The sequence below is a fragment of the Crinia signifera genome, chromosome 3 (assembly GCF_055691185.1).
Source record: "Crinia signifera chromosome 3, ASM5569118v1, whole genome shotgun sequence".
In the NCBI taxonomy this organism is placed as follows: Eukaryota; Metazoa; Chordata; class Amphibia; order Anura; family Myobatrachidae; genus Crinia; species Crinia signifera.
This window is the reverse complement of record NC_139219.1, coordinates 15356191-15469383: the sequence shown is the minus strand read 5'-3', so window position 1 is coordinate 15469383 and position 113193 is coordinate 15356191. Positions and strand designations below refer to the sequence as shown.

Here is a 113193-nt window from a genome sequence, read left to right as displayed (position 1 = left end):
CAGTGACCTGTCACTGAAGCCCTTATAAGCGCTCTAACTCCGTGGTGGGCTCCCAGCAAGAGACCCGCAGATGTGTCCCCAGTGTGTGAGATTCCCTTGATACATATCAGTGGGACACTCCTGGTGTAGTTACCCTGTTCATACTCACCTATCTGCAGATTACCATTTTTGGTGGCAGTGGGTCATAGTAACTCTCACAGATCCATTCGGCACTGAGATAGCCTTCATTAGGGCTGTCCCCAGGGGTTGAGGTCCCTCTGATACTATACAGAGTGACACCCCACATAATTACTCAGAGACCACATGCACTTTTCCTATCTGCAGATTACCATTCGGTGGCAGTATGTGCAAACAATAATATATAAAAACTGGTCCAAGACATACCTAGTGCTGCAATATTGTGCTCTGGTGGATTCGCCAATCTGCAGATTACCTCAAATGGTGGCAGTTTGAGTGATCAAAAGAGACACCACCAGGATAGCCCTCATTTGGGCTTTTTGTTGAGGTCTACATAGTGACACTCCAGCCCACTCTTATCTGGGAGACCAGGGTTGATTTTCCAGTGTGCACCCCATTACATTGGGTGCAACATATGGGCAACAACCCTTACTTTTCACACCAAAATTCATTGGAGCTAATTGTGACATACTGGGGGTACGATTACCCAGTTCAGATAGACATAGATCCAAGCAGCAGGAAGAGATTGGTATTAGTATTGAAACTACCAATCCACTGCACGGATCAGCCTATCTGAAACACTGTTGAATGTAACATCCTACACACTTGTGAATAAAGATTATAACGGAGCAATCCCTGCCCGCCACCTTTGTTTTATGTGTGTCATACCAACTGTATATGTCGATATATGTTTTTTTTTTTAAATCATTTTCGCAGCCTTTTAATAATGAAATAATAAAGGTTAATTCTTAAAAAGTTAGTTTATTAGAAGTGCACCCACAAAAAGGACATTCTTCTTTCTCTTTTTTCTTGCAAAAAAATCAGTGACTGCCATGCGCAAGTCACACAGCACAGCGCCGACGGTAACATCTGTGCGGCTGTCCTATTAAATGACGGCCGGGGACCGGATGTGGTCACCATCATAGCGGCAAGCCGGCAGCCGCGGGATCATCAGCAGTGCACAAGCAAGCAGCAGAGGAGGCAACAGGACTCAGGAGCAGCAGAGGGCAGGCCGGCAGCGCCGCAGATGACAGTAAGATAGCGGCTGGCTGCTTCGGCACTTCCCTCCTGCTCTCTCCCACTGCTCCCCGCTGCGCTGTTTACTTTAATAGAGCTCAGGCTGTATCTCAAACCCCCGCCCCCCTCAATACAGGCACCAACGCTGCCGCTGCTTCATAAAATTGTTCCCCTCCCCACTGCCTTATAACATTTTTATGACGCAGTAATGAGGGTGCAGGAGGAGAGGAACAATTATTTTTATAAAGCAGCAGCGTGGAGAGAGGGAGGGAGGGAAGAAACAAGAAGGATTGCAAGTTTGAGAAAGCAAGTTTTCTAGCGCTAAACTTTCTAAAGTACCATCTGAATTGTAATTTGGATAGCTCCGCCCATGGCCCGCCCCATTTACATGCCGTAAATGGGGAGGGGCCATGGGTGGAGCTATGCAAATTACTATTGAGTGCTCCCAAGCCCCCTCTCTCCCGCAAAGCCCAGCTAAGAAGTCGGCAAGTATGCATAACCCTCTGCACATCATCTAACACAGTGTCCCCTCGGAATATGTATGACTGTACATGTTCCCCACCTGGTTATAGTGTTTATACTGTATGCTGTTTACTTGTTACCCACCCGGCTGCTGCACAGCAAACCAAAAACAAATTCCTAGTATACGCAAGTATACCTGGCCAATAAAGCTGATTCTGAATAAATACAATTACAGTAGGAGCAAGTTTCATCTTTGCTCCTTTGGCCATGGCTAGCCATGGCTATTCTATTGTTCTCAGCTGCAATACGTATTGTATTGCAGCTGAGAACAATAGAATAGCCATGGCTAGCCATGACCAAAGGAGCCAAGATGAAACTTGCTCCTACTGTACACTGTTTGAAAATAATTAGCTTTCACCACTTAGCATAACCAGATGCATATTGCTATATAGCCACAAGGTGGTAGCAGAGATCTTTTTTCTTGAGACACAATTGCACTAAAGCACTTTTCTTAAGCCTATATATAAATATCATATAATATTTATTATAATGTGCATATTACTAACAGGTCATCTCCATGTATATATCACACTACTGCTCAGCACACAATGCGATAAGTCTATAAAGCATCAAGAGGAATTGACGTGTGAGAGAAATATACTGCTATGCGCTGATTTTTCATTCGCATTTTGTACGCACATAGAAGTAACTGTTTAAGGATATATTGTACTATTAGCCCATTGAGTGGTATGCCCAGAAATTTTCCGGGCTCAGCTGCGCTACCGCAGCGGGCTGTCCTGCAAAATTTCCGGGCATACCAAATATGAAATAGGTGTGCGCCAGTGTTGTCCAGGTGTGCACTACTGGCGCAGCACCTCTAGAGCCCTCCCCAATGACCCCCCCCAACCCTCCGTCACCTGTGCTCCGGCGATCACACGCCGGAGCTCTTGTGACAGTGCCCCTGTATGGTGTGGTGCAAGATGGCGTACCTGGACTTGCCGGCTTCGGATCTTCACGGCCTCTTCTTGGAAGAACCTGTGACAGGGAATGGCACAACCCAAGGAGGACCCACAGAAGCGACACTACTACAATTAGCAGCAACAAAGATTTATTTAAAAAAAAGATACTCGTACCGGTTGCTGCAGTGCATTTACACATATATATCCATCAAGAAAAGGTGTAACATGTAAACGTTCAATTTAAGGCATTAATTAGATAACAATTGCAAATAGATTGACATCATGGTGATAAAAATACAAAAGAGAAGAGACATTAAAGAGAATAATATTACATCACTAAGACACTATACTGCATATATAACACTATCACAAAATATCCGACCGACAGGTGGCGCTATGCACCCTGTGTGTACTGAACTGTAGTCCCTGGTGCAAAACAGTCACTGCACTTGGAGAAAGGCCCCGCGACGGAAATCCTCACAAGAGAGAATAGTCCCTAGCTTAGTGTGCACACTAACTTGTGTAGAACATAAAAGGTTAACAATCCTCTCAAGAGGGACAAGCAAGCCACCTGTTTTAGGGTGACTTCTTGTAAGGTATTGGAACTATCCGTGCTGCAGTAATAAACAGGGTACAGGATGTCAGTCACTAAAGTGGACCTCCAATGATGTGTGCTGTCAGGAGGGGATAAAACTTCAGGGGGTACCCCTGCTGGGGTGCGGGCTTGCTGTTGGGGTATAGGGCTCCCCGGTACCTTAGTTCTGGTGCCAGCTCCTGCTGGTAATGACTCTTGGCCTCTGCTGCTCTGTGGGGCTGTCCTCTGAGTGACTCCCAGATGGGTTGCAGTGTCCCTCTCTGCCTAGTTCTGTGCTGTAGGTCTCTGCAGTCATCCCTTCACATGGTGCTCACCCCTTCTTCTGGTCAGCAGTGCAGGCTGTCAATCACTGCTGGGTCCTCACTCCCTGCGCTGCCCAGTCTCAGGTGTGTGCTTCTCTCTGCACAGCATCTCTGTCTGCATGCTTCCTGGCTCAAGATACAAGCTCTTCTCCCCTCTGCACACTTTCTCTCTCTCTCTCTCACACTGCTGCTGGGATCACCTCTGACCTCCCAGCTTCCTGTCTCATGTGCAGGGGAGCTAGGACACTAGCTGAGTCTGTTAACCCCTCACAGACCTGCAGCTTCAACAAGCAAAGGAGGTTTTCCTCTGAGCAGCATTGGCTGCAATTAAAATCTCTTTGGGGGCACAAGAGTACACCAGGGGTGGACTGACACACTCTTCTAACACAACCCCCACCTGCCGCCATACTTTTAGAAGCAGTGAAGTCGGCGGCAGGCTCGGGGATGTTCGGGGGGACTCGGAAGCGCTCAGGCACCCGAGTCCTTCTGAGCCGCCGACGTCACTGCTCAATGTGACAGGTGGCCGCCGAGTGACAGCGCCGGCAGGGAAGCTCCAGCGTACTAACGCCGGAGCAGAGGTGAGGGAGGGCTGGCTTCCCACTGTGGTTGGTTTTGCTGGGGCAGGACAAACCTGTCCTGGTAGGTTTGTCCTGCCACAGCAAAACCTACCACTCAAGGGGTTAATGAATATATCAGCTGCTTGCATGCCCTAGGCAGAAGTTAGAATACAAGCATTGCGTGTGACTCCAGCCTAGCTTAGCACACACCACGGCACTGCAGGACTCTGTTACACAAATAGACTTTGGTACTTTTTTCCTAGCAGGGCGCCCGCTATTCTCCGTAGTAAAATCGCATTGCATTGCATCTCATGGGTCATTATAATGCGATGCAATTTTTTAATGTAATTTATTCACTGCTCTGTTTGCCCTAGGGGATTGCATTGCCATTGCACCTCCCGCAAAATCGCATGCGATTTTATAGGACGCGATGCCATGCTATTAGCTATACACTTGTATGATATACAATGACGTTTCACTGACCCCCCCCCCCCCCACACTATCCATGCCACCCCGAAGCGTGGCGAGCGGCGGCGGAGGAACACATCCTCCCGACCTTTTCATACCCCCACTCTCCACGTATTGCGCATCCCTACGCTTCAGGCTCGCTGCGCTTGCCACACTATATGAAATCAACTCCACGCCGACGTGGATAGTGGGTATGAAAATGGGTATGATAGTGGGGAGTCAGAGACACCTCATTGTATGTCATACAGGTGTATAGCTAATGGCATGGCATCGCACCCTATAAAATCGCATGCAATTTTGTGGGAGATGCAATGCAATCCCCTAGGGCCAACAGAGCAGTGAATAAATTACATTAAAAAATGGCATGGCACTATAATGGCCCATGAGATGCAATGCGATTTTGCTACGGTAGCGTATGTAAGAAAACTGTGCGCCCTGCTAGGAAACGCGTACCTAGACTATATTATACAACATTTCGGAGCCCATAACCTCGTCATTAGGAACCACAGACAACGGAGTTATGGACCCCGATATGTTGTACAATCAAGTCTATTTGTATTACGGAGTCTTGCTGTCTGTGGTGTGGGGCAACCTCAGCTGGAGTTACACGCAGTGCTTGCATTTGTGTGTGTGTATGAGTATCTTATATATTTAGCCAGATCTGTCACTCATCCCCTGTGTGTATAATGCTGGGCGGGGTTACAAGAGTGATTGACAGCATTATACACACAAAGTTTCTGCCTTAGGACACCCCCCCCCCCCGCCCAGCGTTATGCACAAATCCGCCTCCCCCTAGGGATAGACCAGTGTTATACACACCACCACCCCCTTGAAAACACCGCCCCCGGCCAAGGCTACAGAACACGTCCACCATCCACCATTATACACCACAGCCAACTGGCGGAGGTGAGCGGTGGGTCTAAACCGCACACTCCACCACCCCCACCCCCCCGAGCAGGTCTGCCCCCCCCCCGCAAGTGGGTCTGCCAGCAAACAACCCCCCCCCACACGCCCTTGAGGAAGGTGGAGCACCCACCAAAACAGGCTGTCTATTTGGCTGTATGGCAGGTTGCAGGTCTCCATGTTTGAGAAGTACTAGATAAGTAATACCTGGACCACCGTGATATTTATCAGTATGTGTGGGCTTTGGATGAAATAAAGTTTTATTTTCAATGTGTGTCAGTGTGTTTATTTTATTTTGACCACAGCCCAGGGTCACCGGGGACAGCACCAAGCTTCAGCCTGGCCAGGTAAGTCCCTGGCCAGGCTGACTGTTTGGTAGGGTTAATGCTTTGGCCGCGGGACCTTATATAATAAGTGTCCCCCGGATATGGCATTACCCTGCTGGCTGGTTGGGCCTGGTTCTTAAAATACAGGGGACCCCTAGTCGTTTTGTCCCCCGTATTTTGGGAACCGGCCCTGGGGCTGGTTTTAAAAAATCGGGGAACCCGTTTTTGGGCGGTTTCCTGATTTTTTAATACCAGCCCCGGCTCTTTCAGCCTGGTGCTGGTTTTGGCCGTGGGGGGGACCCCACGCCATTTTTTTTTAACACACTGCAGCCTGCACGGATCTGACTGATCCGTGCAGACTGCCTGTACGAATTCGTATTAGCGGCCATATATATGGCCGCTAATACGAATCATTACACCATTGGGGGTTTACAAAGCAGTGATGTTTGACTGCTTTGTAAATTACCCTCCGTCGACAGACAAAAGGTCATTGGCGCGACAGGGAAATAGTCAGCATGGTCAAAAGGTCGACATGAAAAAGTTGGACATGAGTTTTCATGGGTTTTTGGTATCAATGTTGACATGGACATTGTCTAAGTGCACCGCATCCCCTTGCCTGGCTCGCTGCGCTCGGCACACTTATATTCTCCCTCCACTCCGTAGTGGATGGTAGGTCATGAAATACTGCCTGTCGGCGCATGTCGCTTCAAAATTTTGTGGAAAAAAATGCATGTCGACCTTTTGACCATGTCAACCTTTTTGATGTCGACCTTTTGACCCTGTTCACCTATTGTTTGTCGACCTCTAAACCCTGTCGACCTTTTTACTGTCAACCTTTAGACCCTGTCGACCAATAGTGGTCGACCTTATGACTGTCGACCTAGTGTCAATCTATGATCAGTCCAGATACCACAGAGGACACAGCTGGACAGGTAACAGACAGGACATTGGGCTTGATTCAGACCAGGGTTGCCTACCCTCCCGGAATGGCCTGGAGGCTACCGAAAATTGGAGTCCCCTCCCTGCCCCACGGTAAGGTGGGCATCCATCCCCGAAATTACTGTGATTGGCAGATAAATATGCAAATTGCATTATTTTAGCCCCTCCCCCAAAGACCTGCTAATTGCGGTATTTTCCATGCTTGGGGTGGGGATTGATGATGTCTACAGCAGCCGCCACCTCCTCTAGAATCCTCAAAACTGCTGTAATGTGGTGGACATTTTGTGAGGGTCATTTTTCATTAACAGGAGGAGCGCCAGGACTGCAGACAAGTAGATCTGTGGGTCTCGGTCACAGAAGCGGCGGCAAGCGGATGGGTAAGGCAGGTTCCGGCAGCGGTGCAGTGCAGCAATAGCCCCTGCAGACCAGGGCCGGAGCAATGGGTAGGGAGCGGATCCGGACATGGCATGTCATCCAGGCATTCACAGACAGCGCTACATGCCTCAGCCAGTGGCGTAACTATAGCTCCGTAGCCCCCGCGGGGGCGGGGAGGCGCAGAGCAAGTTTGGGCGCCGGGGGTCTGCGGGGCTATAGTTACCCGCTGCTGTCTGCGGTACCTGCCTGCCGTGCCGTGACTGCCGTCACAGTCCCGTCTCTCCTAGCGCTGGCTCCTGCTTCTATAATGAAAACGGACACTTAGAAAATGGCTGCCCCCATACTGCAGACAGTTTTCTGTCTGCAGTATGGGGGCAGCCATTTTCTAAGAGTCACGTTTCATTATTAGCAGCAGGAGCCAGCGCTACGGGACCGTGACGGCACGGCAGGCAGGTACCGCAGACAGCAGCGGGTGGGCAGGTATGGGCATGGGTGCCCATGGTATGGGCATTTTTTTTAGTGGCGGGGGGGGGGGGGCGCATAATAAGTAGCTACGCCACTGGCCTCAGCGCAAGTATCCGTGAGGAAGAGGGTGCAGGTCACAGGAGGAGGATTGTGTGTGCGCGGTGCAGGGAGCTTCTCAGTCTCTCCATACTGCCGCCCGCTGTCAGACAGGCACTGCGGGCGGCGTGCAAGCTGTGTGCACTCGCGGTGCAGGGAGCAGCTCTTTATACTGTCAGACAGGTGCTGCGGGTGGCGTGCAGGAGGCAGTGACAGTGAGGGCTGAGGCAGCTTGAGCAGAGCAGGGAGGGAGACAGCGCCTTTTCAGCATGGCGCCTCCGTGCTTTGCAGGAGCTGCTGAGTGGGTAGCGCCGGCCCTGATCGGGACTCAGGAGAAGTAAAAAGATAACATTGCTTGTGAATAATGATGATAAATATGTCCCACAGTATGTATATAGGAGGTCATTCTGGTTGACACGCAAAGCTGTAAAATTCAGAGCTTTGCATGCATGCAGATTCCCCCGCACACTTGCGAATGGATGTTTAGCATAAACATCCACTCGCAAACGTGTGCGGGGATAAAATCATTCGATGGTAGTCGACCAGCGAATGATTTTGCAGGCGCTCGCAGATGCAAGACACCTCCCTGGTGTCTTACATCTGCGGGTGCCCTGTTAGGGAAGCGGGCAGGCAGCTGACGTCCGCTGTCCGCCCCCTGCACCCGACGCATTCACATGGGAACGCCTATGAAACGCTGGGCGTTCCCATGGACGCATCCACCGCCCCCAGCACTGCTAGGTGCGAATGGGGTGGCAAACAAGCAACCCACGGCGCACGCACCAAGCGGCTGCACGTGCGCAGAAAAGTATATGTGCAGTCGCTCACCATCTCTTCCCTGCGGAGCGTGCCGATTAGAATAAAGGCCAGTGTGTGTGTATAGTATCATACCTCCCAACATGACCCCCTCCAGGAGGGACACAATGCTCTGTTCCTGGACTTCCCTCCTGATGTATGATTGCCAGCACCTGTGGTGAGACTCCTTTCTTACCAATTAACCTGTTTAAAGACGTCAATCATAAATTTAGAGGGAATTCAAAGAACAGAGCACTGTGCCCCTCCTGTGATGCCGGCTCATGTTGAATTGATGGTGGGGAGAGGTATGCTGTATATAGTGTATTATAGGGTGTCTGTACACTGCACTGTATACCCCCTGAGCCAGCCCAGGACTCAGGAGTCGGACAGGAGCCAGCCGGCGTGTGTGCGGGGAATGGGCGGGAGAGTGACGGGGGCGTGTCCCGGGCGGGAGAGTGACGGGGGCGTGTCCCGGGCGGGGTTACAGGAGGCTGCTGCTGCTGCTGGTCCTGTCTCAGTGTCTGTAACTATCTGCAGACTCCTCATCAACACTCAGCGCTGAGCGGGACTCGTGCGGACAGCGGCTTCTGTCCCGGGGCAGGCGCCGATATGAGCTCCGTGTGTCCCCGTTGTCACACTGCTGTCTACTTCGGTGAGTGACATGTGGCATGCCGCCCCCTCCACTATCATGTCCCGGAGACCACCCCAACCGCACTCATTATTACACCCGCAATGTTCCTGATTACCCCCCCCCCCCTATATCATTGCACCCTGTTGTGTCCCTGACCCCCCCCCCCCCCATTCCACCCAGCTGTGTCCCTGCCCCCCCCCCCCCCAAAATAAAATAAAAAAATCATTCCACCCTGCTGTGTCCCTGACACCCCCCCAATCATTATACCCTGCTACCCTGCTCTGTTCCTGAGCCCCCCACCAAAGATGCTGTTTCTCTGGGGCCCCCACATCCTTACACCCCACCCTGCCCCTGAGCCCCCATCATCCTTACTGTCCCCCCAAGCCTCCCACATCATTATAACCTTCTATGACAGCCCCCCCCCACAACATTGCACCTTGCTATGTCCCTGCACCCCTCTAAATCATTGTGACCCTCTTAATCCCTTAGTCTCCCACATCAGTGCACCCTGCTATGTCCCTGAGCTCCCCCGCCAACCTTACTGCCTATGTCCCTGAACACCCCCCCCCCCCCCATATACACACCATTACACAATGCTATTTCGCTGCGTCCCACAAAATATTTAACCCCAGCATTTCTGATGCCCCCCATCAGTATACCCCATCATTTTACCCCAGTATGTCTTTGAGCTAACCCCTCCCCATGCTCACATATAATTGCACGAATATACACATTTATTACACCCTGATGAGTACCTATACTACATTATTGAATCATAATGAGTACCCTCTTATTACACCCCCTTTTAATACCTGTTCTATTACCCCTCAATATATAACTATCACATGAAAGTATTCCACCCCACCTTACACTAGGGACCTAATTGACACATGAAAAAGATAGACATGCAAGAGGTTGACATGGAAATGGTTGACATGGACCCCCAATTAATGTACCCTTGCATGGCAAACAAACAGCATCGCACTTCGCTTGGCACCCTTAACAGTTCCCAGTTGTTGTCCATGTGAATCATACAGTATGAACAAGTCGGATAAAAGAAAAAAATACAGACAGTCCCGGCGTCCCCTCACTCTCAGGACACGTGTAATACAGACAGTCCCGGCGTCCCCTCACTCTCAGCACACGTGTAATACAGACAGTCCCGGCGTCCCCTCACTCTCAGGACATGTGTAATACAGACAGTCCCGGCGTCCCCTCACTCTCAGGACACGTGTAATACAGACAGTCCCGGCGTCCCCTCACTCTCAGGACACGTGTAATACAGACAGTCCCGGCGTCCCCTCACTCTCAGGACACGTGTAATACAGACAGTCCCGGCGTCCCCTCACTCTCAGGACACGTGTAATACAGACAGTCCCGGCGTCCCCTCGCTCTCAGGACACGTGTAATACAGACAGTCCCGGCGTCCCCTCGCTCTCAGGACACGTGTAATACAGACAGTCCCGGCGTCCCCTCGCTCTCAGGACACGTGTAATACAGACAGTCCCGGCGTCCCCTCGCTCTCAGGACACGTGTAATACAGACAGTCCCGGCGTCCCCTCGCTCTCAGGACACGTGTAATACAGACAGTCCCGGCGTCCCCTCACTCTCAGGACACGTGTAATACAGACAGTCCCGGCGTCCCCTCACTCTCAGGACACGTGTAATACAGACAGTCCCGGCGTCCCCTCACTCTCAGGACACGTGTAATACAGACAGTCCCGGCGTCCCCTCACTCTCAGGACACGTGTAATACAGACAGTCCCGGCGTCCCCTCACTCTCAGGACACGTGTAATACAGACAGTCCCGGCGTCCACTCACTCTCAGGACACGTGTAATACAGACAGTCCCGGCGTCCACTCACTCTCAGGACACGTGTAATACAGACAGTCCCGGCGTCCCCTCACTCTCAGGACACAGGTAATAAAGCCAGTCCCGGCGTCCCCTCACTCTCAGGACACGTGTAATACAGACAGTCCCGGCGTCCCCTCACTCTCAGGACACGTGTAATACAGACAGTCCCGGCGTCCCCTCACTCTCAGCACACGTGTAATACAGACAGTCCCGGCGTCCCCTCACTCTCAGCACACGTGTAATACAGACAGTCCCGGCGTCCCCTCACTCTCAGCACACGTGTAATACAGACAGTCCCGGCGTCCCCTCACTCTCAGCACACGTGTAATACAGACAGTCCCGGCGTCCCCTCACTCTCAGGACACGTGTAATACAGACAGTCCCGGCGTCCCCTCACTCTCAGGACACGTGTAATACAGACAGTCCCGGCGTCCCCTCACTCTCAGGACACGTGTAATACAGACAGTCCCGGCGTCCCCTCACTCTCAGGACACGTGTAATACAGACAGTCCCGGCGTCCACTCACTCTCAGGACACGTGTAATACAGACAGTCCCGGCGTCCCCTCACTCTCAGGACACGTGTAATACAGAAAAACGGGGGGGGGGGGGATTGTCAATCGCACAAGACTGTATGATGCTGGGTGAACCCCTATAAATTTCTCTTGTATGGTCAATATCGCATACACAGGATCAGGGGTGTGCTACCATAGGACATATAATGAAGGCAAATAGAGAGAAAGAAAAGAATGTCCTTATATGACGGTGCACCTAAGAGAAAATATTAATATAAAATATAACCTTTATTGGATATGTTCTAAAAGGCTGCGAACAATTTAAAAAACCTATAACAACATTGATGGGGTGGGGTAACGTGTATTAAAACAAAGGTGGCAGGCAGACTGTTGCTTTATTATTACCACTGATTACCAACAATAATAAAGCAACAGTCTGCCTGCCACCTTTGTTTTAATACACGTTACCCCACCCCATCAATGTTGTTATATGTTTTTTAAATTGTTCGCAGCCTTTTAGAACATATCCAATAAAGGTTATATTTTATATTAATATTTTCTCTTAGGTGCACCGTCATATAAGGACATTCTTTTCTTTCTCTCTATTCACGTGTAATACAGACAGTCCCGGCATCCCCTCACTCTCAGGACACGTGTAATACAGACAGTCCCGGCGTCCCCTCACTCTCAGGACACGTGTAATACAGACAGTCCCGGCGTCCCCTCACTCTCAGCACACGTGTAATACACAGTCCCGGTGTCCCCTCACTCAGGACACGTGTGATATACAGACAGTCCCGGCGTCCCCTCACTCTCAGGACACGTGTAATACAGACAGTCCCGGCGTCCCCTCACTCTCAGCACACGTGTAATACACAGTCCCGGTGTCCCCTCACTCTCAGGACACGTGTAATACAGACAGTCCCGGCGTCCCCTCACTCTCAGCACACGTGTAATGCAGACAGTCCCGGCGTCCCCTCACTCTCAGGACACGTGTAATACAGACAGTCCCGGCGTCCCCTCACTCTCAGCACACGTGTAATACACAGTCCCGGCGTCCCCTCACTCTCAGCACACGTGTAATACACAGTCCCGGCGTCCCCTCACTCTCAGCACACGTGTAATACAGACAGTCCCGGCGTCCCCTCACTCTCAGCACACGTGTAATACAGACAGTCCCGGCGTCCCCTCACTCTCGGCACACGTGTAATACAGACAGTCCCGGCGTCCCCTCACTCTCGGCACACGTGTAATACAGACAGTCCCGGCGTCCCCTCACTCTCGGCACACGTGTAATACAGACAGTCCCGGCGTCCCCTCACTCTCGGGACACGTGTAATACAGACAGTCCCGGCGTCCCCTCACTCTCGGGACACGTGTAATACAGACAGTCCCGGCGTCCCCTCACTCTCGGGACACGTGTAATACAGACAGTCCCGGCGTCCCCTCACTCTCGGGACACGTGTAATACAGACAGTCCCGGCGTCCCCTCACTCTCGGGACACGTGTAATACAGACAGTCCCGGCGTCCCCTCACTCTCGGGACACGTGTAATACAGACAGTCCCGGCGTCCCCTCACTCTCGGGACACGTGTAATACAGACAGTCCCGGCGTCCCCTCACTCTCGGGACACGTGTAATACAGACAGTCCCGGCGTCCCCTCACTCTCGGGACACGTGTAATACAGACAGTCCCGGCGTCCCCTCACTCTCGGGACACGTGTAATACAGACAGTCCCGGCGTCCCCTCACTCTCGGGACGCATGCAGTAGGGATGCCAATCCCGGGGCATTTTTTCAATCCCGGGATTGAAAAATGCTCAATCCCGGGATTGGCATCCCTAATACAGTTCTGCTCCACACATATGCAGCACAGCATACCCACCCCCACACCGGCCGATACGCACATTTACTTACATTAGCGGGTGGCCGGCCGGGAGTGGGTTCGGAGGTGGACAGTGCCTCCAGGCTTGTGCACCTCCTTCTTAGCAGGCAGGGCAGGCCGGAACAAAGAGGCAGGGCAGGCCGGAAAGGAGGCAGGCGGGCAGGCGTGCGGAGGAGACTGGAAGGGGACGGGCACAGGAGAAGGCTGCGCAGCGTGACCTCTATGGTCACGCTACGCAGGCCGCACTCAGGATTCGGGAGCCGGGCAGCGTCTGAGCGAGTTCTCAGACGCTGCCCGGCATTAGACTGCACATGCGCAGTCTAATCCCGAAATCCCGGGATTGGATACTCCAATCCCGGGATTGAAATGCCGTACTTTTTGAGGCCAGATCCCGGGATTGGCCACCCTAGTTCCCGGTGTCTCCCCCCACTCTCGGGACACATGTAATACAGACAGTCCCGGCATCCCCTCACTCTCGGGACACATGCACTGCAGACCTTCCTGGGTGTATTTCCCACAATGAAGCAGGCAGCCATCTTGGATCGCTCTTTGCGGACCTGTAAGAGAGTCATTGTGTTTTGCCATTACTGTATGTAATCAGCGGACATCAGTTTACATTATATAAATAAAACACGAGAGAGAACCGAGAGAGAAATAATTCAGTATGTTCTGTGTCTCTGTTTTCACACAGCGGAGAAAGTGAGCTCATTGGGCAAAAACTGGCACCGTTTCTGCCTGAAATGTGAACTCTGCAACAAGATCCTGTCTGCTGGCGGCCATGCTGAGGTAAGACCCGCATCAGGTGAGAGGCACTGACCTGCTTGCTGATATCAGATCAGTGCCAGATTAGCTGAGGGTCCCAGACTCCCATCACGGTGTCTGTATCCTCCTTACCTGGTCCAACACCTTTCTCCCTCAACCATTTACCTGTACTGTACATACTGTCTTCTAGGAACCCTCTCATTACCCAGCAGCGTTGCATTATTCTAGTGAGGGTATGAGGACGTCCTTCTACTTAGTTTTGGGTATTGTGGCTGTCTGGAGAAGGCGACGCCAATGTGTCGTCTTCCCACACCTTATAAGTGCACAGAGGTGCTGAGATTGTTTGGAATCAAAGTGAATCTCTCAGGAGAGCGTCAGTCGTGTTCAGACCTGTGCAAGCTCTGAAGTCTCGAGACAGACGGGACAACAATATTGTCCCATAAAGACGGGGATATGTACAGACAGGATGAGATTAGGGAGATGCATGCACACAGGCTGTAAAACGTGGGAAGCAGTGTTCCCCACTCAGCACAGCCTCGTGCCACTTTACCATGGCACGTATCTGTGTCGCTGTGTAATAGAGGTGCTGTCATATGTGACAGTCCTGTGTTATCAGTCAGTTTATCGTCAGCTGTCCCGAGTGACAGGAACACCGCCTAATTTGGACACTGGGATAATGATCCTTTCTCTTTGCATGGTTCATGCTGTCCTTGCCCAGTCCGGTATTCAGCTCTCACAATGCCGACTTCATTGATTGGTCCCTCCAACTACACTCTGGGGGTGGCACCTGTGCCTTTAATGGGAGTTTAAAGAAAAAATCCAGGCGTGAACAGCTGTTTTCAGGGAGGTCCTCTGGCGGCCCCTATCAGCCTGTATTATTGCGGCTGACCAGTAATTCCACGGCTACTCGGAGACTGCGCACATACATCATTAGATGGCGATTGTGCTGTGTATGGATTTGCCTATTTCTGCCAGGCCCCATTTTCTACTGATACAGTAGTTCTTCGGTGATGAAGCAAAGACTAGAGCAGACATGTCCAAACTACGGCCCTCCAGCTGTTGTGAAACTACACATCCCAGCATGCCTTGCCATAGTGTTAGCATTCCCTAACAGCAAAACTGTAGCAAGGCATGCTGGGACCTGTAGTTTCACAACAGCTGGAGGGCCATACTTTGGACATGCCTGCCCTAGAGTCTTATTTTACGTAAGACCTCTCGTCCATTGTCATGGAGTCACAAACCATCCCAGAAGTCCTCAGTGTAGCGTGTTATTGACAGACTCTGCCAGCAGGCAGCCTCTCCCACTGATAAACGCATGTGATCCCGTCATGTCACCTGGTTCCCACACTCTGCCAGGCCGGCTTCTGGTAATGTAACATTAGTAGAAACGTACAATTAGTGTTTCTCGCATTCCGTTACTCTTTGTGCAATTAGCCGGCAAATTCCCGGATGAAACAGTAAATGAACACGTGGACTTCGTGCTTATTGTTTCCACACAATGATGTCCTGCTGGCTGTGTACACCACAGTCAGACTCGTAACAAAGTCCTACATTGCAGGATAATGCATGATAAATAACAGGAATACTGGCAGCACTCGACTGTCTGCCATATAAAATATACACCGGGTCGTCTTACATCGGCGGCTTCCTGTAACTGTAATTATAAATTGTGTGACTGTATCAGTCTGCACAGTGTATATATTGCTATGAATCTGTACATTATCCCTGGAAGGAGACGGCCTGTGTGTATGAACACAGGGGTCTGCTGTGAGATGGAGGAAATTCCTGAGGTTGGCATTTGGTCAATCTGACATCTCAGGAAGAGAACTTTAAAAATAACCCAGAGCGCTCCTCCGGCAGCTGGAATGCAGGAGAATGTTCATGTTTAAGTGACTGTGGGAGGAGGATTGGATCAGGGGGAGGCCAGCAATTATTATATGTGGGAACCTAGTTTTTAAATAATGATGTTACAAACCGATCACGTCTTTGGAGTTTACGCTCTATGTGGGGGAATTCAGATCTGCATGCTAGGCTGTGTTTGTTTGCTGTTCCGCCAAAAGCATGTCGCCCGAATCCCTGCGCTAAAATGCGAGCGGGTGTGCACTCGTACACATGTGCTCGCGTGCGGCCGCACAGAGGAAAAATCATTCGATATGAAAAGTAAGCCTGGACTTTCTTTTCATGTGGATGAATTCGGGGTGGGCACTGGCATCATGGAACGTCATCCGTCCACCCCGTACGTTTGCTTGGGTTTCCATGGGTGCACCAATAAAACACTGGGACGGGCCTTGCGACCACCCCCTGCCTGTCACTCACTTCGCTAAAGCCCTGGCAAGTGACACTCACTGAACGCGATCGCTCTGGTGGGGTTTGCGCGTCAGCAACTACGCGCATGCACACACTCCCACCATCCGCCGGGGCCTAATTTGGGCCTCTACGAACAGGACTGAATCGGCACCTATATTTCCTACATACTCGCACTATACTAGTTCAGGCCGACTTGCCAGTAATCTGGTCATTGGCCTAATTTCTTGTAAAGTGTATGAAAAATCGTTTTTGACAATAACGCGAACAAATCTTGACCACAAACGCAACCTTCGGCCGCAATCTCCCGATATCGATCAGTGTATGGGCATTCACAATAATCTGACCATATAAACTCTCACGAGCAGGGCCCTCTTCCCTCTTATGCTTTTCCTTCTCTTACTTAAACCATTTTCGATGGTACAAAATCCTGCAGTATTCCGCCACCCTGATATGTATGTCCGTGCCATCTGCTGATGACGCTTCGGTTATGTACCCTGTACTTGTCCTCTATTGTATTCAACTGTAAAGGGTAAATTAAATTTACTAAGATGGGAGTTTTATTGAAGATAGGGGCGTTGCCTGTAGCAACCAGATTCTGTCTATTCTCTTCTAGAAGGTGCCAAATAAATAAGGAGTAGTCTGAACGGTTGCTATGGGCGATATGCAATGTGTGCTGAGTGATCTGTAAGGAGCAGTTTTACCTATACTTCTAGGGAAAACACTGCAATCTAAGCTCGCTATAGGGTGTACATACGGAGTAATCCGTGCTTCATCTCTAAGCAATCTTGTCAGATTGATTAGAAATAGGGCTGAAGTCACTCCTTTGCTTATTCGTTTATGCACTCTGTAATTCGGTTCCGCGGATCCCTTGTGGTGATTGTGGGGGTGAACAGACATAATGTCAGTATGATGTTCTTGGTGGCTGGACCCCTTTTTCCAAAGGCTTCACGTGGAAACAGACATTGGGAATCCTTGTTGGTATAAGTTTACCTAATAGAAAAACCCCTCAGCGCTCTTGCTGGGTCTTGGCAAACCGAGCCTGACACTGACCTAATTTTCTGCGGCTTGGAATGGATGAGCAGGGGAAATGTGGGGTTGTTGTGCTGCAGTGGGAGCTGGTAATATTATTGTTGATGTTTGATGAAGCGTGGGCCTCTGTGGGGGCCCTTACACCAGTAACGTGTGGAATGTCCCGAATAGATGGGATCATTAATTCAGTCTGTCCCACGCTCTGCAGCAGTTACATGAACTTGCTGTATAAACAGAATTACATTGACTTTACTGTTAACCCTCATGCTATTCACTAATGCAAACAACTTTCTGTCCAGGAAAACTCTTCCCTATTCCACTGTCTAAATCTCCGTACACACACGGGGCAACCGGTCGCTGAGCGATAAATCGCTGAGTGTCCCGTTTCCTTTAGCGACAAGCGATGGTCACTGATGGAAACGAGGCACTCTCCAGGGGTGGGGTCGAAGAGCCGCTGTGACCATTGCAGGGCTGGTTGCGGGATTGCGCCGCAGACGACAGTCGCCCCGTACGCACGGCGATTCTGGCTAGAATTGCCCCGTGTGTATGGGGCATAACACTCGCTCAATAATTTGTGTCCCTGTGTTGTATAGTCCTGGGCTTGTTTGTGCCTTTCTGCTATCCTGACCAGTGCTTGCCTTTAACTTGGGTCACTGTGCTGTACGGCCCGGCGCATGCTCTCTGGGTCAGATGTATGAAGCATGGTGAAGCGAGAAAGTGGATTGATAACTCATCAGCCAATCAACTTCTAACTGTGCTTTCTCAAATGCAGCTGATTGGCTGGTGCGTTATCACTTCACCGGGCTTAATACATCTCTGGTGTACGGCCCAGTTATAATCAGTAGCATCTTTCTGTGTATTACTCTCTGGTGTCTGCCAGTTGCTTCTCCTGGTTTCATATTTACAATAAAACTTTCTTTCCACTGTTTGCAATATTACTACTGTTCTCATCCTTTATATAACACAACGAGCGGTCTGTACCTCGGCGCCTTACAGAGTGCATGGGGACAAGTACAAAGTACAGTGTAAGCAAAACAAGAAAGTTACACTATGAAACATTGCAGAACGTGGACTACAAGCTAGATAAACATTGCACAACATGGGATAGAAGTGATCTACGCAGTGCTGCGATTGACTAAGTAATATTCTCTGTAGCCGCCCCGGCTGAACACCAGGGTTTATTGCTGGCAGTGGGGATGAGATATTTGTTTACAAGAGAGGGGAAAATGTAAGTTATTATAAGTCAATCATTACTCAATTTAGGACAATTGATGTTAAGGGGTATTCAATCCCCGCTGCTATTTATGACGGGGGAAATAGCGGCTGGCGCCTATTCAATGCTGTCTTGCTCAGAGTGATGAGAGGAGTCTAAGGGCCAGATGTATCGAGCTTTAAAAGTGATAAAATGAAGAGTGATAAACAGCCAGCCAATCAGCTCTTGCCTGTTATTTTAGCTAGCCAGCAGACAGCACATACATGGCAGCATTGTGGGGGCACAGAGTGACGGGAGGAGTCTGATATACCATAACCCATCACATCACACGTGTAATCAGCAGACAGCACATACATGGCAGCATTGTGGGGGCACAGAGTGATGGGAGGAGTCTGATATACCATAACCCATCACATCACACGTGTAGTCAGCAGACAGCACATACATGGCAGCATTGTGGAGGCACAGAGTGATGGGAGGAGTCTGATATACCATAACCCATCACATCTCCTGTGTAGTCAGCAGACAGCACATACATGGCAGCATTGTGGAGGCACAGAGTGACGGGAGGAGTCTAATGTACCATAACCCATCACACCACATGTGTAGTCAGCAGATAGCACATACATGGCAGCATTGTGGAGGCACAGAGTGACGGGAGGAGTCTGATATACCATAACCCATCACATCACATGTTTAGTCAGCAGCACATACATGGCAGCATTGTGGAGGCACAGAGTGATGGGAGGAGTCTAATGTACCATAACCCATCACATCACACGTGTAGACAGCACATACATGGCAGCATTGTGGGGGCACAGAGTGATGGGAGGAGTCTGATATACCATAACCCATCACATCACACGTGTAGTCAGCAGACAGCACATACATGGCAGCATTGTGGAGGCACAGAGTGATGGGAGGAGTCTGATATACCATACCTCATCACATCACATTTGTAGTCAGCAGACAGCACATACATGGCAGCATTGTGGGGGCACAAAGTGATGGGAGGAGTCTAATATACCATAACCCATAACATATGTAGTCAGCAGACAGCACATACATGGCAGCATTGTGGGGGCACAGAGTGATGGGAGGAGTCTAATATATCATAACCCATCACATCACACGTGTAGTCAGCAGACAGCACATACATGGCAGCATTGTGGGGGCACAGAGTGATGGGAGGAGTCTAATATATCATAACCCATCACATCACACGTGTAGTCAGCAGACAGCACATACATGGCAGCATTGTGGGGGCACAGAGTGATGGGAGGAGTCTGATATACCATAGCCCATCACATGTATAGTCAGCAGACAGCACATACATGGCAGCATTGTGGAGGCACAGTGATGGGAGGAGTCGGATATACCATAACCCATCACATCACATGTGTAGTCAGCAGACAGCACATACATGGCAGCATTGTGGAGGCACAGTGATGGGAGGAGTCTGATATACCATAACCCATCACATCACACGTGTAGTCAGCAGACAGCACATACATGGCAGCATTGTGGAGGCACAGTGATGGGAGGAGTCGGATATACCATAACCCATCACATCACATGTGTAGTCAGCAGACAGCACATACATGGCAGCATTGTGGAGGCACAGTGATGGGAGGAGTCGGATATACCATAACCCATCACATCACACGTGTAGTCAGCAGACAGCACATACATGGCAGCATTGTGGAGGCACAGAGTGATGGGAGGAGTCTAATATACCATAACTCATCACGTGTAGTCAGCAGACAGCACATACATGGCAGCATTGTGGAGGCACAGAGTAATGGGAGGAGTCTAATATACCATAACCCATCACATCACACGTGTAGTCAGCAGACAGCACATACATGGCAGCATTGTGGAGGCACAGTGATGGGAGGAGTCTAATATACCATAACCCATCACATCACACGTGTAGACAGCACATACATGGCAGCATTGTGGGGGCACAGAGTGATGGGAGGAGTCTGATATACCATAACCCATCACATCACACGTGTAGTCAGCAGACAGCACATACATGGCAGCATTGTGGGGGCACAGAGTGATGGGAGGTGTCTAATATACCATAACCCATCACATATGTAGTCAGCAGACAGCACATACATGGCAGCATTGTGGGGGCACAGAGTGATGGGAGGAGTCTAATATATCATAACCCATCACATCACACGTGTAGTCAGCAGACAGCACATACATGGCAGCATTGTGGGGGCACAGAGTGATGGGAGGAGTCTGATATACCATAGCCCATCACATGTGTAGTCAGCAGACAGCACATACATGGCAGCATTGTGGAGGCACAGAGTGATGGGAGGAGTCTGATATACCATAACCCATCACATCACACGTGTAGTCAGCAGACAGCACATACATGGCAGCATTGTGGGGGCACAGAGTGATGGGAGGAGTCTGATATACCATAACCCATCACATCACACGTGTAGTCAGCAGACAGCACATACATGGCAGCATTGTGGAGGCACAGTGATGGGAGGAGTCGGATATACCATAACCCATCACATCACATGTGTAGTCAGCAGACAGCACATACATGGCAGCATTGTGGAGGCACAGAGTGATGGGAGGAGTCTGATATACCATAACCCATCACATCACACGTGTAGTCAGCAGACAGCACATACATGGCAGCATTGTGGAGGCACAGAGTGATGGGAGGAGTCGGATATACCATAACCCATCACATCACACGTGTAGTCAGCAGACAGCACATACATGGCAGCATTGTGGAGGCACAGAGTGATGGGAGGAGTCTAATATACCATAACTCATCACATATGTAGTCAGCAGACAGCACATACATGGCAGCATTGTGGAGGCACAGAGTGATGGGAGGAGTCTAATATACCATAACTCATCACGTGTAGTCAGCAGACAGCACATACATGGCAGCATTGTGGAGGCACAGAGTAATGGGAGGAGTCTAAAATAACAGACTGAGATTAGAAAAGTCATCGGCCTGATGGTCAGCAACGTGGAGTCGCGACCCCATGCTGAGAAGGTCGGGACCCTCAGTTTAAGAACCGCTGAGCTAGCTCATATCCCTTCATTGTGATGGGTGACTCCCTTCTCCTATGTCACTGTGAAGATGTGCATGAGATTATGCTGTAATAACCGCTTTCTCTTTTCTCTAGCACGATGGACGGCCTTACTGCCACAAACCCTGCTACGCGGTCCTCTTTGGTCCAAAAGGTAGGATCCCTAAATATTCTAATTCTACACATGCCCATTGCAGCCTCCTACTAACATTAGGTTTGTACGTCAAACTATTGAGGATCACTTAGGTGTGAACACAGGGGCAGACTGTGCGGGAGAGCTTTTACTACCCCTGACGTGTATCTGCCAGCAGGTCAATATAGATTCCAGTTACAGAGGTGGTCTCTTTGATCTGTTCCTCACATGTGATAGTTATTGGTATCCTCGCCCCCAATGTCTGACGACAAGCTGCATTGTGTCAGGAGACTGAGACACACCCGGGGTGTAGCTTATAGATGCACCAAAAGCTCTTTAATGACGCTGAAATCTGCCTGTGAAATAAAGCTCAATGGTTCATTCGTTAGGTGGCTTAAGTCGTTAAACAACCAAAACTGTTCTAACGTGTTCAGTGGTGATTAAGCAGATGGACGTGAGATGGGGACTATACAGGGAATCATTATCTTGGGTACCAGCCATGTGATTTCTGATTGCCAAGCCCTTGTGTCTGCTGCTGTATTTATCTAATGTCCGTCAGTAATATTTTCCCACATTGGTGGCTGCTGTTGTCTACAGGACTGCGGCACGTTCCAGTGTATGAAGACAGCTCGATGTGTGGTATCGCCGAACTGGTATATAGACTCTACATTGTTCTTCTATCATCTGAGAAGGGGCCTCTTGACCTTCAGCTTACACCCTTGTGTATAATATTCTGGCAATGCCGGATGACACTATTGTCAGATGGAAGGAATGCATTGCTTATCTCCTGTGCCTGCCGGCACTCATGATGGATGTCAGTTACATTGCAATACGTCCAACCTGCTATATATCCGTGGAACGGAGAACTGAAGTCCTGGTGCAGACAGCTGCCTGTCACCTCGCAGAATCAACCACCCCTGTCCCCTAATGTAATAGAACTGGGGGTCTCACTACCTGTAAGAAAGGCATCCTTGCATTGTCTGAACATGTAGTACGGTGGATATGGATAACAGGGTAGTTAGGGCAGCATATAAATGGTCAGCAGGGTCTGTGTTCGACCGGACAAAAAGGACAGAGAGAGAAAAAATATACACACATATCCCGTTGGGTGTACAGGTTTGTGCGCCATGCTGTTACTATTCCCAATCTCTATCCAAGTGGATGGTAGCGTGGAATTTTTTTGGGGGGTTTAAAGACCTTTTTACCTGTCCTACCCAATGACCTCATCGACCTAATGTTCTTTGACCATATGGGGGTCAAGAAATTGACTGCCTATCATCCGGACACCCTTATATTCAGCGTTACGCTTTCTGATCGTCCTTATGCTGCCCAGAGCAGTTCCGCACTTGGGGCCATGATTCTGGTTGACTCAGCTGCAAAGATCACAGCTGGTTCCGTGCGAACCGATGAAACCAGAATCAGGCCCACGGACCATCCTTGCTCTGCAGAGGGCAGTTAAATATTCTAACCATGCATGCATTTCCGAGAGGTTCCGCACTCTGGCCCTCCCTGAGCTCTGGAGAGAGAGGTTCCGCACTCTGGCCCTCCCTGAGCTCTGGAGAGAGAGAGGTTCCGCACTCTGGCCCTCCCTGAGCTCTGGAGAGAGAGAGGTTCCGCACTCTGGCCCTCCCTGAGCTCCGGAGAGAGAGGTTCCGCACTCTGGCCCTCCCTGAGCTCCGGAGAGAGAGGTTCCGCACTCTGGCCCTCCCTGAGCTCCGGAGAGAGAGGTTCCGCACTCTGGCCCTCCCTGAGCTCCGGAGAGAGAGGTTCCGCACTCTGGCCCTCCCTGAGCTCCGGAGAGAGAGGTTCCGCACACTGACTGTGTTATGTTTACACCCAAAATATTGTAATATATAATATATTCATTATCTCCATATCTGAGCAGTGTGACATAGACCTGTATGTTGTAGTGTAAACTGATGTCGGCTATCTCCGAAGTTCTGTAACCATAGTTAGTATTACATACACAAGTTAAGTTGTATGTCTGCAGTGAACACCTATTAACTGTTTGTGCAATGATCTAGCACTTTCATGATAACTAGTTGTGGGTGTAACCACAGTGTGCACTACCACGCAGACATGTTTAGGCTTTCCATGGATCTGGTCATTTCAGTGTCCGACCCAAGTCTCTACAGCACCAATGTCAAAAAGACGCAGGCGTTGATTTCACAAAATATCCAACCTCCAAAATAGATCCTGTACATCCTCCCGCTGTATGAGTTCTGCCCCAAGGGGTGTCACTCTCTGCTGTGGTGCATCTAACACTGTGGCCTGTATATTAGTGCTGGGCTACAGAGCAGCGTGTGCTAGATCCATCAGAGCACAGAGTGCCACTCCACGCAGGAAAGATGAATGGATTTTGAAATGTGCAGGTTGCTGGAATGAACACTACACTATTAATGACCATTGGTGAGATGGAACCTTTACTGCAGATTCCTTACCCGTTCTCTGTTGTCCGTTGTAGGGGTGAACATCGGTGGCGTTGGGTCTTATATTTATGATACTACACCTCGAGCCCCAGAGAGAGAGATACCTCCTTTCTCCACCACTACAGTCCGTCCCATTAATCGTTCCCCTAAGGCGGTCACTAGAGGTCAGTATGCTGAACAGGATAACTTATCTGGTAAAAGATGGAATTATTGGGTGATATCTCATTACTGTTGCCTTTGTTGTAGTGGTCACCCCCACGAGAACATTTGCGGGAGAGACGGCCCTCTGTCCCGGCTGCGGCAAAGCCGTTTTCTTTGGTAAGTGGGTTACATTGAGTAAGACTGAGGGGCTGCTGCTAGAGTCTGACATTTGCTTGGTCTTGCAGCTGAAAAGGTGATGTCCCTGGGCAGGAACTGGCACCGCCCGTGCCTCCGATGCCAGCGCTGTAACAAGACGCTGAGTTCAGGCAGTCATGCAGAGGTAAGAGGCAAGGCAGGCCACACTGGTGGGTGGGGCACAGATTTGCATAATATATGACCATTAACCAATCGGAACTTTAAGAACTACTAGTTGTTTGACATTCTGTTTATGGTTACACTTTGTATACAAGCTACCATTGTCTATTGTACTCTGGTATCAGTCTGAGGTTTTTTTTCTGCTTGGAGTCTAGCTACTCACCCAATGCATGTCAACCTTAATGACCGTATTCCTATCCAGGAGCATGCTGGATTTATAGATGGTGGGGGGTGGGTTTCAATGACCTTTGGGAGCGCGCATCATTAATTATTATATACTTCAAGACGGTATAGTGTGAAAAAAAATCTTGTGTCGTTTGTACACACCTTGAGGCAGAGCTAATCAAAAAGATTCCATGTGTGTTCAGAACATCTTTCCTCATACACCTTGGAAAACTACACAAAACCGCATGGCAAGAAGCTTCAAAATAAAAATCTAAACGACAAAAAAAAAAAAGCTACAAACTTTTCGACGGTGTGGTTTTGCCGTGTAAATGATTACCGCTTACAAAAAATTATCTGAGTTCAGCCAACACCCCACAACTTCAGCAAACTCCTGGAATCACGCCGAAAATGTCCGTACCTGACATTAAAAAATGTAATCTGAGATCCTTGGACCACATCACATATGGATATTCCCTTATTCCCTGGTCAAGAGCAAGACCACAAGAAAAGGGATCCAGCGCGATAGGTTCTGTAGGTGTCCAGAACGTTCTGGTTATATTAGTAGTTGCAGCAGTGACACTCATCAAAGCCGCTTGTGCTTATTCGCAAATGCGGAAACCCCGCACCATCGGACACTGGGCCGAATTCAGATCGACCCAGAATCGGCCCCATAGTGTCACCTTTTGTATCTGGTTCGTCTGTTGGCTATCAGCGCCTTTGTTTTTTTTGTTTTTTTATATATAAATAACGCCACTTTCTTTGTGACCATTTTTAATCTATAGCTGCTACCCAAACACTCTTGGAAAAGCACCATGGTGATAAGATGAGGGACAGTACTGAAGTGGCAGCAAAGCGTGCTGAGCTATCTCCTATAGAAACCCTGTATCGAGATCAGATAACGGCCCCTCCAAGTGTGGGACATCGGGAGCAGTTTGCGCAGGAAGAGCGATCAATCGGCCGATAGAGCGGTGCAGGTGGCTTTAGGAAGCCGCGGATTGCAGATATTGGTACTTGTTTCCTAGCACGGCGCCCGCGATTTTGATTGTATTGATCGGGTCGGAAAAATCGCGCATCGCATGCCAACCAAATCACATGCGACGTGATCGACCCGATTTTTACATTGGAATCAATGTAAAATGGTCCCTGAGACCAGATTTTATATTGATTTTAATGTAAAATGTCCCAAAACCCCCCATTTTAATAGGAAACCCCCCTCATGTTTGAAATGCCCCCCCCATTGTTAACGCCACCCCACTATTGACGCCAACCCGAAGCGTGGCGAGCGCAGTGGTACGCGTCCTCCGACCTTTTCATACCCCCACTATCCACATCGGCGTGGAGTTGATTTTATAAAGTGTGGCGAGCGCAGTGAGCCACCGAGCCGGAAGCGTAGTGAGCGGACGCGCATAACTTCACAGGTATACGCGTCCCCACACTTCAGGCTCGGTGGCTCGCTGCGCTCGCCACACTTTATAACATCAACTCCACGCCAACGTGGATAGTGGGGGTATGAAAAGGTCGGAGGACGCGTACCGCTGCCCCTCGCGGGCTCGCTGCGCTCGCCACGCTTCGGGTTTATGTCAATAGTGGGGTGGCGTTAACAATGGGGGGGCATTAAGCATACTTTACAACCATATTCAATGGGCAAATTAGCTGGTGATTGACAGAAAATCAGGTCCATCGCGTTGATTGTATGCCTTAAGTACCTTAAACTTAAGGCATACAATCAACGAGACGGGCGCCGTGCTAGGAAACAAGTACCCAGATATTTTGAGGTTTTGTCATTAACAGAATAAATGGAGACCAAATACTATTGTTCCTTTCATATTTTTGTTTAAGGGCATTGGGAGTCATTTGCAGATGAAAATGCAGGGGTGCAATATTTTTGGCCCCAACTGTAATGGGCCCCATACATCAGCAATCACAATTTATGGATTTTCAGATATTGGGATATTTTGGCCAGATAAATGGATTTTCAGATCTATCCGACTTTGCCCACACATTACAGATTTATTTCAGTGATCGGCAGATTTTTCCATCTAAAGATTGCATCTTCATATCTGGAAATTGCCCCAATCGATTGTCATTTCAGCTGTTCATAATGTAAATAGATGAAGAAAACTAATTGGGAATGCCCACACATCTAAAAAAGATCTGCAGATAATACCAGATTATTAAACATGTTTAAAAACCTGATTAAGCAATCGATTGGCGATTGTGATTGGGATTGCCAAAAGGGGGAGCCCACACATCTAAAATTAATTGTGGCAATCATCTCCATATCTGAAAATTGTCACAATTAATTGCTGATGTATGGGGCCCTTAAGCTGCTGAGATTTGTATGTGGAGGTGAATGGCTTTATATTGATATTGATTTCTCCTTCCAGCATGATGGGCTGCCATACTGCCATGTACCCTGCTATGGACATCTCTTTGGGCCAAAAGGTTAGTCATGTTCAGTGTGTATCTTGTGCCTGGTACTTGTATAAAGGAGAGTCTCCCCATCCCTCAAAGTGTCACCGGTCAGGATCTGACACTCCAGGACAATGGTCTATATAGCAGGGGTGGCCAAACCTGTCCTCGATATCTACCAACTGTCCAGGTTTTCCAGGCCACCTAGATGGTGCACAGGTGCAGTCATTACTAACTGTCACATTTCCCAGATCCCCTAGCTGGTGTACAGCTGTCATTTTTACTTAGTCACATTACAAAGGCCACCATTCTGGTGCTCAGGTGTAGTCATTACTAACTGTCGCATTCCCCAGGCCACCCAGCTGGTGCACAGCTGCAGTCATTACTAACTGTCACATTTCCTAGATCCCCCTAGCTGGTGTACAGCTGTCGTTTTTACTTAGTCACATTACAAAGGCCACCATTCTGGTGCTCAGGTGTACTCATTACTAACTGTCACATTCCCTAGGCCACCCAGCTGGTGCACAGCTGCAGTCATTACTAACTGTCACATTTCCTAGATCCCCTAGCTGGTGTACAGCTGTCGTTTTTACTTACTGTCACATTACAAAGGCCACCATTCTGGTGCTCAGGTGTAGTCATTACTAACTGTCACATTCCCCAGGCCACCCAGCTGGTGCACAGCTGCAGTCATTACTAACTGTCACATTTCCCAGATCCCCTAGCTGGTGTACAGCTGTCGTTTTTACTTACTGTCACATTTCAAAGGCCACCATTCTGGTGCTCAGGTGTAGTCATTACTAATTGTCGCATTCCCCAGGCCACCCAGCTGGTGCACAGCTGCAGTCATTACTGTCACATTTCCCAGGCCACCTAGCTGGTGCACAGCTGTAGTCATTACTAACTGTCACATTTCCCAGATCTCCTAGCTGGTGTACAGCCGTCGTTTTTACTAACTGTCACATTTCAAAGGCCACCATTCTGGTGCTCAGGTGTAGTCATTACTAACTGTCACATTCCCCAGGCCATCCAGCTGGTGCACAGCTGCAGTCATTACTAACTGTCACATTTCCCAGACCACCTAGCTGGTGCACAGCTGTAGTCATTACTAACTGTCACATTTCCCAGATCCCCTAGCTCAGGGCTGGGCAATTGCGGCCCTCCAAATGTTGAGGAACTACACATCCCAGGATGCTTTGCTGGTTTTGCTATGTGGCCATGCTGAAACTGATGCAAGGCATACTGGGATGTGTAGTTCCTCAACATCTGGAGGGCCGCAATTGCCCAGCCCTGCCCTAGCTGGTGTACAGCTGTCGTTTTTACTAACTGTCACATTTCAAAGGCCACCATTCTGGTGCTCAGGTGGGTACTCTTTACCTAGAACGGCGCCCATCGCGGTGATCGCGACATCGCGGGCAGTACATAAACGGCCGCGACGCGATGCCCGCGATCACCGCGATTTTCCCATAGGGAACAATGTTAAAAAGCCTGATTGACCGCGATTTTGCATTCAATGCCTCAATGCCCGCGATTTTCACATAGGAATCAATGTTAAATGGGCTACAGAGGCCAAATAGGCAGAATTAACCCTTAAATGTCCCCCCAATTTTTGTACGCCACCCCACGATCCACGCCAACCCGAAGCGTGGCGAGCGCAGCGAGCCCGCGAGGGGCGGTGGTACGCGTCCTCCGACCTTTTCATGCCCTACTATCCACGTCGGCGTGGATTAGAGAATAGAATAGTGTGGCGAGCGTAGCGAGCCACCTAGCCCGAAGCGTGGCGAGCGCAGCGAGCCCCGCGAGGGGACGCGGATACCTTCACAGGTAAACGCGTCCCCTCGCGGGCTTCACAGGTGTCCGCTTTTCGCCACGGATACCTGTGAAGCCCGCGAGGGGACGCGTATAACTGTGATGGTATCCGCGTCCCCTCGCGGGGCTCGCTGCGCTCGCCGCGCTTCGGGCTCGGTGGCTCGCTGCGCTCGCCACACTATTCTATTCTCAACTCCACGCCGACGTGGATAGTAGGGCATGAAAAGGTCGGAGGACGCGTACCGCCGCCCCTCGCGGGCTCGCTGCGCTCGCCACACTTCGGGTTGGCGTGGATCGTGGGGTGGCGTACAAAAATTGGGGTGACATTTAAGGGTTAATTGTGCCTATTTGGGCTCTGTAGCCCATTTAACATTGATTCCTATGTGAAAATCGCGGGCATTGAGGCATTTTAAAGTAAAATCGCGGTCAATCAGGCTTTTTAACATTGTTCCCTATGGGAAAATCGCGGTGATCGCGGGTACACGATTTTCATGTACCCGCGATGCCCGCGATGACCGCGATTTTTTACCCCCGACGCCCGCGATTCTAATCGCGGGCGCCGTTCTAGGTAAAGAGTACCCTCAGGTGTAGTCATTACTAACTGTCACATTCCCCAGGCCACCCAGCTGGTGCACAGCTGCAGTCATTACTAACTGTCACATTTCCCAGACCACCTTGCTGGTGCACAGCTGTAGTCATGATTGAGTGTAACATTCCCCAGACCACCTAGCTGGTGCACAGCTGTAGTCATTCCTAACTGTCACATTTCCCAGACCACCTAGCTGGTGCACAGCTGTAGTCATTACTAACTGTCACATTTCCCAGACCACCTAGCTGGTGCACAGCTGTAGTCATTACTAACTGTCACATTTCCCAGACCACCTAGCTGGTGCACAGGTGTAGTCATTACTGACTGTCACATTCCCCAGACCACCCAGCTGGTGCACAGGTGCAGTCATTACTAACTGTCACATTTCAAACTTGCTGCATTCATTCCTACCATAGATCCACAGGTGGCCTGACACGTGAACTGTTGGTAGATCTTGAGGACCGATTTGGCTATCCCATGTCTATAGCCATGAGAGAAGCACAGAATGGGCTTATGCCCATCCATAAAGTGGTGAATTGTGCGGTGTCTTCAGCCATTACTGTAGGCGTGCGAGTACTGCCTCTCTATCTCTGTACGGGGGAAGTAATGCATGGGCTCTATGATGCATCGGTGTAATCCATAATTGCAGTCCCTTTTCCAGTCTGAAGTAGTTGTTCAGTCTTGTGTCAGCGCCCTCCGGGGTTAAATATGAGCTGTTACATGGTTATTTAATGGGCTTCATCAGATCATTTTTAGTCTTGTGGATTATTATTATTATTATTATTATTATTATTTTTTTGTCGCATTCCATAAATGTGTGATGTCTTTTCCATGCACTTGCCTATTGCGGCGTATAAGTGAGTGAGGGACTCGGTACACACTCCTACATCAGCCGTTCTCAAGCCTCACAGATAGATCATGTTTTGTTTTTTTACATTGCTTTTTATTGAAAAATTTTCACAAAAAAATATGGTGCAGAAAGAACAAAAGGGGGAAACATTGGGGGTGCCAGGTACAATAGATAATGCACAAATAAGGCCCAGTTGACCAGGTCATGTTTTGTGGATTTCTATTAAAATAGATGAACTCACTCCTACACTATTAAAGACATCCAGAAAACATGCCCTTGAGAACCTTTGGTCTAGATAGACGTGGGATCATTTTCTGTATATTGTATCCATACAAGGAATAATGGACCATAGAACGTAACATCAGGCTATTGCAGGGAGTAGTGGGGAAGAGGCCGGATGAGTTATTGTCTAACATTACCTCCTCTTGTAGGGGTGAACATTGGAGATGTGGGGTGCTACCTCTATGAGCCTTGTCCCGAAAAAACAGAATCACTGGATGAGATGTAACTTTGACGTCACTTACGGTAAGTAGTGTTTATCAATCTGCCTCTCCCTCCCCCATAGCTGCCTGCCTGCCTCCCTCCCCCATAGCTGCCTGCCTGCCTCCCTCCCTCATAGCTGCCTGCCTGCCTCCCTCCCTCCCTCATAGCTGCCTGCCTGCCTCCCTCCCTCATAGCTTCCTGCCTGCCTCCCTCCCTCATAGCTGCCTGCCTGCCTGCCTCCCTCCCTCCCTCTTAGCTGCCTGCCTCCCTCCCTCCCTCTTAGCTGCCTGCCTCCCTCCCTCCCTCTTAGCTGCCTGCCTCCCTCCCTCCCTCCCTCCCTCCCTCCCTCTTAGCTGCCTGCCTCCCTCCCTCTTAGCTGCCTGCCTCCCTCCCTCCCTCTTAGCTGCCTCCCTCCCTCTTAGCTGCCTGCCTCCCTCATAGCTGCCTGCCTCCCTCCCTCATAGCTGCCTGCCTCCCTCCCTCATAGCTGCCTGCCTGCCTCCCTCCCTCATAGCTGCCTGCCTCCCTCCCTCTTAGCTGCCTCCCTCCCTCCCTCTTAGCTGCCTCCCTCCCTCCCTCTTAGCTGCCTCCCTCCCTCCCTCTTAGCTGCCTCCCTCCCTCCCTCTTAGCTGCCTGCCTCCCTCCCTCCCTCTTAGCTGCCTGCCTCCCTCCCTCCCTCTTAGCTGCCTGCCTCCCTCCCTCCCTCCCTCCCTCTTAGCTGCCTGCCTCCCTCCCTCCCTCCCTCTTAGCTGCCTGCCTCCCTCCCTCCCTCTTAGCTGCCTGCCTGCCTCCCTCCCTCTTAGCTGCCTGCCTGCCTCCCTCCCTCATAGCTGCCTGCCTGCCTCCCTCCCTCATAGCTGCCTGCCTGCCTCCCTCCCTCATAGCTGCCTGCCTGCCTCCCTCCCTCATAGCTGCCTGCCTGCCTCCCTCCCTCATAGCTGCCTGCCTGCCTCCCTCCCTCATAGCTGCCTGCCTCCCTCCCTCATAGCTGCCTGCCTCCCTCCCTCATAGCTGCCTGCCTGCCTCCCTCCCTCATAGCTGCCTGCCTGCCTCCCTCCCTCATAGCTGCCTGCCTGCCTCCCTCCCTCATAGCTGCCTGCCTGCCTGCCTCGCTCCCTCATAGCTGCCTGCCTGCCTGCCTCCCTCCCTCATAGCTGCCTGCCTGCCTGCCTCCCTCCCTCATAGCTGCCTGCCTCCCTCCCTCCCTCATAGCTGCCTGCCTCCCTCCCTCATAGCTGGCTGCCTGCCTCCCTCCCTCATAGCTGGCTGCCTGCCTCCCTCCCTCATAGCTGGCTGCCTGCCTCCCTCCCTCATAGCTGCCTGCCTCCCTCCCTCCCTCCCTCCCTCATAGCTGCCTGCCTCCCTCCCTCCCTCTTAGCTGCCTGCCTCCCTCCCTCCCTCTTAGCTGCCTGCCTCCCTCCCTCCCTCTTAGCTGCCTGCCTCCCTCTTAGCTCCCTGCCTCCCTCCCTCCCTCTTAGCTCCCTCCCTCCCTCCCTCTTAGCTCCCTGCCTCCCTCCCTCCCTCTTAGCTCCCTGCCTCCCTCCCTCCCTCTTAGCTGCCTCCCTCCCTCATAGCTGCCTGCCTCCCTCCCTCATAGCTGCCTGCCTCCCTCCCTCATAGCTGCCTGCCTCCCTCCCTCATAGCTGCCTCCCTCCCTCATAGCTGCCTGCCTCCCTCCCTCCCTCATAGCTGCCTGCCTCCCTCCCTCCCTCATAGCTGCCTGCCTGCCTCCCTCCCTCATAGCTGCCTGCCTGCCTCCCTCCCTCATAGCTGCCTGCCTGCCTCCCTCCCTCATAGCTGCCTGCCTGCCTGCCTCCCTCCCTCATAGCTGCCTGCCTCCCTCCCTCCCTCCCTCCCTCTTAGCTGCCTGCCTCCCTCCCTCCCTCCCTCCCTCTTAGCTGCCTGCCTCCCTCCCTCCCTCCCTCTTAGCTGCCTGCCTCCCTCCCTCCCTCTTAGCTGCCTGCCTCCCTCCCTCCCTCTTAGCTGCCTGCCTCCCTCCCTCCCTCTTAGCTGCCTGCCTCCCTCCCTCTTAGCTGCCTGCCTCCCTCCCTCTTAGCTCCCTGCCTCCCTCCCTCCCTCCCTCTTAGCTCCCTGCCTCCCTCCCTCCCTCATAGCTGCCTGCCTCCCTCCCTCATAGCTGCCTGCCTCCCTCCCTCATAGCTGCCTGCCTCCCTCCCTCATAGCTGCCTGCCTCCCTCCCTCCCTCATAGCTGCCTGCCTGCCTCCCTCCCTCATAGCTGCCTGCCTGCCTCCCTCCCTCATAGCTGCCTGCCTGCCTCCCTCCCTCATAGCTGCCTGCCTGCCTCCCTCCCTCATAGCTGCCTGCCTGCCTCCCTCCCTCATAGTTGCCTGCCTCCCTCCATCCCTCCCTCCCTCGTAGCTGCCGCCTCCCTCCATCCCTCCCTCGTAGCTGCCGCCTCCCTCCATCCCTCCCTCCCTCCCTCGTAGCTGCCGCCTCCCTCCATCCCTCCCTCCCTCCCTCGTAGCTGCCGCCTCCCTCCATCCCTCCCTCCCTCCCTCGTAGCTGCCGCCTCCCTCCATCCCTCCCTCCCTCCCTCGTAGCTGCCGCCTCCCTCCATCCCTTCCTCCCTCCCTCCCTCGTAGCTGCCGCCTCCCTCCCTCCCTCGTAGCTGCCGCCTCCCTCCATCCCTCCCTCCCTCGTAGCTGCCGCCTCCCTCCATCCCTCCCTCCCTCGTAGCTGCCGCCTCCCTCCATCCCTCCCTCCCTCCCTCGTAGCTGCCGCCTCCCTCCATCCCTCCCTCCCTCCCTCGTAGCTGCCGCCTCCCTCCATCCCTCCCTCCCTCCATCCCTCCCTCCCTCCCTCCCTCGTAGCTGCCGCCTCCCTCCATCCCTCCCTCCCTCCCTCGTAGCTGCCGCCTCCCTCCATCCCTCCCTCCCTCCCTTGTAGCTGCCGCCTCCCTCCATCCCTCCCTCCCTCCCTCGTAGCTGCCGCCTCCCTCCATCCCTCCCTCCCTCCCTCCCTCCCTCGTAGCTGCCTCCCATCTTTCGCCCAAGGAATATTGGGAAACAAGGGAATTGTATCAAAGCCTTTAATATGACATCACTCAGGGAGTCCTCCCAATAATACTCCTCAGAAGGTACAAACCATTACCAAGTGCAAGATCTTTGGGTGTACATTAACAAAAAGCATGGGATATAGTGTTAAGCTTTGTGATGAAGGAATCTGTTAATCCTAGGACACACATTTAACCACAACTTTTTCCCCAAAAATATATTTAAATCTATATTTTTAAATCCATACCTACATGGTGTTTTGCACCCTTCCCTTGTGTCTGTATAAGCTTCCTCCGACTCCATGGAAAAAGCCCTCCCAGTAAGAACAAAATCCCTTCTGGGATGATCACCTCCCACCCCCTAGTGGTGATATATCCCAGTGGGAGAGCCCCCGCCGATATGTCATTGGGCCCCCACTATATGGTATAGTGCGGCCACTGGCATTCTGGGAGTAATGCTGGTGGTAAGAGACCGCCACATTACTGTCTGGGGGCTGTTTCTAATTACCAGCCCTGGGGACGCATCAAACGGCTTGGCGGCATAGGATACAAATGCTTAGGTAAAGCCTTCTTGGATCCGGTCATATCACATACGACTGTATCCGGTATGTGGATGGTAGCGCTGGCCCATATTATTACATACATGATTTTAGAAGAAAAGATATTCAGTGAAGTTCCTTCGGCAGTCAAGCTGAGAACATCTTAAATATACCGACGCGTTTCATCTCCACAAATGTTGCTTGTACTGTACTTCATTGTGTAAGTGTCATATGGGCTCTGTGAAAAGTGACATTCTCAAATAAGGGCTCTTTAAATAGACCATATCTGTGTGCACTACGATTTCATTATTAAAGTATATGATGCATTCTACTACAATTATTTTTTTGGTCAAGGCATGCTGGGATGTGTCGTTTCACTATAGTGGGAAAGCCACAGCATGGGCCAGGCCTGATCAAGTGTCCTCCCAATAGTATTCTCTTTAATGGTGTAATTTAAGCATCTTTAAAATGTAATTTTGGCACAAGACCACAACGCGTCAGACTTAACTAGTCATTAACACTGTTATGTAGGGGTTATAATATTCTCTGTAACATTATTCTGCTGTGTAGACGTGTGCTCACCATTCATTTAGATTCTTTTCCTATTACACATTCATGTATCTTATATATCATAGTATATATGTGCATGGTGTTCTATTGTGCAGAACTGCTATGTTATAACACTGAGGCGCTGTCCTCCTGTTTCTTGCAGACTGTCGGGAGTGTCGCTGTGTACGTACCTTATTGAACTCTCTCCGGCTGGGAATGCATCGCACTCTGGAGCTTTGTTCTATGCTATATATATATATATATATGAAGTATCTTCCAGACGTTACATGGATGTTCTGATAGTATTACACAGCACTTGTAGCCCCTCTTTCTGCGAGGAATAAGCGTTCTGCACCATTAAATGGAGACGTCATCCTGTGCCGCACTCTGTCGATGGCTCGTAGACTGTTACCTGTATAGTATCCCACTCTCACCGCCTAGTATTCCAGGTGTCCCCACAGTGGAATCCTCTCTCTGATTTGGGGTTTCCCAATTCATCAGTTAATATCTGGCGTCCTGCATCGGTGAATCCCTTACAGAGTTACTAGGAAATCCCTGATCTCTTCCTCGTGTTCTGTTACTTGTAAGAGTCATCTGTGCTGTATTGTAAAAATGGATTTAGAATAAAATTGCTCAAGTATCGGACGGATCCTTTTCTTCTTCTAAGTACTGTACTAAGAATTCTAGCGGCTTAGTGAAGCGTGTTGTGCCATACACTATGGCCCTTATTCAGGTCGCTTCGCCAGATGTCGGCTGCCCGCCCATATCCCTGCTTTTCTTCGCTCGTATGTATGAGTGGTCTAAACCACTGGTGCATGGACGAGCGCTTTCCACATCATTCAATGGTCCGCGAACATCGAATGATGCGGGAGGTTACCACAGGCATGCGAATTGATGTTTCCATAAAACATCTGATCGCATGCCGAGTGACCGAATTCGCTTTGGCCCGTGCACGCATCTGAGCAAAGCCATCTGAATAAGTGCCTATTTACCATCTTAGCAACCCGGCCTCGCACGTGAGCTGATTTGCTTAAGTAAAGTTGCTACTGGTCCGATCCCTTTGGTCATCTATACATTTTTTTCTTCGTACACTTAAACATTCCCCCAAAAATACTCTATAGAATTGTGAAGGCCACATAAAAATCCCGAGATCGGTTATCGAAATTAGCACGAACTAACCGACCGATGCCTACCGGGGACTAAGTGTTTTTTTATACTATGTAGAGAGGTGTTATGGTATAAAACAGTGGTTCCCAAACTCGGTCCTCAGGGACCCACACAGTGCACCTTTTCAAGGTCTCCTCACAGAATCACAGGTGACATAATTAGCTCCACCTGTGATACAAATGTGTCTGAATAATGAGTGCACCTGCTGAGTGACCTGGAAAACCTGCACTGTTGGGGATACTTGAGGACCAGGGTTGGTAACCACTGGTATAAAACAGACTGACTCATGATTGACAGTCAAAAGGTCGAGATGAGTTTTAAATGTTTATAGGGTGAAAATTGTGCATTGCTGCCATCTTTAGTTTCAGTTATGCGGCTCTAAAAACTGACTTTTATCCTTTTCATTCATGCTACATATGATCCGCTGCCACCAGCTCTGGGGAGGGGGCAAAGACTCGGTACATCTATGGGGAGAGGGGATCAGAGTAACACATGGGGAGGAAGAGTGCAGGGGCACATATGGAGAAGGGAGATCATAGGCAATCCTAGAGAGGTAGGAGGCAGGGCACTCATAGGGAGGGCAGAGGTACATATACGGGGTCATGGGTGGATGGTGCACATTTGGGGAGCCGGGGTGCAGAGGCACTCGTGAGAGAGACCATATTGATTCATGGAAGCAGGTGTAGGCGGAGCATTTAGGAGAGATGGGGCAATCAGGGACAGATCACTTTCCACCACGGCACTGATCCGGGTTATTCCTGGATTGGCGCTATTCACACTGCACACGGGTGCGGTGCCGGCGTTTGGAGATGACATTCTTGTGCCAGGAAATCCGTTGTCCCTATCCTGTGAACAGTCCAGGATCGTATGACCTGGGTTTACCCGTCTTACACCTAGGCTCCCCCTTGCTGGGTAACACCCTGCTAGCTACCACGGTAGGATACCCAGCCCACTGGGCCCCAGTAGACCCTTTTGCATTGAGCAAAATGCAGTGTTGATGCGTGCTCCTGTGCAATAACCCTGGATTTAGATGTGAGTGCAATATGAACAGGGGAGCGCAGAATAGCAAGGGGCACTCAGACATGTAGTGGACTCACTAATAAGCAGGTGTATGGCAAAGGATCTTATGGGTAAAGGACAAACAAGTTAGTAACCTCCGTATTGCCTATGCTACCATATTCCCTCATTTTGAGGTGAGACTTTACACTCTTTGCCAAAATCCTCTAAGTCAGAGCAAGTGATGAAGACGGACCCGAGTCTCAAAGTTCTGCACTTTCGAGAAGCTAACGGGGAATCTTGGTGGACTAACCATAAGTTACCTGTGAAACAAGAGGTGAGGCATAGCATTGAAGAGAAGCGGAGCACAGTCTTGATGGGATGGAATGCTGTTGGCTGGAGCAAGAGATGAGGACTGTGACCTGATACTAGGATCGTTCTTCCAGGTTCCTGCATGGGCCCAGCTTAATGTTACTACTTTAGCTAATGCATCTAGAGCTGTTCCAGTCGGTGGACACAGAGAAACCTTTCCAGCATGCTGACCTAGTACCCCTCTGATAGTCTCAGAACATGCATGTGTGGACCACTAGATGATCTAAGATGGGCACATGGTTATGTGGGAGGCTTCTGGTGGAGAACACGATGACCAGCTCTAGTGTATATTATAATAATCTGGAGTCCATGTGGTAAGAGATGGATAGTCTTCTCGTGACTGGGTTTGATACTTTTAACCTAGTGTTCAGACCCATCTTGACTTGTGCAACCTCCCTGCAGAGATCCTTCAGAACCTGTGCAAGTGTACCTAGAAGAATTGATGATGTGCTGAAGGCAAAGGATGGTCACTAAATATTGATTTGATTTATATTTGTCTTCTGTTCTCTTTGTATCTTGTGAATTGATAAAAATATACTATTATCACTTCTATTTCTAAAAGCATTCTTACTTTGCAGCATTTTTCCCCCACATCTGCCTAAAACCTTTGAACAGCATTATAGTCCTCTGAAATTAGCATTCAATAGTGATCTGCAATAGACATGGACAAGTTGGAGTGGGGTTCTACATAGAGCTAGACGTGCAATATACAACCTACTGAAAAACACAACAAGGCATAGACCATATAGTCCCCTGCTTGCTGCAATACATGCATTAGGACGCCGGTCAAAATATCGACACAGGGTTTTTCCGCATTTTTATTGTGCTGAATGTTGAAGCAGTCGACATGGACACTTAAAAAGTGCACCGTGACCTCTTCGGGCAATTGCTTCGCTATGCTCTCGGCACACTATTTTCTTCTCCCTCCACACCCTAGTTGGCACGTCGGCTCATAAAAAAGGTGAAAAACCCCATGTCGACATTTTGACTGTCGACCTAACCCCATGTTGACCTTCAGGGCTGTCAACTTTCAGTGGTTGACCCAATGCGTGTCATATCCCCATGTATGTTAGTGTTCTAAGCCAGGGGTTCACAAACTTTTTTATATCCCGGCGCCCTAGAGCAGTGATTCTCAACCTTTTTACCTTACTAAGTAAGATTTTAAAATTGCCAAGGCACACCATGAGATCCCCGCAGGGCAAAACACATTGGCCCCCACAGGAAAAAAACAAACCTATTGGCCCCTATATAAAAATCAATCACACTGGTCCCCACAGGTAACAAAAATGCAATACAGTACATTGGCCCTTTACATGAAAAGAAGAGACCAGTAACAGTTGGACTGGTGGTGGCTGTAAACTGTTTGGGCATCTCTAGATCTGGGGCCACACCTGAGAACAGCTCGAGGCCCACTAGTGTACCACGGTACAGTGGTTGAAAAACACTGCCCATCAGAATATTTTTCACGGCATGCCAAGACCAAAAGTTTTGTCACCGGGAATTTCAGAAAAACAATATTAAATTAAATATATTGTGCTTAGATGCCATCCTTCGGTCCAGTTATGTGGTGTGACCAATTATTAACTTTTGCTTATCCACGAGTTTTCTCACTGAAAGCCACGCAGGGCCGGCGCCACCACTAGGCAGCTCTAGGCATTTGCCTAGGGCGCTGGCCACTGCAGGGCGGTACTGAGCCACTGAGGAGAGTATGGTAGCTCTCCTCGGCAGCTCAGTACCGCAGAGGTACCATAGAAAACACACCCCTGGACACGGGGGTGTGGGCGCCCACCGCAGTATCGCCCGCACCCCCCCCCCCCCGGAGCGCGTGTAGGGATGACGCGGGAGCCGGGCACCTTGCAGGCTGAGGCAGGAACTGGAAGTCACGTTCGGGAGATGCAGCAGAGGTACCCGGCGGGAGAGGAGGATGTCCGCGGGTAGCGGTGAGGTGTACGACCGGCTGGTGGAGGCTGGCTCAGTGGGAATCAGGTACCCGACACACACACACACCCCCCTCCGTGCCGCAGTATCATGCATCGTCAGCCCCCGGAGCACGTGTAGTGCGCGCTGAGCTGAAACACCCCCCCCCCCCCCCCCCCAACAGAGGGCAGAGGGGGAAAGGGGGGGCGGGTGTAAGGGAAAATTGCCTGGGGCGCAGAGAGGTTTGCACCAGCCCTGAAGCCACGAGCACTGTTTTTGCCTATTACATGGACCACAAACAATTTAAATTGGATCTGGATCGTCAGAATACTGTACAAGTAAAGACTGTCAGGCCTAACTTAGGCTTAGGTTCAGTGGCGTCCAAGCCGTAGTAAAATGAAAGCTTCCAACAGCCATTGTATAGAAATGTGCTCTAGTGAATGCTGCGGCTTAACGCACAATGGGCAAATTACGCTGCGTGTGTTCTGGCAAAGAGGCTTGTATGGGGTTATAACCAGGGGCCTTCTCAGACAAACCAAGGTCACTGAGGACATGATGTCTCCGCTTTGGCCTTTTCAGGGTTTGATGGGAATACTCCAGTTCCTTGATGTATGTTTTGCTCCAGGTATAGGGCTAGTGGCAGTGTGTGCAAAATGTCCCAGATGTTACTTCAATCTGCACGAGACCCAGGTGTGATAGGATCATGGGTCTTCAACCTATGGCCTCCCAGATGTTGTGAAACTACATGTCCCAACATGCATTGCCACATTTTTTCCTTTAAGAGCATGCCAAAACTGTCAGGGCTTGCTGGGACATGTAGTTCCACAACGTCTGGAGGGCCACAGGTTGAAGACCTGTGATATAGACTTTTAGTGATGTCTTTCCATGCAAGAGTTCAGGACTTTGCCCGTGCTGCACCCCTTCAGTGGATCGCACTCCCTCGCTCCATTAGACTCTCCCCGACTTTGCAAAGCTTCAGACGGGCACTGAAGACTCACCTATTCATCAAAGCGTACCCTTCCGCTGCATAAACTAGTCCTGAGGCTGGTTCTCTGACCCCTGCCACACGCCTTGACCATCTCTGCCTGCTTACATTCTGCCATCAAGCCACCTCCCATTCGCTTGCACCTCATGTAATCTGTCTACCCTTCCTACTAGATTGTAAGCTCTTCAGTGCAGGGCCCTCTTCCCTCCTGTTGTCAGAGCCCTCTTCACCTTACTCACAGCTCCCCATACTCAAACACTCAGCGACCATCTTCGTCCGCATACTCATCTCCATCTTTGGCCACCAGCCCCTAGTAGCACATTAGTCAAGTCCTCACTACTTACATCTAAGCTGTAATGTGTATTGAGTTGTGTCATTCATTTTACCTGTACTCTATTTTGTTATTCATTTACTGTGATGTTAAGTTTGTCTCCCTGCACGGCGCTGCAAAACACTTGTGGTGCCTTATAAATAAAATAATAATAATGTATCCTAATCAAGCCAAGTGCCAGATCATAAGGTGCTAAAACGAGGACCCCATTGGTTCTCCACCATCATCTCCACTTCAGCTTGGAATCTGGCTGCACCACTGAGCCCACTCCAACGTGGTGTAGATAAAATAGAGAGAGATAAAATAGCCAATCTGCTCCCAACTGCCATTGTTTGAAAACAATGGCAGTTGTTTGAAAACATACAGGAGCTGATTGGTTGGAACTTTAGCTCTTTTCACTGTATTACTCTTCCGTACATCTGCCACATATATGTTAATAGCCAATAATATACTGTAGTTATACCTGCAATATAAGCAGCAGCACAGACTAATTAGTGTGTTTGTAGACAATTGATTAATTGTGCAAAAATTACTTAAATTTTTTTTTTATGTTTCCATACTAGCACCATTTGTTTATTCTATTGATCAGATTTGCGGTATAAAAATGTACGTGATGTATCAAATTGTTTAAGTTGTTGGACAAACTGAAGTCATTTCTTTTCGGTAACAAAGTTCATGCTTGCCGGAGAGGAGACGGTTGCAGGTCAATTTTCGGTCTTTGGTGTTAGATCAGGAACCTCTTCATTCTTACCATAGTCCTTATCTCTGGAGGAGAGACAGCAAAACATAAATCTCTAGAACATATTATTACACCATATGAGTAGTCTCAGGTCTTTGAATTCTGATTCCTATGACATCACCCATCTCAGATGCCTGTAACCCAGTAGCGCACGCAGGGAGGATTCTGAGTACCCAGAAACCCCCCCCTGAAAGCTGAGGGTCTCCTCTTTCCATGGGTACAAGTATTTTAAAAATCGGCCCTTGGGAACCAGAGATATCTGATTTCAAAGCAGTGGTCCCCATCCAAGCCTGTTAATTACTCTTCCCAGTCAGATATTTCAGGTTCAGTCTAACTTAGAGTTTTTCTGAGGGTATATTCCAAAAGCTGAGACTCTCACCCTTTGAGGGACAGTAGTAGCTTGTGTCTAGTTTTCCCAGAACCAGAGATATCAACCTTCCAGCAGCTTGTTACTGCTCCAGCTCCACACACCTGGTATGTAGTTTTATATACTCATTGGCAGATTGCTCTGCCTCCTGAACTCTGATCCCCTAGTCCCCAATACCATTTGGTAGGTGGGATTCTCTAGTTTTTAATTCCACTAAAATCTAAGAAATCTATTTCCGGAAACTGGAGATATCTGCAGTCAAGCAAGCTGTCCTCCCACCAGAAAATTATGAATAATAAGCCCACTCCACTATTCACCCCTCCTCTGCATATTAAACATCCTCTACCACCCTGGAAGTTATGTATCAGGGCCCCTTCATTCAGCCCAATGCCCGCTTCTCCCACCCCATCTCCCGCCATCTATGCAGTAAAGGGGTAATTAGTGGAAATTACTGATCCAGGCCCTACATGCTTCCCCCACCCCTACCACTAGAGGATCGGTAGGGGCCCCAATACATTGCTATGCCCAGGGGTCTACACTGCTGTTGATGCCCCTGTATGTATATATACAGTATGTATACACTAAACATTGGCACTGTAATTTTTTTTAATTATTATTATTATTTATATACATTTGGTCTATCTTTAATACTTTAACTGACCTGGCATATACTGGGTCACCTAAGTGTCCATCTCCGTGCTTTGCTCCGCCCCTCTGGAAACCCCCTTCTGAAAATCCTGCGTTTGCCCCTGTAACCCCTCCCTCTACCAGAATCGCCTGGTTTCATTTCTGCATGACTCCTCCTAGCATGATCTGGCCTATTGGATAAATCCTTCTTCACCTAATGGTGTGTACACACAGTGAGATTCCCTTGCTATTCGATTTAAGATTAGATTGCTATGTAATCTTTGCTAACTCTGTACTATTTACATACAATTCATACAATCTGTATTCGATTTGCACTATACAGTCATTGCTGCCCTGTCTATCTGGGTTTCAATTTGTGCTGTCACGGGTGCGCGCATCGGGATCGCAAGATAAAAAAAAACCTGTGCGATCTACATGCGATTTTTACTATATAGTCAAAATCGAATGTCAAATCTCACAGTGTGTACACCGCATATGTCTACCGGTTTTCTCAAATCGACATTGTCTCAGATCTATATCATCTCTTTCTCCAGTCATCACTATGTTCATCTCTAGAACCCTTTATTCTCCCAGCATTAAACTAACTAAACATCCTAGCATCTGATGTGTGTGACCTCTAGCATGTATATACATCACATTTCAAGACTTGCAAACTAAACCTGAAATGAGGACTCGAAGACTTAGGTTTGGCAGAAATTGTTAGCTGATTTATTTTAGCACTTTTAAGCTAGATTAATTTATTAATAATTAATTAATTAATTAATGGTGGCCCACAAAGAATGGCTAATTAACTAAGCTCCACCCACACAATCTGCATAAATAATTAAGCCTACCCTAACAAGCGGTATCCGCTCGACCTACTGCATTGACTACCCACCCATCCGGGTGGGGTCGCTGCCCCCCGAACGGGTGATCGAGCGAAGGCCTAAGCCAATGAGAGGCGAGCGCACCGAAAAGCAAACATATACGTAGCATCATCATCATTTGAATCAAAAATAATTCTATTAACCTGCCATTCTTTCCCGCCTATCAGCCAACGCAATTAACACCCACCCCACCATATTAACATAAGGGAGGGAGGGCGGGAAAACCTTCAGGAAAGAGAGGAAGACTCCTCCCTTTCCTGACCTGATATCAAAGCTAACACTGATCCTTCCTGAGTCCTTATTGGAACACCGAGTCACATGCTTCCCAAGGTCACACAGCAGCCTTGGATGTTTAACCCACTCCACGCCTATTGCAGGCATTACGTTATTCATATCTTTCTAAAGGTCCATACACACTGGGCTATTATGCCCAGCGTGTATGGACAGTGATGATAGCTGTCATCGCTTGGGAGAAAGCCGCTCAGTGCATACACACTGAGCGGCTTTCCTCCTGCCCGGCGCTGTCAGCATGGGGGGGGGGGGGGGGGGGGGGGGGGTGGCTTTGCATAGCGCAGTGCTATGCAAAGCTGTCCTCAAAGCTGCTCATCTGCTGGTAATACCAGCAGATGAACGGCTTTCCCGGCGATGATGCGGGAGCGCACAGCAGCGCTCACCGCTGGGGCATACACACTGGGCGGCTCTGAGCTGAAAGCTGCTCAAACTAGTCTTCCTTTCCCTAGCTGCGTGTTATCACCTTCCACTTTATCACTTCACCAGGCATAAAACATCTGCCCCAGTGTCACTCGAATTAGCAACTGCCGATCTGTTCTGTCCTCATTCACCGTTACTGTCCGGAGTTGCTCTACTGACTTTGTAGTTATGAAAGAGATCCAAACTCTGTTCTGACTACAGAGGATTTTACTGGTAGCGCCATCTAGTGGACATAAAGGGTCTGTCAGTACTGACTATATAATATTACATACATAATTCATATAATATTCAGCCTGGCCATGTTAGCTCTTAGTTGCTAATATTAATTGGCCAGACATCTTTTCCAGTACATGACCATGAGGGTCCGCTATAGTCCTCACTGAGACTCCATTTACTCCTCTAATTTTCTGTATCTTCGGCTTAGAACAGTTCCAGGATAGACCCAATCGGGAGCCCTATAAACACGCACAGTATGCATTACATGCAAAGATATCATACATGATATATCCCATTATCCCAACACTACACTACCATAGCTCACCTGCCGCCTTCTGTGTCATTGATGGTCTCCGGTAGGCACACGTTCTTAGTCTCTGGGAGAAGAGAGGCTACCGCGCCACAGACCACTCCCATGCCGCAAAATATCACCTGGGGCAGGAGATGCCAGAAACTACTCAGCATCATGACCAAGGGGACAACGGTGACCCCAATTCGCCCCACAAAGGAGGTGTAGCCAGCACTTTTCTGTCTGCGAGAGATGACATGTAACACACGTGATGCAACAATAGGTCACAGATACACATAGTTCATCTATAGACAAGCCGGTCACACTGCTGGCCTGGAGGGACTCGGCTCCTTCTTTGCATCCTCCAGTCTTATTCCCAATGGAACTGGCGGCACTCCTCCATAACTCAGCTGTCACCGTCCCTCCTCATACCCACATCCTTACCCCTACATATCCTGCCTTGTACTCTCTGTACTAGATCCTTGTGGAATGAGCCACCCTCTAGAATGCTTAACAATAGTCCTACCATTCCCCATCCTAATTTCAACCCTCCAAGATGACTCACATGCCACCCTACCCTCTCATACCCATACCCATATATCTATCCCTAGATACCCAATGTTGGTACCATTCTTCTGCCTTGTTTCATCCGTTTGTGTTACCTGCAGAATTATCCACCTTTCTGAATAACTCACACTCCACCCTCAATTCTCAATGCCATGTCTCCACATTTCTACCCAATGTTGGTACCATTTGTCTGCCTTTTTTGTCCATCCATGTTCCTTGCAGAATGAACCACTTTGCTGAATGAATCACTTGCCACCCTCCCTTCTTTAACCCTATTAGAACCCTATCTTTACATACCCAATGCTCCCACCATTTTCCATCCTTGGGCTTAATGTAGTAGCCTCCGTGTTATTTTTTAAAGCAGCAATCATCTACAAGGCAAAACCAATCTTATTGCTGCTTTAAGAAAATGGACAGACTTGCAGAAAAGTCCCACACATCCAAAGGCTTTTAATTTTAGCAACCCTTCCTTCGAATACCAACACCTATTAGCACCCTATCCATCTATCCCTACATACCCAATACTCCTACCATTCTCCATCTGTGCATCCTCCATCCTAGTTCCTGGTGGAATTAGCCATCCTCCTGGATGACTCACCTGCTACCCTCCTTTCTCATCTCCACACCATTTAGCACCCTATCCCTACATACCCAATACTCCTACTATTCTCCATCTGTGTATCCTCCATCCTAGTTCCCTGTGGAATTAGACACCATCCTGGATGACTCATCTGCTACCCTCCTTTCTCATCTCCACACCATTTAGCACCATATCCCTACATACCCAATACTCCTACCATTCTCCATCTGTGTATCCTCCATCCTAGTTCCCTGTGGAGTTAGCCACCATCCTGCATGACTCACCTGCTACACATCCTTCTCATCTCCACACCCTTTAGCAACCTACTTCATACAAAATGCCTCCCCCCATTCTCATGCCTGAAATTCTTATTTTTTGACAATACAAACCCCCCCCCCACACACACACACTATACCTGATCACTGTTGGGTACAGCTCTGCTGTGTAGAGTATGACGGCAGTAAAGGAAGCCTCTGAGAAACCTTTTCCAATGACTGCGACAGCTGTACGGACGGCACCCATCGCTGTGGTATAAACAATAACAATCTGCTGAACCTCCATATTGAAAGAAAGATTCTAGATATCATTTTATGAACAAATTATTTAAAGTTAATGATATTACTACTAAATATCACTCCCAGCACTGACTGTAGTTAGAAATGATGATATTAATCCAGTCTTACTTATAGCAGCTCCAGAATAAAAATCCCACCAAAACTATTTTGTATTCACACTCTTTCTTCAATTTTGTACAAAATCTTATGTTTGTTAATTATTTTGCTGGTGCGGATAGAATTAAATTTGGAAACAGAAGAAAGATTATAACTGAATAAGAATAAAGGTTTACGGCCCCCATGCACTTATGTGACTTCTCTTGAACCACCTGCCAGCTTCCTATATATCGCAAGCAATCCCAGCAAGTGATGTAGGATTTGATAAATCGGTATTGCAGGCCCTTGAGATTTCCGGCTCTGATGCAATGCACATGGGACTGCACAGCGGATTCGGAGATAAAACACACAATTTGACATTTTTCACCTGATTTCTCAGACCAATACTTTGGAAATGGGTGAAAGGGCCCAAACCATATAGGTGTATGGGGGCCTTTAGAATTATATTTGACCATTAGTGCTCTACACGAGAGAGCCTGATTTCCTCTCCATTTCATTTGGGTATAGAAGATACATGGTCAGTCCTTAATGACTGCAAAATAATGGGTCTCGCTTCTCCTGCATAACGAGGAGAAGCAGGCACCCTTTATGGCCAAATGTATTACCCCCCCCCTCTTCCCCCCCTGGCCAATAAGGAGAGCTGTTATGCCCAGCGTTAACAGCTCTCCTTATCGGCGCCCCAGGCAGCATGGATGCGCATGTGCATTTTAAAAACTATCTTCTCTCCCCCTGGCCGGCTCTCTGGGCGTGCACGAGATCTCGCTTTTATCGCAAGATCTCGTGCGCAGCCCGGTGCCAGCAGCAGGGCTAGCTTTGTATCTGCAGTGGTGATAGAACAATGCCAGCCCTGAGGTGGCAAAGAGGCCGGGGTGATTTAATGCCTCCAAGGCTGTTAATACATCGCCCCGGCCGATAATTACTGAGGGGATTTGCAGGGGACAGCTAATTACTGGGAGGGATTTGCAGGGGACAACTAATTACTAGGGGGATTTGCAGGGGACAGCTAATTACTGGGGGGATTTGCAGGAGACAGCTAAATACTGGGGGGATTTGCAGGAGACAGCTAAATACTGGGGGGATTTGCAGGGGACAGCTAATTACTGGGGGGATTTGCAGGAGACAGCTAAATACTGGGGGGATTTGCAGGAGACAGCTAATTACTGGGGGGATTTGCAGGGGACAGCTAAATACTGGGGGGATTTGCAGGGGACAGCTAAATACTGGGGGGATTTGCAGGGGACAGCTAATTACTGTGGGGATTTGCAGGGGGGCAGCTAATTACTGGGGGGATTTGCAGGGGACAGCTAATTACTGGGGGGATTTGCAGGGGACAGCTAATTACTAGGGGGATTTGCAGGGGACAGCTAATTACTAGGGGGATTTGCAGGGGACAGCCCCGCCAAGCGTTACTCGGCGGGCTGTCCCTAGCGCATGTTAGGTGCACTTTTAGTACATCTGAAAATATGTAACCCCCCCCAGTTAACTAGCGTTAAATGCAGAAATACACGTAACGATAGTTCATGCATCTGTCCCACAGTGTTATACTTGTAGAAGATGTATGCCCAACTGTAAATGAGGCCTCATCTTGTGTGCAGTGTGTGCGTAAATCATACTTACCGACTTTCTGGCTGCCCCGGGAGAGGGCAGCCAGCTCAGGAGGGGGCGGGGCCGCCAGGAGTGAAAAGGGGTAGGGAGGGGGCAGAGCCACACGGGCGGCTACTTGTTGGGGGCATGGCCAGAGCGATAGCGCCATTTTAGCCACGCCCCTGATATGCAATGCCATTTTTTATGGCATTGCACTTAGGTGGTCAGGGCTGAAACGATGCTATTTGCGTCATTTCACCCACGGAGCCCCCGCCGAGTTGAGGTCGCGGGTGCCGGTGGGGGGGTCACGGCAGCCAGGCGGTTTTGCGGGAGGGTTGCCCCTCTTTCTGGGGGGCCGGGAGGGGGACCCGATTTCCGGGACCCTCCCGGCCATTCCGGGAGGGTAGGCAACCCTGGCGTAAATATACACACACACACACACACACACACAAACACAATGGTTTGGGTGTACATTATAAATAATGACCATTCTGGGTCTAATACTCACACAGTGGGATTACTACATTAAGTCCGATACACACTCCAGTCACCAGCAGCGTCAGGGCCTGTGTTCTGCGACGTCCTAAATGGTTCAATAAGAGATAAATGCCCATTTTCGCTGGAAACTCCACCAGTGCATACAGGAAATGGGTGAGGAAAATGTTCAGTCCAAAGCCTGTAATATTCAGGCTTATTCCGTAATAGCAAAAGGCCACTCCAAACCTGTGGAACAAGAGGGGAACTATCCTCAGGGGGATACAAAATGGGCCCTTATTCTGGTTCACTTGCAAAGACAAATTCCTCCTCAAATGGACAAAACCATGTGCACTGCAGGTGGGGCAGATGTAACATGTGCACATGGTTCTGACCATTTGAGAAGGAATTTGCCTTTGCGAGTGAACCAGAATAAGGACCATGGTGTACAATGTCTTCAGGGTGACATAAGAGTGTATAATATCCTTTAGATGTATAAAAAGGTGACACAAAGGGATAAATGAACGAGGTCGTGTCCATATAGACAGTCAATGGCGCTAAAGGAGATACCGCAAACTATCCTCTTCCAATCAGTGATTTTAAAAGGCAGATGTATCAAGCTTCAAAAAGTGATAGAGTGGAGGGTGATAAACAACCAGCCAATCAGCTGCAAATTGTCATTTTTCAAACCCAGCCTGTAACATGGCAGTTGGGAGCTGATTGGCTGGTTGTTTATCCCTCTCCACTGTATCACTTTTTAAAACTTGATGCATCTGGCCCTTACAATAAAAAATACAATAAAAAAAATGTGATGTTGCCCAGAGAAACCAATTTTATTCTATCACTTCTCTATTGCATCCTACAACATCCATTGTTTGGGGCAAAATTTGCTAAAACTTCGAAAAGAGAAAAGAGGGTGATGTTGCCCTTGTAATACGGAAACACAGGGCCTGATTCAGCCCCAATCACTCAGATGCAAATTCCTAGCCCAAGCCATTATCGAAGAATTGCATCGTCTGCAGTGCGCATGTGTGAGCTGTCCGTCCGATAACAGCCATTGCTGGCCATTCGCAAGTTGTGTGACAGGCGCCAGACGTTTTAGGGTGGCATGCCAGCGTTTTCTGTGAGTGTCCCAGAAAATGCAGGCATTGCCTGGCCGTTGGGCGGGAGGCCCGCTGACGTCATCAGTGACCTACTTCTCCCATTGGCTATCGGAGCCGGGAGTAAGTCCAGACTAGCTAAATTGCTGTATGAGGGCTCTTTTTTTGTTTGGGAGTAAATTGGATTCCAGGATACAGAGAAAGTCTGGAGGAAAGGCCGTAAGATCCTCAGGACAGACATGGAAGTCTTCTAGATATGTCATATAGACAGGCAAAATCATACAGACTAGGACGTATGTACAGAGAAAAATATCCTTTGGGTAGGTCAAGGGAGTCCTTTCGCCAGTCCATTAGGAGAGGAAATCAGAAACAGTGACTGTTTGTCAGTCCTGGTGACTATTCCGGTCCAGGAAGAATTAAAAAATTTGCAGATTACTGAAAGATAAGCATTTAGGTCAATTGGGTTCTACATCTAGTTACAGCGGTTACTGATTAGAATTTGTGAGCAAGCCAAAACGAGACAATTTTGTAAATACAAGCCAAGTATAGAGGCGGAATTCACAGCTCTAGTAGAGAGTTTGAGAGATTTAATCAACTCCGGAGCAGTAGATCGAGTTCCAAGGACAGAGGAAAGAAAGGGATTTTATTCCCGTCTGTTTATAGTAAAGAAGGCTTCGGGTGGATTCAGGACTATACTGGGTCTATGGAGTTTAAACAAAAGGATAAAAAAGAGGAAGTTTCATATGGAAACCTCAAAGACCATCTTAATGGGAATCTCACTTCCATATTCCAATTAGCCAAGGCGACATAAAATACCTAAGAGTTTGCATGAGAGGAATTAATTTTCAGTTCACTTGTCGCCCTTTCGGTCTGACCTTCTTCAAGATTTTTTGCAAAAGTCCTATTGACTTTTATAGCCCACCTCTGGAGCACGGCATTACAGTTTGGCCTAACCTAGATGACCTCCTTATAGCAGGTCAATCAAAGGAGTCAGTGTTTAAAGCAGCAGAGTTTGAGATCAACTTTCTCCAAAAAGCATGGATGTGGTCTCAAATAATACAATTTCTGGGTATGTTTATAGATACCATAGAATTCATAATTACGCTTTCAGTAAAAGATGCAACAAAATGTAAGAATTGGCCGGCATTATCCAAAACACAGAAAAGGTTCAATTAAGTATGTTGGGTATGATGTCACCAACCAAAGGGTGAGATGGAGAATGCAGGAGCTCCAGTGGGATCTATTGAGATACTCTTGGCTCCTTGGGTCGTTGGATAAAAATCTCTGCGTCTACGAGAAAGTTCCTACTTTGGTGGCTAGACAATCGGTCATGCCTAAGAGGCACTCACTTGACAGATCTGTGGTTCTTGGTGCTAACCATGGATGCAAGTACAGGCGGATGGGGACCACATTTATCAAACAGGAGTTGCCTGGGAAATTGGTCCCATCAAGAAAGAAGATTCTCTTCCATTCAAAGGAAGATGAGGGCAGTTTGGTTGGCGATATGTCATTTCCAGATAAAAATAATTTGGAAGCCACTTGAGAGTCTTTTCAGACAAAATTGCTGTGGTGGCATATCTAAAGTGTCAAAGTATTTAGAAGAGTATGACCATAATGGAAGAAATCTGAAATATCATGGTCTAGGCAGAAAGGCTGTTAACAGCAGAATCAGAATCAACTTTATTGGCCAGGTATACTTGTGTATACTAGGAATTTGTTTTCCGTTTGCTGTGCAGCAGCCAGGTGGGTCACAAGTAAACAACATACAGTATAAACAATAAACAGGTTGGGGAACATGTACAGTCATACAGAAAGATATTCCATGGGGAACCAGTGTTAGATTATGTGCAAAGGGTTATGGCGCGACTAGACAGTGAGGTGTTCAGAAGTTCACGTGCCAGCAGTTGAACCGCTTGAGGGAAGACATTTTTTTAGGGTTCTGGTGGACTCGGTGGGAATGGCCCTGTAGTATCTGCCTGATGGCAGCAGGTTAAACAAGCCATGGCCAGGATGTAGATGGTCCTTGTATATCCTTGTTGCCTGATTTTTTTGCTCTGGACAGGTACAGGTCCTGGACAGAGGAAAGGTCTGTCCCGATTATCTTCTCCGCAGTTCTGACTACCTTTTGGAGTCTGCATTTATCTCTCTCGCTGAAGCCGTACCAGACCAGTGTTGAGGAGCACAGTACAGACTCCACAATTGCGGAGTAGAAATGAGCAGAAGCTTCTGTGGGATGTTGAATTTCCTCAGTTGCATAAGGAAGAACAGCCTTTGCTGCCCTCTTCCAACAATAGCATCAGTGTTGGGCTCCCATTTAAGGTTCTGGGAGATTGTGGTCCCCAGGAACTTGAAGGAGTCCACTAGCATTACATGTTCCAGGCAAAGAAAACGTGATTGCGTATTTCCTTAGCAGACACTATGTCCTTCTGGGGGAATGGGAGCTGAAGGATTCCATATTCCAGTTAGTGGTCTGCCTACCCAAAATAGATCTGATGGCAACTTCCAAGAGCACACCTTTTATTCCAGGTACAACATGGCAGCGGCCTGCGGGATAGAGGCGTTGTTCGAAGGATACATTTATTGAAAGATTTTGTCAAGCTATAAAGAGGCTGAGACCCAAAATCCAGTCATTCGTTCCTCAACGGGACTTAATATTGGTTCTTAATGCTCCTATGTGACCTCCATTTGAACCATTGGATAGAGCAAAGTTGAGATTCCGTGCATGGAACGTCATATTCCTTACAGCAATTACATCCGCTAGAAGAATTGGAGCGGTACACGCCTTATGGGCTCAAGAACCTTATCTTAAAGTGTTTCCCCTATAAAATTGTTCTTTGAACGAGTCCGTCCTTTTTGACTTAGATTGTATCTACGTTTCATATTAACCAGAAAAATTACTTTGCCTTCCTTTTTTATTATTTTCTTTTTTTTCTTAGGATCATGGGTGGAGACACTCAAAAGACTGGGAGTAGAAGGGAGGAGCAAGGTTATATATCTAAGGGGGGCGGATCCTAAGCAAAAAAATGACCTGTCTGTTGCTGGGAGGAACAGCCTAAACCCATTGTAAAGGGCTCCCATGAAGTATTCTGAATAAATGGAATTATTGTAACAGTATTCGCTGGTATTCTATGCATAATTAACCATTCAGTACATAGAATCCTTACATATAATGGTAATGGGAAACCTTTGGCCCTCCAGATGTTTTTTGAACAAAGCATTCCAGCATGCCCTGCTACAGTTTTGCTATTTACACATGCTAAAATTGTTGCAAGGCATGCTGGGATGTGTAGTTAAACAACATTTGAAGTGTCAAAGGTTCCCCATGCCTGTAAGTAATGTTTCTAAAGTATTTGCTATACTAACTTACACTGGCCGGCAATACAGAACATGTGCACAGTACATTTGCAGTGATATAAATGGTGGTGCAACCGTGTCACGCACTATTTTGGGTAAGACACATATGAGATCTCTATGGTGTACAATAAGGGATTTGTGATATCAGTAGTGTTCCTCACCACACTGTCCCCACACAGAAGGAAATCCTCCGCAGGCGTGGAGTACGAAACAGGTCTATGTACGAGTACTTAGCCGTCGATGGCCCCGGTTCTGCCAGTCTCCAAATGTGCTGTGGGGTGGAAACAGCACAAGAAACATCAAGCTTAATAAATATCTGTGAGCACTGAAAGCCATTTCTGATCTGCAATGGTGTTTGTCCTCAGTGTACACAGACGGAGCATGTAGAAATGTTGTTTACATGAAGGAAATGCGCAGTTGATACTTTACATTACCTCCGGCATCTCTTTTGCACATGTTGTGGGAAATGTTTTACGTGTCAACTAAAAAATAGTTTTATAGGGTGTGATTCATCAAAAATATTCAATTTAGGGGCTGATGGGATATAGGGCCAAATGTAATGAGATGCGGGATTCTAAAACTGCGAGTTAGCAGTCCAATTTAAAGCATCAGCATTCATTAAGGTAAAACCATTGCCGCTTTAACTCGCAAATCACCAATATCTTGGCAGTTTCAGAAATCCAATTGGCCCATAAAGTAGGGAAGCTGTATTACACATTAGATGATGTGTAGCCAGCCTAACATCATCCTCAATGGGACCGGAAATGCGACAAGTGCATACACACGGGGGAGAAGCCACGTGACATCAGTCCTGCTGCTGCAGTGCTGATGGGGGATGTACCCGTGGGTCACTAGCAACTCACGGGTACACACTAGACGGAACTACCCAATAGGACGCTCTGATCCATGGGATCGGGCGATAGATTACTTAGTGTGGGTTTGGGGTGCCTTTAGTCTCCCATCCAAGCATTGTATATCATAGCGCTCAATGATGTTAGTCTCGCCTTTAATCTGGGGACTGGCAGCACCCCAGCGTAGCACTGCCAGGGGTTCTTGTAAACCTGGAACACACATATTACCTCCTGGGTCCAATGCACCTGTTTCCCCTAATTAAGGACAAGATGTATTAAATGCATACTGATCTTTTAATTATATTTGAAATGCTTTGTCTTTCACCTGACCTTTAAACTATGGTCATCACTGGTTGATCCCATCAAGTGCTTTAAATATCCAACAAGAACTAACCGCCATGACTTTTCTGAAGAAGCAGAGCTGGCAACAAGCATGTGTTTACCATGGGACGATAACGCTTCACAGACAAGTACATTTGTAAGGAGATTTAATTTGTACAGCAAATTTGGGGTGTCGGAGGAATCGGTAGTCTATCGATGGAGTAAGCCAATTTCAAAATAGCTAATTATGAATGACTGAGTGATTGTACAATCGACACAATTATTCTCTGTCTTCTATGGCTCATCTGATAATCATTATATAGGTCCCATACACTGGGCGATGTGCCCGAAATCTGGGCTCTTTTCTGTGATTGCAGCAATCAGTCACAGGAAAAGAGCCCAAATTGCAGGTGACTGACAGCGGGTCTGATGCAATGTGCGTAGCACCGGTCCCTCCGACTGGTATACGGTCACTAGGTTTCCAGTAATTGGGTCGACAAGCATTAGGTCGACACCACTAGGTCGACATGCATTAAGGTCAACATGACTGAAGGTCGACATGCATGAAGGTTGACATGGGTTAGGTAGACAGGTGACTAGGTCGACACAAGCATTAGGTCAACATGGGGAAGGTCTACATGTAAAAAGTTGACATGGGGTTTTTCACTCTTTTTTGAGCCGACATGTGCCGACAGGCGGTATTTCATGCCCTACCATCCACTAGGGCGTGGTGGGAGAATAGTGGGCTGAGTGCAGCGAGGCACCAAGCCCAAAGCATGGCGAGCACAGCGAGGGGACAGGGTGCTACATTTTAGTGTCCATGTCGACTATGTCGACATTCGGAACAAAAAAGGTAAAAAAAAAGATGTTGACCTTTTGACTGTCGACCTTCCCCATGTTGATCTAATACTTGTGTCGACCGAACCCAAGACGACCTTCAGTAATGTCGACCTTCAGTAATGTCGACCTAGTGGTGTCAACCTAGTTACTGGCTTGTCCAATGATCCCATTCCCTCCCAGTCACTCCAGCTGGAATAGCTTCCGGCTCCGGGCTGGCTCCGCTGGGATTGCATGCGGTATATCACATGCAAAAGGACCGCATGCCATATACAGTATATTGCATGCGATCCTGAAAATATACATAGCCTAGCAAGCAGCTCTGAATTAGGCCCTAAATGTGCCGTCCCTTGGGATCCCACTTATCACTAATCCAGGTTGGACTGTAGGTGTGGATGGATGGATCGGGCCCAGATGATCCTCTCTCTATAGATTAGACAGCACAATCTGGCTGGTGAGAACATACATCGCTGGTAACAGAATGATCAGATCATGGGGGTTATTCAGACCTGAGTGCACGGATGTGATTTTACAGGCCGAGCTTTAATCTATAGACTGCGCAAGTGTGTGGCTCGTAGTACACATGCGCTCATTTATTTAATTGCTACCCGTACACAAGTTGATTGACAGAAAGCCGCCATTTCAGGATGGTAACTGCCCTTTTTTGGGGGGAGTGACTAAGTAACCCCTAAAGTTACCGCAGACCATCTCACCTCACTGTTCTTGCTGAAATCATCCAATCTCTTTCCATTGATTGCAGCACATCGCATCAGCTCGGTTTCTGCTTTCTTGGGCTTTCCCTTCGTCAGCAGATATCTGGCAGATTCCGAAAGCCACCTACAGTAGCACAGAGAGATGACACATCGGTGGCAGCGCCTCACTGGGATGCTGAGCTGTCAGTCAGCACGTCTGCATAGTGTCAAATGTGCAAATTGGTTGTGGCCCTTGGAGATACATCTGGCCCTTGGTCTGCACCGTGTGTGTGTGTGTGTGTGTGTCAGAGGATGCTACTCTCTCTGGCAGTGCACAGTCTACTACACATGTGCAAGTTTTCTAGAGCACACCTTGCACCCATAGATACCGTATACCAACGCTGCTGCACACAGGCTTTCAAGGTGTCAATGTGGCACTGCAATTAATGGTAGCGGTACAATTTGCAGATTTCTGGGGGCGGATGTTAATGATGACCTCCTACATTAGCGGCTTCTGATTAAGACTTTGTTGTCTTAGTATAGCAACACTTCGAAGGGAAAACTATATACTTGCTGTATTCAGGAGGATTTATTGCATCAAATTATATATATAAATTTTAAAAATGGGTAATCTATAAACCTACTACTGGTGCAGAAATGCACAAATGAACAAATCACAGTGTATCACACTACGTATAGATACCTGCAGAGCATCAGAACATATGGCCCACAACCTGTGTTACAGTACGCTTATAAAGCACCTTTACCATATCTTACCAGATGCTGATTATGCCCAGGACATGTGGAACACTGATGGCCACGCTTAACCAGCGCCAATCCCTCACTAAGTATGCTAACAGGGCCAGAATAGCACTGCCCACGCTCCAGGCGAGACTGGTAATGATCCCAGCGACTGTACGGTGTTGTTTGTCCACCCACTCCACACCTGTAGAGATGAAAGAGAAGATCTCACCTATTTTACTTTCAATATAACCCCTAGATCTCCACCATATCTTTGTCCACAGCCCCAGATCTCCACCAACTCTTGTTCCCCAGCCCTAGATCTCTGCTCGGTCTTCTTCCACAGTACCAGATCTCCACCAAGTCTTGTTCCCCAGCCCTAGATCTCTACCAGGTCTTCTTCCACAGTGTCAGATCTCAACCAAGTCTTGTTTCACAGCCTCAGATCTCTACCAGGTCTTCTTCCACAGTGCCAGATCTCAACCAAGTCTTGTTCCACCGCCTCAGATCTCTACCAGGTCTTCTTCCATAGTGCCAAGTCTCCACCACGTCTTGTTCCACAGCCCTAGATCTCTACCAGGTCTTCTTCTGCAATGCCAGGTCTCCACCAAGTCTTGTTCCACAGCCTCAGATCTTTATCAGGACTTCTTCCACAGTGCCAGGTCTCCACCAAGTCTTGTTACACAGCCCTAGATCTCTACCAAGTCTTCTTCCACAGTGCCAGGTCTCCACTAAGTCTTGTTCCATAGTTCTAGATCTCTACCAGGCCTTCTTCCACAGTGCCAGATCTCAACCAAGTCTTGTTCCACAACCTCAGATATATACCAGGTCTTCTTCCACAGTGCCAGGTCGCCACCAAGTCTTGTTCCACAGCCTCAGATATCTACCAGATCTTCTTCAACAGTGCCAGATCTCCACCAAGTCTTGGTCCCAAATCTCTACCGAGCATTTATCCACAGACCTAGATCTCTACCACGTCTTGTTCCATCACCCCACGCCCCCTGCACACACTGGTGGGTGGGAACGGGACAGAGAACTTGCAGTTCGCCGTGCCTGTTCGCACTCTGCACATGTACATACCCATTAGGAAAACATTGGTCCCCGTGCGAATGTGCAGGGGGACCAAGCAAATTAGAATAAGGTCCTTAAAGTCGTGTTATCCCTTAATGTTCCTTTTAGACTTGTTCCATAGCACCATATCTTAACCAATTCTTGTTCTACAATCCTAAGGTTAACAGTTCTGATATCAACTTAGTTCCTTTTATGTCCCCTGAAATCTTGTTCCACATCCTTTCATCTCACCTCAAGTTTTGTTCACAGTCCTGAGATGTGGAATAGTCCTTCATGTCACCTAAAGTTTTGCTCCACAGCGTTACATCTCCCTTTTCCCCAAGTTTTGTTCTGCAGCCCTAGAGCTTCCTCTCTGAGGTTTTGTTCTACAGTTGTTAATATTCACTTAAATTTTGGCCCTTGACTCTCAACCAACGTCTTGTTTTATAGTCCTTAATTCCACCCTAAAATGTATTTCCAAACCTTTGTAACCCTTCCAAATATTTGTTCTACAGCTTTTGAATGTACTCATTCTAGTCCGGTCTCACCGTGCTCAGAACCACTTACTTAGGGCCACGATAATGATAGAGAGGCCGGAGAGGAAAAATCCAGAGAGCGACAGGCTTACTGCAAGCATTGCGTAGGACACAGAGGTTGCTGACATTATCCCAAACACCAGGGTCAGGAAAGTTGAGAATAGTAAGAGTAATCTGCGGCCGTACCTAAAAGACATAAAATTATCGTTGCGTTATCTTTATATATCTTGTACACACAGCATACAGTAACGGCACATTATCTCGCATCATAATATACAGATGTCATCATAATCAGAAGTATCAGGTTAGATTTGCTGTAACGCAGAGATGTCATTTCCTTACACATGACAAGAGTGTATGGGCAGCACGGACGGTGTAATGGTTAGCATTACTGCTTCACAGCGCTGAGGTCATGGGTTCTATCCCCACCATGTATTATATATACGGGGCAGTACGGATGGTGTAATGGTTAGCATTACTGCTTCACAGCGCTGAGGTCATGGGTTCTATCCCCACCATGTGTTATATATACGGGGCAGTACGGATGGTGTAATGGTTACATTACTGCTTCACAGCACTGAGGTCATGGGTTCTATCCCCACCATGTGTTATATATACGGGGTAGTACGGATGGTGTAATGGTTAGCATTACTGCTTCACAGCACTGAGGTCATGGGTTCTATCCCCACCATGTGTTATATATACGGGCCAGTACGGATGGTGTAATGGTTAGCATTACCGCCTCACAGTGCTGAGGTCATGGGTTCTATCCCCACCATGTGTTATATATATACGGGCCAGTACGGATGGTGTAATGGTTAGCATTACCGCCTCACAGTGCTGAGGTCATGGGTTCTATCCCCACCATGTGTTATATATACGTGGCAGTACGGACGGTGTAATGGTTAGCATTACTGCCTCACAGCACTGAGGTCATGGGTTCTATCCCCACCATGTGTTATATATACGGGGCAGCGCTGAGGTCATGCAATCGATTCCCACCATGTGTTATATAAACGGGGCAGTACGGACCGTGTAATGGTTAGCATTACTGCCTCACAGCACTGAGGTCATGGGTTCTATCCCCACCATGTGTTATATATACAGGGCAGTACGGATGGTGTAATGGTTACATTACTGCCTCACAGTGCTGAGGTCATGGGTTCTATCCCCACCATGTGTTATATATACAGGGCAGTACGGATGGTGTAATGGTTACATTACTGCCTCACAGTGCTGAGGTCATGGGTTCTATCCCCACCATGTGTTATATATACGGGCAGTACGGATGGTGTAATGGTTACATTACTGCCTCACAGCACTGAGGTCGTGGGTTCTATCCCCACCATGTGTTATATATACGGGGCAGTACGGATGGTGTAATGGTTAGCATTACTGCCTCACAGCACTGAGGTCATGGGTTCTATCCCCACCATGTGTTATATATACGGGGCAGTACGGATGGTGTAATGGTTAGCATTACTGCCTCACAGCACTGAGGTCATGGGTTCTATCCTCACCATGTGTTATATATACGGGGCAGTACAGTTGGTGTAATGGTTACATTACTGCTTCACAGCGCTGAGGTCATGGGTTCTATCCCCACCATGTGTTATATATATGGGGCAGCACGGATGGTGTAGTGGTTAGCATTACTGCTTCACAGCGCTGAGGTCATGGGTTCTATCCCCACCATGTGTTATATATACGGGGCAGTACGGATGGTGTAATGGTTAGCATTACTGCTTTACAGCGCTGAGGTCATGGGTCATCATCCCGTACTAACTATGGGGTTTGCATATTCTTCCCGTGCTTGCATGGGTTTCCTCCAGGTACTTCCCGTTCCTCCCACACCCAAATATATACTGGTATGTTAATTGGCTCCCACAAAAACTAACCCTAGAATGTCTGTGTGCGTGTACATGTTGTAAGGAATATAGAGTGTACAGATAGATCCCTCCTCATCTAGCCCTTTAATAGGATTAAGTGAGCCAGAGCTGTAGGACTTAATCCTATGCGAATCCCCTACTCTGTTGTTCTATGTATTTAATTGCAGCTGAGAATAGGCCTTGGTGAGCCATGGCTCACCATGGCTATCCAGAGATGGCTAGTTGAAGAAGGCTCCATCTGTAAGCTCCACTGGGGCAGGGACCAAATATTCTCTGTAAAGCGCTGCGGAATATGTGTGTGCTATATAAGCAACTGTTAATAAATAAATAAATAAAATAAGAGTTAAATATTCCTAATTTATGATTGTAAGAAATTGCACTGCTGCAGGAAGTGGCATTCCCTTCCATAGAACTAGCAGAACAGGATAAGTGATACAAATAGCATCATTTTTAGTATGGAATGCGACATGACATCGGTATTCCCACGGCCGCCAGGAGACCTATGCTGGAATCCCGACAGCAATTAGGATGCCGGCGCCAGAATCCCAACTGCCAGTATAACGAAGGTAAGTCTAGGGAGCACTAGGGGGCGACGACTTAGAGGGAGGTTATTGTTAGGGTGCTGGTTATGTTTAGGTGTTGGGATGCGGGGGTTAGGGTTAGGTGCTAGTGGGAAGGGTTAGTGGCAGGCAGCCGAGATGGTCAGCGAGAGGGGGGGGGGGGGGGCAGATTAGGGTGGGCAGGGGGAGCGTAAGAATCCTTACGTCAGAATACCGGTATCAGTATTTTGACCACCGGCACACTGACCCGCGGTCAGTCGTATATATCCCTATTTCACATGGGATGTTGCTATGGGCAACCAATCAGACATGGGGGGGGAATGTAATAGGATGAGAGGATGAGAGATTCAGAGAGTGAGAGAATTGGTAGGAAATCTCCATTTTTTTCAAAACCAGTTTGATTTTGCATTGTAAATGATTGTCCCTGATGATTGGCCCCTGCTTGTTCTATTGGACTAAGCCATTAATATGTCGGCCCCACTATAGCCCAGATCAGTTTATTCTATACAGTGTACACTCCACCCTACGCTCACCTGCCTCACTCATACTCTTATGTCCATCTATAGCATATATACTAGCCGGCACTCACTCACTTGTGTAATCACAGACTCCATTCTACGCTCACCTGCCTCACTCATACTCTTCTGTCCATCTATAGCATATATACTAGCCGGCACTCACTCATCTATTCATACACTCCATCCTACGCTCTCACCTGCATCACTCATACTCTTCTGTCCATTTATAGCACATATACTAGCCAGCACTCACTCACTTGTCTATTCATACACTCCATCCTACGCTCACCTGACTCACTCATACTCTTCTGTCCATCTATAGCATATATACTAGCCTGCACTCACTCACTTGTCTAATCACAGACTCCATTCTACACTCACCTGCCTCACTCATACTCTTCTGTCCATCTATAGCATATATACTAGCCGGCACTCATTCACTTGTCTATTCATACACTCCAGCCTACGCTCATCTGCCTCACTCATACACTTCTGTCCATCAATAGCATATATACTAGCCGGCACTCACTCACTTGTCTATTCATACACTCCATCCTACGCTCACCTGCCTCATTCATACTCTTCTGTCCATCAATAGCATATATACTAGCCTGCACTCACTCACTTGTCTATTCATACACTCCATCCTACGCTCACCTGCCTCATTCATACTCTTTTACATAGTTACATAGTAGGTAAGGCTGAAAAAAGACTTGCGTCCATCTAGTTCAACCTGGTATAGATATCCATTGCTGATTTGGTAGGTTCTGGTATTTTACAGACAAATTATATTTCTTATTTGTACCCATGGATGTTTTTCTCCAGTAAATGTTTGTCCAACTTTGCCTTGAACGCATTTAATGAGCCAGCCGTTACCACCTCTCTGGGAAGAGAGTTCCAGAGTTTGACTGTTCTGACCGTAAAGAAATTCTTTCTACTAGCTGAATGAAATCTTTTTTCTTCTAATCTATACTCATGCCCTCGCGTCCTAGATTCCTTTCTAGTAGAAAAGAGGGTGCGTGACAGTTCCTTATATTGGCCCTTGATATACTTGTACATGTTGAGCATGTCCCCCCTTAAACGTCTCTTTTCTAATGTAAATAGTCCCAAATTGCTTAATCTCTCCCCGTAGCTTAAATTCTCCATTCCCCTCATAAGCTTTGTTGCTCGCCTTTGGACTTTTTCTAATTCTATGATGTCCTTTTTATAGTGTGGGGCCCAGAACTGTACTCCGTACTCTAGGTGAGGTCTCGCCAATGCTTTATATAGTGGCATAATTACCCTTGAGTCCCTAGTTTCCATTCCCCTCTTAATACATGCCAGAATTTTGTTGGCCTTTTTTGTAGCTACATTACAATGGGCACTACATCCTAGTTTGCTGTCTATTTGGACTCCTAGATCCTTTTCAAGTATGGAATTACCCAGTTCCTCTCCGCTAAGGTTGTAACTTGCACACTGGTTGTGTCTCCCAAGGTGCATAACCTTACATTTATCTACATTGAACCTCATCTTCCATTTTTTTGCCCACTCATCTAGAATTGCAAGATCATTTTGAAGCATGGTGACATCTTCTGATGATTTGATGACTTTGCTAAGTTTTGTATCGTCCGCAAAGATGGATACATTGCTGAGTAACCCTATCCCAATATCGTTAATAAAAATGTTAAACAAAATGGGCCCCAAAACCGAACCCTGGGGCACTCCACTTAGTACCGGTATCATATCTGATACGGCACCATTCACAACCACTCTTTGTTCTCTATTACATAGCCAATTCCCTACCCATCTGCAGATATTTTCACCCAATCCTAGGTTCTCCATTTTATTAATCAATCTCTTGTGTGGGACAGTATCAAATGCTTTAGCGAAATCTAGGAAAATCACATCTACAGCATTTCCATTATCGAGGTTTTTACTAACCTCTTCATAGAACCCTAGTAGATTAGTTTGGCATGAACGATTTTTCACGAACCCATGTTGGTTAGCACTGAGTAGATGGTGATGATCTAAATATTTCTGGATACCATCCCTTAAAAATCCTTCAAATAGTTTACCCACAATTGATGTTAAACTAACGGGTCTGTAATTAGCGGGATCTTCCTTTATTCCTTTTTTGAATATTGGCACTACCTCTGCTATTCTCCAATCTTTTGGTACTATACCTGACGATAGTGACTTGCTAAAGATATAATGTAGGGGGGTAGCTAGTTCATCCCTTAATTCCATTAATACCCTTGGATGAATCCCATCTGGCCCTGGTGATTTATTTGTTTTGAGTTTGCTTAGCCTCAGTATTATTTCCTTCGGCGTGAAATCCACAATGAGATCTGGCTTATTTGTCCCGTTTGTGGTAAATGTTCGTTCCACAGTCTGCTCATGACTTTTCATCATTCCTACACCTGTGTGCTTCCAAGACCCTGCACCAGCGTTCCTACACCTGTGTGCCTCCAACACCCTGCACCAGCGTTCCTACACCTGTGTGCCTCCAACACCCTGCACCAGCGTTCCTACACCTGTGTGCCTCCAAAACCCTGCACCAGCGTTCCTACACCTGTGTGCCTCCAAAACCCTGCACCAGCGTTCCTACACCTGTGTGCCTTCAAGACCCTGCACCAGTGTTCACCTGTTCCTGCATTACAAGTACCTGCACCAGTGTTACCCTGTACCTGTATCCAGTACCTGCTTCCTGTCCCAGCACCTGTGTTCCCGAGTCGCCTGCACCTGTGTTCCCGAGTCGCCTGCACCTGTGTTCCCGAGTCACCTGCACCTGTGTTCCCGAGTCGCCTGCACCTGTGTTCCCGAGTCGCCTGCACCTGTGTTCCCGAGTCGCCTGCACCTGTGTTCCCGAGTCGCCTGCACCTGTGTTCATCTGTGCCAGTGTTCATCCGTTCCTGCCTCCCGAAGTTACCTGCACCTGTGCTTCTGAGTTACCTGCACCTGTGCTTCCGACTTACCTGTACCTGTGTTCATCTGCACCAGTGTTCATCCATTCCTGCATTTCGAGTTACCTGCACCTGTGCTTCCGAGTTTCCTGCACCTGTTCTTCTGAGTTACCTGCACCTGTGACCACTTGCACCCGCACGCTCCAGCATCTGCACCTGTGTCCACCTGCCTCTGCGTGCCTCAGTACCTGCACCCGCAACCACCTTCACCACTGCCTACCGTGCTTCCGGCACCTGCTCTCCAGTGGTCTAACTCCGTGCTTCCGGCACCTGCTCTCCAGTGGTCCAACTCCGTGCTTCCGGCACCTGCACTCCAGTGGCCCTACTCTGTGCTTTCCAGCTCCTGTGCTCCCGTGCCTCTACTACGTGCCTCCAAGTAACTGTTATCAGTTCCCAGCTTTCCAAAGACATTTACAGACTTTCAAATGTCCCCTGTACCAGTTCATTCTATGCAATAAACTTTACTAATCCACTTGCCTCCGTCCTGTTTCCATTGGGTTGTCAGCTAGCCACCAAGGTCCCTCTCGGGTCCCAAATCCCCAGTCGTGACAGTATGCAAAAGCCCCTGGACTTGGCTAGTGACTTCAAAGTGGCTATGCAAAATCTGACAGCAATACCAATGGGAACCTACCACCACTCACTTATCCAGCTGCAAGAACTTTTGGGAAAAATTTTTCCCATAATAACTACGTTACTCAGTTACACTCCTGAGGTTGTGAAGCCCATCAGCTACAGCTCCAAAGTGAAAGGAGTCTCAGTGACAGTGCCTGTGAAATCTGAAAGGCCTCCCAACCTTCAGAGCGAAATTTGTGTCCAGGGCAAGCGGAGGTCCCAGCTTTCAAAATCTGAACGCCAAAGACGCAGGTCTCTCCATTTATGTTTCTACTGTGGTAATCCAGACCACTTCATTGAGAATTGTTTACTCCGCAAGCCCAAGAACAAAATGATTCTGACCACATCCAGTCTTCAGCCCCAAGAGGGGGTCCGCAGTCTTCAGCCCCAAGAGGGGGTCCGCAGTCTTCAGCCCCAAGAGGGGGTCCGCAGTCTTCAGCCCCAAGAGGGGGTCCGCAGTCCTGTGTCCACTCCGGTTCCAGCTGGTTCAAATACCTCCATTGATGATCCGGTTCCAGCCGTCAGTCAGGAGGCTCATTTCGTTCCAGACGATTCCGACACCTCTGGTTCTCATCCGGTCTTAACCGTCAGTCCAGAGTCCATGCCGGTCCCAGCCGGTTCAAGTATATTCAGTGATCATCCGGTTCCAGCCGTCAGTCAGGAGGCTCATTTCGTTCCAGACGATTCTGACACCTCTGGTTCTCATCCGGTCTTAACCGTCAGTCCAGAGTCCATGCCGGTCCCAGCCGGTTCAAGTATATTCAGTGATCATCCGTTGCCATCCATCAATCCTGAGTCCTTGCCGGTCCCAGCCGGTTTAAGCATCTTCAGTGATCATCCGGTCCCATCCGTCAATCCAGAGTCCCTGCCGGTCCTAGCTGGTTCAAGTACAATCGGATGTCCTCCGGTTCCAGCTGGTCCAAGTTTGTCTACTTCCAAGTCTGTACTATCCTTCAGCCTAGAGACTCTTCCAAACTTATCTGATCCTGATAATTCCAGCCTGTCTTCTATCGACTCCCACTGTGTTGAAAAAACAGTTAGTACTCTAGAGACTCTATACTTTAACACAGATTTAGCTCAGTCCTCCAAGATGGAACTCCCCGAACAAGATCAAGCTCTTCTTGACCAATATATCAAAAATTTTCGGGCCAGGCTGGTTCACAGTCGTCACCGAAGACTCAGTCCATAGATATGGAACTAAATTATATGGCTCTGTCTCCTTCCAAAGATTCCTTCGAGTTTTCTGCTGAATATCCCACATCTTCAAGGTCTGTACCCATGAGCTTAAGAGTTGGCTGTGTTTCTCTGTCTCATCCTCAAGTGGAACCTTCTACGGTACCTTGCCCCAACAAGTCTTCAGAAACCTCCAGTCAGAGCAAGGCAGTCTTAACTCTAGACATGGATTCTGATTCAGAGTATGATGAGGATTATGACTCTACCCCTTTCCTTGAAAATCCTGTTTCACCTTGCCATGTCTTACCTCTGAGAAAAATTCAGTTAGATGCTAAAGATGGCTATCCGAAAGCCCCTGGATATCGAACAAGATTTACTTTGAGTCCTAGTGGTGCCTTAGCCTCAAGGGCCCGATCTTCTCGTCTCTCAGTTCCAGTCAAAAATACTTCAGTTATCCCTGATGAATTTGATTCTACGTCTTTCTCCAGTGGTCCTCTTCGTCCAAGTCAAGTGTTCCTTCAGGACGGAAGTCATCCTCATTATCGTGTCCAATGGAAAGGGAATTCCGTTTACATCGACGATGGATGGTCCACCTGTTCTGACGATGAGGCAGAATTGTGACTTTTCTTCAAAGTTCCTGAAGTGTCCGGTGGCCACCCGAAAAGGGGGGGTACTGTCACAATCCTGCCAGAACTCAGTGTGTTTGTTCTGTCTTACCTGCCTGTCAGTCTTGTTTCTCAGCCTGCTGCAGCAAGATATGAGTATTTGCTTGTAATGAGCATCTGGGTGATTCTGATTCAGCCATTAACTCTGTGGTTACCACTTGAAAGGATTTATACAAGTTCCCTGTTGGCCTCATCCAGAGACTGTTCCAGGTGTGGCCATTCCCAATCACCCGGATGGCCAATCAGTGCTGCTCTGAGGGGTTATCCTCCCAGCCCTGCATAGACGCTTTGCTTTTGCATTGTTGTCAATAACTTGGGAGGAAGCTTCAGCTTGTGTTCCTGCTTAAGCTCTGTGGTATTCCAGCTACCCAGCATTGCATCCTGCTTCCAAGTACCTGCACCAGCATTCCTACACCTGTGTGCTTCCAAGATCCTGCACCAGCGTTCCTACACCTGTGTGCTTCCAAGACCCTGCACCAGCATTCCTACACCTGTGTGCTTCCAAGACCCTGCACCAGCATTCCTACACCTGTGTGCTTCCAAGACCCTGCACCAGCGTTCCTACACCTGTGTGCTTCCAAGACCCTGCACCAGCGTTCCTACACCTGTGTGCCTCCAAAACCCTGCACCAGCGTTCCTACACCTGTGTGCCTTCAAGACCCTGCACCAGTGTTCACCTGTTCCTGCATTACAAGTACCTGCACCAGTGTTACCCTGTACCTGTATCCAGTACCTGCTTCCTGTCCCAGCACCTGTGTTCCCGAGTCACCTGCACCTGTGTTCCCGATTCGCCTGCACCTGTGTTCCCGAGTCGCCTGCACCTGTGTTCCCGAGTCGCCTGCACCTGTGTTCATCTGTGCCAGTGTTCATTCGTTCCTGCATTCCGAAGTTACCTGTGCTTCTGAGTTACCTGCACCTGTGCTTCCGACTTACCTGTACCTGTGTTCATCTGCACCAGTGTTCATCCATTCCTGCATTTCGAGTTACCTGCACCTGTGCTTCCGAGTTTCCTGCACCTGTTCTTCCGAGTTACCTGCACCTGTGACCACTTGCACCTGCACGCTCCAGCATCTGCACCTGTGTCCACCTGCCTCTGCGTGCCTCAGTACCTGCACCCGCAACCACCTTCACCACTGCCTACCGTGCTTCCGGCACCTGCTCTCCAGTGGTCCAACTCCGTGCTTCCGGCACCTGCACTCCAGTGGCCCTACTCTGTGCTTTCCAGCTCCTGTGCTCCCGTGCCTCTACTACGTGCCTCCAAGTAACTGTTATCAGTTCCCAGCTTTCCAAAGACATTTACAGACTTTCAAATGTCCCCTGTACCAGTTCATTCTATGCAATAAACTTTACTAATTTGTATCCACTTGCCTCCGTCCTGTTTCCATTGGGTTGTCAGCTAGCCACCAAGGTCACTCCCGGGTCCCAAATCCCCAGTCGTGACACATGGCAGCATTGTGGAGGCACAGAGTGATGGGAGGAGTCTAACATAACAGACAATTCAACAGATTATTCTGACTCCTTGAATCACTGACTGAGATTAGAAAAGTCATCAGCCTGATGGTCAGCACCGTGGAGTCGTGACCCCATGCGGAGAAGGTCAGGACCCACAGTTTGAGAACTGCTGATCTATAGCATATATACTAGCCTGCACTCACTCACATGTCTAATCATACACTCCATCCTAAGCTCACCTGCCTCACTCATACTCTTCTGTCCATCTATAGCATATATACTATCCGGCGCTCACTCACTTGTCTATTCATACACTCCATCCTACGCTCACCTGCCTCACTCATACTCTTCTGTCCATCAATAGCATATATACTAGCCTGCACTCACTCAATTGTCTATTCATACACTCCATGCTACGCTCACCTGCCTCACTCATACTCTTCCATCCATCTATAGCATATACTGCATACTAGCCTGCACTCACTCACGTGTCTAATAGTACACTGCACCCAAAGCTCACCTGCCTCACTCATACTCTTCTGTCCATCTATAGCATATATACTAGCCTGCACTCACTCACTTGTCTATTCATACATTCCATCCTACACTCACCTGCCTCACTCATACTCTGCCGTCCATCTATAACATATATATTAGCCTGCACTCACTCACTTGTCTATTCATACACTCCATCCTACGCTCACCTGCCTCACTCATACTCGTCTGTCCATCCATAGCATATATACTAGGCTGCACTCACTCACTTATCTATTCATACACTCCAGCCTACGCTCATCTGCCTCACTCCTCCTACTCTTCTGTCCATCTATAGCATATATACTAGCCTGCATTTACTCCCTTGTCTATTCATACACTCCATCCTACTCTCACCTGCCTCACTCATACTCGTCTGTCCATCTATGGCATATATACTAGCCGGCACTCACTCACTTGTCTATTCATACACTCCGTCCTACGCTCACCTGACTCACTCATACTCTTCTGTCCATCTATAGCATATATACTAGCCGGCACTGACTCACTTGTCTATTCATACACTCCAGCCTATGCTCACCTGCCTCACTCATACTCGTCTGTCCATCCATAGCATATATACTAGGCTGCACTCACTCACTTATCTATTCATACACTCCAGCCTACGCTCATCTGCCTCACTCCTCCTACTCTTCTGTCCATCTATAGCATATATACTAGCCTGCATTTACTCCCTTGTCTATTCATACACTCCATCCTACTGTCAGCACCGAGGGTTCTTGTGTACTCAGCTGTGACCGTGGTGGGCCAGTGGAGGGTGCTGGGTAGCAGGATATAGAAGGTTTGGTATGTGACCTACACAGGGAAACCAGGGCACAGTAACTCAGTGTTGGCAACGACCAGGAACAGGGGCGCAGCCTCCTGCTCTGGCCCTCTGGGTACAGGCTGGGACTGAGGCTGGAGTTGTGCCTTGAGACGGCCTGGAAGCCGAGGTTGACAGTGAACAGTCTGGAAGCTGCGGGAGTTGTCGACGTAGGATGTCGGCAGTCAGATGTGAGGCGACTGGAGGCACCGGTATAGCAACAGGATGGATTCTCAGAGGAGACTGGGAAGCCGAGCAGAGCGAACCAGAGGGTTGGCGGAGACCAGAAGCAGGGGCGCGGAGTCTAACCTGCCAGCGGTGTTCACCAGGAAGTCCCGCAAGGAACTATGGGCTTGGCTGCGTCTGGCAAGCAGGTCGCGGCCCCCTGTCCTGGTCCTCTGGACGCGGGCTGGGAGTGAGGACACTGGAGAAATGAGGAAATGTCTTTGGAGACGGCCTGAGAGCCGGGGAAGATAGTAGACAGCCTGGGAGCTGTGGGACGGCCTGGGAGCCGGAGTTGTAGTTGGCAGCCTGGGAGCTGCGAGACGGCCTGGGAGCCGGAGATGACAGTTGACAGCCTGGGAGCTGCGGGATGGCCTGGGAGCCGGAGTTGTAGTTGGCAGCCTGGAAGCTGCGAGACGGCCTGGAAGCCGGTGATGACAGCTGGCAGCCTGGGAGCTGCGGGATGGCCTGGGAGCCGGAGTTGTAGTTGGCAGCCTGGGAGCTGCGAGACGGCCTGGGAGCCGGTGATGAAAGTTGGCAGCCTGGGAGCTGCGGGATGGCCTGGGAGCCAGTGGTGATGACCTGGGAGTCGTCAGTACAGGATGTAGATAACCTGGAGAGAGTGACAGAACCTCTGGAGACACTTGGGAAAACAGTTGACACAGGATGTCGACAACAGATGTAGGTGTGAAAATGCTTGAATGCGGCAACTGGTGGACGTCGGAGATGACACGGATGTTGTTAGTCACCAGGAGATGACGGCAGCACAGAGTCTCTGGAGGCCCTTTGGGAAACAGTTGACACAATGTCGACAATAGATGATAACGTGACAATACTCAGATGCAGCAACTGATGGACGTCAGGGATGACACAGATGTTGTTAGTCAGGGATAGACGGCAGAAGCTGAGTGTCGACTGTGAGGTAGACAGTGCCTGTCGGCAGATCAGGACTGAGATGGAAGAAAGTCACTGATAGGTTTGAAGGTAGTTTGGCCTGGGAGCCAAGGGGTCTAGCCTGAGAGCTAGTGGAGATTACTAGCCAGTGCCAGTGGTATCCTCTGCAGGGAATAGCTTGCTCACTCAACCGCAGGATGGAATTAGCAGGAGTCTCTGGAGATGACCGGAACCAGGTAAGTAGCAGCAGGACACTTGGAGATGGGATCACAGGAGACTGGATAACCAGGAGCCTTGGAACTCTCTGTCTCTGGGGTAACCACTCAGGAAGCAGAATGAACAGTTGTTCAAGGCAAGGAGGACTCTGGGAAGCTGGCTTATATTCCTCCAGGTGATTGCTAATTGTCTGCAGCTGCAGCAGCAGCCAGAACTAAGAATTATACCTTGAGTACCTGGAACATGTGACTAGTGCAGAACTCAGGAAGCTTCATTGGAGTTAATCACTGAGGAATGGAAAGCAGCTGCTGCAACAGCAGCAGCTAGGAACCAGACCAGCATCAGGAAATAAATGTGAAACAAGTCAGGTTCGTGACAGTACCCCCCCTTTTTAGGGTGGACTCCGGACACCCCAATGAACTTGGCAGGGGAACTAAAGAACTCACAACTGAGTTTTTCACAGATCCTCTTAGTTTTCATCTTCGGAACAGGTGGACCATCCATCATCAAAAAAACCTGAATTTATTGGAGTATCGTCTTGGAGAAAAACATGGTCGGGAAGGATAAAACCTCCTGGATAGGGAGTTTCATCATAAACTGGGTCATAATCGGAATCTGAGTCCAATTCTAGTGGACATATATGATCCTTTCTCTTGGAGATATCAGTTAGAGAGTCATGTGAATAATGTAAAGTAGAAGAACCAATACAGATTGCAGACTCTGAATGATCAGTATTCCTCTCTTTAGGGACCGAAGTGATGTTAGCTGGTACATCCATGAGACTAGAATTCCTAAAAGAACCTGCCGAAGAACAGAGTGAAACTACACCCAACCTTAAGTCAGGAGAATGGGGTATAGAAACATCTTTATCTCTGGAGATGTGATGACTGTTAATATACGGATCCTGTAGTCTCTGGTCTTGTTCAAGTTTGGATACTCCAGAAATTTGAGACTGCTGATATACCGTGGAGGAATTGCAATCTTTTAATTGAGATATACCTTGATTCAATATAACTTGATCTTGTTCGGAAAATGATGGTGCAGTAGTGGATAAGCTCTCAGTGACCCTGGCGGAACCTTTCAAAGGTCCCAAAGGAGCTGGTTTTGGAGGGAATTCTCTTTGAACTGCTTTTAGAAATGCCGGGAGGTCACTAAGTATAGGATCCTTAGATTCGATGAAGGAATTAGCCCATTCCAAGGCTTTACCTTTGAAGGAGAGTAGTAAAAGTCTAACTGCGTTAGCAGGAGTTATGACTACTGATGGATCAGAATCCATCTGTGCGAGGATTTTTTGGAGAATACAGCGAAATTGGGCAAAATCACCCTCAAAGTACAATGGTGAACTACTTACAGTAAAATCTTCAGTATTTAGGCTGATGGAGGAAGTCTCTGGGATTATGGTAACAACTTCATCCGTTGGGAGTAGACGGTCCATTGAAGAATTTGAACCTGAACCTCCTTTTAGGTTCATAATGGGAAGACCATTACTAAGAGGATTAGACTGAAGTTCGACACTGGAACAGGCGGAGTCCGGGCTGGAACCGGAACGGACAGAATCCGGGTATACAGATGGTCCGTCTTGGACCTGGACTACATAGGGTGTAGACATAATGGCACAGGAAGAAGGCTGACCTGGAGTAAATGGCTTGGGTGCCATTTCTGGAACTGGAGAAACAGAAACCTCTTCTGGGGTCAAAGCATCAGATGCCTCGCTGGAGGCTGATATTTTCAAAACACTTCCTTGGATTGTAGCTACAGATGTCCCAACACAAGCTACAGGATCAGGTACCTCATCCGAGGCTACGGACACAGATGTTTTATTTGGGACTAAGGAATCTGGGACACTTTTAGTGACGCAAGACTTGTACATCCTCCTCTGGTTCTCAGACTTGGAACTAGGAATATGCGTGACTGAGGCAGAGATGGCGGGAGCAGATGTTTCAGAAGAATTATGCAAAAGAGCAGTGCGGTATTGGGGCTTGTCACCCCTCCTGGATGTACAGAGGTTACAGTCTCTAATAAGGTGACTAGCACAACCACAGTAGAAGCATAGGTGGAGCTGTCTGCGACGCTGACGTTCAGCTTCCGAGCATTTGGGATGCGAGAACCTCCTGACTTTGTCTTCACACTGCATGGAAGAGAATAGATTATTTCTAAGAGAGTTTGTAACAGGAGATTGTTTCGTTGCAGTGGTTTGCACGGAACTTCTTGCGGTAACTTGTGTACTCTGAAGAATCTCTGGTATTAGCAGAATTATAGTGGACAGAAGACTTTGCAGCTGTTCCAACAATTTATGAAGAACACTCAGAGGCTCAAAATCCCTTTGATAAGGGAAGTGGGAAATCCGCGGACAATCCATGGGGGACCGGGGACAGGTTACTGGAACAACTGGTGTTGAATTGGAACGTGGACTAGAAGTACCCAGAAATTGATGGAGATCATCCAAACTGGAAGTGGTAACAGGTGACGCAAAAAATTTTTTGGCAGTCGACGCAAGAGGTGTCAACGACTGCTGTATAGTATCCAATCGGGTGGATACTCCCTGGAGACTCTTCATTATCCCTTGCTGAGTGGCTTCTTGGATCTTCATATGGCCGGAGACACCTGGAAGAGCCGCTGGTCCCACACTTGGGTCGTGAGCCAAGTACATCTGCCTTGAACAATCTGTCAGCACCGAGGGTTCTTGTGTACTCAGCTGTGACCGTGGTGGGCCAGTGGAGGGCGCTGGGTAGCAGGATATAGAAGGTTTGGTATGTGACCTACACAGGGAAACCAGGGCACAGTAACTCAGTGTTGGCAACGACCAGGAACAGGGGCGCAGCCTCCTGCTCTGGCCCTCTGGGTACAGGCTGGGACTGAGGCTGGAGTTGTGCCTTGAGACGGCCTGGAAGCCGAGGTTGACAGTGAACAGTCTGGAAGCTGCGGGAGTTGTCGACGTAGGATGTCGGCAGTCAGATGTGAGGCGACTGGAGGCACCGGTATAGCAACAGGATGGATTCTCAGAGGAGACTGGGAAGCCGAGCAGAGCGAACCAGAGGGTTGGCGGAGACCAGAAGCAGGGGCGCGGAGTCTAACCTGCCAGCGGTGTTCACCAGGAAGTCCCGCAAGGAACTATGGGCTTGGCTGCGTCTGGCAAGCAGGTCGCGGCCCCCTGTCCTGGTCCTCTGGACGCGGGCTGGGAGTGAGGACACTGGAGAAATGAGGAAATGTCTTTGGAGACGGCCTGAGAGCCGGGGAAGATAGTAGACAGCCTGGGAGCTGTGGGACGGCCTGGGAGCCGGAGTTGTAGTTGGCAGCCTGGGAGCTGCGAGACGGCCTGGGAGCCGGAGATGACAGTTGACAGCCTGGGAGCTGCGGGATGGCCTGGGAGCCGGAGTTGTAGTTGGCAGCCTGGAAGCTGCGAGACGGCCTGGAAGCCGGTGATGACAGCTGGCAGCCTGGGAGCTGCGGGATGGCCTGGGAGCCGGAGTTGTAGTTGGCAGCCTGGGAGCTGCGAGACGGCCTGGGAGCCGGTGATGACAGTTGGCAGCCTGGGAGCTGCGGGATGGCCTGGGAGCCAGTGGTGATGACCTGGGAGTCGTCAGTACAGGATGTAGATAACCTGGAGAGAGTGACAGAACCTCTGGAGACACTTGGGAAAACAGTTGACACAGGATGTCGACAACAGATGTAGGTGTGAAAATGCTTGAATGCGGCAACTGGTGGACGTCGGAGATGACACGGATGTTGTTAGTCACCAGGAGATGACGGCAGCACAGAGTCTCTGGAGGCCCTTTGGGAAACAGTTGACACAATGTCGACAATAGATGATAACGTGACAATACTCAGATGCAGCAACTGATGGACGTCAGGGATGACACAGATGTTGTTAGTCAGGGATAGACGGCAGAAGCTGAGTGTCGACTGTGAGGTAGACAGTGCCTGTCGGCAGATCAGGACTGAGATGGAAGAAAGTCACTGATAGGTTTGAAGGTAGTTTGGCCTGGGAGCCAAGGGGTCTAGCCTGAGAGCTAGTGGAGATTACTAGCCAGTGCCAGTGGTATCCTCTGCAGGGAATAGCTTGCTCACTCAACCGCAGGATGGAATTAGCAGGAGTCTCTGGAGATGACCGGAACCAGGTAAGTAGCAGCAGGACACTTGGAGATGGGATCACAGGAGACTGGATAACCAGGAGCCTTGGAACTCTCTGTCTCTGGGGTAACCACTCAGGAAGCAGAATGAACAGTTGTTCAAGGCAAGGAGGACTCTGGGAAGCTGGCTTATATTCCTCCAGGTGATTGCTAATTGTCTGCAGCTGCAGCAGCAGCCAGAACTAAGAATTATACCTTGAGTACCTGGAACATGTGACTAGTGCAGAACTCAGGAAGCTTCATTGGAGTTAATCACTGAGGAATGGAAAGCAGCTGCTGCAACAGCAGCAGCTAGGAACCAGACCAGCATCAGGAAATAAATGTGAAACAAGTCAGGTTCGTGACAGTACCCCCCCTTTTTAGGGTGGACTCCGGACACCCCAATGAACTTGGCAGGGGAACTAAAGAACTCACAACTGAGTTTTTCACAGATCCTCTTAGTTTTCATCTTCGGAACAGGTGGACCATCCATCATCAAAAAAACCTGAATTTATTGGAGTATCGTCTTGGAGAAAAACATGGTCGGGAAGGATAAAACCTCCTGGATAGGGAGTTTCATCATAAACTGGGTCATAATCGGAATCTGAGTCCAATTCTAGTGGACATATATGATCCTTTCTCTTGGAGATATCAGTTAGAGAGTCATGTGAATAATGTAAAGTAGAAGAACCAATACAGATTGCAGACTCTGAATGATCAGTATTCCTCTCTTTAGGGACCGAAGTGATGTTAGCTGGTACATCCATGAGACTAGAATTCCTAAAAGAACCTGCCGAAGAACAGAGTGAAACTACACCCAACCTTAAGTCAGGAGAATGGGGTATAGAAACATCTTTATCTCTGGAGATGTGATGACTGTTAATATACGGATCCTGTAGTCTCTGGTCTTGTTCAAGTTTGGATACTCCAGAAATTTGAGACTGCTGATATACCGTGGAGGAATTGCAATCTTTTAATTGAGATATACCTTGATTCAATATAACTTGATCTTGTTCGGAAAATGATGGTGCAGTAGTGGATAAGCTCTCAGTGACCCTGGCGGAACCTTTCAAAGGTCCCAAAGGAGCTGGTTTTGGAGGGAATTCTCTTTGAACTGCTTTTAGAAATGCCGGGAGGTCACTAAGTATAGGATCCTTAGATTCGATGAAGGAATTAGCCCATTCCAAGGCTTTACCTTTGAAGGAGAGTAGTAAAAGTCTAACTGCGTTAGCAGGAGTTATGACTACTGATGGATCAGAATCCATCTGTGCGAGGATTTTTTGGAGAATACAGCGAAATTGGGCAAAATCACCCTCAAAGTACAATGGTGAACTACTTACAGTAAAATCTTCAGTATTTAGGCTGATGGAGGAAGTCTCTGGGATTATGGTAACAACTTCATCCGTTGGGAGTAGACGGTCCATTGAAGAATTTGAACCTGAACCTCCTTTTAGGTTCATAATGGGAAGACCATTACTAAGAGGATTAGACTGAAGTTCGACACTGGAACAGGCGGAGTCCGGGCTGGAACCGGAACGGACAGAATCCGGGTATACAGATGGTCCGTCTTGGACCTGGACTACACAGGGTGTAGACATAATGGCACAGGAAGAAGGCTGACCTGGAGTAAATGGCTTGGGTGCCATTTCTGGAACTGGAGAAACAGAAACCTCTTCTGGGGTCAAAGCATCAGATGCCTCGCTGGAGGCTGATATTTTCAAAACACTTCCTTGGATTGTAGCTACAGATGTCCCAACACAAGCTACAGGATCAGGTACCTCATCCGAGGCTACGGACACAGATGTTTTATTTGGGACTAAGGAATCTGGGACACTTTTAGTGACGCAAGACTTGTACATCCTCCTCTGGTTCTCAGACTTGGAACTAGGAATATGCGTGACTGAGGCAGAGATGGCGGGAGCAGATGTTTCAGAAGAATTATGCAAAAGAGCAGTGCGGTATTGGGGCTTGTCACCCCTCCTGGATGTACAGAGGTTACAGTCTCTAATAAGGTGACTAGCACAACCACAGTAGAAGCATAGGTGGAGCTGTCTGCGACGCTGACGTTCAGCTTCCGAGCATTTGGGATGCGAGAACCTCCTGACTTTGTCTTCACACTGCATGGAAGAGAATAGATTATTTCTAAGAGAGTTTGTAACAGGAGATTGTTTCGTTGCAGTGGTTTGCACGGAACTTCTTGCGGTAACTTGTGTACTCTGAAGAATCTCTGGTATTAGCAGAATTATAGTGGACAGAAGACTTTGCAGCTGTTCCAACAATTTATGAAGAACACTCAGAGGCTCAAAATCCCTTTGATAAGGGAAGTGGGAAATCCGCGGACAATCCATGGGGGACCGGGGACAGGTTACTGGAACAACTGGTGTTGAATTGGAACGTGGACTAGAAGTACCCAGAAATTGATGGAGATCATCCAAACTGGAAGTGGTAACAGGTGACGCAAAAAATTTTTTGGCAGTCGACGCAAGAGGTGTCAACGACTGCTGTATAGTATCCAATCGGGTGGATACTCCCTGGAGACTCTTCATTATCCCTTGCTGAGTGGCTTCTTGGATCTTCATATGGCCGGAGACACCTGGAAGAGCCGCTGGTCCCACACTTGGGTCGTGAGCCAAGTACATCTGCCTTGAACAATCTGTCAGCACCGAGGGTTCTTGTGTACTCAGCTGTGACCGTGGTGGGCCAGTGGAGGGCGCTGGGTAGCAGGATATAGAAGGTTTGGTATGTGACCTACACAGGGAAACCAGGGCACAGTAACTCAGTGTTGGCAACGACCAGGAACAGGGGCGCAGCCTCCTGCTCTGGCCCTCTGGGTACAGGCTGGGACTGAGGCTGGAGTTGTGCCTTGAGACGGCCTGGAAGCCGAGGTTGACAGTGAACAGTCTGGAAGCTGCGGGAGTTGTCGACGTAGGATGTCGGCAGTCAGATGTGAGGCGACTGGAGGCACCGGTATAGCAACAGGATGGATTCTCAGAGGAGACTGGGAAGCCGAGCAGAGCGAACCAGAGGGTTGGCGGAGACCAGAAGCAGGGGCGCGGAGTCTAACCTGCCAGCGGTGTTCACCAGGAAGTCCCGCAAGGAACTATGGGCGTGGCTGCGTCTGGCAAGCAGGTCGCGGCCCCCTGTCCTGGTCCTCTGGACGCGGGCTGGGAGTGAGGACACTGGAGAAATGAGGAAATGTCTTTGGAGACGGCCTGAGAGCCGGGGAAGATAGTAGACAGCCTGGGAGCTGTGGGACGGCCTGGGAGCCGGAGTTGTAGTTGGCAGCCTGGGAGCTGCGAGACGGCCTGGGAGCCGGAGATGACAGTTGACAGCCTGGGAGCTGCGGGATGGCCTGGGAGCCGGAGTTGTAGTTGGCAGCCTGGAAGCTGCGAGACGGCCTGGAAGCCGGTGATGACAGCTGGCAGCCTGGGAGCTGCGGGATGGCCTGGGAGCCGGAGTTGTAGTTGGCAGCCTGGGAGCTGCGAGACGGCCTGGGAGCCGGTGATGACAGTTGGCAGCCTGGGAGCTGCGGGATGGCCTGGGAGCCAGTGGTGATGACCTGGGAGTCGTCAGTACAGGATGTAGATAACCTGGAGAGAGTGACAGAACCTCTGGAGACACTTGGGAAAACAGTTGACACAGGATGTCGACAACAGATGTAGGTGTGAAAATGCTTGAATGCGGCAACTGGTGGACGTCGGAGATGACACGGATGTTGTTAGTCACCAGGAGATGACGGCAGCACAGAGTCTCTGGAGGCCCTTTGGGAAACAGTTGACACAATGTCGACAATAGATGATAACGTGACAATACTCAGATGCAGCAACTGATGGACGTCAGGGATGACACAGATGTTGTTAGTCAGGGATAGACGGCAGAAGCTGAGTGTCGACTGTGAGGTAGACAGTGCCTGTCGGCAGATCAGGACTGAGATGGAAGAAAGTCACTGATAGGTTTGAAGGTAGTTTGGCCTGGGAGCCAAGGGGTCTAGCCTGAGAGCTAGTGGAGATTACTAGCCAGTGCCAGTGGTATCCTCTGCAGGGAATAGCTTGCTCACTCAACCGCAGGATGGAATTAGCAGGAGTCTCTGGAGATGACCGGAACCAGGTAAGTAGCAGCAGGACACTTGGAGATGGGATCACAGGAGACTGGATAACCAGGAGCCTTGGAACTCTCTGTCTCTGGGGTAACCACTCAGGAAGCAGAATGAACAGTTGTTCAAGGCAAGGAGGACTCTGGGAAGCTGGCTTATATTCCTCCAGGTGATTGCTAATTGTCTGCAGCTGCAGCAGCAGCCAGAACTAAGAATTATACCTTGAGTACCTGGAACATGTGACTAGTGCAGAACTCAGGAAGCTTCATTGGAGTTAATCACTGAGGAATGGAAAGCAGCTGCAACAGCAGCAGCTAGGAACCAGACCAGCATCAGGAAATAAATGTGAAACAAGTCAGGTTCGTGACACCTACTCTCACCTGCCTCACTCATACTCGTCTGTCCATCCATAGCATATATACTAGGCTGCACTCACTCACTTGTCTATTCATACACTCCGTCCTACGCTCACCTGACTCACTCATACTCTTCTGTCCATCTATAGCATATATACTAGCCTGCATTTACTCCCTTGTCTATTCATACACTCCATCCTACTCTCACCTGCCTCACTCATACTCGTCTGTCCATCTATAGCATATATACTAGACTGCATTCACTCACTGGTCTATTCATACACTCCATCCTACTCTCACCTGCCTCACTCATACTCTTCTGTCCATCTATAGCATATATACTAGACTGCATTCACTCACTTGTCTATTCATACACTCCATCCCTTGCTCACCTGCCTCTCTCCTCATACTCTTCTGTCCATCTATAGCATATATACATAGCCTGCACTCACTCACTTGTCTATTCATACACTCCATCCTACGCTCTCCTGCCTCACTCATACACCTCTGTCCATCTATAGCATATATACTAACCGGCACTCACTCACTTGTCTATTCATACACTCCATCCTATGCTCATCTGCCTCACTCATACCCGTCTGTCCATCCATAGCATATATACTAGGCTGCACTCACTCACTTGTCTAATCACAGACTCCATTCTACGCTCACCTGCCTCACTCATACTCTTCTTTCCATCTATAGCATATATACTAGCCTGCACTCACTCATCTATTCATACACTCCATCCTACGCTCACCTGCCTCACTCATACTCTGCCATCTATCTAGAGCACATATACTAGGCTGCACTCACTCACTTGTCTATTCATACAATCCAGCCTACGCTCACCTGCCTCTCTCTTCATTCTCTTCTGTCCATCTATAGCATATATACTAGCCTGCACTCACTCACTTGTCTATTCATACACTCCATCCTATGCTCATCTGCCTCACTCATACTCTTCTGTCCATCCATAGCATATATACTAGCCTGAACTCACTCACTTGTCTATTCATACACCCCATCCTACGCTCTCCTGCCTCACTCATACTCTTCTGTCCATCAATAGTATATATATTATACTGCACTCACTCACTTGTCTATTCATACATTACAGCCTAATCTTACACTAACCACATTTCATCCATATACAGTTACTTAACTCATGCTCACCTGTTTATCCATGCATAACCCACTAGCCTGCACTAACACTATCCTGCCCACTCATGCACTCAGCCTGCGCTCATACCTATCCATCTGATCACACTAGTCTGCACTCATACTCACCTTTATGTCATAGTTGCCTATCCTCCTGCATTCTGCAGGAGACTCCCTGAAATAACACCAATCTCCCTCTCTCCCTCATTAGTCTAGCAATCTCCCTCATTTCCCCTAGTCCACATTACACTGTTACATTTTTTGGTGAAAGAGGAATGAGAGACAGATACATTTACATTGAATCATCTGCACTATTTCCCAGCACTTTACCAAGTATAGTAGCTCTTACTAACTGCTTTGGGGCTCATCTACATTTGGATATAAGTAATTATTAAAAGATTCCTCTCAGTTGTAGCAGTACACACCCACGCTTCTAGGTGCCACGTTCACAATCTCTTTTCTCTTTTCCCAATCTCTCCATATATGGAACTACCCTTTGGGTAGAGCATGACACGCCCCCTCAATGGGGTGCTGTGCAAAATTGTGCTACCAACTATAATCTCCCTGAAACTAGTTTTCAAAAGTAGGCAAGTATGCTTTATGTTCATATACAACAGCCAGTGCTTATGTTAACTAGTCCATCCATATAGCTGCAGCTTCAGGCTCACCTGGGCTCACTCACCTGTCAGACAGATATCCTAGGACGATGGCCCCCACTGTAACTCCACCATAAAAGAAACTGACCAAGGCCTGATTCAGCCATTTCTTGTCACACACTAGATCCCACTGTAACATAAGGAGATAAACAGAGGTTTATGTTACCGGATGCACCCCATGCCTCTTATCTACACTCAGGATTCACCTCTGTAATCTGATGGATCCCAAACCTAAAGTTGGTTGACTCAATGACCCATACCCACTCCCGGGCATCGTTAAAGACCGCTTCCGTCTGCTGTGTTGCAGGTCAATTTTGGCTATATAGCCAACGACCCACATATTCAGTGGGTCAGAGGAGATGTCGGTAACCAATATTGTTCTGTGTGTGCGCACTATCTGGTTTGACCAGTGGCACTGACGATATAGTAAACTATATCATCAGTACCCCTGGTCGGCTAGTGTGAATGGGGCTTAACGATTCATGCACGCAGAAAATCACAAAGGGCAGCTCTTGCGTTAAGAGACGCCCTGTGCAAGGATTGGATTTTCAGGTTTAGGAGTCCTATCTGCTCATTTGTACAGTGACGCGCATGCCGCAGGGACTGCTGGGGGGTATCCAGTTGGTCCTGTGATGGTAGTTGCAGACATGATTAAGTGATGGACAGATGTCGGACATTTTTACTCTCACATTGGAAACCCAGTCTTTGATTTGCCAAAGGACAGTCCAATCAAAATATAACTTGACCGCTGGACTCTGTCAGTCCCCACAAGCTGCGGGTCAATTCTCAACTAGCTTCTCTTATATAATAATATTAATAAATGAATGATAACTTCAATAGTTTTGTACCTCCAATTAAAAACTGAATTTCTATAGATATGTGCTATGAGCCTACTGCTACGATATGAGGTTGACCGCTATGGTGAAAAAGATAGGTCCTACCTCTGTGGCGGTGGTGGAGGAGAACGTGGAGACATCATAGGTCCAGCCGTGGTGACATCCCTGCACCAGGGACTCATTGACCATCTTCTGGGATCTGTTCAGTAGCAGGTGAGGCTGTGCCTGGGAATACATGGTACAGGAACTGAAGGACCCATCGGCCTCTCTGGGGATGTTGATGAGAAGAAGGTCTTCCTGGCTCAGGTTCCCCGGGTTGGGAACGGTACAGTGATGGGGTGGAACAGCTGAGATGAAGATGTGTTGTAGGAAGTGTAGTGGGATGATGAGCCGGGGGATGCACAGGTTTAGCAAAGTGAGAACTTGGAATCTACCGAATCCACCGGCCTCAATGAGCAAATCATCAAAATTCATCATCTTGGCAGCAGAGTTGACGGGGAAGGTTAATAAATCCATTGTTAGTTGGAGGAATAAGCATAGATTAATGGCAGCCTAGAGTTACTGAAGCTTTTTCTCTTTAATACTTCAAGGACCAACGATGATGTTGACTCTGTAATATGAAATTTTCCTTGCGCTGGGATGTTGTGTAAGCTGCCAATTCCGTCCAGTCCTGAGATTTGTGCATGATCCTACGAGGGTGCCTTGCAGACATAGTATACCTCCTCTTTATATCTTACATGTTCTAAGTGTTTGTGCTGGGCAGAGAGTCAGTCATCTGACAGGAGTCATGCTTCATAGGAATCAGGAGTCACCCAGCTTACTACAGAGAAAATGCACCTCAAGCTATAGGTCACTGATGGGGAACCTTGGCACTCCAGCTGTAGTTCAACTACACATCCCAGCATGCCCTGCAACAGTTTTGCTATTTGGCCATGCTAAAACATGCAGGGCATGCTGGGATGTGTAGTTCAACAATTGCTGGAGTGCCAATATTCCTCGTCGGCTACGGTATAGGGGGTAGATAATCAGGGCCGGCGCCACCACTAGGCAGCTTTACGCATTTGCCTGGGGGTGATGGCCACTGAAGGGAGGCACTTGGGAGCAGGGGTACTTGTGTACAATCACGGCTCCCACGATGTCCATCGTATAGTAAAAAATCGCATGCGATCGCATTTGCGATTTTTAACAGAAGTGCATCCAAATGCATTGAAATTTGTATCAAACATGTTCAATGGCCCCCAAATGTCACTTTTGTGCGCTCGCCACACTTTCTATTCTCAACTCCACGCCGACGTGGATAGTGGGGGTATGAAAAGGTCGTAGGACACGCACCGCCGCCCCTTGCGGGCTCGCAGCGCTCGCCGCGTTTCTGGTTCGCATTGATAGTGAGGGTGGTACAGCCTCAAAAATGACATTTGGGGGCCATTGAACATGTTTGATACAAATTTCAAAGCATTTGGATGCATTTCTGTTAAAAATCGCATCTTGAAAAAAATGCTTAAAAACGGCAAAAATCGCATCCCATCGCATGCAATCGCATGCCACTACATTTGGCATGCGATGGGAGCCGTGAAAGTACACAAGTACCGGAGCAGGTCACCCCCACCTGTGTGGAGTGGGTGAGCGGTCTACCCCCCCCTCCCGTGGAGCGGTGAAGAGGGTGTGGAGTGGTGGAGTGGGTGAGCGGTCACCCCCTCCCCCCCCCCCCGTGGAGCGACCCAGCGGTGCCTGCAACTCTCCAACCCCATGGAGCAGTTCGGCACTAGCCGCATCACCCCCCCCCCCCCACAGAGCAGGTGAAAGGCAAGGCCCCCCTGGGGCTCTGCTATGCCTTGCACTGGCCCTGTTGACAATGTCTAGGTCGACAGTCACTAGGTTGACCATTAATGGTCGACATACCATAGATTGACATTGATTGAAGGTCAAAATAAGCTTAAGGTCGACATGGACATGGTCCACACTCAAAAGGTTATTACGATTTAAAAATAAAAGTTTGTTGACATTCGACACTGTATAAGGTAAGGTGACCGCGTCACCTCGCTCATTGCACTCGGCATGCTTCGGGCAGTATTATATTCTCACTCTTTGCCCACTTGGATAGTAACCTAGATCCGCGTGATCCTTCTGTATGTGTAAAAGAGAGAGTTCTTTTTTTTTTTTAAATGTCGTGGGGTCCCAGCTCCTAAGCAAAATCAGCCAAGAGCTCTTTGAGCCGGTGCTGGTTCTAAAAATACAGGGGAGAAAATCTACTCTACCTGTCAGTAAGATAACGCCATAGCTGGGGGACATGTTTATAGTGGTCCCTGTGGCTGTGGCATTACCCTCCAATTAGTCAGCCTTGACTGGGTTCCCTTGGGGAGTGGGATTCCCCCAATAAAGGTGCACACACCCCCACCCCCCTCCCAGGCACCAAAGGACCAGGGCTGAAGCCCGGGGCTATCCACGGCCCCCTGGGGGGTGGTTGCCTACTTGATAGCTTTTGGTGTAAAATTAGATTTAAATATTGTATTTTACCTGTTAAACTACAAGCCTAGCAAGCCTTCACCACTTGCGGTACTTATGGACCACAAGTACCAGCATGCATGGCATTAATGGGCCCTCTAGTACTTCTAGTTCCACAGATAAAAGACAGATTAAAGTAAACACACACACCTTGAAAGTAAAACTTGAATAAACATCCATGCACACCCACACACACTCACATATACTAACCTAAATTCCCACATCTACCTTCGGTCCTCCTGTCCAGTAGAAACCATAGGGTACCTGAAAGAAAAATATTCCCCTATACCCAGTGTAGATCGGTCCTCTTTAGTCCATGTAGGCAAGTTTCTCAAACCAGATGAACTGAAGAGTACCTATGTATACACATGGGTTCCCTTCCCCTTCTGCTTGGTCCCCAGGTGACTTCTGTCACTTGGAGGATCCAGAAGCCAATGAGGGCACGCCATGTAGTATTGCACTAGCTGGGCCGTTACTCAATCGGTGCTCAGCCGAAAAGGGAGAAAATCCCTATTTAAAGTAACAGTGGGAACTTTGTGGTTAGCTCCAACCACAAGGTCAATTAAAGTCAAGTATGGTCTGACCTAGGGATGGCCATCGGTGCAGATGCCATTGATGGTTGCCATTGATGGCAATTCTACACCCAGCCATCGATAGTGGGAAAGTATTTGATGGATAACCATCGATAGTTTTAGCTATCGATGGTCATCCATTATATTTGACTGAATGGCCCGTGGGCCAATCAGAACAGGGGCGGAACTTCCGGGTGTTAGGGGCGGAGCTATGCTCAGTGTCCCGGCACCTTGAAAAAAAAAAGGAAACATCACTTCTCCTTTTCTCCTTTGCCATCGATGTAGGGAAACCATCTGGTACTCCCACATCAATGGCAAAAGTATTCAACATCGGCCACAAACCATCGATGATTTTAAATCCCTAGTCTGACCTAACTTACCTCGTAGTTAGATCTAACTGCAAAGTTCTCCTAGATTTTATTTATTATCATTTTCTTATAAAGTGCAGCAAATTCCGTTGTGCTTTACAATCTTTCTTAGTGCAGCAAATTCCGTTGTGCTTTACAATTGGAAACTGCGATACAACAAACTGCGTATTTACAGACAAAGGATAGATTTTTGTCCGTATTTGGGAAAACTGCTGATTTTTGTGTTTAGTAAATTTCCAAATTAGGATTCCTGTCCGAGATTGCCTTATTCTAACTATCCGATCTTAGCAATTTTTGCCCAGAGGGTTCTCTTATACAGGAGCATCATATTATTACATCATAATATGAGTTGTAGGTCTACTAATTTGGATATGTTCAATCAGTCATTAGATAAAAGTCAAAGGTTCAACAAAGGGACAGAAATTCTCTTTGAACCTTATTCTGATCAGATCGGTGAAACGTGCGTGCACACCAAGCGTTTTCCGCACTCTCACGGTGAGCATAAGTCCGCCCACAGAACAGCCGCACATGGACGGTCTCAGACACCGGCAAAGGGGAGTGGCGTACACTTGAGCGTACGCCGCCGTGCACGGACGGAACTCAGCCATCTGCCACTGACAATTGGCGTACATATGAGCGTACGCCAACGTGCATGGGTGGGTCTCAGCCTTCTTCGCTCGGAGACTCAGCGTGTCTCCCCGATCGTGAGATCGTGCATCTTACATACAGAGTGTGCTACTCAAAGTTATTAGGAGATAGGAAATTTCATAATTTATGTCCCGGGCAAATATTATTGAGATTGTGTGCAAAATAGTGCCCATGGGCATATGACATTTAACCAACATTGCAAGTAGAAATGGTGTCCCAATAACTCATTGTTGGTGTTAGACGTGGTCGATGTGTTTAAAAAATAAAATAGACTTGTATGTTTGTGTTGCAGTGAAAAAGTTGACACATGTCGACTCCTATGAATTGTGTCTCCTGCTTTGTAAATATGTAAAACACACTTTCAGTAAGGGTGTAGATGGTTAAAAAATAACTACCTGGACATATAGAAAGGTCTATTTGGATTAATAGTACTTAAAAATAAACCAACCTGGGGCGTGGCCTGGACGTGCAGGGAGAAGGTCACGTTTTGTGGAGCTCCTGACAAGCAACTAAATATATAAAGAAAATACCCCTAAATCCAGCTACCCAGCATCTTCAACAACGACCCCTAGCCCCAGGGTACCTACCAGCCCAGCGGTGAGTTGCGCTGCAGAACCGGGGGAGGGATCCCTGCAGGTTGCGGCCCTCACCCCAGCTCAGCCTGCGACCTCAATTTAGCAGCAGGCCCGGCGGACGAGACCCAGGCGCCGAACCGGAGGCGTCTCAAGCAGCCCGGCGCCGCGGCGGGACACCCAGGACTTGTGCACTCTGCTCGACCCCCTCTGATCCCCTGCCTGCGGCTCCACTGAAGACGTGCCGCCGGAGCTCCAGAGGAGAAGAGCTCTCGGCGACACACTCGGCACACTAACGGCGGCGGCCATCTTGGAAGACCCCCGGCCGTCTCGCAGCGCGTGAGGCGATTGCCAGGGAGAGAGCCCCTCAGGTACGACCGGAGTCGCCCCCAGCCCTCCCGATATACCCCCTCTCGGGTGGGCAAACAGTGGTGGCTGCCTGCACTGTCCCCCGCCGGGTTCATAACCTATTATAAAGCTGACGTCGGCCATCTTGGTTGGGGCACAGGCTGGAAGCACTACAATGCTCGGCTGAAGCCCTGTCTGGTCCCCCCGGGAGCCCCGGCTAACAAAAGGGGGTAACCCCTAATTAACATACAGATAGGGGTGTCTCACCACTAATAAATACCCACTGCAGGGGGACGTGGCTTGGCTGGGGGGCAGGGGAGGCTAGCCGCATGCAAATCTAAATAGACTCTCCAAACTGCCTGCACCCCAGGACCATTGTGATATTTGTCCTGCCGGAAGGACACCCTCTGAGAATCTTTCACCAGCACTATCTGTTTTGCCCTGTGGTGATAGCCTGTTGCGACTGCTGGGCACCCCTGTTCGCCCATTAACACACTCGTTTGCATCCACCCACAGGCTGGTCCGTGGGTGGCTTTCATAGCGTTGACAGGGTATCCCGTGGAAAAGTCTACTCACCCACTGGAGCGACCGGCTCCATATAATCTCAAAACCCTTAGAAGAGGCACTCCAGTAATCCAGGCAGGGAGGCATTACTCATCTGCCGTTAAGTAGACTGCCCTCACAGTAAAGGAGGAGAGCTGGGGCCTTCCTCGTAGGTCCTCCATCCTTTCTATAATCCAATAACACTAATTCATTACCTCACCGTCCCCTATCCAACTATGCTCCACTAGACACAGCGCTTTCCACCCAGGAACCTACAGCCAGAGCAGTGGACACTTGTACAATTCTTTTTACTACCTGTAACGACTGACCGCATTCCCTGACCTATGATACTATGAGCCGTTCCACATCAAAAACTAAAAAGAAAGCTCCGCAAGAAATATCTCACCACTTTCTCCGTCAGGATAATCAATCATCACCCTCACTCCCTAAAGGAACTTCCTGTTCCCCCAAGATGGATCAAGCATCAGCACCCGCCACTAGGGGAGATATCAAGAACCTGCAGGACCTCATTGTAGACCTTAAAGACTCGTTCACTACTGCTCTCCAGAAGGCGGTTGGCGAGCTTAGGGCAGACCTGACTGACCTGTCCTCCCGCACCACCTCGCTTGAATCTAACGCCGCCAAAGTACAGGCGGAACAAGAAAACTTCTCCAAAGATCTAAACTATTATTACAACGAACTTGACCTCCTGCGGGAAAAGAATGAAGATTTGGAAAATAGGGAGAGAAGAAACAACATCCGAATCCGCAACATACCAGAAACAGTGTCTCCAAAGGACCTAGAACCTTTCCTGATCCGACTTTTTGCTCACCTCCTTCCCTCGGAAGCCACCTCCCTATTCCAGCTTGAGAGGGCTCACCGTGCCCTACGGCCCAAACCTAAGGACACTGAACCCCCTAGGGATGTTATCATCAAATTCCTCTCCTTCAAGACGAAAAACATGATCACAATGGCCAGCAGATCATCCTCATTTATACTATTCGAGGGATCAAAGCTCCAGATCTTTCAGGACCTGGCACCTTCCACCATTGCCAAACGAAGGGACCTTCGCACTGTAACGACGCTCCTGAGAGAACACGGCTACAAATATAAGTGGGGGTTCCCTTTCCGTCTCACGGTAGACGTCAGAGGTAAACCCTACTCGATACGATCGATTGAAGAGGGAAAGGATCTTCTTCGCACACTTAAATTACACTCTGCTGGAGAATCCTCTGGTCCTGCTCTACGAGACTCTCCCCCTTGAAGGAACCTTCACATGGTCGTATATACCCTCATACTAATGTTTTTCGCACTTCATAGTACTATGACTAGTCGTTACTTTTGTTTGTTATAAATTGTTTAACACTAGCCCTAAGTAAGGCTTTAACATAATGACAATTTATTATAGCTTGGTCCAGATAATAGGGCTAGGAATTTAGAACTATATTTTTATCCACTCGCTATATGTTATGTTACATTTTTTGTTCCGGGTGGAGATTGCTGGCCCCCCGCCAGGTCTTACTACCCCCACCTTTAGGGATTATTGTCTCTTATACTGTATAATTTACCCTGTACCTCGGGTTTAGCTACCCGACTGTTGCATCCCAACACAGAGCTCCCTATTTCAGTTGGAGCTCAGGTATAGTAGCAGACCGCCATCCCTAGTGGCGTCTCCTGCTACTTTTCCCAACACACATGTTAAGTTGTTTTGTTTTTGTTACTCTTTTCACGTTTGTTGCAGAGTCCAGTCCCAAACCCCCCCACCCTCTGTCACCACCACTGACAGCCGCCATGCCTTTTAAATGCCTTTCTATTAATGCTAAGGGCCTAAACACCCCCCAGAAACGCACGCATTTGTTTCAATCTCTCCAGCGTCTCCATGGGGACTGCATATTCCTGCAAGAGACCCACCTACGGGCTGACCAACACCCCTCCCTAGTCACAAAAAGGTATCCAAATGTATTTTACTCGAACAATGCCTCTAAGCGCAACGGGGTTGCCATACTGCTCCACTCATCCTTCCCATTCATAGTCTCAGAATGTAAAACTGACTCTGAGGGACGATTCTTGATTCTAAAGGGCAAACTAGGTCACGAGACAATCACCTTGGCCAATATTTATGCCCCCAACACAGGACACGCAAGGTTTTTTAATACTTTTTTTAGAATCCTTTCTGAATTTCGGTCAGGTAAAATCTTGGTAGGCGGAGATTTCAACACAGTCATACACCCATCCCTAGACAAATCGGGTCATCTAAATGACTCCACTCCAATTCCCGGTTCGGCAGCCCTTCAAAAACATATGGCCGAGGCTGGCCTTTTTGATGTATGGAGATCCCTTAACCCTACTACCAGGGATTATACTTTTTATTCCAACCCTCATACCTCCTACTCACGCATTGACATGTTTCTAAGCTGCGCCTCCCTTTCCCAAGTAGCAACTCATTCAACGATTTCCCCCAACTCTTGGTCAGACCATTCCATTCTAGAAGCATCCTTTGGACTCTTGGAGGCCACCTCGGGTAGACCCTCCTGGAGGCTAAACGAAATGCTCTTGAAGCTTCCCCAATTTCGTGAGACAATTATTGGCCACCTTCAAGAATATTTCAGTTTCAATTCCACCGATGATATGCCATTTCCCACAACGTGGGAAGCGCACAAATCTGTGATTAGGGGACACATGATCCAATTTGCCTCCCGTCGGAAAAAATCCCAGGAAATGCTGATTACTTCATTGAATACTGAAATTGCAGCACTAGATAGAGAACATAAGAGAACACTATCTAGACACACACTGTCCAGACTCTCCCTTAAACGAGCCGAATTGCAAATTATATTAGCTGAAAGAGTTGAGAGGAGCCTCAGATGGGCGAATCAAAAATTCTATGACAAGAGTAACAAGGCCCAATCTCTCCTAGCTCGCCGATTACGGTCCAAACAGGCATCCCAGACCATCGCTTCAATTAAGGACTCGTCAGGCACCACTTTATATAACCCTAAAAAAATTAACGAGGTATTCGCTAAATACTATAGAGCTTTATATAACCTGGATGCCCCGCCTGATGTCTCCGCTCACACCCAGGACATTCAAAAATATCTAGATTCCTGTGACCTCCCTAAGATCTCTGAACCCACTGCTCAATCACTGGGAAGGGACATCACTGAGGAGGAACTTGCCGCGGCCCTTAAATCACAGAAGTCGTCGAAGGCCCCTGGCCCTGACGGCTTCACAATGGCTTATTATAAAACATTCGCTCGGCATCTTTCCCCCCAGCTTGTCAAGCTATTTAATTCAATACTACATGGCGCCCCATTCCACCCTGATTCCGCCACATCCAAAATAATTGTAATTCCCAAACCAGGTAAAGATCCTTCTCTCTGCGCCAGCTATCGCCCCATCTCCTTGATTAATACTGACCTCAAACTGTTTGCAAAGATTCTAGCCACCCGATTGAGTGGGCTTCTACCCTCACTAATACACCCGGATCAAGTAGGCTTTATTCCTCACCGTCAAGCTTCCGACAACACTAGACGCACCATTAACCTGATCCACCATTCCAACACACATAAGACCCCTACAATTGTACTAGCCTTAGATGCCGAAAAGGCATTTGACCGCATATTATGGCCTTTCATGTTCACTACTTTAGCTTCTGCAGGCATAACCGGAAATTTTTTACAAGCAATCAAATCCCTATATTTATGCCCGACATCTACCGTCATGACCAATAGCCTCCAATCCCCGAGGTTTAACCTTGGGAATGGGACAAGACAAGGATGTCCCCTGTCCCCGCTCCTCTTCGCCTTATGTATAGAGCCTTTGGCTGCTAGAATTAGAATGAACCCTGACATACGGGGAGCTGGGGTAGGGGGACATCAATATAAACTGTCACTTTTTGCTGACGATATTCTCCTCACCCTGACTAATCCCCTGATATCCCTACCTAACTTGCAGTCAGAACTCATCTCATACGGTTCCCTTTCGGGATATAAAAACAACAGCACAAAATCTGAAGCCATGGCCATATGTATCCCCCCCCAACTTCTCTCCACACTGAAAGCCTCCTTTCCCTTTACATGGCGCCCCCAGGCGATTAAATATTTAGGCATATATATCACTAAATCCTACTCCCTTCTTTACCAAGCTAACTACGCCCCCATGATCCGCACTTTGACCACAGATATTGCAAGTTGGCAGCCACTCTTTATCTCATGGATAGGAAGGATCAATGTGATTAAAATGAATGTCCTCCCAAGATTACTTTACCTTTTTCAGACCTTGCCAATAGCTGTACCATACACGGCCTTAAACTCCCTCCAAACACTATGCAACCGTTTTATTTGGGCAAATGGTAAACCCCGTATCCGCAGAACCACGCTAGCCAGAAAGGCATCAGAAGGAGGCCTTGGCCTCCCAAATCTCCGATTGTATTATCACGCGGCTCAAATAAACCAGATAATTTTATGGCACTCAGAACCCGGGAGCAGAAAATGGGTCGACCTTGAAAACGCCCTGCTCCAGGTAGGCCGGGTTGATGAGATAGTTTGGCTCCCGAGATCGATGAGACCAGCCTCGGCCTATGAGACCCCAACCATCCGATTTACGCTGACACTGTGGGACAAACTCCGCTCTCAGATGAAACTAGCCCCACACCCCTCACCTATGTCCCCTATATGGGACCATCCCCTTTTCCCTACGGGTTGTGACAAAATATTGGCCAAACCCTGGCGAGATCTGCACATCACCAGATTCAAACATGTCAAGGATGAATCGCCCAACTCTGCCCTTGCCCAATTACGGTTGTCAAGCTCGACCCCCGCCATGACACACTTCCAAGGATTACAGATCCTAAGTTTTGTTACTTCCCAATACCCATCTAGTAGCATACGCACACTGACACCAATCGAACGTCTATGTTCGCACTCAGTAGGCAGAGGGGGCAATATTTCTTTCTTGTATAACAATGTTCTGGCCTCTGTCCCTACAAACCGAGAACCACACGAAATAGCATGGGAAAAGGACTTCCCAAATTCCATAGCTGAAGAAGACTGGCCTATTATCCGTTCTAGGACCGCTAAGGCCTCTATTAGCGTCGCTATCAAGGAAACATGCTATAAGGTTTATACCCGCTGGTACCTGGTCCCAACTCGGCTGCACGCTATGTTTCCCTCAACATCTGATCTATGCTGGAGAAATTGTGGCCAAGTGGGCACGTTTTCTCACATCTGGTGGGAATGCCCAATAATTAAAACCTTCTGGATGATAGTATGGTCACTGATATCTCGCTTACTCGACGCGCCCCTCACACCTTCAGCCACAGTTGCATTATTGAGCGCCCCGTCCCCAAATGTCAGTAAACCCCAGGACAAGCTTATTGTCCACATTTGTAATGCCGCAAAAACCCTGATTGCCAGACACTGGAAGAGAGCTGAGATGCCATCTAAGACAGCTCTCCTTTCCCGAATCAACTTTGTAGCCTCAATGGAATACATCACATGTTTACAAAATGACTCCATAACTACCTTTCACAAGATATGGTCCCCCTGGTACTCTTTCAACTCCTCCCCCACCCCTGGACTCTGCTAAACTGTACCTAATTGTATTTCAATATATTTTATTGTATGTTAAAAATTATCCATTTGCATTTCTTATTTCAGAAGATCCTATATTAACCTTATTTGATGCTACCATTAGAAATAATGGAAATATCTGCTAAAATGTATAATTGATTTTGTTCTTTTTCTTTTTTCTCTGTAAAAGAAAAAACTCAAATAAAAATTCATTGTTTTAAAAAAAAAAAATAAACCAACCTTTACATGTGGAAAAGTGTAGAAAGAGAACCTTCCTATGTATTTCAGGGCTGTGTGTGGCTTGCAGGAAGTGAAATGAGGCATTTCACTTAATAGGCTGCAGCATTGCTTATTACATTCAGGTGTATGTAATTTACTTGTATTCAGGGTTAATTAGCAGACCCAGGCGTCCGCTCTCATGCGGTATCTCTAGGGGTGGTCTGGAGCAATCTTTGGCGTCCGCCTGTTTTTGGTCCAAAATGCACGGTGCGTTCGCCGATCGAGGCGGTTGTGGCACCGTGTACGCCCATGTTTACGCCCATTTTTCCTTATTTTTCTGGCCGCTCCCATAAAAACGCCCACATGCCGCCCACAATGACCGTGCTCTTGCGGACAAGCTTTTTTGCATGGAGAGACCCGTCCGTGAGTGGTGTGCGGTCGCCGCAAAATGCGCATAGCGAAAGATACGCATGCGCAGACGGAAAAAAAAGCTCGATCCGATCGTGCACGGTCTGACCGCACCAACCAGAATAAGGCCCTTTGTGAGGACACTGATAAATACAACAGCAACAACTTTTAGATTTGTCTTAATAAAATATTAACGGAATAAACCTCTGTTTTCTCATAGCCACAGGAAAGCAAAAGGGACGACTCATTTCAGGGGGTTATTCAGAGCTGATTGATGTTGCTTAAATACGCAAGCCGATTAATTATCGAACGTCTGTTCATTTGTACAAATCCTAGCACACATGCGAATCTCAACAGCATAAAAATAAAGTGATTTCTGTTTTCACAAACCCCTCACAACCTGAAAGACACGAAGCCGGCGTTTGTGGCTGGTAACTGACGATTTTCTGGGAGGTTGTGTGATGTCATTTCCGGCCTCAATCAGCCTCCATCGCAGAATTGTGGTAGGGTCAAAGTTAGGAACACATGCAAACCTACCTGTTATACTCACACACCTGTGTGCAGATGCAAACCTACCTGTTATACTCACACACCTGTGTGCAGATGCAGACCTGCCTGTTATACTCAAACACCTGTGTGCAGATGCAGACCTACTTGTCATGCTCACACACCTGTATGCAGACGCAGACCTACCTGTTACACTCACACACCTGTGTGCAGATGCAAACCTACCTGTTATACTCACACACCTGTGTGCAGATGCAGACCTGCCTGTTATACTCATACACCTGTGTGCAGATGCAGACCTACTTGTCATGCTCACACACCTGTATGCAGACGCAGACCTACCTGTTACACTCACACACCTGTGTGCAGATGCAGACCTGCCTGTTATACTCATACACCTGTGTGCAGATGCAGACCTACCTGTTATACTCATACACCTGTGTGCAGATGCAGGCCTACCTGTTATACTCACACAACTGTGTGCAGATGCAGACCTACCTGTTATACTCACACACCTGTGTGCAGATGCAGACCTACCTGTTATACTCATACACCTGTGTGCAGATGCAGACCTATCTGTTATACTCATACACCTGTGTGCAGATGCAGACCTACCTGTTATACTCACACACCTGTGTGCAGATGCAGACCTACCTGTTATACTCATACACCTGTGTGCAGATGCAGACCTATCTGTTATACTCACACACTTGTGTGCAGACGCAGACCTACCTGTTATACTCATACACCTGTGTGCAGAGGCAGACCTACCTGTTATACTCATACACCTGTGTGCAGATGCAGACCTATCTGTTATACTCATACACCTGTGTGCAGATGCAGACCTACCTGTCATGCTCAAACACCTGTGTGTAGATGCAAACCTACCTGTTATACTCACACACCTGTGTGCAGATGCAAACCTACCTGTTATACTCACACACCTGTGTGCAGATGCAAACCTACCTGTCATGCTCACACACCTGTGTGCAGACTCAGACCTACCTGGTATACTCATACACATGTGTGCAGATGTAGACCTACCTGTCATGCTCACACACCTGTGTGCAGATGAAAACCTACCTGTTATACTCACACACCTGTGTGCAGATGCAAACCTACCTGTCATACTCACACACCTGTGTGCAGATGCAGACCTACCTGTCATGCTCACACACCTGTGTCCAGACGCAGACCTACCTGTTATACTCACACACGTGTGCAGACGCAGACCTACCTGTTATACTCACACACATTTGTGCAGATGCAGACCTACCTGTTATACTCCTACACCTGTGTGAAGATGCAGACCTACCTGTTATACTCACACACCTGTGTGCAGATGCAGGCCTACCTGTTATACTCATACACCTGTGGCAGAATCAGGCCTACCTGTTATACTTATACACCTGTGTGCAGATGCAGGCCTACCTGTTATACTCACACACCTGTGTGCAGATGCAGACCTGCCTGTTATACTCATACACCTGTGTGCAGATGCAGACCTACTTGTCATGCTCACACACCTGTATGCAGACGCAGACCTACCTGTTACACTCACACACCTGTGTGCAGATGCAGACCTGCCTGTTATACTCATACACCTGTGTGCAGATGCAGACCTACCTGTTATACTCATACACCTGTGTGCAGATGCAGGCCTACCTGTTATACTCACACACCTGTGTGCAGATGCAGACCTGCCTGTTATACTCATACACCTGTGTGCAGATGCAGACCTATCTGTTATACTCATACACCTGTGTGCAGATGCAGACCTACCTGTTATACTCATACACCTGTGTGCAGATGCAGACCTACCTGTTATACTCACACACCTGTGTGCAGATGCAGACCTACCTGTTATACTCATACACCTGTGTGCAGATGCAGACCTATCTGTTATACTCACACACTTGTGTGCAGACGCAGACCTACCTGTTATACTCATACACCTGTGTGCAGAGGCAGACCTACCTGTTATACTCATACACCTGTGTGCAGATGCAGACCTATCTGTTATACTCATACACCTGTGTGCAGATGCAGACCTACCTGTCATGCTCAAACACCTGTGTGTAGATGCAAACCTACCTGTTATACTCACACACCTGTGTGCAGATGCAAACCTACCTGTTATACTCACACACCTGTGTGCAGATGCAAACCTACCTGTCATGCTCACACACCTGTGTGCAGACTCAGACCTACCTGGTATACTCATACACATGTGTGCAGATGTAGACCTACCTGTCATGCTCACACACCTGTGTGCAGATGAAAACCTACCTGTTATACTCACACACCTGTGTGCAGATGCAAACCTACCTGTCATACTCACACACCTGTGTGCAGATGCAGACCTACCTGTCATGCTCACACACCTGTGTCCAGACGCAGACCTACCTGTTATACTCACACACGTGTGCAGACGCAGACCTACCTGTTATACTCACACACATTTGTGCAGATGCAGACCTACCTGTTATACTCCTACACCTGTGTGAAGATGCAGACCTACCTGTTATACTCACACACCTGTGTGCAGATGCAGGCCTACCTGTTATACTCATACACCTGTGGCAGAATCAGGCCTACCTGTTATACTTATACACCTGTGTGCAGATGCAGGCCTACCTGTTATACTTATACACCTGTGTGCAGATGCAGACCTACCTGTTATACTCATAAAGCTGTGTGCAGATGCAGACCTACCTGTTATACTCATACACCTGTGTGCAGATGCAGACCTACCAATTAAACTCATACACCTGTGTGCAGATGCAGACCTACCTGTTATACTCACACACCTGTGTGCAGATGCAGACCTACCTGTTATACTCACACACCTGTGTGCAGATGCAGACCTACCTGTTATACTCACACACCTGTGTGCAGATGCAGGCCTACCTGTTATACTCACACACCTGTGTGCAGATGCAGACCTACCAATTATACTCATACACCTGTGTGCAGATGCAGGCCTATCTGTTATACTCACACACCTGTGTGCAGATGCAGACCTACCTGTTATACTCATACACCTGTGTGCAGATGCAGACCTACCTGTTATACTCACACACCTGTGTGCAGATGCAGACCTGCCTGTTATACTCATACACCTGTGTGCAGATGCAGACCTACCTGTTATAATCATACACATGTGTGCAGACGCAGACCTACCTGTTATACTTATACACATGTGTGCAGATGCAGGCTTACCTGTTATACTCATACACCTGTGTGCAGATGCAGACCTACCTGTTATACTCATAAACCTGTGTGCAGATGCAGGCTTACCTGTTATACTCATACACCTGTGTGCAGACGCAGACCTACCTGTTATACTCATAAACCTGTGTGCAGACGCAGACTTACCTGTTATACTCATACACCTCTGTGCAGATGCAGACCTACCTGTTATACTCACACACCTGTGTGCAGATGCAGACCTACCTGTTATACTTACACACCTGTGTGCAGATGCAGGCTTACCTGCTATACTCACACACCTGTGTGCAGATGCAGACCTACCTGTTATACTCATACACCTGTGTGCAGATGCAGGCCTACCTGTTATACTCACACATCTGTGTGCAGATGCAGACCTACCTGTTATACTCACACACCTGTGTGCAGATGCAGACCTATCTGTTATACTCACACACCTGTGTGCAGACGCAGACCGACCTGTTATACTCATACACCTGTGTGCAGATGCAGACCTACCTGTTATACTCACACACCTGTGTGCAGATGCAGACCTACCTTTTATACTCATAAACCTGTGTGCAGATGCAGACCTACATGTTATACTCATACACCTGTGTGCAGATGCAAACCTACATGTTATACTCATACACCTGTGTGCAGATGCAGGCCTACCTATTATACTCATAAACCTGTGTGCAGATGCAGACCTACCTGTTATAGTCACACACCTGCGTGCAGACGCAGACCTACCTGTTATACTCATACACCTGTGTGCAGACGCAGACTTACCTGTTATACTCATACACCTGTGTGCAGATGCACACTTACCTGCTATACTCATACACCTGTGTGCAGATGCAGACCTACCTGTTATACTCACACACCTGTGTGCAGACGCAGACCTACCTGTTATACTCATACACTTGTGTGCAGATGCAGACCTATCTGTTATACTCACACACTTGTGTGCAGACGCAGACCTACCTGTTATACTCATACACCTGTGTGCAGATGCAGACCTACCTGTTATACTCACACACCTGTGTGCAGATGCAGACCTACCTGTTATACTCACACACCTGTGTGCAGATGCAGACCTACCTGTTATACTCATAAACCTTTGTGCAGATGCAGACCTACATGTTATACTCATTCACCTGTGTGCAGATGCAGGCCTACCTGTTATACTCCAACACCTGTGTGCAGATGCAGACCTACCTGTTATACTCACACACCTGTGTGCAGACGCAGACCTACCTATTATACTCACACACCTGTGTGCAGATGCAGACCTACCTGTTATACTCATACACCTGTGTGCAGATGCAGACCTACCTGTTATACTCACACACCTGTGTGCAGATGCACACCTACCGGTTATACTCATACACCTGTGTGCAGATGCAGACCTACCTGTTATACTCATACACCTGTGTGCAGATGCAGACCTACCTGCTATACTCACACACCTGTGTGCTGATGCAGACCTACCTGTTATACTCATACACCTGTGTGCAGATGCAGACCTACCTGTTATACTCACATACGTGTGCAGACGCAGACCTACCTGTTATACTCAAACACATGTGTGCATACGCAGACCTACCTGTTATACTCCTACACCTGTGTGCAGATGCAGGCCTACCTGTTATACTCACACACCTGTGTGCAGATGCAGGCCTACCTGTTATACTCACACACCTGTGTGCAGATGCAGACCTACCTGTTATACTCACACACCTGTGTGCAGATGCAGACCTACCTGTTATACACACACACATGTGTGCAGATGCAGGCCTACCTGTTATACTCACACACCTGTGTGCAGATGCAGACCTACCAGTTATACTCATACACCTGTGTGCAGATGCAGGCCTATCTGTTATACTCACACACCTGTGTGCAGATGCAGACCTACCTGTTATACTCATACACCTGTGTGCAGATGCAGACCTACCTGTTATACTCACACACCTGTGTGCAGATGCAGACCTGCCTGTTATACTCATACACCTGTGTGCAGATGCAGACCTACCTGTTATACTCATACACATGTGTGCAGATGCAGGCTTACCTGTTATACTCATACACCTGTGTGCAGACGCAGACCTACCTGTTATACTCATAAACCTGTGTGCAGATGCAGGCTTACCTGTTATACTCATACACCTGTGTGCAGATGCAGACCTACCTGTTATACTCATAAACCTGTGTGCAGACGCAGACTTACCTGTTATATTCATACACCTCTGTGCAGATGCAGACCTACCTGTTATACTCACACACCTGTGTGCAGATGCAGACCTACCTGTTATACTTACACACCTGTGTGCAGATGCAGGCTTACCTGCTATACTCACACACCTGTGTGCAGATGCAGACCTACCTGTTATACTTATACACCTGTGTGCAGATGCAGGCCTACCTGTTATACTCACACATCTGTGTGCAGATGCAGACCTACCTGTTATACTCACACACCTGTGTGCAGATGCAGACCTATCTGTTATACTCACACACCTGTGTGCAGACGCAGACCGACCTGTTATACTCATACACCTGTGTGCAGATGCAGACCTACCTGTTATACTCACACACCTGTGTGCAGATGCAGACCTACCTTTTATACTCATAAACCTGTGTGCAGATGCAGACCTACATGTTATACTCATACACCTGTGTGCAGATGCAAACCTACATTTTATACTCATACACCTGTGTGCAGATGCAGGCCTACCTGTTATACTCATAAACCTGTGTGCAGATGCAGACCTACCTGTTATACTCATACACCTGTGTGCAGACGCAGACCTACCTGTTATACTCATACACCTGTGTGCAGACGCAGACTTACCTGTTATACTCATACACCTGTGTGCAGATGCACACTTACCTGCTATACTCATACACCTGTGTGCAGATGCAGACCTACCTGTTATACTCACACACCTGTGTGCAGACGCAGTCCTACCTGTTATACTCATACACTTGTGTGCAGATGCAGACCTATCTGTTATACTCACACACTTGTGTGCAGACGCAGACCTACCTGTTATACTCATACACCTGTGTGCAGATGCAGACCTACCTGTTATACTCATACACCTGTGTGCAGATGCAGATCTATCTGTTATACTCACACACCTGTGTGCAGATGCAGACCTACCTGTTATACTCACACACCTGTGTGCAGATGCAGACCTACCTGTTATACTCACACACCTGTGTGCAGATGCAGACCTACCTGTTATACTCACACACCTGTGTGCAGATGCAGACCTACCTGTTATACTCACACACCTGTGTGCAGATGCAGACTTACCTGTTATACTCACACACCTGTGTGCAGATGCAGACCTACCTGTTATACTCACACACCTGTGTGCAGATGCAGACCTACCTGTTATACTCATAAACCTTTGTGCAGATGCAGACCTACATGTTATACTCATACACCTGTGTGCAGATGCAGGCCTACCTGTTATACTCCAACACCTGTGTGCAGATGCAGACCTACCTGTTATACTCAAACACCTGTGTGCAGACGCAGACCTACCTGTTATACTTACACACCTGTGTGCAGATGCAGACCTACCTGTTATACTCATACACCTGTGTGCAGATGCAGACCTACCTGTTATACTCACACACCTGTGTGCAGATGCACACCTACCGGTTATACTCATACACCTGTGTGCAGATGCAGACCTACCTGTTATACTCATACACCTGTGTGCAGATGCAGACCTACCTGCTATACTCACACACCTGTGTGCTGATGCAGACCTACCTGTTATACTCATACACCTGTGTGCAGATGCAGACCTACCTGTTATACTCATACACCTGTGTGCAGATGCAGACGTACCTGTCATACTCACACACCTGTGTGCAGATGCAGACCTACCTGTCATGCTCACACACCTGTGTGCAGATGCAGACCTACCTGTTATACTCACACACCTGCGTGCAGACGCAGACCTACCTGTTATACTCATACACCTGTGTGCAGACGCAGACTTACCTGTTATACTCATACACCTGTGTGCAGATGCAGACCTACCTGTTATACTCACACACCTGTGTGCAGATGCAGACCTACCTGTTATACTCATACATCTGTGTGCAGATGCAGTCCTACATGTTATACTCCAACACCTGTGTGCAGATGCAGACCTACCTGTTATACTCCAAAACCTGTGTGCAGATGCGGACTTACCTGTTATACTCATACACCTGTGTGCAGACGCACACTTACCTGTTATACTCACACACCTGTGTGCAGACGCACACTTACCTGTTATACTCACACACCTGTGTGCAGATGCAGACCTGCCTTTTATACTCCAACACCTGTGTGCAGATGCAGACCTACCTGTTATACTCCAACACCTGTCTGCAGATGCAGACCTACCTGTTATACTGATACACCTGTGTGCAGATGCAGACCTTCCTATTATACTCGTACACCTGTGTGCAGATGCAGACCTACCTTTTATACTCACACACCTGTGTGCAGATGCAGGCCTACCTGTTATACTCACACACCTGTGTGCACATGCAGAGCTACCTGCTATACTCACACACCTGTGTGCAGATGCAGACCTAACTGTTATACTCACACACCTGTGTGCAGATGCAGACCTACCTGTTATACTCGTACACCTGTGTGCAGATGCGGACTTACCTGTTATACTCATACACCTGTGTGCAGACGCACACTTACCTGCTATACTCACACACCTGTGTGCAGATGCAGACCTGCCTGTTATACTCCAAAACCTGTGTGCAGATGCGGACTTACCTGTTATACTCCAACACCTGTGTGCAGAAGCAGACCCACCTGTTATACTCACACACCTGTGTACAGATGCAGACCTACCTGTTATACTCACACACCTGTGTGCAGATGCAGACCTACCTGTTATACTCATACACCTGTGTGCAGATGCAGACCTACCTGCTATACTCACACTCCTGTGTGCAGATGCAGACCTACCTGCTATACTCACACACCTGTGTGCTGATGCAGACCTACCTGTTATACTCATACACCTGTGTGCAGATGCAGACCTACCTGTTATACTCATACACCTGTGTGCAGATGCACACCTACCGGTTATACTCATACACCTGTGTGCAGATGCAGACCTACCTGTTATACTCATACACCTGTGTGCAGATGCAGACCTACCTGCTATACTCACACACCTGTGTGCTGATGCAGACCTACCTGTTATACTCATACACCTGTGTGCAGATGCAGACCTACCTGTTATACTCATACACCTGTGTGCAGATGCACACGTACCTGTCATGCTCACACACCTGTGTGCAGATGCAGACCTACCTGTTATACTCTCACACCTGTGTGCAGATGCAGACCTACCTGTCATGCTCACACACCTGTGTGCAGATGCAGACCTTATTTGTTATACTCACACACCTGCGTGCAGACGCAGACCTTCCTGTTATACTCATACACATGTGTGCAGACGCAGACTTACCTGTTATACTCATACACCTGTGTGCAGATGCAGACCTGCCTGTTATACTCCAACACCTGTGTGCAGATGCAGACCTACCTGTTATACTCATACACCTGTGTGCAGATGCAGACCTACCTGTTATACTCATACACCTGTGTGCAGATGCAGACGTACCTGTCATACTCACACACCTGTGTGCAGATGCAGACCTACCTGTCATGCTCACACACCTGTGTGCAGATGCAGACCTACCTGTTATACTCACACACCTGCGTGCAGACGCAGACCTACCTGTTATACTCATACACCTGTGTGCAGACGCAGACTTACCTGTTATACTCATACACCTGTGTGCAGATGCAGACCTACCTGTTATACTCACACACCTGTGTGCAGATGCAGTCCTACATGTTATACTCCAACACCTGTGTGCAGATGCAGACCTACCTGTTATACTCCAAAACCTGTGTGCAGATGCGGACTTACCTGTTATACTCATACACCTGTGTGCAGATGCAGACCTACCTGTTATACTCACACACCTGTGTGCAGATGCAGAATTACCTGTTATACTCATACACCTGTGTGCAGATGCAGTCCTACATGTTATACTCCAACACCTGTGTGCAGATGCAGACCTACCTGTTATACTCCAAAACCTGTGTGCAGATGCGGACTTACCTGTTATACTCATACACCTGTGTGCAGACGCACACTTACCTGTTATACTCACACACCTGTGTGCAGATGCAGACCTGCCTTTTATACTGCAACACCTGTGTGCAGACGCAGACCTACCTGTTATACTCCAACACCTGTGTGCAGATGCAGACCTACCTGTTATACTCATACACCTGTGTGCAGATGCAGACCTTCCTGTTATACTCGTACACCTGTGTGCAGATGCAGACCTACCTTTTATACTCACACACCTGTGTGCAGATGCAGGCCTACCTGTTATACTCACACACCTGTGTGCACATGCAGAGCTACCTGCTATACTCATAAAGCTGTGTGCAGATGCAGACCTACCTGTTATACTCCAACACCTGTGTGCAGATGCAGGCCTACCTGTTATACTCACACACCTGTGTGCAGATGCAGGCCTACCTGTTATACTCACACACCTGTGTGCAGATGCAGACCTACCTGTTATACTCACACACCTGTGTGCAGATGCAGACCTACCTGTTATACTCACACACCTGTGTGTAGATGCAGACCTACCTGTTATACTCACACACCTGTTTGCAGATGCAGACCTACCTGTTATACTCACACACCTGTGTGCAGATGCAGGCCTACCTGTTATACTCACACACCTGTGTGCAGATGCAGACCTACCAATTATACTCATACACCTGTGTGCAGATGCAGGCCTATCTGTTATACTCACACACCTGTGTGCAGATGCAGACCTACCTGTTATACTCATACACCTGTGTGCAGATGCAGACCTACCTGTTATACTCACACACCTGTGTGCAGATGCAGACCTGCCTGTTATACTCATAAAGCTGTGTGCAGATGCAGACCTACCTGTTATACTCATACACCTGTGTGCAGATGCAGACCTACCTGTTATACTCACACACCTGTGTGCAGATGCAGACCTACCTGTTATACTCATACACCTGTGTGCAGATGCAGTCCTACATGTTATACTCCAACACCTGTGTGCAGATGCAGACCTACCTGTTATACTCCAAAACCTGTGTGCAGATGCGGACTTACCTGTTATACTCATACACCTGTGTGCAGACGCACACTTACCTGTTATACTCACACACCTGTGTGCAGATGCAGACCTGCCTTTTATACTGCAACACCTGTGTGCAGATGCAGACCTACCTGTTATACTCCAACACCTGTGTGCAGATGCAGACCTACCTGTTATACTCATACACCTGTGTGCAGATGCAGACCTTCCTGTTATACTCGTACACCTGTGTGCAGATGCAGACCTACCTTTTATACTCACACACCTGTGTGCAGATGCAGGCCTACCTGTTATACTCACACACCTGTGTGCACATGCAGAGCTACCTGCTATACTCATAAAGCTGTGTGCAGATGCAGACCTACCTGTTATACTCCAACACCTGTGTGCAGATGCAGGCCTACCTGTTATACTCACACACCTGTGTGCAGATGCAGGCCTACCTGTTATACTCACACACCTGTGTGCAGATGCAGACCTACCTGTTATACTCACACACCTGTGTGCAGATGCAGACCTACCTGTTATACTCACACACCTGTGTGTAGATGCAGACCTACCTGTTATACTCACACACCTGTTTGCAGATGCAGACCTACCTGTTATACTCACACACCTGTGTGCAGATGCAGGCCTACCTGTTATACTCACACACCTGTGTGCAGATGCAGACCTACCAATTATACTCATACACCTGTGTGCAGATGCAGGCCTATCTGTTATACTCACACACCTGTGTGCAGATGCAGACCTACCTGTTATACTCATACACCTGTGTGCAGATGCAGACCTACCTGTTATACTCACACACCTGTGTGCAGATGCAGACCTGCCTGTTATACTCATAAAGCTGTGTGCAGATGCAGACCTACCTGTTATACTCATACACCTGTGTGCAGATGCAGACCTACCTGTTATACTCACACACCTGTGTGCAGATGCAGACCTACCTGTTATACTCATACACCTGTGTGCAGATGCAGTCCTACATGTTATACTCCAACACCTGTGTGCAGATGCAGACCTACCTGTTATACTCCAAAACCTGTGTGCAGATGCGGACTTACCTGTTATACTCATACACCTGTGTGCAGACGCACACTTACCTGTTATATTCACACACCTGTGTGCAGATGCAGACCTGCCTTTTATACTGCAACACCTGTGTGCAGATGCAGACCTACCTGTTATACTCCAACACCTGTGTGCAGATGCAGACCTACCTGTTATACTCATACACCTGTGTGCAGATGCAGACCTTCCTGTTATACTCGTACACCTGTGTGCAGATGCAGACCTACCTTTTATACTCACACACCTGTGTGCAGATGCAGGCCTACCTGTTATACTCACACACCTGTGTGCACATGCAGAGCTACCTGCTATACTCATAAAGCTGTGTGCAGATGCAGACCTACCTGTTATACTCCAACACCTGTGTGCAGATGCAGGCCTACCTGTTATACTCACACACCTGTGTGCAGATGCAGGCCTACCTGTTATACTCACACACCTGTGTGCAGATGCAGACCTACCTGTTATACTCACACACCTGTGTGCAGATGCAGACCTACCTGTTATACTCACACACCTGTGTGTAGATGCAGACCTACCTGTTATACTCACACACCTGTTTGCAGATGCAGACCTACCTGTTATACTCACACACCTGTGTGCAGATGCAGGCCTACCTGTTATACTCACACACCTGTGTGCAGATGCAGACCTACCAATTATACTCATACACCTGTGTGCAGATGCAGGCCTATCTGTTATACTCACACACCTGTGTGCAGATGCAGACCTACCTGTTATACTCACACACCTGTGTGCAGATGCAGACCTGCCTGTTATACTCATACACCTGTGTGCAGATGCAGACCTACCTGTTATAATCATACACCTGTGTGCAGACGCAGACCTACCTGTTATACTCACACACCTGTGTGCAGATGCAGGCCTACCTGTTATACTCATACACCTGTGTGCATATGCAGACCTACCTGTTATACTCATACACCTGTGTGCAGATGCAGACCTACCTGTTATACTCATACACCTGTGTGCAGATGCACACCTACCTGTTATACTCATACACCTGTGTGCAGACGCAGACCTATCTGTTATACTCACACAACTGTGTGCAGATGCAGACCTACCTGTTATACTCATACACCTGTGTGCAGATGCACACCTACCTGTTATACTCATACACCTGTGTGCAGACGCAGACCTATCTGTTATACTCACACACCTGTGTGCAGACGCAGACCGACCTGTTATACTCATACACCTGTGTGCAGATGCAGACCTACCTGTTATACTCATACACCTGTGTGCAGATGCAGACCTACCTGTCATGCTCACACACCTGTGTGCAGACGCAGACCTACCTGTCATACTCACACACCTGTGTGCAGACGCAGACCTACCTGTTATACTCACACACCTGTGTGCAGATGCAGACCTACCTGTTATACTCGTACACCTGTGTGCAGATGCAGACCTACCTGTTATACTCACACACCTGTGTGCAGATGCAGGCCTACCTGTTATACTCACACACCTGTGTGCAGATGCAGGCCTACCTGTTATACTCATACACCTGTGTGCAGATGCAGACCTACCTGTCATGCTCACACACCTGTGTGCAGACGCAGACCTACCTGTTATACTCATACACCTGTGTGCAGGCGCAGACCTACCTGTTATACTCACACACCTGTGTGCAGACGCAGACCTACCTGTTATACTCATACACCTGTGTGCAGTTGCAGACTTACCTGTTATATTCATACACCTGTGTGCAGATGCACACTTACCTGATATACTCATACACCTGTGTGCAGACGCAGACCTACCTGTTATACTCACACACCTGTGTGCAGATGCAGACCTACCTGTTATACTCATACACCTGTGTGCAGACGCAGACTTACCTGTTATACTCATACACTTGTGTGCAGATGCACACTTACCTGCTATACTCATACACCTGTGTGCAGACGCAGACCTACCTGTTATACTCACACACCTGTGTGCAGATGCAGACCTACCTGTTATACTCACACACCTGTGTGCAGACGCAGACCTACCTGTTATACTCATACACCTGTGTGCAGAAGCAGACCTATCTGTTATACTCACACATCTGTGTGCAGATGCAGACCTACCTGTTATACTCACACCCCTGTGTGCAGATGCAGGCTTACCTGTTATACTCTCACACCTGTGTGCAGAGGCAGACCTACCTGTTATATTCATACACCTGTGTACAGATGCAGACCTACCTGTTATACTCACACACCTGTGTGCAGACGCAGACCTACCTGCTATACTCACACACCTGTGTGCAGATGCAGACCTACCTGTTATACTCACACACCTGTGTGCAGATGCAGACCTACCTGTTATACTCACACACCTGTGTGCAGATGCAGACTTACCTGCTATACTTACACCTGTGTGCAGATGCAGACCTACCTGTTATACTCACACACCTGTGTGCAGACGCAGACCTACCTGCTATACTCACACACCTTTGTGCAGATGCAGACCTACCTGTTATACTCACACACCTGTGTGCAGATGCAGGCTTACCTGTTATACCATGGGTCTTCAACCTGTGGCCCTCCAGATGTTGTGAAACTACATGTTCCAACATGCATTGCCACATTTTTTCCTATAAGAGCATGCCAAAACGGTCAGGCCATGCTGGGACATGTAGTTCCACAACATCTGGAGGGCCACAGGTTGAAGACCTGTGTGTTATACTCACACACCTGTGTGCAGATGCAAACCCACCTGTTATACTCACACACCTGTGTACAGATGCAGACCTACCTGTTATACTCATACACCTGTGTGCAGATGCAGACTTACCTGTTATACTCACACACCTGTGTGCAGACGCACACTTACCTACTATACTCACACACCTGTGTGCAGATGCACACCTACCTGTTATACTCACACACCTGTGTGCAGATGCAGACCTACCTGTTATACTCATACACCTGTGTGCAGATGCAGGCTTACCTGTTATACTCATACACCTGTGTGCAGATGCAGACCTACCTGTTATACTCATACATCTGTGTGCAGATGCAGTCCTACATGTTATACTCCAACACCTGTGTGCAGATGCAGACCTACCTGTTATACTCCAAAACCTGTGTGCAGATGCGGACTTACCTGTTATACTCATACACCTGTGTGCAGACGCACACTTACCTGTTATACTCACACACCTGTGTGCAGACGCACACTTACCTGTTATACTCACACACCTGTGTGCAGATGCAGACCTGCCTTTTATACTCCAACACCTGTGTGCAGATGCAGACCTACCTGTTATACTCCAACACCTGTCTGCAGATGCAGACCTACCTGTTATACTGATACACCTGTGTGCAGATGCAGACCTTCCTATTATACTCGTACACCTGTGTGCAGATGCAGACCTACCTTTTATACTCACACACCTGTGTGCAGATGCAGGCCTACCTGTTATACTCACACACCTGTGTGCACATGCAGAGCTACCTGCTATACTCACACACCTGTGTGCAGATGCAGACCTAACTGTTATACTCACACACCTGTGTGCAGATGCAGACCTACCTGTTATACTCGTACACCTGTGTGCAGATGCGGACTTACCTGTTATACTCATACACCTGTGTGCAGACGCACACTTACCTGCTATACTCACACACCTGTGTGCAGATGCAGACCTGCCTGTTATACTCCAAAACCTGTGTGCAGATGCGGACTTACCTGTTATACTCCAACACCTGTGTGCAGATGCAGACCCACCTGTTATACTCACACACCTGTGTACAGATGCAGACCTACCTGTTATACTCACACACCTGTGTGCAGATGCAGACCTACCTGTTATACTCATACACCTGTGTGCAGATGCAGACCTACCTGCTATACTCACACTCCTGTGTGCAGATGCAGACCTACCTGCTATACTCACACACCTGTGTGCTGATGCAGACCTACCTGTTATACTCATACACCTGTGTGCAGATGCAGACCTACCTGTTATACTCATACACCTGTGTGCAGATGCACACCTACCGGTTATACTCATACACCTGTGTGCAGATGCAGACCTACCTGTTATACTCATACACCTGTGTGCAGATGCAGACCTACCTGCTATACTCACACACCTGTGTGCTGATGCAGACCTACCTGTTATACTCATACACCTGTGTGCAGATGCAGACCTACCTGTTATACTCATACACCTGTGTGCAGATGCACACGTACCTGTCATGCTCACACACCTGTGTGCAGATGCAGACCTACCTGTTATACTCTCACACCTGTGTGCAGATGCAGACCTACCTGTCATGCTCACACACCTGTGTGCAGATGCAGACCTTATTTGTTATACTCACACACCTGCGTGCAGACGCAGACCTTCCTGTTATACTCATACACATGTGTGCAGACGCAGACTTACCTGTTATACTCATACACCTGTGTGCAGATGCACACTTACCTGCTATACTCACACACCTGTGTGCAGATGCAGACCTGCCTGTTATACTCCAACACCTGTGTGCAGATGCAGACCTACCTGTTATACTCATACACCTGTGTGCAGATGCAGACCTACCTGTTATACTCATACACCTGTGTGCAGATGCAGACGTACCTGTCATACTCACACACCTGTGTGCAGATGCAGACCTACCTGTCATGCTCACACACCTGTGTGCAGATGCAGACCTACCTGTTATACTCACACACCTGCGTGCAGACGCAGACCTACCTGTTATACTCATACACCTGTGTGCAGACGCAGACTTACCTGTTATACTCATACACCTGTGTGCAGATGCAGACCTACCTGTTATACTCACACACCTGTGTGCAGATGCAGTCCTACATGTTATACTCCAACACCTGTGTGCAGATGCAGACCTACCTGTTATACTCCAAAACCTGTGTGCAGATGCGGACTTACCTGTTATACTCATACACCTGTGTGCAGATGCAGACCTACCTGTTATACTCACACACCTGTGTGCAGATGCAGACCTACCTGTTATACTCATACACCTGTGTGCAGATGCAGTCCTACATGTTATACTCCAACACCTGTGTGCAGATGCAGACCTACCTGTTATACTCCAAAACCTGTGTGCAGATGCGGACTTACCTGTTATACTCATACACCTGTGTGCAGACGCACACTTACCTGTTATACTCACACACCTGTGTGCAGATGCAGACCTGCCTTTTATACTGCAACACCTGTGTGCAGATGCAGACCTACCTGTTATACTCCAACACCTGTGTGCAGATGCAGACCTACCTGTTATACTCATACACCTGTGTGCAGATGCAGACCTTCCTGTTATACTCGTACACCTGTGTGCAGATGCAGACCTACCTTTTATACTCACACACCTGTGTGCAGATGCAGGCCTACCTGTTATACTCACACACCTGTGTGCACATGCAGAGCTACCTGCTATACTCATAAAGCTGTGTGCAGATGCAGACCTACCTGTTATACTCCAACACCTGTGTGCAGATGCAGGCCTACCTGTTATACTCACACACCTGTGTGCAGATGCAGGCCTACCTGTTATACTCACACACCTGTGTGCAGATGCAGACCTACCTGTTATACTCACACACCTGTGTGCAGATGCAGACCTACCTGTTATACTCACACACCTGTGTGTAGATGCAGACCTACCTGTTATACTCACACACCTGTTTGCAGATGCAGACCTACCTGTTATACTCACACACCTGTGTGCAGATGCAGGCCTACCTGTTATACTCACACACCTGTGTGCAGATGCAGACCTACCAATTATACTCATACACCTGTGTGCAGATGCAGGCCTATCTGTTATACTCACACACCTGTGTGCAGATGCAGACCTACCTGTTATACTCATACACCTGTGTGCAGATGCAGACCTACCTGTTATACTCACACACCTGTGTGCAGATGCAGACCTGCCTGTTATACTCATAAAGCTGTGTGCAGATGCAGACCTACCTGTTATACTCATACACCTGTGTGCAGATGCAGACCTACCTGTTATACTCACACACCTGTGTGCAGATGCAGACCTACCTGTTATACTCATACACCTGTGTGCAGATGCAGTCCTACATGTTATACTCCAACACCTGTGTGCAGATGCAGACCTACCTGTTATACTCCAAAACCTGTGTGCAGATGCGGACTTACCTGTTATACTCATACACCTGTGTGCAGACGCACACTTACCTGTTATACTCACACACCTGTGTGCAGATGCAGACCTGCCTTTTATACTGCAACACCTGTGTGCAGATGCAGACCTACCTGTTATACTCCAACACCTGTGTGCAGATGCAGACCTACCTGTTATACTCATACACCTGTGTGCAGATGCAGACCTTCCTGTTATACTCGTACACCTGTGTGCAGATGCAGACCTACCTTTTATACTCACACACCTGTGTGCAGATGCAGGCCTACCTGTTATACTCACACACCTGTGTGCACATGCAGAGCTACCTGCTATACTCATAAAGCTGTGTGCAGATGCAGACCTACCTGTTATACTCCAACACCTGTGTGCAGATGCAGGCCTACCTGTTATACTCACACACCTGTGTGCAGATGCAGGCCTACCTGTTATACTCACACACCTGTGTGCAGATGCAGACCTACCTGTTATACTCACACACCTGTGTGCAGATGCAGACCTACCTGTTATACTCACACACCTGTGTGTAGATGCAGACCTACCTGTTATACTCACACACCTGTTTGCAGATGCAGACCTACCTGTTATACTCACACACCTGTGTGCAGATGCAGGCCTACCTGTTATACTCACACACCTGTGTGCAGATGCAGACCTACCAATTATACTCATACACCTGTGTGCAGATGCAGGCCTATCTGTTATACTCACACACCTGTGTGCAGATGCAGACCTACCTGTTATACTCATACACCTGTGTGCAGATGCAGACCTACCTGTTATACTCACACACCTGTGTGCAGATGCAGACCTGCCTGTTATACTCATAAAGCTGTGTGCAGATGCAGACCTACCTGTTATACTCCAAAACCTGTGTGCAGATGCGGACTTACCTGTTATACTCATACACCTGTGTGCAGACGCACACTTACCTGTTATACTCACACACCTGTGTGCAGATGCAGACCTGCCTTTTATACTGCAACACCTGTGTGCAGATGCAGACCTACCTGTTATACTCCAACACCTGTGTGCAGATGCAGACCTACCTGTTATACTCATACACCTGTGTGCAGATGCAGACCTTCCTGTTATACTCGTACACCTGTGTGCAGATGCAGACCTACCTTTTATACTCACACACCTGTGTGCAGATGCAGGCCTACCTGTTATACTCACACACCTGTGTGCACATGCAGAGCTACCTGCTATACTCATAAAGCTGTGTGCAGATGCAGACCTACCTGTTATACTCCAACACCTGTGTGCAGATGCAGGCCTACCTGTTATACTCACACACCTGTGTGCAGATGCAGGCCTACCTGTTATACTCACACACCTGTGTGCAGATGCAGACCTACCTGTTATACTCACACACCTGTGTGCAGATGCAGACCTACCTGTTATA

The 113193-nt window shown here is 48.4% G+C and overlaps 2 protein-coding genes across 2 annotated transcripts; one reads left to right on the top strand and one right to left on the bottom strand.

Annotated features, from left to right (window-relative positions):
- The first annotated feature begins 8927 nt into the window (after positions 1 to 8927).
- Positions 8928 to 35834, top strand: CRIP3 (cysteine rich protein 3). Its single transcript, XM_083175344.1, has 9 exons — positions 8928 to 9085; positions 14008 to 14102; positions 21801 to 21858; positions 24302 to 24430; positions 24513 to 24584; positions 24653 to 24747; positions 27335 to 27392; positions 31039 to 31132; positions 35356 to 35834. Exons 1-8 carry the CDS (start codon positions 9043 to 9045, stop codon positions 31113 to 31115), a joined length of 627 nt encoding a protein of 208 aa, XP_083031470.1. The 5' UTR covers positions 8928 to 9042; the 3' UTR covers positions 31116 to 31132; positions 35356 to 35834.
- Positions 35835 to 41525: 5691 nt separating this feature from the next.
- Positions 41526 to 82491, bottom strand: LOC146063190 (solute carrier family 22 member 7-like). Its single transcript, XM_083175343.1, has 10 exons — positions 81971 to 82491; positions 81056 to 81159; positions 58186 to 58340; positions 56605 to 56773; positions 55849 to 55972; positions 53288 to 53397; positions 48707 to 48921; positions 46359 to 46467; positions 44833 to 45039; positions 41526 to 41725 (listed from the first exon to the last, which is right to left on the bottom strand). The coding sequence occupies exons 1-10, from the start codon at positions 82379 to 82381 to the stop codon at positions 41665 to 41667; spliced, it is 1665 nt and encodes a 554-aa protein (XP_083031469.1). The 5' UTR covers positions 82382 to 82491; the 3' UTR covers positions 41526 to 41664.
- Positions 82492 to 113193: the final 30702 nt, after the last annotated feature.

Coding starts and splice junctions, on each gene's coding strand:
- CRIP3 (XM_083175344.1), top strand. CDS start 9,043: ATGAGCTCCGTGTGTCCCCGTTGTCACACTGCTGTCTACTTCG. Junction 9,086..14,007: donor TCACACTGCTGTCTACTTCG/GTGAGTGACATG, acceptor GTTTTCACACAG/CGGAGAAAGTGAGCTCATTG. Junction 24,431..24,512: donor CCCTAAGGCGGTCACTAGAG/GTCAGTATGCTG, acceptor CCTTTGTTGTAG/TGGTCACCCCCACGAGAACA.
- LOC146063190 (XM_083175343.1), bottom strand. CDS start 82,381: ATGGATTTATTAACCTTCCCCGTCAACTCTGCTGCCAAGATGATGAAT. Junction 58,341..81,055: donor CTAGGATATCTGTCTGACAG/GTGAGTGAGCCC, acceptor TATGTCTTTTAG/GTACGGCCGCAGATTACTCT. Junction 46,468..48,706: donor TAATGTAGTAATCCCACTGT/GTGAGTATTAGA, acceptor TTTATACCACAG/CGATGGGTGCCGTCCGTACA.